At 49.6% G+C, this 110,596-nt stretch overlaps 2 protein-coding genes and 1 pseudogene across 27 annotated transcripts; 2 read left to right on the top strand and 1 right to left on the bottom strand.

Moving 5' to 3' along the window:
* Nucleotides 1-2,426: 2,426 nt before the first annotated feature.
* ARCN1 (archain 1) lies at nucleotides 2,427-28,733 on the top strand. Of its 3 annotated transcripts, XM_004315743.3 has the most exons (10): nucleotides 2,427-2,583; nucleotides 13,290-13,553; nucleotides 14,050-14,229; nucleotides 14,361-14,566; nucleotides 15,392-15,556; nucleotides 19,306-19,471; nucleotides 21,467-21,614; nucleotides 21,925-22,033; nucleotides 24,658-24,862; nucleotides 26,763-28,733. In XM_004315743.3, exons 1-10 carry the CDS (start codon nucleotides 2,581-2,583, stop codon nucleotides 26,850-26,852), a joined length of 1,536 nt encoding a protein of 511 aa, XP_004315791.1. In that variant the 5' UTR covers nucleotides 2,427-2,580; the 3' UTR covers nucleotides 26,853-28,733. The 3 variants fall into 3 exon arrangements, with proteins under 3 accessions (XP_004315791.1, XP_033717882.1, XP_073664234.1); XM_033861991.2 differs by lacking the exons at nucleotides 24,658-24,862; nucleotides 26,763-28,733 and adding an exon at nucleotides 23,252-24,651; XM_073808133.1 differs by lacking the exon at nucleotides 13,290-13,553 and having other exon boundaries at nucleotides 2,436-2,583.
* Nucleotides 28,734-28,876: 143 nt separating this feature from the next.
* Nucleotides 28,877-78,718, top strand: PHLDB1 (pleckstrin homology like domain family B member 1). 24 transcript variants are annotated; one of them, XM_073808123.1, is made up of 27 exons: nucleotides 28,877-30,011; nucleotides 30,702-30,729; nucleotides 30,854-30,975; nucleotides 38,792-38,872; nucleotides 39,521-39,644; nucleotides 40,582-40,752; nucleotides 48,049-48,174; nucleotides 49,869-51,217; nucleotides 53,659-53,940; nucleotides 54,532-54,672; nucleotides 54,785-54,922; nucleotides 57,514-57,753; nucleotides 58,006-58,161; nucleotides 60,414-60,524; nucleotides 60,697-60,786; nucleotides 63,105-63,278; nucleotides 63,750-63,890; nucleotides 65,263-65,403; nucleotides 65,564-65,666; nucleotides 66,197-66,241; nucleotides 66,901-67,195; nucleotides 67,293-67,383; nucleotides 68,775-68,921; nucleotides 70,979-71,095; nucleotides 71,369-71,471; nucleotides 76,228-76,313; nucleotides 77,277-78,718. In XM_073808123.1, exons 3-27 carry the CDS (start codon nucleotides 30,940-30,942, stop codon nucleotides 77,415-77,417), a joined length of 4,629 nt encoding a protein of 1,542 aa, XP_073664224.1. In that variant the 5' UTR covers nucleotides 28,877-30,011; nucleotides 30,702-30,729; nucleotides 30,854-30,939; the 3' UTR covers nucleotides 77,418-78,718. The 24 variants fall into 24 exon arrangements, 23 of the variants coding, with proteins under 23 accessions (XP_073664224.1, XP_073664222.1, XP_073664231.1 ...); XM_073808121.1 differs by lacking the exons at nucleotides 28,877-30,011; nucleotides 30,702-30,729; nucleotides 30,854-30,975 and adding exons at nucleotides 32,481-32,579; nucleotides 33,336-33,490; nucleotides 33,733-35,703; XM_073808120.1 differs by lacking the exons at nucleotides 28,877-30,011; nucleotides 30,702-30,729; nucleotides 30,854-30,975 and adding exons at nucleotides 33,247-33,490; nucleotides 33,733-35,703.
* A 23,568-nt stretch (nucleotides 78,719-102,286) lies between these two features.
* On the bottom strand, nucleotides 102,287-102,642 carry LOC101332326 (large ribosomal subunit protein eL31-like; annotated as a pseudogene).
* Between the last annotated feature and the right edge of the window lie 7,954 nt (nucleotides 102,643-110,596).

Raw genomic sequence — 110,596 nt, 5'->3', positions numbered from 1 at the left:
TGTGTTTATTCATATTTATGAAGGGATACTTTGGGGAAAATAACAATTCTAATTCAACCCTTTGCTTAAGTCCTTAATCTTTTTAAACTACAAAGGTACTTAGTAGTTCTTATCTTCCTGCACAGTTTTCTAATGTTAAAAAATTGGGTACGTGTAAAGGAAAATATCCTATTACAATAGAAAAATTGCTGATTGGTAACCTTCCTATGCAAATTAAATTGTCCCAATTGGCATAAAAATCTCTGGGCATCTATCAGTATACAAACATCTAAGCTCTTTATGGGCCTTTGATTTATTAATACTATAATTTCTAATTTATACCCATTTTAAACAAAGTTTTAAAGAAAAGATATTTGGTCTTTGTTTCTTTTCTTTTTAAAATAGAAAAAAAAAGTTTTCGAGCTTTGTAAAGATTCTACTAGAAAGCCATTGGAAATGGAATTGAAATGAGTAAGAGAGAGAATTCTATAATGCAGTGCTCAAGGGTACAGGTTGTGAAGTTGAGCAGCCTTTGTTTGAATCCTAGCTTTGCTACTTTCTAGCCCTGACACCTGTGGTAAAATGGTTTTCCTCTCTGTACCTTGGTTTCCCCACCTGCAAAAGGGAGGTATTAATGGTACTTAGAGAATTCTTGTGAGGATTAAGTAAAATAATCTGGGGAACTTCCCTGGTGGCGCAGTGGATAAGACTCTGTGCTCCCAATGCAGGGGGCCTGGCTTCGACCCCTGGTCAGGGAACTAGATCCCACATGCCTGTTGCAACTAAGACCCTGTGCAACCAAAAAAAAAAAAAGTCAAATAATCTGTGTGAAGAATTTGAAGTAATGCCTGGTACATTGTAAGTGTTCAATAAACATTAAGGAGTACACAGGAGATATAGAGAGGCAGTGTGACATAATGAGAAAAGCTGAGTTTACATCTTGGCTTTACCACTTGCTGGCTGTATGAATTTGGGCAAATGCTTAAATTTTTTGATCCTCAGTGTCCTTATCTGAATTGTTGTGTATAAGGATTAGAGATAATACGTGTAAAGTACCTGACATAAAATAAACACTAAATAAAAGATTGCTGTTTATCCATTATTGCAGCAATAATGGATAAACAGTTGAGCCACTAACATGGCATAAAATAATGTGGGGAAGAACTGCTGAATCACTTATAATCTGAAAAGTCTGACGTTTGGCACGGAAGACTACCCATACAATCAGAAGACCAGATTTGAATCTTGTTTCCATTATAGAACTAGAAGTTTGGGTACATTTCTTAAACTTGTCATCATTTTCTTCATTTACAAAATGGACATAAGCACAGTAACTGCCCTGCTTCCTACACAGTTTTTTGAAAAAAAGATATAATTTACCATAAAAAGCTACCCTTTTAAAGTGTACAATTCAGTGGTTTTTAGTATTTCACAAGGTTGTGTAACCACCACTTCTATCTAATTCCAGAACATTTTCATCACTCCAAAAACCAAAACTCATTCCTTATTTCTCCCCTCCCCCAGTCCCTTGCAGCCCTACTTCTTGTCTCAATGGATTTGTCTACTCCAGATGTTTCATATAAATGGAGTCATACAAAGTGTGGTCTTCTGTGACCAGCATTTTTCACTTAACATAATATTTTCAAGGTTCATCCATGTTGTATCATATATCAATACTTTATTCCTTTTTGTGACTAATAGTTCATTATGTAGATATACTACATTTTGTTATGGACACTTGGAATGTTTCCATTTTTTGGCCATTATGAATAATGCTTGTATGAACATTAGTGTACAAATCTCTGTGTGAATGTATGCTTTTAATTCTCTTGCGTATACACCTAGGAGTGGAATTGCTGGGTCACATGGTAACTCCATGTTTAACTTTTTGAGGAACTGCCAAACTGCTTCCCAAAGCAGCTGCACTAGTTCACGATCCCACCAACAGTGTATGAGGGTTCTAATTTCTCCACATTCTCATCAACACTTATTATTACAGCCATCCTAGTGGGTATGAAGCAGGGTTTTGATTTGCAGTTCCCTAAGGATTAAAGATGTTGAGCATCTTTTTATGTGCTTATTATTCATTTGTATATCTTCTTTAGAGAATGGCTATTTTGGCCATTTTAAAATTGGATTTTTTGTCTTTCCATTGTTGAATTTTAAGAGTTCTTTATATATTCTGGCTACTAGTCCCTTATGAACAAGTTATTTTGTATATCAAATAATAGAGTGGCTGTGAGAGCTTTATAAACTGCAAGAGACGTCGCAAATTAAACGAAGGCACTGACGAACAGGGAAAGTACAGAAGCCACCGGTTCCACGCTGGTGGTCGAGTCCGGTGGCCTGCCAGACACAGCCAGCGTCTCAGCCTGCGCGCACAGTCTTCCCACCCCACGGCGCCCCGCCCCCCGCCCTTTGACCCGTGCCGTTTCCGGTTGGAGACGTGGCTCGAGGCCGCCATCTTGGCAAGAGGCGAAGCGCCCGGTGCTCCTGTCAGGGGGGCAGTAGGTCCGGAGCGGCCGGTGCTCCCCTTCCCCCGACCCCAGCCCTAGCTGCAGTGGCGCCGGAGCTCGGGTGCGACCCACCACCGCCGTCGCCATGGTAAGACCCGGGCCGGGCCTAACTCCCGGGTCCCGGCCTTGCTCGACCGCTCTCCCTGCTGCCGGCCTGTGCTGGGGCGAGAGGAGCCCCGCCCCGAGGGCCCGGAGCTAGGCGCTTCCCCCGGGTTCTGGGAGCAGGGTGGCCTTCCGCACCCTGTGCTCGACCTCCCGGGAGATCCGAGGGACCTGACTCCAGTCCCTCTGTGGTCGCGCCCACACCCCTCCCCCGCAACCAGCTGGGCACCCTCCTCTGCCGGGACCCGGGCCCGAAAACGGGCCCAGGGTTGTTGCTCTGCAAGAACCTCTTAGTGATGTCCCTTGGACCCCACGCTGTGGACGTGGGCGCTAGTGCCCAGCAGGTTCCGTGGGCACCTAGGCGCAGCAAGCTGGGCCTCTCGAGGGTTCTCTTCCTTTTGTAAAAAGCTCACCTCTCATCCCCGGTGTTCCGTAGGCCGTTGAAGTTTGAAATCTAAACCCATTAGCGTTCAGGACTTTTTCTTTAGTTTGTTTGAAAAGGACAAATAGAGGAAAGTTCGAAAGGAGGCATAGAACAGGAAGGAATAACTTCTGACACTAATTTGTCCCTAATTTGTAGGACCCAAGTGTCCCAGAAACCTGCCTCCTACTTCTGTAGATCTTAGGTGGGTCCATTTGTCAGTGTGATTGAGTGTACACTGTGTATAAGAGCATTGGGAAAATGTGAGCCGAGTTATCGATATCACAGGCTTTCTGCCTTCAGGGAGCTTGTCGTTCTGGTGAAGTGAAATGTGAATGTGGCATATTGTAATCAGATATCTCACAGGAGGGAGGAGGAGTTTATACTCTGGGACCTGTCACTTGCCTTCAGTTGCATTATCTTTGTGTTCTCATCTATTGTTAAAATTAACGTGGGTGCGAGATGGGACACAACAGTGCTCACTCCACTGCCTCTTTCTTTCTCACGTCGATTTGTGGATATTTATGAAGTAGGAGAAATTTTTTGGTTCCAAACAAGCTAGTAATTTTTTTAAGTGCACTTTATGCCCTTCAGTCTTTTGAAGGACAGTCTTTTTTTTAATTCTATTTTTGTCAATAGATTATTAATTTGATTTAAAGCATCTTCCTACACACTTCAGAGATGACAGTATAATTTGGTGCCAATCATTAAGTTCTGTTCACGACCTTTTTAGATGAGAACTTGGTTGGTGGGGGGGGGATTCATGCTTGGGCTTTAAACCACTGAAAGGTTTTCTTCAGCTTCAGGCATATAAATTGCATCAGGTAGGTTTACCTCATAAAACTTTTATGTTGGACGTAAAATTTCCCAAAACTCCTTTCTTCGTTTCCACTAGGAGGCTTAGTATTTGGGTAGTGATTTTTAAACTACTTCCTTTATACATCCTGGATGTACCTATAGTGCATTTCAGAGTATATTGTAATATTAAAAGCAAAATTAAAGTCTTGTATTATATAAACGAAATATAGATTACTCTTTACACAAACCTTGTTTGTTGAAAAGTTCTTGGAACCTCATACTATTTTTTTTCCTAGTATGATTTTTAATTCATAGATAACCAGAGGGATGGTAGAGCCCTAGATGTTGAGTGGTAAATATAAAAATATAAATTTTCCATGTTATTTGGACATGTGTGCATATACATACAGTTGTGTCATGTTTAAATATGTATGTGTTTCTGAATTACTTGGGACTTGGCATGATCCAGATACCTACAGATTTGTGTACTCTGGATAACAACTTATCTCAGTACATTCTGTAAGACATTATTAAGTATTTTTCTGTGTAATGTTTTTGGGTTCTATTCCTTTACAAAGAGATCCCTGGACAAAGAAAGGTCCAAATAGGGTAACATTTTGTAAGATTTCTTGGATCTAAAAGTTATATCCAAACTTCTGAAAGTTGATTTTTCCTCAACATTTTATTATAAAATTTTCAAACATGTAGGAAAGTTGAAAGAGCTTTACAGTGAACACCCCATGTAACCACCAGCTAGATTCTGTAATTAACATTTCACTATTCTTGCTTTATCACGCATCTAATGATCCATTCATCCTTGTAGCCATCTTTTTTTTAAAATGCGCTTTAGGGTAAGTTGTAGATATCAGTATGTAAATGTTGATTTTTGAAAAATAAATTTCCTTTAGCTTTAGTTACTGAAGTTGGTGCAAAATGTCCTACACTACAAAGTCCTTCTAGAGAAATAAATGAACAAATGGAAAAACAAATGGCCTATGATGACTTTGTTATAAAATGAAGTACAAAAAAAGCATCTTTTGATTTGATCTTTTTTTCCAGCTTTCTGCAAATTAATGAGAACATGTTCTTATTTTCTTAACACTTGTCAGATATCATTATAGTCAGTTCTTTTTTTTAGTAAACTTATATTTGAATGAACTTGATATTAAGTCTCATGGTAGCCCTAATCTGTAAAATCTTTACTTATCTACAGAGTGCTGTTCTCTTCTTATTTACTAAGTATAGGCAATGAGTAAATTTACTGTAGTGATCACATTAAATGTAAATGATCACAATATGTTCAGTTTCCAAGAGTCATTAGTTATTAGAAAGCTAGATTTGGGTTTGTATGGCTGGTCTACACATGATGGGGGCGGGGGGAGACTGAAATCCTACACAGTAATAACAGTTCCCAGTTAGGGAGTTATTATTGTTTTGGTTTTTCTTTTTTCTTTTTCTTTTTCATATACAATACAGCAGCTGCACAGCTATTGTATTCTTTATGTATTTTTTTGATTGTTGTTTGAGAGGAGAGTGAAAATGATTTTCTTGAGTTTCTTTTGATTTACCATCTTATTTATTCTCCAAATAGAAGGTACACTGCAGAAACTGAGAACAATGTCCTTTTATTTATTTATTTAAAAAAAATTTTTTTTTTTTTTTTGCGGTACGCGGGCCTCTCACTGTTGTGGCCTCTCCCGTTGCGGAGCACAGGCTCTGGACGCTCAGGCTCAGTGGCCATGGCTCACGGGCCCAGCCGCTCCGCGGCATGTGGGATCTTCCCGGACCGGGGCTCGAACCCGTGTCCCCTGCATCGGCAGGCGGACTCTCATCCACTGCGCCACCAGGGAAGCCCTGTCCTTTTATTTTTATACTCTACAGGTTTTTGTTTTAGAACAGAAACTTGTGATGAGCTTAAAACTCTCACTGAGTAACTTCAGGTTTTGGTTTTGTATGTACTCTGTATTTTATTGTAATCTTCCCCCGATTTGATTTTATCTGTAATCACTTCATGCATACAAGAAAGATGAAATGGTCCTCTATGACAGTTGTAGAAGCTGGCCTTAATATGATCATGAATTATATATATATCATCATTACAGTGATTTACGAGGAACAAAGTGACTGGCTAATTCTGGAAGTGAGGAATACTGAAGCATTTAGAGGTTCAAGGAAGTCCTTGACTTTTTTTCTTTAGGGAATTATGCGTATTTATGCTGAATTACTACCTGTTATGCTTGGACCTCTATCACTAGTGAGGATGAAGGGATGATATGGCAGCTATCTGACACACATATACTATACACACGCATGATTTGTTTTGGTTAGGCAGTTTGCCTTCTGGCAGCTTAATATTAATGTAAAGTATGGTTCCAAAGTGTTGATAGTGGGACTTCCTTGGTGGTCCAGTGGTAAGAATCCGCCTTCCAATGCAGGGGACGTGGGTTTGATCCCTGGTCAGGGAGCTAAGATCCCACATGCCACGGGGCAACTAAGCCCATGTGCCACAACTACTGACCTCATGCGCCTCAACTAGAGAGTCTGCGTGCCACAAATTACAGAGCCCATGAGCCGTGGAACCCATGGGCCACAAGTACAGAGCCCAGGCACACTGGAGCCCGTGCCACAACTAGAGAGAGAAAACCCACATGCCACAACTAGAGAGAAGCCCGCGCACCAATAAAAAAACCAAAAAACCCAAAATATTGATAGTTACCACTGGAGCAGTGGGTGTGAAATGGAGGTATTGCACATTTTCTGTTGCTGTAAAGTTTTCAGATGCTTACACTTACAGAATCTTAAAGGTGCAAAGGCACTTTCACATAAACTAACCTCTATTTTCACATAAACTAACCTCTTTTTTAATTTATTTTTGAAATTAATTTATTAATTTATTTTTGGCTGCCTTGGGTCTTCGTTGCAGCACGCAAGCTTTCTCTAGTTGTGGTAGGCAGGGGCTACTCTTCATTGCAGTGCACGGGTTTCTCATTGCGGTGGCTTCTCTTGTTCTGGAGCGCAGGCTTTCGGGCACGCAGGCTCAGTAGTTGTGTCTTGCGGGCTGTAGAGCACAGGCTCAGTAGTTGTGGCGCACAGGCTTAGTTGCTCCACGGCATGTGGGATCTTCCCGGACCAGGGCTTGAACCTCTGTCCCCTGCATTGGCAGGCAGATTCTTAACCGCTGCACCACCAGGGAAGTCCCTAACCTCTATTTTAGGGATATTTCAAGAAACAATTAAGTGACATCCAAGGTAACATAATTAGTGGCAGAGGCAGAACAGAAACCTAATTCTCCAGGTTTCTTTACTCAAGGAACTTTCTGATCCATGTAGTTAAAGCTGGGTAGCAGAGTGTTGTTATTTAATACAAAAACAAATGACAATATATTCAAAGCATTTTAAGTATTAGAGAAAAGTTGTCTGACAAAGTGTAACCTAATGGGAAATTTTATTTTGTTTTTTTAAACAGTCCTGAAGAGATCATCTGCATAACTTCTGGACCCTCAGTTTTTGTATCTATAAAGCGATCAAGGGCTCTTGAAAGTTTGTTTTAGGTCTAAATGCTCTTTTCCAAAAATGTAAAAAACAAGTATAATAACTGTATAGAGAATCATACTTATTCACTCTTCCCCAAAGAAAATCAGATCAAATTACAGTAGGAAAAATTAACCTACCTTTTAGTATATACTATTTTTTAATAATTGGTAAACACTTTTGTGAAGGGAAGCTTAATTATTTAAAGGCATTTAAGATGAATGTTAATTTAGGGTAGGTTAAATTTATCTTGTTTCGAGCTAACCATACCTTCCAGCCATGTTAATAACTGTGTTATTAACATGGATAACAGTGAATAGAAACCTTTGTCAGCTTTGTGGATCCTGCGATTGTGGTGTCTTGAGGTTTAGAGTTATGCTTAGTGTTGGGCACTTTGGCCCTACTTTGGGAGCCTTATTCTGCTTATATCTGTATAGTGGAATGTCTCAAAGAGAGTCCCAGAGTTCTGCTTGGTACCTACTATTTTACCCTACTGTTTCTTCATCTTTACATACTCAAATTCCCTGATTCATCAAAGCATAATTTAAATGCTCTTTCTTCCATCAAGTCATCAGTGATCTTGTGAGCTAGAAGTAATTTCTTCCTCTGAATTCCTATAGTGCATTACTTAACATATTCTGCCTAGTATTACAGTTATTTATGTTTGTGTCTTATCCCTATTAGCCTGCTGCTGCCTTTTTTTTTGAGTTATAATCGACATATAGCATATTACTTTCACGTGTACAACAATATCAGTAATTTGATATTTGTATGTATTGTGAAATGATCATTAAAATAAGTCCAGTTAACATTCATCACTATACATAATTACAAAAAAATTTAGTTTTTGGGGGATGCGAACTTTTGAGATCTTACTAGATCTCTTAAGAGAAGAATGCCAGTCTTACTGATTTCCTCATAGTATTCCCAGAGGGCATCTAGTGTGTGTAGTAGGTGTCCAATAAATAATTATTTAGTTAATTCTTATAGTAATACTGCTAAAATGGAGATTGCCACTGCCTAACATTAGCCTTTGACCATGCCCAATCAATAAAGCAAAGTGGGTGAATTGCCCCTCTACATTGCATACATCTTTCTGGTTCCAGGTTGCCTTTAATTTCCCTTTCATGTTGCCTTGATGTTAATTTTTACCTAAACTCTGTATGGTATGGAGGTGTTTTAAATTCCAGCTGCCTAAGAACTACCCTGAAACATACAAACATTGTTTCTAACAGGCTTATTATTATTATTAGATATGTTAGACATGGGCTTTGTATTAAATCAGCATATTTATATAGGTCTGAAGGTTTGGTCTGAGCAGTCCTTTCTCTGAGTAGACTTTTTTTTTATTTTTGCGGTACGCAGGCCTCTCACTGTTGTGGCCTCTCCCGTTGTGGAGCACAGACTCCGGGCGCGCAGGCTCAGCAGCCATGGCTCACGGGCCCAGCCGCTCCGCGGCACGTGGGACCCTCCCGGACTGGGGCACAAACCCGCATCCCCTGCATCGGCAGGCGGACTCTCAACCACTGTGCCACCAGGGAAGCCCCCTCTGAGTAGACTTTTGACTTCAAATGTTTAAATTGTGCTGTGCTTAGTATCTTTACTGTGGCTTATTCTGTTCCTTCAAAACCTCATAAAATTCTAAGGTGGGGTACCATACTTCTTAGGACTGTGGTTCTCGGCCTTTTTTTTTTTTTTTTTTAGTGAGCGCTCTATAAGTATTAAATTTATGATGTGCTCCTATTTATTAGTAATATTTCTCACTGCATAAAGTGATTCTCCATGGGTCATTTGAGAATTACTACTCTAAAGGATCTATGAATTCTCTGACATTATATGTAAAATTTTGTGGGGAGTCCATTTGCATTATTTGAGTATTAAAATACTGCCAAACCCATAAAAGTAAAAGTCCATTGCCTTGAAGTGACAAATTTTTTAATGACATGCATTTCTTGGCAAGTTTATTATTAATAATGGTGCTGTTTTACATTGTGTGTGTCTTTTACGTTTACATATTTTGTGGCATAAGTTGTATAGCTTTGGCTTACATTTTTATTACACTCATTTGATCCTCATAATAGCTTGTGAGGTAGTCAGATGATGCTCCATATTCTCAGGGAGGAAACTGAGGCTAAGAGAAGTTGAAACGTAACTTAAGTCAGACAGATAGTAAATAGAAGAACAAAAAGTAGGATCCAAATTGTCTCACTTCCAGTCATTTAATTTTCCTGGTATATTAACTTAGTTCTTCACAAATTTAGAACACTATTTCTAATTCACATAGTCTAATTCACATAGAAGGAGAAACCAATGTGAGGTGATCCCAAATATAAGGGAATTCCTCATTTACCTGATGAGAATATTAAGAAGAAAAGCTTTTCAGAATATAAAACTTTTAAGACTATAGCACAAATAGTTAAATATGTTCTTAAAGTATTTAATAATTTACTTATACATATTGTTAAAGTTACATAAATAAGATTTTTAATTGAGAAATAATTCCTTTTTTCTGTTCTTATATTCATGAAACAGTTTATCCAAATTCTTCACAAGCATCATCATCACTAGGTCTTCTTTTTGAATTACCAGTTTTTTAGAACTTTTATACGTTGAGTTTTTTGATATTTGACACTTTTTGAATTCATATATTATATTGATACTTTTGGAAATTTTAACCCATTGGTATAACATTATGACAGTTGATTTTAAAAGAAATATTTTTGGGGAATTCCCTGGTGGTCCAGTGGTTAGGACTCCATGCTTTCATTGTCGAGGGCCTGGGTTCAATCCCTGGTTGATGAACTAAGATCCCGCAAACCTTACTTTATTTGGATGTACATGTCATACAAAGCTTTAGTGAACCAATACAGAGACATACTTGCTTATCATTCATAAGCTAAAGCAGCAACTACCTTTTTCTTTCTTTTTTTGCAGTGGTTGAAGCATGGTTTGGTTGAAACATGAACATCATATGATAAAAATTAATGTGAAATCAAATTTCTTGAGTATATTTGGTTTTAGTCTTCAAAGAAGTCTCTAAGTCTCTTGCCTGGTGATAATTTTAGGTCAATTTCTTCTTTTTCGAGATTAAGGTATTATCATTATGTGTGTACCAAAAATTACAGGAGTCCTTGCCCTTATTTGAAGAAATCTTTCTTTATCTCACACTATTAATTTAAAGACATGGATGGGGGACAGTGTGGGGCATATAGTCTATATATAATATCTTTATATGGTAACAGATGGTAACTAGATTATCATGGTGATCATTTTGAAATGTATAGAAATATCAAATAACTATGTTGTATACCAGAACTAACATTGTGTTGTAGGTCAGTCATACTCTAAAAATAAACAAACAAACAAACAGAAAAGAGATCAGATTTGTGGTTACCAGAGGCGGGGGTGGGGGGAGGGAGAACTGGATGAAGGTAGTCAAAAAGTGCTAACTTCCAGTCATAAGATAAATAAGTACTAGGCATGCATTGAACAGTATGATAAATATAGCTAATACTGCTGTATCTTATATATGAAAGTTGTTAAGAGAGTAACGTCACAAGTTCTCATCAGAAGGAAAAAAAATTTTTTTTCTATTTCTTTTTGGCTGCACCGTGTGGCTTGCGGGATCTTAGTTCCCTGACCAGCGATCGAACCCAGGCCCTTGGCAGTGAAAGTATGGAGTCCTCTAACCACTGGACCGCCAGAGAGCTCCCTTTTTTCTATTTCTTTAATGTTGTATCTATATGAGATGATGGATGTTCACCAAACTTATGTGGTAATAATTTCATGATGTATGTAAGTCAAATCATTATGCTATACATGTTAAACTTTTACAGGGCTGTATGTCAATTACATTTCAATAAAACCAGAAGAAAAAAATGAAATTAAAGACATGGAATCACTGGGACTTCCCTGGCGGTCCAGTGGTTAAGACTTTGCCTTCCAATGCAGAAGGCGTGGGTTCAGTCCCTGGTTGGGGAACTAAGATCCCATATGCCGTGGGGTGTGGCCAAAAACTTAAAAAAAAAAAGACATGGAATCACCATGATGTACACTTAAAATATCTCACATTTTTATATGTTAATTTTACCTCAGTAAAGCTGAAATAAATAAAATTCTGTGGCCAACAACAACAAAATAGTAAAGTTAAAGACATGAGGTGGGAGATTTCCTTTGAAAAGAATGGATCATAACCTTGTTGCATTTTTATTCTTTTTCTGGGATCCTTTACTCCCCTCAGTATATCTTCTTGCCTCATGCCTGGGTGGTAGCAGAAACCTCCCAAGCAGCTGGTGATGGTGAAAGATACATTTCTTAAGTACAAAACTGTTCATTTTTTAAAAAAAAAAAACCAAACTATTTATTTAAAAAATTATAAATATTTTGGGGAAAGTGACTGTTTTGGGACTTTTAAGCTAGCTTGTTTGCCACTCTTGAAGTAACCAACTAATTTTATACTCTATACCTCTCTGTATGTCTGAAGTATTTTATCTTTTTAAAAGGATATAACTTACAAAACAAGATTCTTCCTTAGAGTATTTATTTATGATGTAGAACTACTTTCTATTTTTAAACTTTTTAATTCTATACAACGTAACTTTATGCTGGAATAATTAAGGTAAGTTTCAATATAGAGTTGATAGACTCAGGAACATAAAATTGTATAACTCCCTTAAATGAGCTTCTTTCTAAACTTGCAGTTGTTATTTGGGAAATAGAGCAGTTGATAGCATTATTCTTGAGATTTCACATGAGAAAATTTGCCTGATGTTCATTGGAAGCAATTCAATCAGTAAAAATACAAATCTGTTTGGTAGAGGGAAATTATTTGTGCAGGATATAGATCAAACACTTTTTCGATATAAATTGTTTTTACCTAGCTGCTTGGAAATAAGCGTGATGGTAATTACCTCCCAAATACCCTAATGACCTATCCTTGATGAATAAGGACATTGTGTTCTCCTATAATTATTATAAAACTGTTCTGCTGTTTTGAAACTATGAGAATATTTATTCAAATTGACTAACTTGTTTTTTCTTCAAGCTGCTCACCTGTAGAGGACAGGTTTCTGTAAAGCTGAGAAGCCTGACCAGTAGGATGTTGATATTTCAGAGGTTGTATCCCAGGATTGAGGCTTCCAAAATGTGTAAATAGTCTTTTTGTTCCTTGTCCTTGTGAACTTTTGGGTTCCTGTACTGAAGAGACTATTAACACTGCACTTAATATTCTTACTACTCTGCTAATGGCATTTGGTCTTCTCTTCTTTGATGCTTTATTCATTTTGTTTAATGAAATGCCAGACTCTGAAAAAAAGACTGTTAGTCTTGATCATTGCCCAGTGTCAAAACCTGTATGAAACATTGAGTCATTTAGTTTTTCACTTTACAGATTGTTTGCATGTCTGGAGGTAAGATAGTGTGGGATGGGAAGGTTAATCAAAGAGCAGAAGATAAATTTAGACTCACTAGATTGGTTCCATATTCTAGGTAAAAATGAAATGAAAGGTCAGGGGCCTTGTATAAATCTTCAGTCTGCCTGATCAGACCTCTCTTTTGGCTGTGGAGATCTCTATTCTCCCTAGAAAAAGTTTAAGCTCTTCTTTATGGGTCTGCCAAAGCAGAGAGCAACCCAGTTTTGAGTCACAGGGGATCCATTCATAATGTATTTGTAGACCTAGAAAAAATTATTTCTTTACTAAGTTTTTCTCTAGGTATGTTATTGAAAAACAGGAGTAATAGCTTCATTTTCCTCTACTTTAGCTTTGTTTTATGAATGACATACTATAATTAAAAGAGCAATGAAGTAGAGTTTGAAAGTCAGCATTCTAATAGTAGTCACATCACTAAATAACTGAGTGTACCATTCTACAGAAGATGTGAGGATGCTGAGAAAACACATGTAAAGAAATAATTAATTAGTACTTATTTATATGTTCCCGGCAGGTGCTGTTGGCAGCAGCAGTCTGCACAAAAGCAGGAAAGGCTATTGTTTCTCGACAGTTTGTAGAGATGACCCGAACTCGGATTGAGGGCTTGTTAGCAGCTTTTCCAAAGCTCATGAACACTGGAAAACAACACACATTTGTTGAAACAGAGAGTGTCAGATATGTTTACCAGCCTATGGAGAAACTATACATGGTACTGATCACTACCAAAAACAGCAACATCTTAGAAGATCTGGAGACCCTAAGGCTCTTCTCAAGAGTGGTAAGAGTCCTGTAATATTGGGTTACAGTTTTTGTTTTTAAATTTTTTGTGTAAAACTGTTTTTCCCCCAAAGCAGCTGATGCTTATCAGTTTGCATGTTCTATGCCCCCAGCCCTCATCCCAGCATCTTATTGCTACAGCTCCTATTCATTCAGCAGACACTTACTGGGTATCCTAGACTGTAAGTATTACAAAGGAGAATATGAGAACTGCCCTTTTGTTTACCATTTCTCTAGCAGTTACTCTAACCTGCCTTTGTGGTTCTGACACTTGTTTGGCCATATTTTTAGATAATATTCTTCAGGTAAGATTTGTTGATGTAGCCACACACATAAAAGACTTTATGCCACAGACTTGCTTAAAATACAGAGTAGCAGAAGGAGCTAATAAAGGGATTTAGGCTTATTGAAATTTGTGTATTTTAAAGGATGATAACTGGAAAACAAAACTGCTGATAAATTCTAAATCTTTCTTTTCCATTGCTCTCCATGATTAGATTCCTGAATATTGCCGAGCCTTAGAAGAGAATGAAATATCTGAGCACTGTTTTGATTTGATTTTTGCATTTGATGAAATTGTTGCCCTGGGATACCGGGAGAATGTTAACCTGGCACAGATCAGAACCTTCACAGAAATGGATTCTCATGAGGAGAAGGTGTTCAGAGCAGTCAGAGAGGTAAATAGGGTCTTCTCTGGGACAGCTGGTTTGTATATCTTTCTTTTAGGCTTCATTATCTGATTTTCCCTTTTTTATTTGCTAGTCTAGTCTGTACTCAAAGCTACATCCAAGTATGTATCTTCTTGTAGACTCAAGAACGTGAAGCCAAGGCTGAGATGCGGCGTAAAGCAAAAGAATTACAGCAGGCCCGAAGAGATGCAGAGAGACAGGGCAAAAAAGCACCAGGATTTGGGGGATTTGGAAGCTCCACAGTGTCTGGAGGTAGCACAGCTGCTATGATCACAGAGACCATCATTGAAACTGATAAACCAAAAGTGGCACCTGCACCAGCCAGGTATAATCCAGTGTATCACCCAGAATGCAATCCTAGAATGGCAGATGAAGGCTGTATGTGTGTATCTCAGAGTGATATCTGATTTTTAGGCAAACTGTAAATAACAAGTGACTTGATGAAGTAAGATATAATATTAAATTTGGCTGCATAATATGGGGATAAAGAAGAAATCTGAATGTGGTGTTTTTTCCTTTTGTGTAAAAGAGAGTTCTTTTACAAATTATAACATGATCTCAATTTCCTATGAGAGTTGCCTTATTTTGGGAGAAGAGGGGATATTTAACTGTTTAAGGAACATGTATTTTTAATCTAGTGTTCATGAATGGATTTAAGGGAGAATCTGAACTACCTGAAATTATGTGAAAAAGTTCGTTTGTACACAGGTATATTTATCTGGATAGAAGGTACAAAGTTTTCATCAGATCACACATGCTTATGAAAGTATATACCTGTGGTCTTTGGGTACTTGAAGCTTATATGGGTTTTTTTGTTTTGTTCTGGCCGTGCCCCTGTGGCATACATGATCTTAGTCCCCAACCAGGGATGAACCTGTGGCCCCTGCAGTGGAAGCACAGAGTCCTAACTACTGGACCACCAGGGAATTCCTGAAGCTTATATGCTAATTGTGACCCAGCTGTCAGTTCGAGCAGGGAATAGTCTAGTCCACTAAACACTAGGAAGCTTGTGTTTTTTCCTTGAGGTATTCACATTCCTCTTAAAGAACAGCTTCAAGGAAAGCTTCAGTGATAGAGAATTATTAATTAGTTTTTCACTTTTTAAATCATGTGTGTATTTTTGTGTGTATGTGTGTGTTCTTCCACTTAGGCCTTCAGGCCCTAGCAAGGCTTTGAAACTGGGAGCCAAAGGAAAGGAAGTAGATAACTTTGTTGACAAATTGAAATCTGAAGGTGAAACTATCATGTCCTCCAGTATGGGCAAGCGTACCTCTGAAGCAACCAAAGTGCATGCTCCACCCATTAATATGGAGAGGTAAGTAGTAACTCTTTCAGTAAGAACAGACCACATAGTGTTAAAAAAAAATTATCTCAATGCACTGTAAATTCTTTTTGTGTCTTAATTTTTCCAGATTTAAAACACTTCCTACTGTATAGCACAGAGAACTATAGTCAATATCCTGTGATAAACCATAATGGAAAAGAATATGAAAAAGAATATATATATGTATAACTGAGTCAGTTTGCTGTACAGCAGTTAAGCACAACATTGTAAATCAGCTATACTTAAATAAAATTTTTTTTAAGAAAGTACATTCTAGGTATTAACATGAGGTCTTCCCCCCTCCCCCCTTTAAACATGATTGGGGGCTCTCAGCCACCTGTTTTCTATTAAGTTTAGAACTTACCTTTCTATCAACTCTGTGGTGGCTAAATTAAACAAAAATAACTTTTCTTTGTGCCTAGTGTGTACTTTGTCTCTTAAAATGGAGCGGAATTAGAGGGCTAGAGTTATGATTAGCACTATACTATATTTTTGCATGTCTTTTTCTAATAAATTTTTTTTAATTTTAATTTTTTTTAAAGTGGTTACTTTTTTTTTTAATTAATTAATTTATTTTTGCTGTGTTGCATCTTCGTTTCTGTGCGCGGGCTTTCTCTAGTTGTGGCAAGCGGGGGCCACTCTTCATTGCAGTGCGCGGGCCTCTGACTATCGCGGCCTCGCTTGTTGCGGAGCACAGGCTCCAGACGCGCAGGCTCAGCAGTTGTGGCTCACGGGCTCAGTTGCTCCGCGGCATGTGGGATCCTCCCAGACCAGGGCTCGAACCCGTGTCCCCTGCATTAGCAGGCAGATTCTCAACCACTGCGCCACCAGGGAAGCCCTTAATTTTAATTAGTTTATTTTTGGTTGCATTGGGTCTTCATTGCTGCGCGTGGGCTTCCTCTAATTGCGTCGAGCGGGGGCTACTCTTCGTTTGTGTGCACGGGCTTCTCATTGCGGAGGCTTCTCTTGTTGTGGAGCGTGAGCTCTAGGCGCCTGGGCTTCAGTATTTGTGGCACACGGGCTCAGTAGTTGTGGCTTGCAGACTCTAGATCGCAGGCTCAGTAGTTGTGGCACATGGGCTTAGTTGCTCCGTGGCATGTGGGATCTTCCCGGACTAGGGCTTGAACCCGTGTCCCCTGCATTGGCAGGCGGATTCTCAACCACTGCGCCACCAGGGAAGTCCTTCTAATTAAGTTTTAAGGAGGACAAAATTTATAAATATCTTTAGTAGCAAATAATGTATTATCTTTTGCCTTTTAAGTATTTGAACCCAGTATAGAACATTTTGATTTGTCTCTTATCTTAGGACTGTGGTACTGTTTGGTAACATTTTTAAGTGGTAGTTATCAAGTTCACATATTCATGACTCAGATTTCTTGTTTTGAAGCCCAGACCTTCTACTGTTACTGATGGTTTTGAGGTCAAGTGAAAGATGAGTCTGGGAGGATACCTCTATCAGGTGTGCATAAAAGAGGAGTATGTTGTATGTCTTATTCTGTATGAAATGAACAGGGTTACGTCGGGATAAGTCTCTTAAATCACTAAAGCTCCTGTGCTATTCCTAGTAGTTGCTTTGAGGGAGACAGAGGCTTGACACTATTTTAATAAGATGTTGGAGACTGTCATGTACTAGAGAGGACTTGAGACTCTTTTCTGAATGATGAAATACTTCTTGAGCATGGAGCAAACGCTTGTGAAGGTAAATGAGACCCTGCATTGTCTTAAGATACATTCCTCTGTGGTCTTGAGTCTCATGCCTTTGTTTCTGGGAAGTCTTAGAGGTTAGAACAGAACAAAGTAGGATGCCAGAATAGTCTTTTTAAGCCTCTGCAGTTCACCCAGCTAAAAATAGTTTTAGTAAGGAATATGGGTAGATTGTACTTAACAATTGCCCGTAGCAGTAGCACCTTTTATTTTACTTATTTTGAAAACTAGATTATACATTCATATAGTTCAAAATTCAAAAGGTTCAAAGGGTATTGAACTAAAACTTCTTCCTCCCCCCAAGCCACGCAGGTTTCTCTTTTTGGAGGCAACTAGTATTAACTAGTTTTTTGTTTTTTTTTTAATTTTTAAAAAATTTTTTAAAATTTAAATTTTTTTGGCCACGCCTCATGGCATGCAGGATCTCAGCTCCCCAACCAGGGATTGAACTCGTACACCTGCGGTGGAAGTGCGGAGTCTTAACCACTTGGATGCCAGGGAAATCTCAGTATTAACTAGTTTTTGTGTGAATCTTCCAAGAGGGATAGTCTATGTATAGATGAATAAAAACATGGTACAATTTCTGTATTTCTCCTTTTTATACATTAGTGGTGGCATACTAGACACATTTCCAATTGCTTTTTTCACTTATTTCGAAGACAAGAATTTCCTTATTTGAAGCTATAGAGAAATGCAGTACCTTACCCTAGACTGGATCTTGTACTACTATAAGGGGCATTATTAGGTCAACTGACAAAATTGGCATATGAATGGTAGATTAAAGTATTGTGTCAATGTAAATTTACGACGTTAATAACAGTACTGTGGTTATGTGAAAGAATATCCTGTTCTTACAAAATACACTCTGAAAATGTTTAGGGATAAAGGGCCATGATGTATATATATTCTGCCTGTAAATGGTTCAAGGAAAAAAGTAAAATATATTTATATAGAGAGAGTGTGCAAATGATAAAACAAATGGGATAAAATGTTAACAATAGATAAAAAGGGTATAAATGTATTTCTGTTATAATTTTAGAAATTTTTTTCAAATAAAAAGCTTTTTCAATTGTTCCTCTTTTTTTTCCTAATTGCCCAGTATTCATTTTTGTGGATATACTTTTATGTATTTAAGTAGTCCCCCTATTGACGGACATTTGTCTCTAAACTTTTGCTATTACAAACAATTCTTCAGTGAATAACTTACTACATTGTTTTGCACAGGTGAGAGTTTATCTGTAGGATGAGGATTTGCTGAACCAAAGGGTGTAATGCTTTTATTTTATTTTATTTTATTTTTTAGGGATAAAGGTTGTTTTCCTTTTTTTAATTGAAGTATAGTTGATTTATAATGTTATGCTAATTTCTGCTGTACAGCAAAGTGACTCAGTTATGCATAATATATATAATATATACACATTCTTTTTAATTTTTGTTTATTTTAAATTTTATTTGTTTATTTTTGTCTGCATTGGGTCTTCATTGCTGCGCGTGGGCTTTCTCTAGCTGTGGCGAGCAGGGGCTACTCTTCGTTGTGGTGTGCGGGCTTCTCATTGCAGTGGCTTCTCTTGTTGCAGAGCACGGCTCTAGGCATGCAGGCTTCAGTAGTTGTGGCATGCAGGCTCAGTAGTTGTGGCTCGCGGGCTCTAGAGTACAGGCTCAGTAGTTGTGGTGCACGGGCTTAGTTGCTCTGCGGCATGTGGGATCTTCCCGGACCAGGGCTCGAACACGTATCCCTTGCGTTGGCAGGTGGATTCTTAACCACTGCGCCACCAGGGAAGTCCCCACATTATTTTTTAATATTCTTTTCCATTATGGTTTATCCCAGGAGATTGGATATAGTTTCTTGTGCTATACAGTAGGACCTTGTTGTTTATCCATTCTAAATGTGATAGTTTATATAATGCTTTAAATTTTGATACATATGGCTGCAGCACCTTTAAATAAGTTGCTTATGGCTAATCACCATTAAACCCCGGAGAAAGAGAGTTCTGGTTTTTACCTGTCTGAGCAGATTTATCATTCTTTCTCTACAGTGTGCACATGAAGATTGAGGAAAAGATCACACTAACCTGTGGACGAGATGGAGGATTACAGAATATGGAGTTGCATGGCATGATCATGCTTAGGATCTCAGATGATAAATTTGGCCGAATTCGTCTTCATGTGGAAAATGAAGACAAGAAAGGGGTGCAGCTACAGGTGTGTAGAGGCTTTTGATAAGGGAGTATTAAGGCTTTTGTCTACCTAACACAGTCATTCTCAACTGGAGTTCCCTGTATGAACCATAGAACACAGAAGATTATTTAACTTATATAACTAATGCCATTCTAGATGCATAGGAAAGAAGTTAATTTAAATACAGAAGATTATTTAACTTATATAACTAGTGCCATTCTAGATGCATAGGAGAGAAGTTAATTTATTACCTACAGTGGAAGCCTTGAATTGATAAATGCCTTCCCAAGCCAGTTGGGAATGACTGACAGCAGCTGTATTAGTATGGCCTTTTAATACTGGAATTGAGTGAAAGGTCATTTTGAAATCTAATAAATGACTTCATACTCACAAAGGTACAAAGAGATGCATATTTGTTACTATTATGCAAAGAGTAAATTCATTTAGGATATTGCTTGAAATATAATTTAAAAAACAAAGTTTTAAAACTTAATAGGGTGGTATTTTATTTTATTTTTAAATTTATTTATTTTATTTTATTTTTGGCTGCGTTGAATCTTTGTTGCTGCACACAGGCTTTCTCTAGTTGCAGTGAGTGGGGCTATTCTTCGTTGTGGTGCGCGGGGTTCTCATTGAGGTGGCTTCTCTTGTTGCAGAGCACAGGCTCTAGGTGCCTGAACTTCAGTAGTTGTGGCATGCGGGCTCAGTAGTTGTGGCTCATGGGCTCTAGGGCGTAGGCTCAGTAGTTGTGGCGCACAGGCTTAGTTGCTCCGCGGCATGTGGGATCTTCCTGGACCGGGGCTCAAACCCGTGTCCCCTGCATTGGCAGGCGGATTCTTTTTTTTTTTTCTTGCGGTACGCGGGCGTCTCACTGTTGTGGCCTCTCCCATTGCGGAGCACAGGCTCCGGACGTGCAGGCTCAGCGGCCATGGCTCACAGGCCCAGCTGCTCCATGGCCTGTGGGATCTTCCCGGACCGGGGCTCGAACCTGTGTTCCCTGCATTGGCAGGCGGATTCCTATCTTCTGAGCCGCCAGGGAGGTCCCGGCAGGCAGATTCTTAACCACTGCGCCACCAGGGAAGCCCGGGAGGTATTTTATTAAAGCAGGTTATGACACTAAGCTTACTCATTCTGCTGCTATATAAACTGCCAGTGCTTGTTTTGTTAGCTGAAGGGCAGTATCTAATGGTATATTTGAAAAGTACGTAAAATCTTAAAATGAATATGTATGTTCCACCTACCTGGCTGTGTAAGAGACTTTCTTTATATTATTACAGTTCTTGTTAACAGTTTATTTAGATGGTTGATCCTACATCTCTTGTCACGAGAACAAAGCCTTTTCAGCGAAGAAAGTGGTTTTGTCTACGTTTTATTCCACTCATAACCAGCACACAGTTGTCTTTTGGAAGTAGTGCTTATATTATTTGACAGTAGCTTTGCTGGCTCATAAAGTCTATGTAGTCTGCTATCCACAAGTTACTTCTTTTTCCTTTTTTCTCCTAATGTGACTTCTTTTAAAAAGATCAGTCCATCTTAGTTGGCCTGAGTTTGAACAACTTTTAGGCAAAATTGCAGCTAAACTTTCCACAGAGCTTTTCCCTCTTCTGTCTCTTTAGTATAAGGCCAGGACTGCTACGTGACCCAGCCAGCTGATCAACGTCTGACCCTAGTCTTCTATTTGGCAAGCTTGGCCTCACCATCAGGCTGCTCCCTATGAAGTAATTTTGTAAAGGACTTGGTTAATGGTCTTTTAACTTTTTCAGTTACAAAGTTACTAACTTGTTACTTACAAACGAAACGGCTTAGAGTTGAAATTACTTTATTACTATTTTTTAAATGTCTTAAATCTTTAAAAGTCTTTGAAGAAGGGAAATCTTTCTTCAAAATAAAAAACAATTGGAACTTTTTAGGCACCCTGTTCTAGATGTTTAGATTATGGGCCATGTAAGACCAAAAGAAATTTATTTCCTGTCTTATAATGTCTGAACCTCAGAAGTTTTCTTTCCCTTCTCATTTCAGACCCATCCAAATGTGGATAAAAAACTTTTCACTGCAGAATCTCTAATTGGCTTGAAGAATCCAGAGAAGTCATTTCCAGTCAGTAGTGACGTTGGGGTGCTGAAGTGGAGACTACAAACCACAGAGGAGTCTTTTATTCCACTGACAAGTAAGTGCCTCTGGCCAGTCCTACTAAGCTAGACTGCACTGAGAACTAGAAATAGCCTTGGCTTGTACCTTCTTCATTGCCACAATTCTTTTTCACAAAATGACCTTTCAGAATGGACTCAGTGCTATATTTAGTGTATTGTGGTAATAAGTAGCTTAAATTTTAAACACTTTTAATTTTGAAACCATTATTTTTAGTAGTTTACACTAGGATGTTTAAGGCCTGCAGTTGTCAGTTTTGATTTGCCATCTTAACTTTCCTCCATTCTTTTTCTAATGTTCTAATATACCTGCTTTGCTTTTCTCTTCAGTTAATTGCTGGCCCTCAGAAAGTGGAAATGGTTGTGATGTCAACATAGAATATGAGCTACAAGAAGATAATTTAGAACTGAATGATGTGGTTATCACCATCCCACTCCCGTAAGTACCCCACATAATCATTTTTTCTATAGCGAGCTTATAGAACTAGTCTTTTGGAACTCCTTTTGGAGGCAGCACTTAGCTGGCTATCCATTCTAAGATATTTGTTTCTCATAAAGGTCAATTGTGAAAGAAACCAGGTACAAAAGGCTGCATACTTACTATATGATGCCACTTATAAGACATTCTGAAAAGGTATTACTCTTGGAACAGAAATCAAGCATTTGATTGCAGAGGAGCACAAAGGAACTTTTGGAGATGATGGAAATGTTCTATGACTTGATAGTAATGGTGCTTACAGGCTACATTTGTCAATGCATTGAGCTGTACACTTTTAAAGGAGTGGATATTACTGATTTTAAAGCCAAACAAGCAAAGCTGGTTATAGTTCTAGGGCTGTGTTTTCAGATATTGGTCTTCAGATTGTTCATGTAGTAATGAAGGTTTCCAGAAGGAGGAGCCAATTCTCAGTCAGACTTTCTCTGCTTTGTTTTGCAACTCTTAAAGGAATTGAGTCTGACAGACTGAAGTTTTCTTTTTCACTTTCTTCTCTAAATTTTCAGCTAAAGATGAGATTATGTTTTCAAGTACTATTCTTGCTGAAACAAGATATCTACATTAGTTTCAGTAAATTTTCTAACAGCTTTATTGAGGTATAGTTGACGTGATAAACTACACGTATTTAAATTATAAAGTTTGATAAGTTTTGGCATGTATGCACCATCATCACAATTAAGATAACAAAAATATGCATCCCCCCGAGAAGTTTACTTTCTGTAAGTTTTTGATGTGTGCTTAAATGGCCTACTTTCTAGGATCATCTGGAAATACTCTCTACTTTATCTCCTCACTAGCATTTCTAGTGACTGAACTATTATTGCTTCACCATTGAATCCCTGCTTCTCTGCTCTGCCTTTCAGCACCCCCATGATTAAGTACAGGGCTTAATTATGAATACCCAGTAAGTGAATTCTTAGTGTGTCTATACTATTAAATTGCTTGGTTATTATTACAGAGAAAATGGTACTAATTTAATCTGTAGTTGTGTTCAAATTAATTTTAATTTAATTTGAATTAAAATTAAATCTAATTTATTTGTAGTTTGATTCAGGCCTTTACATGGCCAGGTCTGGTTTTAGTCATTCTTATTTCCATTTTTTAAAATATGCTTTATTACCAGTATCCCCTTTAATGGGCTAATCATCTTATTCTTCACAGCTTGGTTATTATTTCAGAACAATAGATGGCTGCCTTGAACCATTGTGAGACTTGGGCGTTGGTGACAGGTGTGGGTTTTATTTTGTCAAGATTTATTTTACTAGACTATTTTTAGGATGCCACAAGTTTTAGGCCTCTCCATCTACCCTATAATTGTGGTTATGGTGGTTTCCTGTGTCTTAGTTCAACTTTGCAATAGTCTCCAGAAGAGACCCTTAGACAGCATTTTACCCTATTGTCTAGAACTGATCAAATTAGAGGATCTCAGAATCAGAATTGGAACAAGGGCAAAGGGAAGAAACATACATACAACTGGGACCATAAAATTGATAGGGAAGAGTTAATTGTGTTATATCACCCTTAAAGTTTTCTTTGTCTCCCTTATTTACCCTGCCTTTAATGCAAACATTGGATGTCACTGGTGAATTAAAAGATGGTAAATTTAGAGTGTGTAGGAGTAGCTGGCACTGCCTGTCAGCCGTGTGCGGGGATGCACAGTGCGTCCTGACTAGCCCTGGTTCTCTTGCAGACTAAGGACAACTGTGTAATATCTCTCTTTCCCATCACGTTCACATTTTGCCCAGGGGTAATTGTGCTTTCACTTATCAAATAAAAGTTCAGTTACTGGATTACAAATCAAATAAACCCACTGGCATCAACTACAATAAGTTTTAAAACCTTCTAAAATCTTTTTTTTTTTTTTTTTTGTGGTACGCGGGCCTCTCACTGTTGTGGCCTCTCCCGTTGCGGAGCACAGGCTCCGGACGCGCAGGCTCAGCGGCCATGGCTCACGGGCCCAGCCGCTCCGCGGCATGTGGGATCTTCCCGGACTGGAGCACGAACCCATGTCCCCTGCATCGGCAGGTGGACTCTCAACCACTGCGCCACCAGGGAAGCCCCTAAAATCTTTTAAAAACATCCTCTCAAAGGTCCAAATTCATCTCCATTCTAAATAACCACATAATGGTGTTTAAGTTCTCCCCCACTGTTACTATCAACCTGTTTTTCCCCTCATTGGCATCTATGAAGAGAGCTACACTATGTTAAACTTCCATCATGACAAGGCAGCAAACCATTAGTGCAGTATTTTTGGAAATACATCCCACTTTACACATTTGTCAGTCTCAGTCCCCTGCCAGCTCCAGATCTAGTCCATAAGTTGGAGCAGCCCAGGACTATGTTTGCCCATTACTTATGGTTGCATATATCTGTACCTACAAAAGGAATTAATGAGACCCTTGGCCAAGGTTAAGGGTCCTTGAAGTTATCAGGGAGTCTAATTTTTTCTAGGACTATATAAAAGTGGGCAGAATTTGAGGAGCATAATCAAATTTGGGGCTGGTTTTCCTTGGCATAGTTCTTCTAGCTCTGGACAGCTAACTTGACACGGATGTTTCTTGTGACAGATCTGGTGTCGGCGCACCGGTGATTGGTGAGATTGATGGTGAATATCGACATGACAGTCGACGAAATACCTTGGAGTGGTGCCTGCCAGTGATTGATGCCAAAAATAAGAGTGGCAGCCTTGAGTTCAGCATTGCTGGGCAGCCCAATGATTTCTTCCCTGTTCAAGTCTCCTTCATCTCCAAAAAAAATTACTGTAACATACAGGTACCCCTGTTTAATAGAGAACTTATATGGGGAAAGTGGTAGGACGGATACCTGATAGGCAACATGACTTCATGGTCAGAGCAGAAATCAGAAAAGCTGATGTCCCCCGTGGATTCCTTTGCTGCCTCATTGTGTAATCTTGGTCAGTTCTTCACCTGCTTTGTCTCAGTTTTCCTCTCTAGATCAAAGTAAAGAAATTGAATATGACTACATATAAAAGTACTTATGGGTTGTGCAAGACTCATATCTCTTAGTTGCCTGCTTTTTTTAATAATCTCATGTATCTTAAAATCCATTTGCCAAAACACTCAACACATGACTTAGTAATGCCTTCTATATTGTCACTTGGTTTGATCCCAAGGAATGAAAGAAAGTTTATTTGGAAGACGAAATTACTGCCAAAAAAGGTGATTCTAATACAAATAGATACCGTTTTTGTGTTCTTTTATGTCACAGCTTCCCTTCATTAATACGGATAATCGTAAGCCAATTCTGTTGTAAACCTTGTCCTTAAGGTAGGCAGGCAAAGCAGGGGAAATCTGTGAACTGTTTATTTATTTATTTATTTATTTATTCATGCATTCATTCATTCATTCCGTGCCATGCACCTTGTGGGATCTTAGTTTCCTGACCAGGGATTGAACCCAGGCCCATGGCAGTGAAAGCACTGAGTGCTAACTACTGGACTGCCAGGGATTTCCCTGTGAACTGTCCTTCAGATCATTATTTTTAACTCTTTGTTCTTCCAGCGTTCAAGTTGCATTATAAGCACTGAGTTTATATTGTTATCTTCCCCTCGGACTTGTTGATTTGCTTGTCATTCTGGTTATCTTCCCAGATGTTCTCTGTCTCTCCTGAAAGTGCTTGGGAAGTTATAGTTTCATCTGTTGGATGATTCCAAAGAGCAGTTCTCCCTCCCTCCCTCCCTCCCTCCCTCCCTCCCTCCCTCCCTCCCTCCCTCTCTCCCCCTCTCCCTCCCTCCCCCTCTCCCTCCCTCCCCCCATCTCAGTTATTGGCTTAACCCCATCAGTATTGGGAGCACATTGTTGAACCCAAGACATTTTCCTGTTACTGACCATTTGAAGAACAGGACAGTATAATTGCTCTGTCAGAACCTCACTAGAAAATATGAATCAGTGGTTTAAGTTTTGTGTTGGTGCCACTACACGCACCATTGTTACAGGTAGTTCATTAAATTGGACATCTATTATTATTAATAAAGAGAAATCTCAGGACTTCCCTGGTGGTGCACTGGTTAGGACTCCGAACTCCCAACGCAGGGGGCCTGGGTTTGATCCCTGGTCGGGGAGCTATATCCCACACGCATGTCGCAACTAAGAGTTTGCATGCCACAACTAGGAGCCCGCCTGCCACAACTAAATACCCAGTGCAACCAAATAAATAAATACTAAAAAAAAAAAGTAGGTTTAAATAAAAAATAAATAAAAAGAAATCTCATGAGAAGGACCCAGCCATACCTAGAAAATGAATATGATAGAACAACTTAGTGAGACTGAGAGCAAATTAAATAATGTTGAATTGTTAGAATGTTGCATTTTGGATCAAAATGTTAATCGATCATCCTGATAGAATGTCTATGACTTTCATAGGTTTTATAGGGCAGGGCCTGGGCAGTAGCCACTCATTCTGGACCTTTTACTTAATACCACTCTACATGTCATCCCAACAGTTGTCTTTTCTATCTAGAGAGCAGATTAATCATGTTGGTGGGGAAGAGTGATGCTTTGAGCTGCAGTTGTGAATTGAACTTTTTTAGTATTTCTGAGTTACTTTTAATACTGCTTTAGGGGATTTGATCTGTTCTGTACTGAGAATTTAGCCAGCACCTTAAAGACCCGCTGTCCTTCTGCTTTACCTTACTCTCTGTTTGTTTTCCTAGGTTACCAAAGTGACCCAGGTAGATGGAAACAGCCCTGTAAGGTTTTCCACAGAGACCACTTTCCTAGTGGATAAGTATGAAATTCTGTAATACCAAGAAGAGGGAACCGAAAAGGAAAATTCTCAAATTAATAAAGAAGAAGCCAACAGTGGCTGAAGAATTTTTTCCAAACCTGCAAGCCATTGGAGACCCTTTTTTTCAAATACAGTGCACGATTCTCTGAGCGCAAGGACCCTCAACTCACCCTCAGTGTTTCAGTGTCACAGAGACATTCTCTGGCAAGGAAATGACACAAACATAAAGGGAAAGGCTGCTGATTTCTTTGGCAGATTTTACTGGCCAGCAGGAAAGCAAGCTCTCCAGAGAATGCCCCCAGTTAAACACTTTGTCCCCCATCAGCTAAGTTGTTTTTTATTTTAATGCCCAAATATATTTCATACTTTGTTTTTAAAAAGTTTTCTCTGCAGAAGGTTTTAATCTTTCATACTCCTTTCCTTTACCTTCAGTTTTTTTTCTTTATATATATCCAATCCAGCACTGAGATCGTCTGCATATAGGCACTGTATTTGGCACTCCGGGAACAGGTTGATCTAATCCATTCTTGATTTCTGGACTATGCAGGTGAACTGCTTGAGGGGTAGGGGGTCTAGAAGTTAAAAGATAAGGATGTCTTATCCTTTTCCTATATCTATTCATCCCTCCATTCCTTTGCCAGGCTGTTTTCCTTGCAGTCTTGTTGCTCTGGTTTAGAACACTAGTGTGAATCCCACTTGTGTCAATATTAAAGACAGCTGAGAAGCAGCTTTCAAATGGTATAGCCCCCACTTCAAGGTGTCTGGGAGGAGAATGGTCATGTCCAGTTAGGGATTTCACACCCACAGGTAATCATGTCTGCTGCTGGTGCTACCCAGCCTTCCATTCTCCATATTTTGGGTACTTCAGCTAAAACATGATAGCTAATGGTCTTTGTAATCCATTCACATTCCTGAGATTCACCACCTCCCTCTTTCTGAGTGTTCTCTGTGTCATCAGTTTTTTCCTTTCTATCAGACATGAGGTTATGATTTTGGAGGCTGTAGGTTCAGTGAGTCTTTGTGCCAATCCCATTGGTCCTGAACTATCAAGGAGCCTCCCTTTTCACCACCAAGTTTTTAGCATTTCAAGATTCAGCTGATTATATTGCTGTGTAGGCATTGATATATTCCATTCTAGCCTGCCCAGCATTTTTTCAGCAGCCTTTCTGTTCCTGTGTCTGAAATCCTTCCTTTTTCTCCCCTAAGCCTTTTCTGTTTAGTGTCATCATGTAATGGTTGTTTCTCAGCCCTTGTTTCTCAGCCCCATCTCATCCATTACTTCTTCAATGGAGAAGACTACATCAGCCAGCCCAGCGTTGGCTTTTAACCCAGTATTGCACTGGGAGTTGGTGGAGTTGCTGCCAGGCTGCAGCCACAGACAGGGGGAAGAGACAGATGACAGTAGATGACTTCCTGCACTTTCAGCTGGTTGGAGAGTACGACTCCCACTCTGAACAACATCTGACCTTCCCTGCAAAGAGTGTACTGTAATTGAAGCAGAGCAGTCACACACGAATGGCCATGGATGGAATTGTTTGCCAAAGAAATTTCTGGCCTTTCCCTTTCCCTTAACTGCATCAGGGAAGAATCCTTATCTCTAGCTTGGTTTCCACATAAGGTTTTTTTGAGGAAGGGGACTGGAACAAAAAAATCTGTCATGTAGTTAAGTAGACAAGAAATCTTATTAATTCAGTTTTGTTTGAGAGTTGCTTGTCCATATGATTTTTTTAAAGTGAAGTTTAGTTTCACAAAAACTTTTTTTTCTAAAATTACTTTTGGGGTAATATTTAAAATGAGAGAAGTTTTGTAACCCTGTAAAATACATAGGGAATATAACATTCCATTGTACACAAAGAAGGCAAATTCTTTAATCAAATAAAAAGTATTATAAAATGAATGTTTTTTAGACTGTTGATTCTCATACTTTGGTGTCTTCTCTGGTGTCTTCAGAATGCTGTAACAGGATCTAAGATTAAAAATTAATGATATGTTTCTTTAAGAGGAAATAATCTCTATCTGAGAGTATTCATTGCCTTTTCTCCCTATTACAGGTATTGTGTCTTGTGTATTTTTCTACATTTGAGCATATACACATACACATGCACTCCTGACAGTGTAGCTTTTGAATTTGATGCCACTTATGAGCTTTTGATCTTAATTTTGTCAGAGCCAGTTGTAGAGTCAGAAAAATGAGGCTTCATCTTTAAAGAATAACCATAGTTGGTGATATCTTGGAGCATTCTCTTCCCCATTAGACAAACAGTGGTAAGAAGTAAGTGATGCAGGCATGAGTGATGAAGGCCTTCCTTGGAAGTTGATAACTCCCTCAGAAAAGGCTTCTTCCTTACTTCCTTTTTATTTAACTTGAAAAATTATTGAATGTCACCAAATTGTTTGGAAGGCAAATCTCTGATGAATAGTAAGTTTCTGGAATGAATAAGTTTTTATTTTAATGGTGAAAGCCAAGATTTTGAGAAATTGCAAGAGAAATTGCAAGTATCTTTAATGTTGCTGAAGTGTGGCTTGGATCTCTGAGGCTGTAACGTTAATCCAGTGAAATGAAGCACACCAAAACCACGCCACACCCTCTGACTGGCAGCTGATCCTTCCACAGCATCAAGGGGAGTTTTTGTTGGCCTCTTGTGAGGGAAACTAACAAAATAATTAGATCTGACTGGGCATTCTGTTTAATGTAGGAGGTCTGTGGTTCCTGCTCTGGGTTAATTAATTCCACACAGAGGAGGTAGGGAGGTAGGTGAGTTCCTTTTTAAAAAAAAAGGTCTGTCATTCATCTACTCACAGTATCAAACCCCAAATCTATCAACCCATGCATCTCTACAGGAAACTTTGCCCTCCAATTAATTTAACGTTCACACTGGGTAGGCTCTCAGAGATTTCCAGGGTTGATAGAGAATAGCTTTTCTTAAAAGTTTATGGGACTTCCCTGGAGGTCCAGTTGTTAAGACTGCGCTTCCACTGCAGGGAGTGCACGTTTGATCCCTGGTCAGGGAACTAAGATCCTGCATGCTGCGAGGCGGGGCCAAAAAAAAAGTTTACATCTGCAGGGCTCATTGGAGGAGGAGAGGAGGAAAATAGGAGGAGTCCCCATCCTCAGGAAGATTGAAGTCGAACTGGAAGCAACGGCTGTACCTCCTTACAAAGCTTTCTTGCTAAGGTAGGTCGGGGTCAACTGCAACTAGTGATACTCAACATGGGTCTCAATGAGGGTGAGGAATAGAGCTTTGGTCTGGTAGGTTTTAGAGGAATCGCTCAAAAGGAAGCAAAAACTCAGAATTGACTCCCTTGTACTATGCACATCTCTCACTGTAACCATCCTCTCCCTTCATTCCCTCTTTTTGCCCCATTTGGTAAATATATTTGCAGCTGTAGAGCTTCTTTGAAACTCCTAGAAGATCCACAAGTAGGTTGGTTGCTGTGTATTGCTCCTGACCCAAGAGCAGACAGCATGTCTACAAGAGTCAGTTTCACATCTCGCCCTGGGGAGTTAGTGACTGATGTGGAGGCAGGCCTTTAGGAAGTTTAGACTACTTTTCCAAACTGATCTGTTGCCGCCTCTCAAACACAAGAGTCAAGCAACCAGGCGGTTTTCAGAAGCTTGGGCCACTCCGCTACCTCTACCCTCAGTGGTCAAAAAGGAAAGTTTTTTGCCTTGCTGTTCATAGGGCAGGGGTTATGTGGTTATTTAAGGCTTAGTCCAATTCTGGGAAGTTCCCATAGATGTAAATCTGAGATCAGGTTAACGGGCTTTTTGAAAAAGAAGTGTTACCAATTCGAAGCAATGAGAGAAATGGAAATAGGTCTTGTTTCCCATTCTTTTGCCCAAATGAATGCTTGTTCTTTTCAGCTCATAGGAAGGTCCTGAGCCACGGAAGGTAAATAAGACCAGTCTTCTGTCCTACCCAAATTTCCCACTCAGCTTGGACGTACCTGTGGGTGGAAGTGTGAATTGTGCAGCTTCAAAGACAAACTGAGAAGACAGCTTCTGCTCTTTTGCAGCTAGTGAAGAAAGGTTTGAACTTTTTCTTCAAGTTGGATGCAGTGAGGAGTTACTTGGCATCATTGCTGCCACCACACCGACACTAATGATGCTGAGTTCAGGATCCAAAGAGGCCAGAAAGGTTAGCTTCCTGGGATAGGGTGTGCATCTACAGGGATTGCTTGCTGTAATGAGCAATAATCACTTCTTTCTGGGGCTGGAGGGTGTACAATTTCAGAGGACGGACAGAGCTGGGAAATGTGCCGTGGCAAAGGCAGGCTGGGTGTGGAAGTCCACTCCTGACGTTCATAGCCAAGTGCAGAAGGCCTTAAAAAATCCACTCTTCCTTCCACACCCAGCCTTTGCCCTCTCCCCCTGCTTCCACTTCGGAAAGTCTGAAGCATGCTTGGAAAGCTGTTTTCTGCTTTCTTCTCTCTTCCTCCCCCTTTCTGAGCTCCCAGCTGCTCAACCTCTTGCGTAACTGTGAGAGAGCACTGAGTTTGTTGATGGGCTCCAGATGTGGAGCGGGGTGGGGATGGTAGGTCTGAAGTCCCCTGAGTGCTCTAAGTGTGGGAACATAGGGCCCCGACACAGCAGGAGCGAGGACACATTGCACAGAACCTTTATCATGGGGTCAGCTGACCGCTGGGCTGGGAGGACAGAGAGCAGTTGGGTGATGTTTCAACCCCCTGCCTCAGCATCAGCCGCCTCCGTGGCAGCCTTGATTATTCCCTGAAATTCCTCCTGACCAAGACGGTAAGGAAGAGCTGGAATTGTGAAACAGAGTTATGTGAAAAGTCTTTGCGGTACCCCAATCTGAGCCTCTTCCCTCAAACTCTGGGTCTTGGCACATAAGATACAACAAGTTTGGGGTTTGTTTCATTTTCTTTCTTTTCTTTTTTAAACAGAATAGCCTGAAAATTACTGTTGTGATCTGCCTCATAAAAAGGTGGTCAGAGTTAAAATACTTTTATGAGCCTCAAACAGTGTGAAGAAAGAAAGAATAAGAGGCTTCCACCCCCAACACCGCTCCTCCACCCCAGGCCAAATCCTGGGGCTTCCTGGTGCCCACAGCACATGCTGAAGCCTGATAGTTTGACCTCTATTAGCTAGAGCAGGTAGCTGCAGAGAGCGTCCCACCCCCTCCTGCTTCTAGTCCGGTCAGCTCCAGCCTCCAGACATGGGGGGTCCCCCTGCTAATGCTGGCCCTGTCAATGAGTGACCAAAGATTCCTGCAGTTCAACCTTCTGCTGTTCCTGGGTTAGGCAGGGAGGGTACATACTAAAGTCACTGAATCAGAGCAAGATTTGTCCATCCCAAAGAGGACAAATTATTTTCTGCTATCCTTCCCTCACTGGAATTTATGCCAGCCTTGGGGGATTTCTCCTTCCTCTCCTTCAGGGAGGAAGAGTCTCAGGGGTCCCTCCAGTGCTGGTTAAAGAGGTCCAGTCTAGCTGCGTTCAGCTCCCTAGGGCCTCCCCTGTCAGTCTCCTGGGGCGAGAGCTGGCTTTGCAAGGTAAGGATCCTCTGTCAGCTTGGATTTCGGGTGGCGAGAATGACTTTCAACCAGGCTCAGTTTCTAGGCTTCACCTTAGGTTTTCGGTGCCCCCCTCTTCTTCCTTATTAACCCCTCGCTCGCTCCTACAGAGACCCAGACTGCTGTAGGATGGTGTGCTCAACAGTAAACCTACAGCTTGTCTCCCGAGTGTAATCCTGCAGGTTGTGGTGAGGGTGGAGCTACACGGGGTAAGACGATAATTCCATTCAGCTTTCCTGTGCTTTACAGTTTGCATGGCACTTTACCATGCCTCCGTATACCTATCCTTAGAAAAACCTGTGACACCCTATATGCAGAGTTATCCACCCCATTTACAGGTCGTCATGGTGGAGGGGCTTGGAGTAGGATGAGGAGAAGGGGCAACAGAGAGTAGACCTGGATACCCTCAACAGATATTTGGAGGTGATGAGAATATGTTGTAGGGCTGCGACCATGAAGTTCATTGGGAGCTCATGGAGGATTCAGGCACCTAAAGTGAGAAAAAAAAAAAGGTGGGGGGGTTGTTTAGAGAAAAACTGTCAAAAACACCCTCTCAGAAGAGCCTTAAAGCCTAGGGGTGGAGGGTGGTCTAGGAGAGTCCGAAGGGGAGGGTGAGTGGGGATAGGGGTGTGTACGTGGTGGTGGTAGTGGAGAGCCCAGCTGCAGAGAGATGAACAAAGCGGGCGCTGTGCAGGCCGGGGGTGGGGGGGGAGGTGCTGCTATGGGAAAGGGTGGGTGGGGGGATCTTGGGCTCCGGTCCCACAAGGGCGTCTCCTCCGGCTGGCCTGGCGGACGGGACGGGGGACGGGGGCGGGGACTAGCGGGGGGGTGGGGTAGGGAGGCGGGACCCGCTCGCTCTCCTCCTACTCAGCGGGCTCCCAGGGAAAAGCAAGAGTGTCCTTCTGAGCCTGGGGCCGCGGCGGCCGAGCCAGGCGAAGGAACCAGTGTCCCCCTTTCCCCCCGAGGTAAGAACGCTCTCCCCCACTACGCCTGCGGGTCCTGCTAGCTGCGCGGCTGGGACTGGATAAGAGGAAGTCCCAGGGACCTGGAGGGAGCCCTCAGATCAGCTCTGGGCTGGAAGAGCCCGGAAGAAACCGGTAGGGGAGGAGGGGGTCCACAGGTGAGTGCGTGGGGGCGCGAGAGGCTTTGTGCGGAGTGGGCTCCGCTGCTTTCCCGAGAGCTGCTTGCTCCTGCCCTCCCGAGCCGCCGCCCGCGCCGCCGCCAGAGGGGGCCCTTGCGCTCTCCCCCCGGGGGGAACGCGGATCCTTGTCCCAAGACCCTCCTTCGGGCACCCAGACATCTGGGCGACACTCGGGAGGTCTCGTCCGCCTGCTCCCCACACCTCCCCTCTCTCGCCGACAGAAGGACTGAGAGCCCTGCACCAGGACCGGAGGTGTCTCCCGGGGCATCTCAGCTCCAGTCCCGGGCCGGGCCGCCTTGGCGGACAGGAAAGGGCTGCGGAGTCCGGCTTGGAAGCAGTGGTGTCCGGGAGGGACTCTTGCGTGTGTTCAGGAGATGGGTGGCACATCTGAGGCTTCCCCGGCCCTCTCCAAGACCCCGCGTCTTTAGGGGTCTGGGAGGCCAGAGGGGGGAAGCTGGGGGCAGTGAGTCTCCGCTCTTGCCACGCCCGCACGGTCCATATTCGAATCCCTTGCGGAGTTCCCTGGTGCCGGGGCTGAGCCAGGTCCTCCGGGCTCCTCCGGGATACGGAAGCGCGGGCGCCCGGGGGCGGCGGGGGGCTGGGGCAGCTGGGTGGCCGAGGCGCCCGCGGACGCTTCCGCCGAGGCGGGCAAGAGGGGAGCCTGGGCCGGGAGACCGAGCGGTCCGACGGGGGACCCAGGGCGCCGGGGCGGGGCTGCATACTGGGCCCGTTAGCTCAGCCGTCCCGGAGTCTGACTCATCGAACCGGTCACACACAAAGCCAACCTCCCCACCACGTCAGGCATCCCACGCGCAGACACACTCGGCGCCCCACCCGGCGTCACCCACGCACCCTTCCCACCGCACACGCCACGCGGACAGCTGCGTCTCTCTCCGCCGTGACAAGTGTGGGACCCAGCGTACACCTAGGACTTCACACACACGCCAAGCACCCGCAGCCCTCCCAGGAAGCCCACATTCACACCTGCGGCCCCTAGCGCTCACGCCCTTCCCCGGGCCCACGCACCCCGACACACGCGGCCCCGCCGTTCACACACACCCATCACGCACTCAGTCCTCACACAGGCCGACTGTTACACACTCACCCCCCCCACACACACACAAATGCTGCACACGCGGCCCCCCTCCCGCCGCCGCCCGCGGGGAGCCGGCGGTGTCTGGGGGCCGCCCCTTTCGCCCGCCGGGCAAACAAGCGGCCCCTTCTCCCCGCCCGGCCAAAGAAAGGCCGCTTGTCCAGCGTCAGCGGCGGGCGGGGCGGCCCGGCAGGCGGCCCAACACTGCGGCCTTGTCCCACCTGGCGGCCCTGGGGAGGGCGGCGAGGGGCAGCAGGGAGCCCTCCGTGCGGAAACCCAACTCAGTCCCCCGGCCTCCCCGGCCTCGGAGAGCCGCCCTTTTCCGGCACCCCACCTCCACCCCGCACACAAGTAAAATCACACCCCTGAACTACACTCTCGCCTTGTCCCGCCGCCTCCTCCAGCCCCGGCTGCCCGCCTACGGTCTCTCCCCACTCCTGGGTCCCCCGGCCTGCCCTCCGGCCCCCTCTTTTACTCCAGGGCCCCGCCTCCCACCACACCCCCGGTCTCCCCCTCCACGGCCCTGGGTACCTTCGACTGCTCCCCCGGTCCGTCACCCCCTTTCCTTGAGGACTTCTCTGTCCCCAGTCTCCCCCATCTCCTTCGTTCCCCAGTCCCTCTACCTTTCCGTCCCCGTCTCCCCCCACCTCTGCGTCCCCTGGACTCTATCCGGTTTCCCACCTCCTTCCCCTCCTCCCCATCCTCTGCCCTCAGTCTTCCCTCCCCAGCCCTCCTTTTCCCTCATCCCTCAGTCTCCCTCTTTATTTCCCTCCAAATCCCTTCGTCTTCCCACCCGCCCCGTCCCTCCGCAGACCCCTCGTTTTCCTTCTCCCGAAGTTCCCTTCGTCCCTGGCTTTCCCCCACGCCCTCCCCCGCCCTCGCCCGGCTCCGGCGCCCCGCCCGCTGGGCTCCCAGCCTCAGTTTCCTTCCCTTCCCGGCTCCTTCCTCCGCCGGCGGCCCTTCCTCGAGGGCGGATGTGCGCCGGACGGGCGAAGGCGGTGGCGGCGGGTCGAGAGGATCCCAGCTCTAACCCCGGAGGCCTCGGGCCACAGCCATGCGACGCCCAGGACGAGGCCTGGGCTGGCCGCCGGGGCCACAGGTGAGGCCGGAGCGGAAGCACCCGTGCGGGGGCTCCGCCGGGACCGCTTTCGCTCCGGGGCCAGCCTCGGACCTTTCTTCTGGTGCCTAATTTGGAGTCTGGACTTCCTCCAGTGCCTGTCGGTTCCAGACCTTTCCGGCCGCTCCCTGGGCCCCCACCGCCCTGGCTAAGGTGCCGAGACCCCCGAAGCGGTGACTCTGGGCGCCCCACGAGGCGCAGAGAGCTGGGGACCGGGTAGGGCTGCTGATCCCCCGTGGCCTGGATGCCCGGGCGTTCGCGCTGGGCCGAGAGGCCGGAGGGGCCGGAGCGGGGTCACCTGCCGGAGCTCCGGCGTCGCCCCACAAGGGGCCCTCCAGACACCCAGGCCTCTGCCACCCTGAGCCCGAGGAGGAGCTTGGGCATCTCTGCTCGCGGCGCAGGAGGGCTACTGAGAGCCGAGGCAGACCGCGGCGCTTCCCCCAGTCCCTCCTTCCCGAGAGCTGGACTCGCACCGCAGGGGCCTTTTTTTGGCAGCGGGCGGGGCGGGGTTTCCCAAAGCGGCCGCGGAGGCCGGGCTGGGCGAGCGGGGTGGGTAATTACAGCCCCCGGGTAGTGGGCAGCCCGGTGGGACGGGAGCAGGTCGGCCGGTGGGAGGCGCCCCGGAGCAGCCCGCTTGGCACTCCCTGCCGGGGGTGGGGTGGGAGGAGAAGGCGCCCCCGCCCCGACCCGTCCCCCACGCCCCCCACCCCGTGGCTGCTCTCCCGGCCGCTGCGCAGCCCCTGGGTCAGAGCGCCGCCCGCGTGCTGGGACGCGCCGGTCTGGTGTACCTTTCCACTTCACCTGGATTAGGTTTCGGAGCTGGGGCCACAGCCCCGCGCCTCCCAATCTCTACATCTTTTCTTATCTTCTCTGTCTCTCCCTACACCTCTCTCCTTATCTCTCCTTCTTCTTTCACCTCCTTATTCCCTTCTCTTCTCCCCTCCAATCACTCTTGTTCCCCATCAACCTCATTCCTTTACAATCTTTATCTGCACTTGAAATCCTTGGTGTAAATAAAAGAGCACACCCACTGCCACCTCACAGAGTGATAATGACAACTTGACAGATGAAGAAACTGAAGCCCAGATAGGTGAAGTGACTTGTTCGAGATCATGAAGCTCATACTGATAACTGGCATGTTTATAGTGCTTTGCACTTCACAGTGTCATTTCATATAATACCTGAATCTCCAGACAATCATCTTTAAAAAAAAAAAAAAACCTAATAGTTTTATTGAGGTATGATGTTCATACCATAAAATTCACTTAATTTCAGTGTACATTCAGTGATTTTTAGTATATTTACAGATCTGTGCAACCGTCATCACAAGTAAGTTTTAGAACATTTCTATCACCCCCCTCAAATCTGCCCACTTATGGTCACTCCCTGTTTCACCCCTAGCCCCAGGCAAGTAGTGGGTGTTTTTTCTTTAAATCATTATTCCAGTTTTATAGAGAATGATCTGACACTCAGAGAAGTTAAGTAACTTGCCCAAGATCTCTCAGCTAATAAATAATAAAGTCAGGATTAAAATTTAGGCTCTAAAAAATAAAATAAAATAAAATAAAATTTAAAGCTCTTGTACCCCAGTCTAAAGCTCTTTCCACTAAGTGATGATGCCTTTCTTTCACCATTGTTTATCGTTTTGTTTTTCTTACTCCCTCTTTTATATAAACTCTCCATCCCCAACCCACTCTCTTGCCTCTCCTCCCTCAGAGAATGCTGAGGGATTTCCCTGAGTACAGCAGTCTCTGTCCCTGGAAATTCTTCCCCCTGGCCAGGTCTCCTGGGGAGGTGCCAGGCCACCTTGAGCTTTGGTGTAGGTTAATGGCCTTTGCCTTCCCTCTTCCCAGGCAGACTTGGGGCGGGCCCCAGGCCCTGTTCCAGCCTCTCTTCCTCCAGCTTGGGTGGAAATGGTGACGGAGACGATGCAGTCCAGGTCCGGAAGGGTGGAAGCTGGGAGGGTAAAATTAGTAACTACGGCTAAGGCCTTTGGGCCCCACTGCCAGGGTCAGACATTACTTGGAATGCTGGCTCCTCCCCCGACTTCTTCTCCAAGTCCCTTGGAAGATGGCTGGAAGAGAAAGTGGAGGGGCACCCTGCTTTCCTATGTCTCCCTCCCTACATTCAGTTACACTCTTTTCAGCTTCCCCAGAAACATTGTTCAGCAGCAGATGAACCTTAGCAAGTTGGCCAAGGATGGGCATGTAGGTACATATTAGTACACAAAGGTCCTTCCTCAGAGTTTGCAGGTACCAAAACTGTGAGCCAGGGAGAAAGGGTTGAGTGAGGAAGAGTTCAGGTTCTGGCTCTGGAATCTATCAGTATTTTACCTCTGGTTCTAAGGACCTCAGCTTCCTACAGCACCAAATCAGGTGAAGATCCCCAGAGTCCTATATTCCCAGTGCTAGTCACCATGGAGGGTTTCTATTTTTTTGCTGACTGTTTGGGGGTAAGATTGCTTTCTGGGGAAGAGAGGGTGCAGGAATTGAGACAAAGAGATGGCAGGAATAGTTGTTTTTCCCGTGTATCTCCTTTAAGAAAACATCCTTCTGAGACCCCTGGGAAAAGAGACAAAGGGAGAAGAAGGAGAGGGAAAGGCTGTGGGAGGGAGCTCCTGCTCAGCCCTGCCACCCACCTGGGGCCCCCTGTCTACCAGTGTCCCTGGAGGGGCTTCCTTGGACTTGCTTCTCCCGCTAAGGTAGATTTCCCCCACCCTGCTTACGGCTCCAGTTGTGTGAGGGTCCTCAGCTGTCAAGGCCTGAGCCCTGGGTGTCAGAGGCAAGAAAGTACAGCAGTACAGGTTGGGCCCTATAGGACTTTTTGGGCTTCCTGTGTGTGGCAAGGGCCAGGACCGGTGTGGTGTGGTATCCACGCCACAGCTGAAGATGTGGCATCGCCTTCCCCCAGGAAGCTCCTGAGCTGCCTCGACTTCTCCCTCAGCAGGAGCATGCTGGAAACCACGGTGACACGGGCCTGCGCCTTCCCTGAGAACCTTGCTACAGAGCCTACTCCTTGCCCTTTTCTACCCTGGCCTCCCCACCTCACCTGTTTTCTGCTGTGTCCGCAGGAGCTCTGGAGCCCCAGGACAATGGACACGATCAATAGGAACCAAGTGGGCCCTGGAAGCAAGACCCCAGCTATGGTGCAGGTGAGTGTGGTTGGGGGTGGGGCAAGCGGGCTGTTGGTGAGGATGAGCTGACTCCTCTACCTACCTGTGGTCCCAGCCCAAGGATGACAGTGGTACTACCTCTGCTCTTCCCCAGGTCCCAAGCCTATTAACAGCTAAGTCTTTAGCTGAATTAGGTTAATTGGTTCACCCAGAAAATACCCTTTGAAAGTCAGGAAGTGTTTTACAGATTGACCCTGAGCTGTATCTCTCTCCTCGATCCAGGCCCTGCCCTCTCTTGTAATTTAGTTTAACAGGGGCAAACAATGGCCAAGTGGATTGCCACGGACAGGTCTACAGGGACAAGTCTTGATCGGTCCCCTCTACCAGTACCCCCTCCTCTTACCAAGCACTTCCCCACTCCCCTTTCTCCTGTTTCTGTCCTAACAGACAAAAGGGCAGTTAAACCAAGACTTGAGATAAATCCAGTGGGACGAGTTAGTGGCCTAGATTCAGATCTAATTACAATTTAGTGGAATACTGCTCTGTGCAAGATTTTGCACTACACCCTCAGAGCCCTTTGGAGAGCGCAGGTGCTGGAGAGAGTGCTGGTGTGAGGACGGGGACTAGGGTGGTAAGGTGCCGGCCAGGAGTCTCAGGATGCTCCTCCCCCACCTCCACTACCTGCAGAAAGGACCCTTGGACCTGATCGAAACAGGCAAAGGGCTGAAAGTGCAAACGGACAAACCCCATCTGGTGAGCCTGGGCAGTGGGCGGCTCAGCACGGCCATCACTCTTCTGCCGCTGGAGGAAGGTGAGTCTGGGGGGCATCTGACCTGCCACCCCTCCATCCCCGTAGACATTCCTGCCCTGGGATCCTGGCATGTGCTGGGGCCCTCTTGATACCTGCTGGCAGTGTTCACCTCCCCCAGATGGGAGGCTGTGCCACCTACCCCACCAGTTTGCTTCCCTTGTCTCTGCCTGCCCAGACTAATCTGGCTCCGTGACTGGGATTAAAGGTCAGCTTAGAAATCAGGAGGAGGGCACTGAAACAGGAGAGCACATGGCCCTTGGCAACCGCTGTGGCCAAGAAGAAAGGGGGCCCCCTCCAGGGCAGTGCCTGACATGGGAGAAGGTGCTGGTGGAGATGGAGAGATGGCAGTGGGGGCAGACCTCCTAGTTAGGCCCTGGCACAGCCCCTTCCACCTTGCGGCTTCTGCCCTTCCTCTCTGCTCTCGAGGTTGCACTTGTTGCCTGGGTGATACTACATTCCCCACATTCTCCAAATACCGGTCCCAGGGGCTCTGCCAGGGGGAGGGGCTGTGTCTGCGGAAGCCCGGGGAGAGTTGAACTGAAGAGAGGGGAGTGAGGGAGGGCAAGGGTTGCAGGTGGCAGAAGGGAGGGAGAGAAGAAGGAGGCTGAGAGAGTTTGAGGAAAAGATGGGGGAGAATGGGGAAGGAGAAAAAGGTCTTAGGGAGGGAGGACTGGGTGGACAAAGGGAAGGTCTGCAGAAAAGTCCCCCTACCCTACTCTATCTGTGGATCCACTGTGCCCTTTGGGCCTTCATCTCTGGGTCTGAGAAGAGCTTCTACCCCTTACTGTCTCGACCAGGCTCAGGGGTCCCAAAGATGTGGCCCGTGATTCTCCCTGGAGTAGGAGGTGGCAGTAGATTTCCAGTGTGGCCCTCCTTGCCCCTCTCTGCCAGCTCAGCCTGGACTACCCCTCTGACTCAGTTTGCCTCCTGTCTTCAGGGAGGACAGTGATTGGCTCTGCAGCCAGGGACATCTCACTGCAGGGTCCAGGCCTGGCTCCAGAGCACTGCTACATCGAGAACCTGCGGGGCACCCTCACCCTCTACCCCTGCGGCAATGCCTGCACTATTGATGGGCTCCTGGTCCGGCAGCCCACCCGACTCACTCAGGGTAAGTTCTGACAGCCCGGAACCTAGGGAGCTGTTTAAAAGCTTGTGCATGACAGGTGCAGGGGAAGCCTGCTGTGTTGGTTGCCATGGTAACCGCCTGAGTGGCCAAGTTGGGGGTGGGGTGCTCAGGTGCATCTGGATCGGGTGCATTTCGAAACCCCTCCAGCATCCAGACTTGTCTTCAACCTGCTTTTCTCTGGTCACCCCCACCCTGCCACCGTGGGGAGAGAAGAGGGCCTGCTTCCTGCTCTCAGAGGGCATGGGGAGTGGTGCAGTGGTCACTCGTGGTCGTTAGGGGAGAGCAGTTGGAGCAGCAGCGAGGGGAAAGTGGCACATGGCTCCATGGTGCCAGGAGGGAGTTGTTCTGAAAGGCTGTTGAGGCTGGGGAGCTGCTGAGGACAATGGCGATGGGACAAGGGCAAAATCTGATGGCAGAATCTGAGGACACGCTCACTCCTGTTAAAACACTGTTGACAGTAGCTTTTGGGTCATGAATATGGTTACCACCCTGTTTCCCAAAGCAACAGGCCATTCTGTTGTGTAAGGGAGCTCTAAAAACTGGGCCTCCGGTTACTATGGTGAGCAGGCAGGTAAGGGGTTGGCCAGGTAGCACTCTGATAAACCAGGTGTGTTTGCCCTGGACATCAATGTATAGAGTGAAGCACCGTATTAGGGGGATGACAAAAGTGGATTTGGGTGGGGGGTAGAGGATGGAGCTTTGGACTAAGCCTGGCTCTAAGTAGGAGGACCCGTGTCCTGGCAGTGTTTTCTTGGGACTCTTACCTCCTACTGGCTGGAAGCTCCTTTGTAGTGGAAATCCCACCCACTCCACTGTTTCCCTCTCTCCTTCTCTTCACACCTCTTGGGGTCTCTCCCTTCAGGGCTGACCCAGGAGACCCAACCTTCCTGCCTTTGGGAGTGTCAGGGGGACAACTGACTCCAGGGAGACAGGTCTGCCAGGAGCAGCAGCAGACAGGCCCTCATCTCCTCCAGGGCTTCTCTGACTCCAGATAGAGGAGGAACCCCCATAAATTGAGGCTTTGGCTGTGATGCCATCTGGCTCCTGACCGTACTCTTCCATCTCAAAGAGAGCATCTTCCCCAAGATTTGGGTACGTGGAAGTGAGATAGTAGAACAGCAAGGAGAGGCAGAGGCAGAGTTCAAAGAAGGCTGGAGAAAGAGCCCAGCCCCAAATCCCTCACGTTCATGAGCAAGAATTTTCTTCCCCTGTGCGTTGTGAGCAGGGTGGAGGAACCGATGCTCTGTAGGCCTCTCTTGCCTGGTCTTCCCAGGGCAGCATTTAGCTCCCTGAGAAGAGGGAGGGCCTGGGCCAAGATGGAATTCTTAGGCATTTCCTGTGGCCCAAGTGACCCCCAACTCTTGCCCAGGCAAAAGCCCACCCTGCCAACTATGTACCCTCCCACTCTCTCCTGACCCTAAACCCCCTTCCCTTTTGCTCCCTTCCACCCCCATAGCTGCCTTGTCTAGGCTCGCCTGTCTCAGAAGCTTGGCAGCCTGGGGAGGGGTAGGCAGAGGCACAAAGGAACGGGTGTTCTTCTCCCCAGCACTACCCCTCCCCTGGGCTCCAGGAGCTGAGGGTTTCCTTGTCTCATCTCTGGAGCAAGGCACCAAGCCCAGCCCTGCCTGGCCCCACTCCGGACATTCTTGGGAGCGCGTTTCCCTGGAAACTGGGTGGCTCGGGGGTGCATGTGCTATCTCTATGTGTCTGTGTAACTGGAGTGTGTTTATGTATCTCCGGATGTGTTTGTGCCTCTGGGCTTGTGTATCTTTGTGTTTGTGTCTTTCCTTGTGTTTATGGATCAGAGTGTTCAAGTTGGGGGCAGGGGTGAACTCAGGGCTGATGGTAACGAAGTCCGTGTGTGCGCCTGTGAGGATATGAGAACTCACTGGCCACGTGCCTATCTGTGGGCGTATATGCAAGAGGATCATTTTCCCTGTCTTGTTTCCCCGATCCAGCCTTGTAGGGGGGACCCCCCTCTTTGAAAAACAGAGGGCTACCCTAGAAATAACAAGGAGCCCTCTCTGGCTGGGCCGGGCTTTGGATGCATCATTCTGGGCACTGGGCCCAGCCATAGGCAATTGGAGAGGCACACGTCATCACGAGCAGGGTGGCAGTGACAGGCTCTTCCAGCAGGAATATGCCTGGCCAGGGGGTGGGGGGAAGCAGGCAGAAAACAGATGCCAACCTTTAGCTAGAGCTATGGACATGGGGGCCAGGAAGATCCTGCTTTCAGTCCTATCCCCGGGTATCCCGGGACATCCCACGCTGCCCTCTCTCTACAGAACAAGAGGTGGAGCTAGGAAGAGGACCAAGGAAATGAGGAGGAATATCATATCTGGGTCTAGGCTGTCCCGCCCCGAGACCACATCGCCAGACCACATGAAAGATCTGGGAGGGGACCAAGTAGGGAAGGGCCCGGAAAGCCATGAAGCTCAGGGACCAGGCTGTCTAGACAGAAGGTCCTCATCCTCTCCCAGCATTCACTGCCAGCCCTTCGTTGGAGTCTCCTTCACTCCCCAGGCGCCTCCTTGGTGGGCAGGGGCTTCTCTGAGGGCCAGCAGGGAGGCTCCCTGGAATGTGGCTGGCGAGCCAGGATTCCTGAGTTATCCAGCTGCCTCCCTCTGGGATCCAGGACACTGAGCCTCTTCCTCTTCCACACAGCTGTCAGTTATTCCTTCTGTAAAATGGGAGTGACGCCTCCAACTGTCCTCTGTTATAAGACTGATAAAGATCTTGACTAATAAAGCTCAAAGGAAGGAGAGAAAAAGCAAATGCTCCTAGCTCCCCACTTCTTTGTGTCTGCCTCCTGCCCCATTTCTCCCTGGCGGTATCCTCTGTGTCCGTCTGGGTCTGTCCAGCTGGCCGTCACAGTTTCCAGACTGATGAATCACATTTCCTGAGGAGATTTTTTTTTTTTAAACCCTCCCCCTATTTTGCATTTGACCCTATATGGTTTTCCTTTTTCCTTCAGAAGGGGAGTAAGCTGTATGTGAGTATATGAGTGTGCGGGGGCGTGCGCGCGTGCGTGCGTGCGTGCGTGCGTGTGTGTGTGTGTGTGTGTGTGTAGTATGGCTGGGTGGGTAGGAGTTCAGTGAGGGTGGAAAAATTGTTTGACTGTTTCTCTAAGGAGGCTGACTTTTGACTTCAGAGTCTCTCTGGGGACTGAGTGAAAGGTTATCTGTGCCTGAGTGAGGGTATAACCAAGAGGGGGGCTGGTGCCTGAGGGGTGGTATGTTTGAGAATAAATGTGTGTGGGAGACAGGACGTGTTTAACTGGGGTGTCTGTGTGATTTAGAGTATGCACGGCCGAGTGGTGTCTGTGTGACTGAGCAGGTGTTGGTGTGTGCCTGGGAGAAAGTGTGTGGGGCTACGTGAGCACTGAGCATACAGAAGACGTCTGAGAGAACACAGTGTGTCCCTTAAGGTTCTGGTGTCCAGAGGCCAGTCCCTGGAATGAGAGGAACTTTCTGGGACCCAGGCTGGGTGGTAGGTACTTGGCTGGCCCAGAACCTCAGCCTGGTCCTGGGGGCTCCAGAGGCGGCTGGCACTGTTTGCAGATGGGAAGGGTACCTCCCTGGGGTGAAAGAGCTCTTTACGGGGCTAGCACGACCGGTGGTTGTGGTTGGAAGGAGGTGGGTTGGCTTCTGGAGCCCCAGGGAAGTGGGCTGGCTTGGAAGAGGCAGGGCCTTGGTCCAGTGTGGGTCATGGGGCGAGGTGAACTGCTGGGAGGGTGGGGGTAAGGGGGGCAAAGGAGGAGGTGTTTAGGGTGGAGTCAGGGGCCGGGCTCAGTGCTGCGCACACTGCACACAGCACTGCCTTGGCCTGCACTTGTCAGGGTGGCAGACTGAGGGCCAGAGCTGGACCCAGTGACTTAGCTGGATTCCCAGGAGTTTCACTCTTCTCTCTAATATATGGAGCCATGGACTGTCAGAGCTTAACCTCTGCTGTCATCAAGCCAGCCTCCTCACTCTGTTGATAAGGAACCCGAGGCCAGAGGGTGTGACTGGCCCAAAGTGACCAGCCAGGGGCTGGGCCGGCCCCCTCCTAGGCCTCTGGTGGCTTCTGGCCACAGAGGGGTCTCAGTGAGACCCCAGTTCCCCTTACTTCTGCCTCCTGGCTCTTCACCCTCTGGCCTTTGTATCTACCTCTCACCTGTCCTTCTCTCTGTCATCTCCCTGGAACCTTTCCTCCTTGCCCCACTTCTACTCCTGACCCGGGCTCAGGACTTCTGAGCTGGCTCCCTCCCCGCATCTCCCCCGCCCCGCCCCGCCCCGCCCCGCCCTCTCCATCCCGCTCCCCTCTCCTCTCCTCTCCTCTCCTCTCCTCTCCTCTCCTCTCCTCCATCACTTCCTCTTCCCCTCCTCCTCTCCTTTGTCCCTCCCTCCCGGGCTCCCTTCCCCCGCCGCCAGTGGCCGGCCCGCCCCTCCCCGGGCATTGGTGGCTGCTCGCTGCCTCGCCGCTCGCTGCTCCGAGCCCGGAGCCGGCGGCGCGGGAGGTCGGCCCGCCTCTCCAAAGGCCCGGGGCGGGCCGGGGACCTGGAAGGCTCGAGCTAGCAGGGGCGAGCGTTCCGGAGGTCCGGATTCGGTGGTGAGTCCTCAGCCCCCGGCGGCCGCAGCCCCGGCAGCAGGGCGCGGAGCAGCTCGGGCTGGGAGGGGCGTGGAGGGGGTGGGGAAGCATGCGAGGAGGGGGATCGGGTCCCTGGCCCCGCTTGGGAGCTTGAGGCCGTGAGGCTCGATCGTGTGTGTGAGCCCTGAACATATCTAAGTGGGGCGCCTGGGCTGGGGCCACTCCTCAGCGGGGCAGACTTCATTTTCCCCAGCACTAGGCGGTCCCCTTCGTGGGACCTGCCTCTCTACGGGGTTGAGGGGTCCTGGTTAGGATGAGCGGAGCCTGTGTTACGGCTCAGAGGGGTCTCGGATGGAAGGAGCCAAGGCCCCTCCTCCCATCTTCCCTTCGCCCCAGCCTCCTTTTGGCCAGTTCATTCTATTTGTGTGGCCAGCAGGGCAGTGACTGTCGCTCTGAGTGTGAGGCTGTCTGCCTATATCTGTGTGTCTGTGTGTTTCTGAGTGTGTGTGTGTGTGAGCCGGGATGAGAGTGTGTTTGTGTGTAGTGTTTCCCCCCTGCATCTCTCAGAGATAGGATCCACCCTCTCTTTTGCCCCGTTTGTTTTTTTCCCTCCAGATGTGCACCCACCTGCACACAGCTCGGCCCTGAGCCCCTTTGGGGAGGAGGGGCACAAACACAACTTTGCCTGGATGAGAAGGGGTTCTTGGGTTTCGTGAGTGGGCTGACCTTTGGAGGTGTGGGGCAGGAGTGGGCAGAGAGGAGGTTTCTTCCCAGAAACAGGCTTGCCAGGCCCCTGGGGGCATGGGACCAGAGTTGGGGCCATGCCTGGGGCCCCTGAGTGCAAATAGAAAGTTAATTTGGGCAGGAGCTGAGCTGCAGTCAGTCCCGCTGCCCTCCTGCCCGCTCTATTAATACAGATCCAGCTCTGCTGCCTGGCATCACCTATTTATAGCCCCAGAGGCAGCATAGCCACACCCCTTGTATAGAGGAGGGTGAGGGGCAGGGAACTCACAGCTATAGGGGCCAGGGCCGGGGTCCGTAGGTGCCCACAGCCTCCTTGGGTGGGCCTGGCACTGATGGGCTGGAATCCACCCAGACTCCCCACCTCCTTCCCAGTCTGGACTATGTGGTCAGGCTCCCGATCTGCCCCGCCCCCCCTCCCTGCCCCCCATCAACCTAGGGTTGAGTGGGTCTGTCTAGACCCTGCAAACTCATCATTAATTAGCTTGTTAAATGGCTGAAAGGAGGGGGCGGGGAATGCAGGGTTCTTTCTGAAACAGCTGTGGCTGTAATTAGGTGGACAGTGTGGCTGGCTCTTATTTATTCCGGTTATGATTACTCTGTGATCAGCGCCTCTGATTGGTGGCTTGGCAGGGAAGGCTCCCTCCTTTCCTAACCACCCATCAGCCTTTAGAATTGTTGGTGCCTGCCTGGGAGGGCCCGTGGGTTTGCCAGAGAAGTGGGTGGTTTTGTCTACTATGTTGTCTGCTATGGGCTTCTCAGCTTGCTAGCCCCCCCTCCGTGGCAATGCCCAGGGCCCCCCAACAGGCTCCTGAGCGCCTCAGTGGGCGGCCAAGGTACCCACGTGGTCTGGGATGCCCCATGCCCTTGTGGCCTGCCTGAGCTGAACTGTCTCAGCGTCCAGGAATGTAGACTTCCCTGCCAGTCTTAGCTCAGACTGGCATGAAGCTTGGGGTGCCAAGTGGCACCAGATAGGGTAGAGAGGAGCCTGGGGCCAGGGGCCAAGGACATGGACAAATTGGAAGAGTGGGTGGTAGAGACCACCAGGTCTCTGGCTTCTCCCAACAGAGCATCTTGTGCAGAAGCCCTCTAGCACCTGGTGTGGCCGGGAGGAGGAGTTCTGCCAGACAGGCTTAGGCGCGGTGCGCACACCTGTCACCGTGCACACTCCCGGTGCCCCTGGCTACATTTTCTGGCTCCCACCTGCCCTCCCCCCTCCATGCACTCACACTTCCTGGGCAGGACTGGGCTTGTGTCTACTGCCTGGGAATGTGCTTGGTTGAGGCTGGGCCCACTGGCCTAGGCTTGGCTGCCTTCCAGGGGAGACCAAGGAGCAGGACGATGTCAGGCCAGAGAGCGCTTTGACAGAGAGAAGGAGGGTAGCGGTCGCTCCTGGCTGTCAGAAAGGGGGGCAGCTCTCTTAAGGAAGCGAATTCTGGTCCCCGCAGGGGCATCTGACCGATCCATGGTGTTTCCCTGTCCCCTGTCTCAGAGCTTTTGTGTGATCCTGGAAGTTGCTGCCTCTCAAACTGACCCTTCCACCCAGGTGGCAGATAGGTGGATCTTGATGGGAGGCACATGGGTGTCTGTGTTCTCTGGAGAGCCTTCTCCGCTTACAGAGCACTGGCATGCACTGTCTTTCTAACTCTGCAAGGTCAGTGGTTTTGTCCTCATTTTTCTGATGAGAGAACTAGACTCAGGAGGTGAAGTGACTTTACCTGAAGATCTCACAGGTAGTATGAAGGAAATTTAGGACTAGGACTTACAAACCAGAGCTCTTTCCCCTTGGCCCTGTGCTGTGGAGCTGGGCTGGGGCCTCCGGCACGGGGGGAGTCAGGTGTGGAGCCAGTGGGTGCCGCTGAGTGCAGGTGGGGATGACTCTTCGGAGCCCGGGCTGAGCCTGCTGTGCTGCGGGGTGAGGGCTGCCTCAGCTCTGCCTGCCCTTCCGAGCGTTTGGTTTCTCTGCAGGCTGCATGTTGTGCCTGGGTCAGTCCACCTTCCTCCGCTTTAACCACCCGGCTGAAGCCAAGTGGATGAAGAGCATGATTCCGGCAGGGGGCCGGGCCCCTGGACCCACCTACAGTCCTGGCCCGGGTACGTACCCACTTGGGGCACGTGGCTAGTTTGGCGGCACCCCGTGGACAGTCCTCCTTCTTGTCCATTCCAGCCTCCAGCCACACTTGCAGTGTCAGGGCAGGACAACACCCATGATCTGGGCTTGCTGCCACCTGCCATGGGCCACTGGTGGAGAGTGCCAGGCAGTCTGACCACTGGAAGAGATCCAAGAAGTGCTGCTTGGCTGGAATTGGGGAATCATGTGCCTGAGGGATGGGGGGCTGTGCCGGCCTGTGTCCCACTGCCCTGGAAGGTGCCACCTTGGTGTCTGGGACCCTGACCCTCTTATGTCACTACCAGGGAGCCTCACCCTTGAGGGTGGCCTGTGGGGGCAGAAGGAAGCATCCAATTGAGCTGCTGTAAGCTCTGGGGCGGGGAGGGGGGGTCCCACCTGCTTGTGATCATGTCTTTGGGCCCTGCCCCACCCCCAGGCCATGCCATGCCAGCTGATGTCTCAGTGGAGCAGCTGCAGTTTGTGTGTGAATTATTGATCCCCAGAGGAGAGTTGGGTGATTGTCCCAGGGAGCCAGCACAGCCCCCCTCAGCCCAGCTGCCTAGGGGGCTGGGTGCAGATCAGGAGGCTGCCTATAGGCCTGCCACCCCAGACTTTGCACGGGTATTCAGATGGCTGTAGGATGACAGGTGTCAGCGTGCTACTGGGACAGGTGGACATGTATGTCAGGTGCACCTAGCAGGGTGGCATCAGTGGCTTCAATGGATCATTTGGGGATCTGAGGAAAGATGGGTGGTCCCTAGGATCACCAGTATCCACGGCAACCCCTCTGCCTTTGGTCCCACACAGTCCCCATAATTTTGGACCCAGACTCAGTCTTGCAAAGCCTTTTTCTTCTCCTTTCTAGGCCCTTGGAGGCTCAGAAGCTTGGGTTCCCAGTCCACTCCCTGGGTAGCTTTACCCTGCTCCCACCCTGGCCTTGTCATGCCACTCCCTCAGCTGTTTGGGGCAGTGGTTTCAGAGACTCCTGGTTGGTTGACAAGGGCTGGGGCAGGGCAAAGGCAGGCTCTTGCTGGCATGGCTTAACGGGCTAATTGGAGGCACTGAGCTGCACCTAGTTGCTGCCCAGCCTGGCTTCCAGGAACTGGCCTTTAGGGCCAGGCCCCTCCCTTGCCTCTGACTGGATAAAGTGGTGCTGCACACACCCCTCGCCCAGCCCTGGAGGATCTGTGTGTGTGTTTTCCTGGGTCTCGGCTGCTGTGTTGGGAGGCCCTGATGTCCTATTGGACTGGGACCACCTCCTCCCCGGAACTTCTGGCCCGCTCCCCAGCGTGCCCCCATGCCCTTTGCAGAAGGTCCACCTGCCCTTCCTGAAGTGGAGCTTGAGGAGGTTGAGGAAACCAAGGCAGGGAGGAACCTAGTCTTAGGGTGAGTGCCTGGCCGTGTTGCCGACTCTGTCCTAAGTCATAAAATGTCAGAGCCAGGAGACCCCTCTTCCTTCACAGACGGCAAAACCAAGGGCAAGTGACTTGGGGAAGTTGCACAGCAGGTTAGTGGCTGAGCTGGCGCTGGGACCCAGATCTCCTGGCTGCTTCTCCAGAGCCTTTCTAGCCCTGTTCTGCTGGCAGGACGTGGGAGTGCTCGCTCTTGTGCATATGCAGCTCCCTAGGGCCTAGGAGACGCCGACCAGGTCCTGAGGCCTCTTTGCGTTTTCCTTCAGCAGAATCACAAAGCTTGGTGAACGGGAACCACACCCCACAGCCTGCAACCCAGGGACCCTCAGCCTGTGGCAGCCACAGTTCCCTGGTGAGCTCTATTGAGAAGGACCTGCAGGAGATCATGGACTCACTGGTGCTCGAGGAGCCTGGAGCTGCTGGCAAGAAGCCTGCCGCCACTTCCCCACTGTCACCGATGGCCAATGGTGGCCGCTACCTGCTGTCCCCCCCGACCAGCCCTGGCGCCATGTCCGTGGGCTCCAGCTATGAGAACACCTCTCCAGCCTTCTCTCCGCTCTCCTCACCAGCCAGCAGTGGGAGCTGTGCCAGCCACTCCCCCAGTGGGCAGGAGCCAGCCCCTTCCATGCCCCCCCTGGTGCCTGCCCGGTCCTCTAGCTACCATTTGGCCCTGCAGCCCTCACAGTCCCGACCCAGTGGTGCTCGCCCCTCTGAGAGCCCCCGGCTGGGCAGGAAGGGGGGTCACGAGAGGCCGCCCAGCCCTGGCCTCCGAGGTCTGCGGACAGACAGCCCTGCAGCCACTGTCTTGGCAGTGGCCTGCAGAGCCACCGAGAGCCCCCGGGCGGGGGGGCAGTTGCCCCTGGTGGCGATTGGCCTGAGTGAATACCAGGCTTCCGGTGCCCGTGGCCAACCCACCAGCATTCCTGGCAGCCCCAAATTCCAGCCACCAGTCCCTGCTCCTCGAAACAAGATTGGCACGCTCCAGGACCGCCCTCCCAGCCCTTTCCGGGAGCTGCCGGGCACTGAGCGGGTGTTGACAACCAGCCCCTCACGCCAGCTGGTGGGCCGAACATTTTCCGATGGGTCCGCTACCCGCACGCTGCAACCTCCCGAGAGCCCCCGCCTAGGCCGGCGGGGCCTGGACAGTATGAGAGAACTGCCTCCCTTGAGTCCATCTCTGTCCCGAAGGGCTCTCTCCCCCATGCCCGCTCGGACCACCCCAGATCCCAAACTAACCAGGGAAGTGGCAGAGAGTCCCCGACCCCGGCGCTGGGCAGCCCATGGGGCTTCACCAGAGGACTTCTCTGTGACGCTGGGGGCGCGGGGCCGTAGGACACGGAGCCCCTCACCCACACTAGGGGAGTCCCTGGCACCCCGCAAGGGCAGCTTCAGTGGCAGGCTGAGCCCGGCTTATAGTCTGGGCTCGTTGACTGGGGCTTCACCCCACCAGAGCCCCCGTGCCCAGAGGAAGCTCTCCAGCGGGGACTTGCGGGTGCCTGTCACTCGGGAGCGGAAAAATAGCATCACAGAGATCAGTGACAACGAGGATGACCTCCTGGAGTACCACCGGCGGCAGCGCCAAGAGCGGCTTCGGGAGCAGGAGATGGAGAGGCTGGTGAGCGGATGCCAGGGAGGCCGCTGGCATCCATGACAGGGGCTCTGCCAGGGTGTGGGCGGGCCAGCTGGCAGGGAGGGAGGGGCCCGTGGACAGGGCCTGGGCTTCCCAAGCTTCTCCACTTCCGGGATACACCGTAGTGACCAGTATCTCAAGGCTCTGGTGCCCTGAACAAGAACTTTCTTTGACGTCTCTAAGGCCTTATTTCAAATTCAAGCTCACTTTGCATTTATTCCATAACACAGTGTTTGTTTTCATGTATAAAAGAAGTTTCACGTTATGTACCTGAACACAATGAAGCTCTAGGAAAACATAGCACGTTTATGATGAAGCTTTGTACGTCTCAGTTTGAGAAGCAGGTCTCAGTGATTAGAAGGCTGAAGCCCAGAGAGGGGAATGGGTTTGTGCAAGGTCACACAGCAAGTGCTGGCAGAGCTGGAATTGGAACCCACGTCTCCTGTCTCTCCAAGGCTTATTCTTTAGAAAAGCCTCTGGTCCTTCTTTCTTGCTTCTCTTTGGCCTCTATAAGTGGGTGGGAGCTGCTCATCCTGGCCCATGCTGGATCATCTGGAAATGGGGGTGGCAGGGGGAGAAGAAGAGAACAGGATGGGCAGCCCCTGGCTGATCCAGGTCAGTCTGTGTGATAGTGATTTTGTGTGCTGGTGTGTGTGTGTGTGTGTGTGTGTGTGTGTGTGTGTGTGTGAATGCGCACACATGTGGGTGCCTTTGGGGGCTGGGTGTAGTTCTGGGCAGCTGTCCTGGAGATGGCATCTGAGCTGGGTGGGGGCTGGGATTCCCCAGATAGAGCAGGGAGCTTGAGGGGCGCTGGCTGGTGTGTCCACGCTGTAGCACGTGCACAGGAAAATAGGTTCTGCCCTCTTTCCCTTGCGAGCAGAAGAACGGGGTTCCTGGGGGCCCAGGGACACTGGGATTGGTTTGAGGAGGAGAATCGGAACTGAGGAGGTTTGCCTGGAGCCCTTTCAGAAGAGGTTGGGACAGCTTTGGGTGAGGTGAGGGTGTGGGACCTTGTGTCTGTGTTGGGTCCGGGAGGGATGAGGCAGGACCCCCAGTCTTGTAAGTTACTATATCTTCTGTTTTTGCCTGGCCTGGACAAGAGTGCTTGCCCCCCGCTGGGGTCTCATCCTGGAGAGGGGGCAGTGAACCTGGCACAGGCAGAGTGGTGGGGCCAGCCTCCCTCAACTCCATTCAGCCTTCCCGCCCCCTCCCCTGCCCCGCGCCACGTGCCTCCCCAGCCCTTACCTGCCCCACCTGTCACTTTAAATCTTGGAGGCTGCCTGCCCTGCCCCTCCCACCTCCACCGGGCTGGCTGCTTATCTTGGTCCTGGGGCAGGGGCGGGGGCACTGGCCCAGCCTCCTGGGTGCTGAGACTCTGTTCCTGGTTTTCTTGCTATGGAACTGGGTAAGCAGCAGGAGGGAAGCTGGGTAAGTGTCTGGGGGGTCCTGGCCAAACTGGTGAGAGACACCAGAGGTTGAGGGACCACAGAGAGAGTCTGGGGGAAGCCCCAAGTCTGGAGTACTATCCCTCCTTCACCTTCTTAGGCCCCTGGGAGGTATCTGGGTGGGCTGTGTGGGAAGGGGGCAGATGCAGCAGCCGGGCCACAGAGCACTGACACCTGGGCCCAGGCGTTCAAGTGCTGGCAGCTGCGCGGCCTGCTGGGAAGGAGCCAGGGGCTGCCAGAGGGTGACTGGAGCTGAGCTGGGCATGAGGAGGGCTGTGGCCCAGGCCTCTCGGGCAGGGTGTATACATGCTAAGCACATCTTTGTGTAAACCTGTGTCAGGTCCCTGTGGGCCCCTGGGTCTGTGCTCCGGCCCTGCCTGTGTGGGTCGGTGCCCACCTGTCTGTGTGCTAGACTGTGTTTATCTGTGTGTGTGCCAGTGTGCGTTTGTGCATGTCAGGACTGGTGTGTTTGTGCGTAGCTGCCTGTTAATACAGGCCCGGGGTACGTGTTGTGTCTTTGTGTGTCAGTGCTGATATGCGGCGGTGTCTCTGTGGGCCCAGGTGTCTTTGGATCTACGTGTATCCATGTCAGCATGAACACCTGCGTGTTTATCTGTGTCTCATTGTGTTCTTTACCTGCCTACCAGCATGTGTTTCTGGGTGCGTCTGGGTGTGTCCCTGTGTGTTCACGAGGAAGCCCACCCTGGGACAGAATGAGAAGGGAGAGGAAACAGGAAGACGGGAGGGGCTGGCCGCGTGGGCAGGTGGCATGACAGCCCGGTTCCTCCTGCCCGCCTCTGGGGCACCCGCCCTCCTTCCCTCTGCCTCCCCAGACCTTGGGCTCTGGGCTCTCCTGACTTGATTCTGACGCCGAGCCCCTAGTGTCCTAGTCCTCTCTCCTGACGGGACACCATGCCTGGCTCTAGCCCTCCTGGGACCCAGCCTCCTCCCCTTACGCCCTGCTCTGTCCACCCTCCCCAGGAACGACAGCGCCTGGAGACCATCCTGAATTTATGCGCCGAGTACAGCCGGGCCGACGGGGGACCTGAGGCCGGGGAGCTGCCCAGCATCGGGGAGGCCGCCGCAGCCTTGGCTCTGGCCGGCCGGAGGCCCTCACGAGGCCTTGTGGGGGGCACTGGGGCCTCTGCGCGGAGCAACGAGGAGCCTGGAGGTGCCACCCAACGCCTGTGGGAGACTGTGGAGCGCTCGGATGAGGAGAATCTCAAGGAGGAGTGCAGTAGCACGGAGAGCACCCAGCAGGAGGTGGGACCCAGCAGGGACCCAGCAGGAGGTGGGACCCAGCAGGAGGTGGGACCCAGCAGGAGGTGGGACGCGGGGTGGCCTGCCGCAGGCCGGCCTGCCGCAGGCCGAGGAGGCACGCGTGTGTGGTGGATGCCAAGGCCCAGCGAGGGGGAAGTATATGAAGTTTGGGCCGACATCAGGGTGTAGAAATGAGGAGGTGGGACTCCCCTGGCAGTCCACTGGTTAAGACTCCGCGCAGGGCGTGTGGGTTCCACGATCTCTGCTCCGGAAACTAAGGTCCCGCGTATCCAGTAGCAGGGCCAAAAAAAAAAAGAGGAGGCAAGGAAGAGGGGGAGGTGTTGATGAGTTTCCCAAGCTATAAATATGCTTTACGACCTGGCTTTCCTTGGAGCCCCACCCGGGCCTGGCACCCGGTGGTGAGTCTGTTACTTTCAGCCAAGCTGTATTGCTCCCTGTGCGGGGAGGGGAGCTTCCTCCTATCTCAGTCCAGCTGCCCCTTCCAAGCACCCTGAGAAATGCGGATCCGTTTCCGTAGTCTCATCCTGGAAGGCTCTAGAGGCTTCCCTAGCTGATGGCTCCCCTCCCCTCCAGCACGAAGATGCACCCAGTGCCAAGCTCCAGGGAGAGGTGCTGGCCCTGGAAGAGGAGCGGGCTCAGGTGCTGGGGCGAGTGGGGCAGCTGAAAGTCCGGGTGAAGGAGTTGGAGCAGCAGCTGCAGGAGTCGGCCCGAGAGGTGAGAGCGAGGGCCCTGGCTGGGCTCCTCCCCGGGCACAGTGATGGCCCCAGAGTGGCCCGAGTCCAGCTGCCTTGAGTGGCCTTGACATGGACCCTGCTGTTGCCTCCAGGCTGAAATGGAGCGGGCACTGCTGCAGGGGGAGAGGGAAGCAGAGCGCGCGCTGCTGCAGAAGGAGCAGAAGGCGCTGGACCAGCTGCAGGAGAAGCTGGTGACCTTGGAGACGGGCATCCAAAAGGAGAGGGACAAGGTAACCCACCCCAGGCCTGGCTCAGTGCCGGGCGCCTGTGGCCTGGGAGAAGAGGAGAGATGCCTTCTCTGGGGCCCCTAACCTCTTACCTCATGGTTCATCCTGCAGCCCGGCTGGTCTCTGGGCCCCTTCTGGGGCAGGGGGCCTTATTCTCCGTGGAAAGTACCAGCTTGGAGGGCGCTGCCAGGGTCTGGGCTGGTGTCTGGGGTCTCCTCTGCCTGGGTCTCTGTTCTACATCTGGGTGCCTGGGTGCCTGCCATTCTAGGCCCTTCGTGCCCCTTCTAGGAAGTGCCGAAGCCCCTTCTTGGGCGGTGAGCACGGCCCAAGGCACTGGTGCTGGGGAGTGATTCAGGTCTGGGTGTCTGCATCTGGAGGACATCCGCCTCCAAGCGTGGCTCCGGTGCTCAGGATGTGGTCTTTGGGAGATGGCCCTCAGGTCTCTGTTTCCCTTGAGCCTTCAGGATCTGCAGCCTCCCATCCCAGATGGTCCCAGCTCCTGCCCCTGGCCCTTTCAGATTTCGTGCCAGCCTGCTGGGGCCGCTCCATCCCACAGGGGCCGTGTCAGCCACGCCCAAGATGTCCAACAACGTGCCAAAAGCTCCGAAGTGGAGAGGGGCCACCTATTTCTGGACTTGACAGTATTTTTCCAAGAATTAATTCTCCTTCTGGATTTTTTGAGAGTGTCTTCCTCCGGCCCCTCAGTTTTGAAGCTCTTAACAATTCTGTGACCCTCCCACCCTGTTTTTTGGAGCTTTGGCTCTGGACCCCAAAACCACACTCCCAAATTCTGTGCCAAATTAACTCCATGCTTACCAACCAGGCCTGCACTAACGCCCCCTCTAATCACTGTCCTGGGCTCTCTGCATGTCCCTAACTGCCAGTGCCACCCAGGCAGGGCTGAGCCGTGCCTGCTTTTGCACTAACTCCACGGGCACCCCTGTGCCCTTGGCCCCTCCCCTCTAATGTTGCCTCCTTCCGTTCTTGGTGTGGGACCCCAGGGTTTTGATCAGAAAGGAATGGGCAGGGGGCACAGCTCCACTTTGCTCAGTGGGGCATTGGCAGGAGGGGTACAAAATTGGGGGAAATGCTTGGCCGAGGAGCCTCTCGGTCCAAAGAGCTCCTCTCATTTGGAAAAGCCAGGGTGCGGCCTCCACAGACTGTTTGCAGTTTCCTGCACAGAGGAGAGGCGGGCTGTCGTCACCTGTCTTCCCTCCTGAGTGGAGGGACGAGGAGGTCCAGTGGTGGTGGCATGGCCTGGGGAGGGCACGGACAGGGGCTCTCTGCCACACAGTGGCTACCCTTCCTAGCTTTCCTCTGGGGCTTCCCAATTTCAGATACTCCAACCAGAGGGTGGGAAGGGGTAGGTCTCTCCCCACTCCCACCCCTGATCCATTCAGAACATAGGGTATTGCAAAGGCTGAGTCCAAGCATGGGGAAGTGCTTGGACCTCAGAAACTGGACTGATCAGGTCCTCCTCTCCTGGATGAGGATGGGGGCGTGGGGTGGAGGGGGATCAGAGGCAGGGTTCAGCACAGGGACTCCAGGGTGAAGCTCAGCATTTCAGCAGGAACCTGTCTAACCTCATTTCTCCTTGACCTGGCATTGCCTGGAGGCATGGACTTTGCCTTCTCTCTGGGCCCAGTTATTTGAGGTGGAGGTGGTGATGGTGGTGGCCACGGTGGTGGTGGCAGTGGGGAAGGTTCCCCCAGCTTCCCTCCCCAGCGCCCAGCCCATGGCCCCATTCTGGCTTTGAGATCAGTAATCACAGTTTCTCCTCTGCCTGTCCTTCGGAGGGGTGACTCACCAGCTCCTCCCTGCATCCCCCCTTCCCACCCTCAGAGGTGTCATCTCGCCCCAGACAGAGCCATCCACCTCCTCTCTGTACCCACTCCTGGGGCTCCTATTACCATGGCAACGGGCCGAACTAATTGCAACCCTCATCCTACTGAAGTTCAGCCTGCAGTGCCAGCACCCCACCCCCACCCTGGGCAGGAGGTGGGGAGGCCAAGGGGGTTGGGTTGGGGTCCCCTCCACTGCACGGCTGTAGCTTTAACATCCTCGGCTCCCAATTCACACCCAACCCCTGGATTTAATCCCCACCAACTCTACCCTTTTCCCAGGGTTAAATTTTGGTCTCTGGGAAGCGGAAGAGGGGGAGGAACAGCAGCTAGAGGCTCCGTGTTTGTGATGTGGAACCAGCTTTGTCTTTGACTGGTTTGGAGAGAAAACAGAGGGCCTCTTCCTAGGACTTGCCCAAACCTTTCTAGTTCAAGGGACTCCAAGAGACCAACATTTCTGCCTGGGACCCACACCCCTGCCTGTGACACCATCGCCTGCACCTCCAGTCCTGTCTCACACCCCAGCTCTTTGCCTTTCCCACCCTGCACCTCTTCCTCCTTATTTCACTTTCTCCTGTTTGCTCTCTCCTCTCCTGGTTAAACTCCTTTCATTCCCCGCCTTCTTTCTCTTTTCCCCGCACCCCACCCCCCTTCCCTGCGCCCCGCCCCGCGCCGCCGCTGCCCCGGGCCGGAGTTGAGGAGTGTGTGTTCTGTTTCTCCCCTGTGCCCGCCCCCTCCCCCTCCGGCGACCAGGAGAGGGCGGAGCTGGCCGCGGGACGGAGGCACCTGGAGGCCCGCCAGGCGCTCTACGCCGAGCTCCAGACGCAGCTCGATAACTGCCCCGAGTCAGTGCGGGAACAGTTACAGGAGCAGCTGAGAAGGGTCAGTTTCACCAGCCCCCGCCCCCTCCCCGCCCCCGAGGGCCGCCCGCCCGGAAGAGAGGAGCGGTGGGCCGGGACCGCCTGGGCCCTGCAGTACCTGCCGGACGACAGGGTCCGTGTTGTGGCTTGGAGGGGACAGGGAAGGGTTGGGGTGGGGGTGGAGGTTCTCCTTTCTGCTACTGCAGGCAGCGCTGCGCGGCAAAGGGGCAGAGCCGAGCGGAGGAAAGGGGGCGGGGTGGGGGCAGGTCCCTTCCTCCGTTTCCCCGGGTCCAGCCCCCAGAAGTCTCACCTCTGTGAACTGGCCTTCCAGGCGCAGAGTGGTATCGTGAGCACCACCCGATCCCCTTTGTCACTGTCGTTCAAGGAGGCAGAAGCCCTGGAGACTGAGACAAAGCTCTTTGAAGACTTGGAGTTCCAGCAGCTGGAGCGGGAGAGCCGCGTGGAGGAGGAGCGCGAGCTGGCTGGCCAAGGGCTGCTCCGGAGCAAGGCCGAGCTGCTCCGGAGCATCGCCAAGAGGAAGGTGCGCTCCCCCTGCCCCCAACCCTGCCGCGAGGCCCGCAGTGCCGGCTTGACTTCACCTTGCTGAGCCTCGGTTTCCTCATCTGTAAAACAAGAACAATAACAGGCTGTTGTGAGCGATAAAGGAGATGATGTGTGTGAAGACAGCATAGGACATGATCATAGTAAGCACTCGGTGAACAATAACTATTGTTATTAAGCTCTGACTCCCCCCAGTCCTCCCTTGGAAAGTGGATTGGGCTCACATTCAGAGCTGGGCCCTGGCTGGGCAGGGCAGGGAGAAACGGAGATGGAGGAGGGCGCTGAAGAGGAGACTTGCTCCTGCCCTTGTAGAGCTCTCTGATGGAAGTGCTGGGACACATACAAAGACCAGAGATCTGGATATTAGAGCCTGCCAGGGGTACTAGAAAGGCATCACCTGGGTTCCAGCCTTGGCCCAGCCCTGGCTCAGCTGAGCCGTAAAACAAGGGGATTTGGTATCGCATCCTGGCTGGTTCTGGAGCTCCAGATGCTCTGATGTCTCCTGATCTCAGCCAGACCAGGACAGGGTATTGGGGCGGGGATGTAAAGTTGGGAGGAGCCTTGTGTTAAGCAAGGGTTAGGAAGGTGTGGGTGAGGAGAAGGGGGAGGAGCCAGGCGGCCCACACACCTGTGGCTGAGAGTTGAGTGTCCGTGCACACATATGCATGCATGTGCACTTTGCCAGGCTGGAGTGAGTGGGTGGGAGGTGAGGGCAGTGAGCTTGGGGAGGGGTATCAAAAAGTGGGGCTAGTTTGGTGGTAAGTGGGGAGCCACTGGACTTCCCCCTGAGTCCAGATCCCTTGCTTCTCTCCCTGAGCTGCTCTGCCTTACAAATGCATCTGCCTATCAGTGAAATGGGCATAAAGGCATCTGCCTCGTAAGAGAGTTAAGTGAGGTAACACGTGCAAAGCATTTAGCAGAGTTCTTGGGTCCTGACAGGTTCTCAGTAAATTGCAGATCTTGTTGTGAGGATTACCACCTGGTCTGCTTCAGTCTGCTTGGGCTGACCCCAGATTTAGTACAGCTCCCTTCTTCCCTCCCTTCTCTCCTATGTCTTGCTCTTCATGGTGATAGTTTAAGGCCTCCTCTTTCAGGAAGCCCTCCTTGGATAAACCCAGCCCATTTTCCCGGAGCCCCTCTCCTTCTCTCTCACTTATTATCTTTTCGTTTCCTTTTAGCACATGATTGTTGAGCCAGGCATTGCGCTAAGCCCTACTGGGGATATGGAGACAAAAAAGAAACTGGCCCGGCCCTTGGATCGGACAGCTTGGGCGGGGTGGTGGTGATGGAGACATATATTCACAAGTGACAGCAATACAAGGCAAATGGTGATATGGAATAATTTGAGCACAGAGCAAGGAGCAAAGGAATTGAGTGGTGATCAAGGAAGATGTTGGAGAGAAGATAGCATTGGGTCTGGTCTTGGAGGATAAATAAGCTCTTGATGGGTGGAGAAGACAGGGCAGCATTCCTGGCAAGGAGAACCGTATAAGAAAGGCCTGGGAGTGTACACCTGCACCGCTGACATTACAATAGGGCCGAGCTGAGTGCACGCCGCCGAGGGCTCAGGGTAGGAGCGAGGGTGGAAAGTGGAGGCCCAGTTCCAGGAGCCCTTGAGTGCTGGCTGAGGGATTTGTGCTTTATCCTGTGAATAATGAGGAGTTGCTGAGAAGAGGACTGATGACCCTTACTCGTGGATTAAAAAAAAAATTATTCAAGTAATATACATTCTAAAAAGATGAGAAAATTCAAACAAGCAAGCAAACGAAAACAAACCTCAAAGTCCATTTTAGGAAGCTATCTGTGGCCGTGTAGGGGTGGATCAGAAAGTTGAGAGAGTGGAAGCAGGAGGCTGGTGAAGAAGTCCAGGCCAGGAAACAGAGGGCCTGGGTTGGGGTGGTGGCAGTGGGATGGAAGCACGGGGGCAGGTGGAGAACGTTTCAGCATGTCTGGGATTCCGGACACGTTGACTGGGGCGGGCGGGGAGAGAGATTTGGGAACTTGAGTTCTGGCTGGTGTGCCTGGTGGCATGGGGTCACTGGTCGAGGGAGGGGTGAGGGAGCCGACCACAGCAGCCTGCGTTTTCCTTGGGTGAGATGAGGCCGAACAGAAGGGCTAGTTGATTCCCTTCACCCAAGCCCAGGGTCTCTGGGCAGCAGAGATGGCCAAGCCTCACCTTGGGCTCAGCCCTGTCTCTCCAGGGTCTGACCCACTACCCCCCATCTCCTCCAGGAGCGCCTGGCGGTCCTGGACAGTCAGGCTGGGCAGATCCGGTCCCAGGCTGTGCAAGAGTCAGAACGCCTAGCCCGGGATAAGAATGCCTCCCTGCAGCTGCTGCAGAAGGTAGCCCCAGTCAGGTTGGGCGGGGGATGAGGGCTGGCGAGGGGCTGGGCGAGTGGGAGGTGAGTGCAGAAGGGCTGGGGTGGAGACTGGCCAGCCAGGTGGGATCCCCCTTTACTTGGGGCCCCTTGCCCCACTCCCACTCCTTTCTGATTCTGCCGCTTTGGGCTTGCAGGAGAAGGAGAAACTGGCTATGTTGGAAAGAAGATACCACTCTCTCACAGGGGGCAGGGCTTTCCCGAAGACCACGTCGACCCTCAAAGAGGTAACATGGTTGGTTTGGGCCCCAGCCTCAGGCCCAAGGGGTCTCCTGGGAGGCTCTGGAGCAACACATGGGGCCTTCACCCCAACAGCTGAGGTTGAATATGGGGGCATTTTCCTGAACCGGAGAAATTTGAGTAGGGATGGCTCTGAGGTCTGGGATTGGATGCTCTATGGCTACCAGCTGCTTCTTTTCAGCTGCCTTTCTGGGCCCCAGGAGCCCACCGATCTTACCATTTCGGGTGACTGAATACATCTGGGGGATTCAGGAGGCATGGGTGGGGAGGATGGCAGCTCAGAGGTTTGGTAAGGGCTAGGGCTGGGTGGACTCAGCTCAAGGGGCAGCATAAGGATCTAGGGGTCCTGATCTTGGAGCTCCCTGGGCTTCTGTCTGCAACTAGGCTACAGGCTCAGAAGTGGGCATTGGGGCTCGTTCTTTCCTGAGTCTCTGCCTGCCTGGTGTGTGAGGTCCAACCAGGACGTGCCAAGTTTCCTGCCTCATTGTGCAAACAATTTGGGCCTGGGGTGGGGTGGCTGGGCTGAGTGTGAGGGGTGAGGCCCCTCACACGTACCCTCTCTGTAGGCTGAACTGCTTACCTCCGAGTCCTCAGAGGTGGGGCCGGGGATGGCGGCTCTGAGTCCCTTCCCAGGGTCTTCTCAGGCTGGGGCCTCCTCTGGTCCCTTAACCCCACCTGCTTCCACTCAGCTCTGCCCCAAAGCACAAGAGGTAATCGCAGCTAACTGCCTGCTCTGCTGTACTCACTGCCTGTCTGCCTGCTTGCTGAGCTGTGCTCAGCTCCTCCCAATGGCCCAGCTGAAGGGCGCGTGGCAGTAATCCTTTGTCTGGCCAGAGTTTGTTCCATAGGTGCCTGGGCAGTCCATGCAAAATCAGAGCATTAATTTGCATATAAATTTGCATATATTCTGCATGCCATCCATCCGTCCTCACGACACACTGGACCTGCTAGCTCATTTTCCTTTTCTGTGACCCCTGAGGAGGGTCCCCCTCTGGAGCTAGGTCAGGGTGGGCTCCCCTGGATAGGGCAGGCTTAGGATCCTGTACTTTGATTCTGCATGCATTTTGGATGCCTACCATGTCCCCAGCACCTAGATAAGCTCAGAATTCTAAGGATTTGCTCAGAGAATACAACAGTCCCTGATTTCCCAACCCACAATCTGGCGTGTGAGCATCTTTCCAAGTCCTAACCTTCGGGCAGTGGGCTGGTTTTTCTGTCTGGGCTTTTGGCCACTCCCTGCTAAGGCTTCTTTCTCAGGGCCTGTGTTGCTCAGGCCCTAGTGGTGCCTCCGGTTCCTGTTCCTTCCGGCTCCGGCTCCAGCAGATGGGGTGTGAGGGGACCCGTGGGAATGCTGTGACTGGCGCTTGGTGATACCTGTGTGTGCCTCACTGGGGAGGCCCAAGGTGTTGGAGACAGAAAGGCTCTCTGGGAGGTGGGTCCTGGTCCCTGGTGGACTCTTGGAAGAACTTCCTCGGGCTCCTTCACCTGCCCCTAGCCCAGGGCAAACCCAGGAATGGGCTTTCAGGGTCTGCCCGTGGCAGGGCCCGGATGCCAAGGCAACCTCAAGAGTGAAGGTTAAGAAGAGCCTTCAGACAGTCAGTTCTGCCGGCCCTTTTCTGCCCCCCACCCCACTGCCCGGCAGCCAGCTGAGGCCACCGTGGGCAGCTGAGTTCCCCACGCACCCCTGCTGTGGATTTTGTATTGAATGGAGTGATGGCCCTTTGGCATGGAGTGTGGATGTCAGGTACCTGGTTGAATCCTGTTAACCTGTTCTCTGCCCACCCTTCCCCCTCCCACCGGGCACCCTAGGAGTATGTGAGCCTGGCAGAGGTTCTCCAGCTGTGCTCCTGCTTGGACCCCTATGCTTCTGCCACCTCCCCCAGCGCGCTCGCCCAGCCCCTGCCTGACAGTGAGGTACCAGCCACCGAGTGAGCCCACCTATGCCCAAGGGCCTCCTCATGGATGCCCTCGATTGCCCCTCAGGCCTGGGTTGGGGGGGCAGCAGGGTCTGTCTTCAGCAGTGAGGGAGAAGGGCAGCTGGCGTCACGGGGCTTGGGAGTGGTTCCCTCTCTTGCCTGGGGCTTCGGGATCTTCCTTCAGCTCCTGATGGCTCAAGGAGGGAAGGCCTTCTGCTCCAGCGTGAGGGCAGCCTGCGGAGAGGACCCTGGCTTTCCCGGGCTCTACAAGCCTACTCTGCTCTCTGTGTCCTCCTCTTACCCTCCCCTTGCCCGTGGGCAGGGCCATCTCTTGGGTTCCCGTCCCATTAACCTCTTGTATTCCCTCCTGTGTCTGGCCTTCCCCCAAGTACGTGACGCTTGAGCAGCTAAAGGCCATGTGGGGCACCTCGCCTGTGCCCGCAGCACCCGCGCCAGGCCTGCCTCCCTGGGCCCCTGCCTCCCAGGACCTGGTTCCCACCACCTGCCTTCTTCCCGCGCTGCCCTCTTCCTCCTCCTTCGCTTCTATCCCGCCTTCAGCCCAGGTTGGTGGTCTGTGTGTTCCTGCCACCCGCAGCCCACTAGTGGCGTGGCTCTGTCTGTGTGTGCTTTGCCCGTGCGCAGTGGCGTCTCAGCCCTCAGCCGGCCCCCGGGGGGGAGCGCTGCCTGCCGGGGGGGCGGTGCTCCGGCTGGCCGGCATCGTGGTTGGCGCAGCACGTGTCTGTGGTCTGGGAGTTGTGCCCTGTTTCTCTTTGCCCTTAGCACGTTCGCAGCAACTGTTTTCTCACTGTGTTTTCTTCTCTTTACGCTCTCCTTTCTCCCTTCCTTCGTTCCTGTTTTCCCTTCCTGTCTGTTTCCCTGATAATGGTCTTCCTTTACCCTTCCTCCAACCTTCCCCTTTCTTTGCCCTTTTCTTCCTTTTTCCTCCCCTTTCCTTTCCTTTCCCCTCACTCCTTGACCTTTCCTCTCCATCCTTCCCCTCCTGTCCCCTGTCCTCCTCCCCGTGCCCCCTCCAGATGGAGAAGCTGCTGCTCCCTGCTGTAGACTTAGAGCAGTGGTACCAGGAGCTGATGGCCGGGCTGGGGACCGGCCCCGCTGCAGCCTCCCCTCGTTCCTCCCCCCCGCCTCTGCCCGCCAAAGCTTCCCGTCAGCTGCAGGTAACCCCTCCTTGCCGATCCATCAACCCCACAGTGCTGCCTTAGGTGGTGGGGGGTTAATCCAGCTGGGGCAACAGGGGCCTCTGGACCCTGAGAGGGGAGTGAGGGTCTCCTCTTGGGCAGCCATCCTGGCACTCCGGGCGTGGAGGGCCAGCCTCCTGAGTCCGGGGCTCGACGTGCTTGGCTGTCCAACGCAAGGAGGCTCTGGAGCGGCGGTGCCTCATGCTGTCCTCAGTGGCCCTCACCCCCAGAGCTTCTCACTCGGTCTTGTCCTGACGCACTCTTGAGCCTGTTGTCTCTGGAACTTGTGTGTCCTAGGAGAGTTGCCAGTATTTTGTTCTCCTGGTCTCCCCAGGGGTGACACTTGGAGGCAGGACAGAATGGGACAAAGGCTCTGAAGTGATAGCCCTGAGGACATGCCCAAGACTCCTCCTAGTTGCCATTGGGGGCGTGGCCGTGCTCGAGCCTGTGGCAAGCTGCTGCCCTCGGGGTGGGGGAAGAGTATTCGGGCAGCCTTCTGCCCCAAGTGTTGCTCCACTGACCGGCTGGAGGGCCTGAACCCCCCAACCCCCCAACGCCCCATTCAAGATTCATTCTTTGAGTGAAGACATTGCATCTCTAAGACTGTGATCTCAGCTAAAATTCCGTATTTCCTTTGGAAGTAGTTTGTGTGACATTTCTATATTGTGCCCAGCTGGTTTGAGATTTTTACATGTTTTGATTCATTTAATCACTACCACAGGCCTTTGAGATAGATAACGATAACTCTCGTTTTACAGATCAAACACTGCGCGCCCCCCCCCCACCCCGCCCCAAGAAGATAAGTAATCTCTCCGAGGTCACACAACTAGGAAGTAGCAGAGGCTACACTGAGGGCCAGGGTTCTTGACTCCAAAGACCATATTCACCGAACATTAGTGCTGTGAGGGAGCTTGGCGATTATTTCATCTAGCCCTACCCCCTCCTTTTGCAGATAAGGAAGCCAAGGCCCAGAGTGGGGAGGTGCATGGCCCAAGGTCACAGCCCCTTAGCAGCAGAGCTGGGACCAGAGGGAGCCCCGGCCTCCAGTCAGTCTCCCGTACAGCTCTGCCCGTTGGTGTTAACTCCTCACATGGGTTGATTTACAAGGTCCCTTCTAAGATGCAGTGTTGGACCAGGGATTGGCCCAAGGAGGAGCGGCCTGGAAACGAGGCTTGGCGGCCGCCAATAGCATCTGTCCGTTGGGCTGGCCCAGGAGGCTCAGTGCTGATGTCAGCTAGAGACAGAGGCCTCGGGAGCTGGGGCAGCACCTTGGATCACAGCCACCTAGATGCCATGGGGATGGTGGCCAGTGGGGGAGCTGGGGATACCAGACAGTGTCTCTTCCCTCCAGGTTTACCGCTCCAAGATGGATGGTGAGGCCACTAGCCCCTTGCCCCGGACCCGCAGCGGCCCCCTCCCCTCTTCCTCTGGCTCTTCCTCCTCCTCCTCCCAGCTCAGCGTGGCTACCTTGGGCCGTAGCCCCTCCCCAAAGGTCTGAGGACAGTGGGAGGGCTGTGTGCGTGGCAGGGTGGTGATGGTGGGGGATGGAGACAGCCACACTGGAGAGAGGTCACAGCCTCCCATGAGGGCCTTGAGGGTGGGAGGAGGTGCCTTGGGAGCCTCGGGTCCCAATGCTCCGTTTCCCTCCGCAGAGCACTCTACTCGCCCAGAATGGCACAAGCAGCCTTCCTCGCAACCTGGCAGCCACGCTGCAGGACATTGAGACCAAGCGCCAGCTGGCCCTCCAGCAGAAGGGTGAGTGGCTGCAACGCCAGCCCACCTGCTCTCCTGGGGGCCCTGGACATCTGCCACGCACTCCCCACCACTACTTCATCCATGCCCACGCCTTTCCCAGGATGTTTTTCCTTTAATTGGGATCTAGGCAAGAGCAAAAAGGATTTGGATTAGATACCTAAAGAAGAGATTCCTGGCTATTTATCAAAAGACTAAGGGCAGGGGACTAAGGGTCGGCAGGGCGGGGTGGGGGGGGGCGGTGGGGGGTGGGGGGGGCGGTGGGGGGGTGGGGGTTGGTGGCTGTGAGATCTTTCCTAGAGACCGCAGCAAATAAGGGAAATGCTTGTTGACCTGAGTAGAGATAGATGTTATCCTGTCTGGAGGCAGGGGGTTGGACTTGATGACCTCCACAAATGCTTCCCTAAGATATTGTCTCTAGGGACCCAGGAGTCCTGGTTGCTCGTGTGCGTTTTGTTTGTTTTGAAAGTCCAAGTCCTTGCCTTTCTCCCCTCTCATCCCCTCTGTGTCTCTACCCGGGGCCCCCCTACCAGTCGAGTCGCTTCCTGCCGAGCCCCTCCCAACTGACGACCCAGCAGGTAGAGCGTTGGTCATTGAGGGCATTGCTTTGGCCAGGCAGCCCCTGCCCGGGCATCCGCATGATGTATTCTGCCCAGGCCCCCACTGCCCGCAGGCAGACTCCCAGGCTGAGTTGGGTTGGGGTGTTGGGCTGGCCTCACCCCGCCAGCTGAGCTCTCTCCTGCCTCAGCTGTGCTCCGCCTCGTCTCCCCTTCCTCCTTTCCTGCCACTGGCACTCCTGCTTCTGCATCGCCGCGGGGTCTGCATTGATGTGGGTGCTCATGGGGCTCCCAGCATCTCTTGCATCACCCTTCCCCAGCAGCAGGGTAGGTGCATGTGCTCTGCCCACCTATTCAGGCCATGGTTGTGAGCTGGAGCCACCTGGCCGTCGTGCTGCCGGGGCCCCACCTGGGCAGGTTCGGTGCCGCGTGTGGGCTCAGGACACAGTGGGAGCGCTGAAGTCAGGCTGCATGGCTGTGGCCAGTTGTGCAGGTGACAAAGCGTTGCCAGGGCAGCCGGACCTGGAGCTGCGGGGGCTTCAGGGAAGCTGGTGGGGGGCAAGGGGGCTGCCCCGTGTTCCCTTCTCCCTGCTCGCCTCCTCCCTCCGTCTGTGATGCAGCCGGCATCCTCCCTGGGGAGGTGGGGTGCCCCCCGTGACTCCCGCCTGTCGCTCCTGCAGGGCAGCAGGTGATTGAGGAGCAGCGGCGGCGGTTGGCTGAGCTGAAGCAGAAGGCGGCGGCCGAGGCGCAGTGCCAGTGGGACGCCCTGCACGGGGCCGCGCCCTTCCCGGCCGGGCCCTCGGGCTTCCCGCAGCTCCTGCATCACTCCATCCTGCACCACCTGCCGGTGTCCAGGGAGCGAGGGGAGGAGGGCGAGCATGCCTACGACACGCTGAGCCTGGAGAGCTCAGACAGCATGGAGACCAGCATCTCTACGGGGGGCAACTCGGCCTGCTCCCCCGACACCATGTCCAGGTACCCGCGCCCCGGCCGCCACCCGACGGCCCGCCGCCGTCCTGCCCACACCAGGGCCGCCGCCTCCACCGTGTGCCTCCTCCCCTTGCCTCCCCAGTGCCAGCGGCCTGGATGTGGGGAAGACGGAAGAAATGGAGAAGATGCTGAAAGAAGCCCATGCGGAGAAGAGCCGGCTCATGGAGTCGAGGGTGAGGCAGATCTGGGCCATGGGAGGCGGGAGGAGGTGGGAGGCCCCGGGGCTGCCCTCCGCCCGCCAAGGGCCTCCGCTCCTCCCCAGGCCCCTTCACCCACATTGTCCTCACAGCAGTCCCTTGAGGAAGAGTGCTTTCAAAGCCTGTGTTCCTCAAGTGGGGGATGCGGAGGCTTGGCGAGATGACCAGTTTCACAGCTCTTAGGAAAAGGGGAGGCAGCACCCAGTGTCCAACGGTGAACTTCCCGTATGGGAGCGTCCAGTCTTTGTGTGTTCACCTCTGTGGACGTTTGGCCACCACAGAAATTTTGATTCCTGTCTACCTGAGTGCCAGGTCACTCCTCTTGGGGATGGCTAGGACCTGGGGTTGAAGGATGGGGACAGAGAGAAGGCAGATGTCCAAGCCAGAGCAGAGGTGTTGGCTGCGGGGGCCTCACGTTGCCTACCGATGGGCCTGGGACATAGCAGAGGGGCCAGGGGTTCATCGTGGGCGCAGCCAGGCTGAGGAAACTGTGCCTGGGGAGGAGGTGAAATAGAGAGTCTGCAGAAGCTCGTCTGTCTCTATCATCCGGGCATTCTGCATGTCTGGAGTTAAGAGTGGAACCCGGGGAGCAGGAGATCAACCAGAAAAGAAGGCCTCTTAGTCTTATTTACTTCAGAGGAGGGCCGATTTACAAACATCTCTTGACAAAAGGAGAAAAAGGAGGTTCTGCTGAGTGTTGAGCTGGGAAGAAATGACGGATGGGAGTTAATAATATGAAGGTTGTTATCATTGATGAAGACATATAAAACATCACCCACATGCTGTGTATTTAATGATTTGTTTTAATGACTGAAAATCTTTTGATAATGGCTTTCATAAGTTCATTTTTTTCCCATAAAATCTGAAGTTCAACCATAAATGTTTCTCATTTGGAGTTTCAGAGGGCCTTCACTTATCGATTAGGTTGTTTAGACAATCCATGTCCTAGGAATTCAGATAAAATTATAAAAGCCCCATTTTTTTATTGAGTGCTTCCTTCCTGCCAGAGTTAGTGATGGGCATTTACTCACATGATCTCATTTAATTTTCGCTACAATCCCAGGAGTAGGCTGGAGTTGGTCCCATTTTACAGATTAGGCAACTGAGGCTTAGGGAGTTTGTCAGGGTCCAGAGCTCAGAGTGGTGGTAGAGCCAGGATTTGAAGCCAGGTTGGTCTCACTTTAAGGCATTTACCCTTGTCAGCCAGGTCCTTAGAGAGGGTGGGCTTGGAGGATGATGGCCCCTCATGCCAGGCTGCCCTCTGAGGTGGGTGCCTCCTGTGGCTCTGCCCCGGCCTGAGGAGGGGTGGCAGGGACTTGGGGGGGAAGAGGGCAGTGGTGGGCACTGAGCCTTGGCTTTGGGGACAGGAGCGGGAGATGGAGCTGAGGCGGCAGGCCCTGGAGGAGGAGCGGAGGCGGCGGGAGCAGGTGGAACGGAGGCTGCAGGGCGAGAGCACCCGGAGGCATCAGCTCGTGGAGAAGGAGGTCAAGATGCGGGAGAAGCAGTTCTCGCAGGTGAGTGGGTGGTGGGCTTAAGGGTAGGGCTGACGAGGGGTTGGGATATCCCAGGGTACTACCCCTGCTGGGCTGTAGAGCCTGTTCTCTCCAGAAAGGATTGCACAAGCAGAATTCTACCTGGGACTTGTTTGGCCCCAAGGAACAGGGACCCGCTCTGTGTGTGTGTGTGTGTGTGTGTGTGTGTGTGTGTGTTGATTGGGTTGTGGGGTTGCGGCAGGCCACCTTTTAGAGAAGAGGGTCTGGACAGGCCTTCCAGTGATGGGAGCTGAGTCAGAATCAGGGTGGCTACCCTTGGCCTCTCGCAGGGGCCTCACGAGTCTGCACTGCACCTCCTTCCCGGTCCCTGATGCCCTCCTGCTTCTGGTGCTTTGTGGCTGTCCTAGCCTCACTCCACCAGACCTTTTGGCTCTAGGCCCCACCACCAGCAGCTGGCCTCACTCTGACTTTCGGTTTACATCTCCAAAAGAGAACGTACTAGTTTCTCCTTGGGACAAGAATCCATCCTTACACAAAAGCCAACCCTGGGCTTTTTCCTTCTACAGGAGACTTGAGCAGAGCAGTTGAAGGGAGAGGGAGAAATTAGGTTGGGCAGGGAAATCGACTCATGTGTCTGGTCCCAGACCCTGGGCCCCTGGGAGAACCTGTGAGATTCAGACAGGTTGTCCCTTCCTCTGGGGGTTTCCATAGGCCTCCCCAGCGTGGAGGTCCTACCCAGCAGTGACTGGCGATCATAGCTCCATGATTTCCTGATGTTGCTGCAACATGAATTCTAAGGGGTAGGTTGGCTCGGGAATTTAGAAATGATTAAGAAACTCTGTGTGTGACTTTTATCTCTGTGCTTGGAATCTTTGGCTAAATGCCTAGTTCCCCTTTCCTGTCTCTGTCAGTGGTCTCTTTGGGACTCTTCTCTATCCCCCTGCGCCAGGGCTCAGGAATGGCTGCAGGGGCCACCAGCTTTGAGGAGGTGGATGGCGTCAGCTCATCTTTGGGGCACCTCCGGGAAGTTGAGCGTTTTGTTTCTTCTTTTTTTTTAAATAAATTTATTTTTATTTATTTATTTTTGGCTGCATTGGGTCTTCGTTGCTGTGTGCGGGCTTTCTCTAGTTGTGGCGAGCGGGGGTTGCTCAGCAGTTGTGGTGCAGGGGCTTAGCTGCTCCACAGCATGTGGGATCCTCCCGGGCCAGGGCTCGAACCCGTGTCCCCCGCATTGGCAGGCAGATTCCTAACCACTGCACCACCAGGGAAGTCCCTGTTTCTTCTTTAAATAATTTGTAATGTTTCCTTTTCATGTCATTCTAACATTCTTCCTTGAAATAAAGAGGAGAAAAAAATTCCAGTTGACTGAGAATTCTAGTTAAGTATCAGAAATTTTGAGGTGGAACAGACCTTAGAGATTCTCTAGTTCAAAGCCCTTGTTTACATATAAGGAGACGGAGGCCCAGAGAGGGACTGTGACCCAAACAAGGCCCCACAGGAAGTTAGAGACCAGGCTTCTTTTTTTTTTTTGCGGTACGCGGGCCTCTCACTGTTGTGGCCTCTCCCGTTGCGGAGCACAGGCTCTGGACGCGCAGGCTCAGCGGCCACGGCTCACGGGTCTAGCTGCTCCGCGGCATGTGGGATCTTCCCGGGCCGGGGCACGAACCTGTGTCCCCTGCATCGGCAGGCGGACTCTCAACCACTGCGCCACCAGGGAAGCCCCCAAGACCAGGCTTCTTATTGGGCTTTTCTTCCAAGAGCATGTTCACATCTGGTCCTTTGCTTTGTTCCATTCAGCCCAGGAGGGAGAGGAGGGGCAGGAACAGGACAAGGACAGCTGTGTCTGGGAAACTGAGGCGTAGAGCCGTTCAGCAGTTTGCCCAGACCTGGGTGGAGTCAGCACAGGCGTGCCAGGTCCCTGCTTTGGCCAAAGCCCCATGAAACCAGAGTGACAGCCAGGAGGGTGGGGAGGGAGTGATGGCAGGCTTTCGGGGGTTCGGGACTGAAGCCAAGGGGCCCGGGCAAGGGAATGACAGGGGAAGAGCGGGGCCCCTACTGATCCTATCCTCTGCTCCCAGGCACGACCCCTGACCCGCTACCTGCCGATCCGGAAGGAGGACTTTGACCTGAAGACCCACATTGAGTCCTCAGGCCACGGTGTGGATACCTGCCTGCATGTGGTGCTCAGCAGCAAGGTACAGGCACGCATGGCCCCGGGGCACGGGGTGCGTGTCGTGGTGGGGACCCCACGTTCAGAGGCACCTCCTGGGTCCTCGGAATAGTGGCCTTAGTTCCTGCCCTAACACCAGCGGTCTCTGTCCCAGGACCGGGTGTGCTGGCCTGAAGAGATGTTGGGGACAGCCCCCCGACAAATACAGGCACAGGCGATGGCACTGACATCGCTGCTCAGGGAATAAAGGTTTAGGGGCTGCACATTTGGGTCTTTCCTCACCCCTGCATTCCACCAGGTCTGCCGTGGCTACTTGGTCAAGATGGGTGGCAAGATTAAATCATGGAAGAAGCGCTGGTTTGTCTTCGATCGACTCAAGCGCACCCTTTCCTATTATGTGGGTGAGTTCCCCCAAGACTGCCCCAGAGCCAGGACCCCTGAGCTCTGTCACCCAGGACAGCGGGTCTTCTGGAAGCTTCCAAGTGGGGTCCAGGGGCTTGGGCTGGGTCTTGTCCTCCCCTCTCTGAAAATGTACAGAGTATACCTGGTTCACCTCCATTGATTTGTTCACTCATTCATTTTTTCAGCAGTATTACTGAGCATCTAATAAGTTACAGGCACTATTCTCGGCTCTGGTGATAAGCAAGGTGGCCACAGCTCTCTCTCCCTTGGAGCCTTTTGTCAGGGAGGCAGATAGTGAGCAAAGAATGATGGGAGTGCTGTAGGGGGCCCCAGATGCTGTGGGCGCGTGGAGTCCTGTGGATTCCCCCTCGGGCAAGTTCCTGCAAAGGCACCAGCACCAGCAGCCGAGCGGTGCCCGGGACGCTCAGGGCAGCCCTGAGGACAGCCCCCTGGCCCATCCTGCTCCCTCCGCCCTCTGCACCCAGCCTCCAGCTTAGTTTCCCATCCCTGCAACTCCCTCTGGACAGCTCCCACGTGGAGCGTGGGACGCTGTATCACATCCTGGTCAGGATAGCCTAGGCTGCGCCGCGGAAGCGACCTGTCTTAAGATCCCAGTGGCTCAAAACCCGCGTTTCCCTACTTACTCCTGGTACGTGTCCATGTACGTCGTGGGTTGGCGGGGGCTCTGCTCTGCGTCAGCGTTCTCTTTGCTTCAGAACATGCCTTTCTAGAATGTTGCTGGCTGCAGCGGCAGAGGGTAAAGAAAAGCCTGATTGGGTTGGCACTGGCGTTAAATGCCCCAGCTGGGGTCTGTTCAGCCAGTCACCCGGCCCCACCCAACCACAAAGCTGGGAGGAGCGGTCCTGCTGGGAGCCTGGAAGGAGAGGGCCGGAGGGTTTGGTGCTGGAGTCGCTCAGGCCTGGAGCACCCTGCTTCCCCCCTGACCTGGTCCCCAACCAAGTGCCATCCCTTCCAAGAAGCCCTCCCTGGCCACCTGGGCCCTGGGAACGGGGAGGCAGAGACACGCGTGTCCCCATGTTTCCACCTAGGCTGGGAAGGGACTTTGTCAGGATTGAGAGGAACAGGCCCGGGAGGACAGCTCCATCTTAGGCACGTTGAGGTTGAAGTGCCCCTGGGGCATCTAGGGTTACGAGAAAGGTCAGGGTTAGAGGCAGAGTGAAAGTTGAAGCTGTTGGAATGATAATAATAACGATAATACTAATGATAGCAGATCACACTTACTGAACACTTGTATGAGCCAGATGCCGTGCTAAGCACTCTACGTGCCTCATCTCATTTAATCTTCACAGTGGTCTTGTGAGGTAAGCGCTGTTTTTACACTCATTTTACAGATGAGGAAAATCAGGCACAGAGAGGTTAAGTAACTTGTCCAAGGTCTCTCAGCTGCTAAGAGGCAGAGCTAAGACTGATCTTGGGCAGTTAGACTTTAGAGCAGAGAAGAGGGAGAAACAGAGCTGCACTCTGGGGCAGGTCCACCCTTGTGAGGAAGGAGGCACCAGCAAAGCGAAAGGGGCAGGAGGCAGGAAGCCACATGCCAGGTGCTGGGCTGGTGCCTGGCGCGTGTGACCTTCCTTAATGTCTGTGAAACAAAAGGAGACCCAATCAGAGAGGGGAGGGGGAGGGCAGGGCGGAAATGGAGAAGGAAGCCAGCCAAGGGAGCAGACATGTGCAGGCAGGGGATGTCACCAGCGATGATGGAGGCTGCAGAAAGGCCAAGAGTGGTGTGGACCCAGAGGCCATTTGATTCGGGGTTGGGTCTTGACGAGAGGATGGTTTCCACCACGTACCGGGGTGGGAGCCAGATTGCACGTGATCCGTCAAGGGTAGGTGGGAGGTAAGGAAGCAGAGGCAGGAATGCGGCACTATTTCCAGTAAAGGAAGAGATGGGAGAGAACAGAGGCTGGAGGGAAGGCCAGGCCCAGGGGCCAGGATGGGGCTGGGTCCCTGTTCCGAGGAGGAAGTGCCGGGTGGAGGCGGGCCTGTGGCTGGATCAGGGCCCTGGGTGTGCCTGGCCTGCTCCTCGAAGCTGACATCCTCCCTGCCCTTGTCTGGACCCTCCTCCCACCTACTCCATGAAACCCCTCCATTCTACAGGGTCCGGATCAGAAGCCACCTCTGGGGAAGCCTTTCCTGGTCCCGCCTCACTGGGAGCGGTTCCTGCCCTCCGCTGTTAACTCCTGTGTTATACAGGGTCCCTCTGCCATGTGGTACCAGCCCTGGGGCGTAATGATGTCATGACAGATGCCACGTGCATTGTGCCAGACGCTGTGCTGAACAGTCGGAGTGTGTCCTCTCACTCAGCACTCGTGACTGCCAGTGACCTGTAGGCGTTCTCTTGGAGTCCTAACCATGCCCAGGTCACACAGCTGATAAGCGGCCGTGTGTCTGCTTTCCTTTCCCCCGAATTGTGGGCTCCTAAGAGAAGGGTCTCTGACTTCTTTGGATCCCAGTGCCTCGGGCTCATTTATTCAACATTGATTGAGCACCTGCCGTGTGCTAGGATATAGCAGTCAGTGTTGGAGAGCTAGACCTACGAACAGATAAAGGAGGGTTCAGATTCAGCACCGTGAGATCTGAACAGAGGACCATCCGTGCTGTAGGGGCACGGGAGAGCACAACCGTGCACGCCAGTGGTGACAATTGCAATGGGTCTTGAAGATGACATAGGAGTTTGCCAAGGGAATGGGCTGGAGACCATTCCAGTGTCGGCAGAGCGTACTGTTAGGGGACCGTGAGAAGCTCAATCTGGCCGGAGAGAACTTGCAGTTGGTGCAGGGGAGGGATGTGAGGCAAGGCCAGAGGGGCGCATTGGCACCAGCCTGTCAGGGACCTTTGCCCAGCCAAGGAGGCAGCAATGTCCAGTGAGGCAGCAGGATTCGATTTGCTTCCGGAAGCTCCCCCCTCGGCATCAGGGCCAGTGAGTTGAGGGGCAGGGGGCGGGGCAGGGGCACATTAGGAGGCTGTAGCAATGATCTGGGATCGATACCTGGGCCTGAAACAACACTGGGGGTGGGGGAAGGTGCCAGCCATCACAGTCTGAGTTTAGTGATCTTGTGGCCTTTCCTTTGTGACTTGGGCTCAGTGCCCAGGACGTCAGTGGAGGTGCCTGCTCAGTGTCTGCCCCAAGACGGGATGGCCCGGGCCCTGTGCTTTCTCCTGCCAGCGCCCTGTCCCTGCCACCCGAGCAGTCATCTGCTCTGCGGGTTTGCCCACCTCCTTCCTGCCACCCCTGCCTCCAGATGCTGTATGCTTCCTTCCAGTTTTTACTGTTGGAGTTCAATAGATAAATGCATTCATATAGTTCAAAACTCAAGACACATAAAAAGGTTTAAATTGAGCATTACGCCCCCTCTCACTACAGGTAACCACCTTTAAATCTCTTGTGTATCCTTCTAGAGTATCTTTAGGGGCATATAAACAAATGCAAACATGTATTCTTACCCCTTTTCTTACACAAAAGGTAGCACCCAATACATTCCTTGTTTTCCTGCTAATGTATCTTAGAGATCTTTCTATCTCAAATATATCTATATCTAGATATTGATATCTGGGAATATTTTATAGACTTCTTTTTTTTTTAATTAATTATTTTTGGCTGCATTGGGTCTTCGTTGCTGCACGCGGCTCTAGTTGCATCGAGCGGGGGCTACTCTTTCTTGTGGTGCGCGGGCTTCTCTTGTTGCGGAGCACGGGCTGTAGGCGCGTGGGCTTCGGTAGTTGTGGCTCGCAGGCTCTAGAGCGCAGGCTCAGTAGTTGTGGCGCATGGTCTTAGTTGCTCCGCGGCATGTGGGATCTTCCTGGACCAGAGATCAGGGCTCGAACCCGTGTCCCCTGCATTGGCAGGCGGATACTTTTTTTTTCTTAAATTTTTTTACTTTTATTTATTTTTTGGCTGCATTGGGTCTTTGTTGCTGTGAGTGGGCTTTCTCTTGTGGTGAGCAGGGACTACTCTTTGTTGCGGTGCGCGGGCTTCTTATTGTGGTGGCTTGTCTTGTTGCAAAGCACGGGATCCAGCTACGTGGGTTTCAGTAGTTGCAGCACGTGGGCTCAGTAGTTGTGGCACACGGGCCCTAGAGTGCAGGCTCAGTAGTTGTGGCTCACGGGCTTAGTTGCTTCGTGGCATGTGGGATCTTCCCGGACCACTGTGCCACCAGGGAAGTCCTTAGATTTATTTCTGAATCTGTATCTATATCAGATATTTCTCTGTCATTCTGTTAAACAGCTGGATGTATTTCCTCACGTGGCACACTCTAATTTGCTTAGCCGTCTCCACTTGATGGATACCTGGCTTGTTTCTAATCTTTCATGACTGTAGGTACTGCTATGGTGAAGCTTGTAAATTTGTTATTTTGTACATGTGTAAATAAGATAAATTTTCGTGAAGTGTAAAAATTGGCTTGAGGGGCAAACACCTTTCTAACTTTGGTCGATGCAGCCAAACCATTCCTAAGGGTTTACCAGTTCCCACCTGTCAGATTTATTACACCGCCTGTTTCTCCACAGACTTACCAAAAGTGTGCTGTGTACTTGGGGTGTATTTTTGCCGTTCCGATAGGTTAGAAGTGGTATCTCGGTGGAGTTCTAATTTGCATTCTCCATAATTCTGAGTGAGGCTGAACACTGACCATGTCTTCCGGGCTCCCTGCTGGGCTCTGTTTTGGAGTCCTGGGAATCACTCCATTTCCCACGTGAGGACGCTCCACGTCCACGAGCCTGGCCCTTATTCCTTTGCAGACAAGCATGAGACGAAGCTGAAAGGGGTCATCTATTTCCAGGCCATCGAGGAAGTGTACTATGACCACCTGCGCAGTGCAGCCAAGGTGAGGGGCAGAGGGACAGCCCTGGGGAAGGGGTGGGCCCAGCAGGGCCCCGTGAGCAAAGGCCTCCAGCCTGCCCTCTTCAGAGGCTCGGACCCATCTCTTGTTCTCTTTCTAAACTTTCTCTTCCTCTCTCCCTCTCCCTTTCCCAGAAGAGGTTTCTCAGCTTCACTATGGTGTCTGAGGTACCCCTCCCCATATGCCTGTAACCAGAACTACTGCATATTAATGCCTCCTGTACCCTTCTCGCCCCTGACCCTTGACTCTCCCCTAAGTACCCCCCCTTCCCCAGGCCTGAGGGGGGAGCCAGGTGGGTTGCAGAGAGCAGGAAGCCCCTGTGGGCGTGAGTACGCTTGCTTGCCTCCCAATCCTGAGGTGACGGTAGGATGTGTCCCTCCGTGGGGGTGGGCAGTGCAGAAGGGATGGCTACAAGGGGAGTAGGGAGTCTCCAGAGACTAGATCTGGTCAAGAGGATTGGTGAACAGGAGACGTTTGAGGCTGGGACCATCTGCCTTCATGCAGGTCAGCCTCCCTCCCGCCAAGCCTCAGATGCCCACTCTATCCCTGATCTTCTGCCCTTCTGGGGTCCTGGGGCCCAGCATCCCACTTGTAGCTTTTTCCATCTGTTCCTCTTTTGCTGAGAAGAGACTCTGGTCCTCACTGGAGCAGCCCTTTGAGACTGAGTCTTTCCCTTTTGTGCCTGCGGGTACCAAGGAGCAGGGCCCCCGCCTGGCAGCGTCTGTCCCTGCCAGGGTCCAAGGACTGCCCAGCTGAGAGGAGGGGACTGTCTCAGCTTGGGGCCCACCTGGTGGTGGAGATTGGGCTCTGGGCCTATTTAGGACTCAGCCTCGAGCTCCAGGGCATCCTGGAGCCAGAGAGAGGAAGGGCAGACGGCGAGGCAGATGCAAGATGCTCCTGGCCTTTGGGGGTGGGCCCTGGCTTAGACCTTCCTCTCTCCCTCGGCAGAGCCCAAACCCGGCCCTCACCTTCTGTGTGAAGACCCACGACCGGCTGTACTACATGGTGGCCCCGTCCGCAGAGGCCATGCGCATCTGGATGGATGTCATCGTCACCGGGGCGGAGGGCTACACCCAGTTCATGAACTGACCGAATGGGCCTCGTGGACCCTCAGGCCGGCCCAGGACCCAGGCCCAACTGCCTGCTGCTCCACTCGCCCCTGGAGACAGTCACGCCCTGGGCCTCAGGCCTCACACAAGTGCTCCCAGAGGCCCTGGAGGGCGGAGCATGACTGGGGTTTTGTACAAGAAGTGACTTTGTAATGTTCTGTAAGGAGCTCGTCCTGTGAGTTTCTGAGCTCCGGCCCCCTAAAGAACCAGCCAGGAGATAAAAGTTGGGGAGGGGGCTTTGCTGCCTCCTGGGAGCCCAGAACTTGCAATAACCCTTCAGGGTCCTGCCCCAGGCCCAGCCAGGCTGAGGAGCTGTCACAGAGGGGCCCCTCCGCTCTGACCTGGCACCTGTGCTCCCCAGCCTGTGTTCTCTTTTGTAAAGGACTAATTATGGTACCAGAAGCTGCCAAAGATCCCCTCTTGCCTCAGCCCCCTTTGCAGGGGCCTTGGGGGCTGAGCAGAGCCACATTCAGAGTGGGGTAACAGCTCAGGCGGTGTACTTCTCAAACCCCGCTCTACCCCGTTGTTGTCCTGCGTTTATATTTTTTATTACTTTGCTGAAGGGCCAGAGACCGGAAGTGTCATCCTTGAGGTCCCAGCTCTATCACCTTTTTACAGACCCATCACCATGGTCACCACAGTGACGGTTTCATCGCCATGGTTACATACTAATTGCCGTGGCTCCGTGGCTCAGCCCACTGCTTCGGCGGTGGGCCCGTCTGAGGATATGTGCCATGTTCTCTCCAGCCCAGGCCCTTGGGCATCTCCTGCGGGGGGGAAGGGACTGAACACCTTCTCCCTGCCCCCTGCCTGCGTCTCCAGGCCCTGATACACAGCCTGCTGGCTCCCCTGTCCAGCCCTCCCCCTTCCACTCGTGCCTTGCTGAGAGCCAGAAGGGGTGAAGCTGGGAACTATAGACCAGAGGAGGAGCCATTGGATGGGAGAAGAAGCTAGAAGGCTGTCTTTGGGGTTCTGTTATAGGGCTGAGTTTCTGACACAGGGTTGTTCAGATTCTCCCTGATGGAAGTCCTGAGCAGGAGAGGAAGCAGCAGAGGGGGGTGCCCTGAGGTCTGGTTGCCCTCCCTGCAGCCTCAGAAGGGGGATGAAATGGAGAGCAGAGGACCAGGCCTCCAGCTGTCTGTGCTCAGCCCTTTCCGCCTTAACACTAAGCCCACCTCCCTGTCCCCCTTCCCAGCCCTGGGCCATGGTTGCTGGGTCCAGGCTGGATGTTTTTCAGTATTTGTAAGCATCTCAGCAGAACAATAAAGCATTTGGACTATGTCTTTGGGAGGCCTGGTGGTGGGGGACATGGGGTTGGGATACGTGGGTTAGGAAAGCTAGGTCTCCCCACAATGCAGCATTTCCACCTTATTAGATGTTCCAGGGACCCAGGGCCCAACCGTGACCTCCAGGTCCCTACCCTGCCTCCACTCCACTGTGACCAAGGACCGGCCTGGGGGTGGGGGGTGGGCTCTCCAGGGATAAAGGATCGAGAGGCAGGAGAACGCAGGGACTCATGTGGAGGTTTAATTGGCAGGAGCTGGAGCCAGATGAGGGCGTGAAGGCCCATCCCTGAGGCAGGAGGCTAAGCAGAAGGGCAGCTGCAAGGCAGTGGGGCTCCAGGAAAGCTGTGTGGGTCCCCGAGCTCAGCCGGTCACCATAGTGGTCCAGCCAAACCCCTCCTGGAGAGAGGTAAGGTCAGTGGGGCAAGATCTCTGGGGAAGGCCCCCACGTCCTTTTATGGGGTATATGGGTCCCCACCTAGAGGCTCTGGCCCTGCATAGCCACAGGGGTACCAGGGAGCACCAGTCAGGCCCTTCCCTGGGACCCACCTCCATGGAAAAAACAGGTCCGGAGAGGGGAGGTCATGGTCAGTTGCAGGGACGGCAGAGCCCCGAAGTTCCCTGGAGGCTGTGGCCCACTCACCTGAACTTCATACTCCCCTCCACCACCTGGTTGTCCACTGTTGCTGACATCATACTGGGGACAGGAGGATGGGCTCTAAGGTCAGGCCCTACCCCAGCCCCGCAACGCCAGGCCTCTAGGGAAGCCAGAAATGGGAGCCCCTTAGGGAGAAGCTGCTCTGGCCTGCAGCTCTGACCCCTGCAGTGCCCAAGAATGGCCACCAGGTGCCGCCACTGTCCCCAGCTGTGTGGGCCTGGGCTTTGCACAGCCTGACCATTCCTCCATCTCACCGTGGGGAGGAGGACCTCGAGGGACTGGGCTCAGGGGCGGCTCACCTTCTCATACATGGCTGACTTTTTGGAGTAGATGTCACAGTTGGTTCGGATGCAATTCTGGGCCAGCTGGAAAGCTACTTTCTGGGCTCTGGCTGAAGGAGACTTGGCCAGACCTGGACCCCACCCCAGGTAGGACCCTGAATCTCCAGAGCCCCCATCCCAGGGGGAGCAGAGGCCTGAGCCTTATTCTCCTCAAGGAGGGAAAGAGGCCCCGGGTGCTAAGGCCTCCCTCCTGGAGCCGGGGGCCAACCTGCTCCCATCCAGGCCTGGGTGTGGAGAGAGGAGGGCCGATTACCCTGACAGGTGGAGGTAGGTGTAAGTGTTTGCTGAGTGAGAGGCGAAGAGAGCAGACGAGCCAGAGAAGGGCCTCTGCCTCATTTGTTCATGCCTCCCCAGAACCAGGCAGGCGGACCCTCTACCTCCGTGGGCTGAGGCCCTGGGAGAGGCCCCATCCCTGCCTCCTCACCTCTGATGAGCAGGTCCTGCAGGGGGCCCAGGCATTGGAGAAGTCCCACTGCTGGCCTGTCTTCTGGTAGGTGAGGATCTGGCTGTCCTAGAAGGTTCCAGACGTTACCATGAGTGTAGGTGGGGGCTGGACAGGGAGCCAAGAGGCTGGGCCCTCCCGAAGCCAGATGTCCCCTTTGGGGGCCTTCTCTCCTTGGCTCACAGCTGCCCCCTGGTGGCAGAAGTGGGACCCTCAGGCTAAGGCCCTGGGCGGAGTGGGGTGTGGCTGCCACTTGCCAGAGGTCACAGGTCAGAGTCAGGGAGTGACGGGTGGCCCTGTCCCCAGTGTAGCAGCCCGCCCTGCTGCCCCCTCGCCTCCAGGTATTTCAGAGCCTTGTCCACGTTGCCCGGGTCACGGCCCCAAGAGGAGTGTGGTAAATGGGGTGAACTTCCAGATCTTTTATGCTGAAGGCCATACTTGACCAGCCACCTTCCTCCTTGTCTCACAGGCCAGCCTTCAGCGCGGCCTAGCTTGGTTTCTGCAAATTTTAGTACCTCACAGCTTGGGAGTCATTCTCCCAGGGGGCACTGGGTTTAGGAGTAACCAGAACCCCTACTCGGGCCCTACAGGACTCTCTAGAAAGAACTGAGGGGGAGGTCGGAAACATCTACTTCTAACTCCTCACCTTCTGCCCTCCCCAGCCTCCCCCAGGCAAACCGAGCCTGTCCTCCACCCTCAGGCTGCCCCGTCCTGCCCTTTACACCACACGGTGACTGTTCACTCCCCTGCGGGACTCCCTGGTCCCTGAGCTCCTCTGGTGAGGCCTCTGCTCAGGAATGATAATTGCTACTGCTGATCCTGGCCCAGCCCTGTGCTCAGCACACTATCGCGCACTTTCTCTCCTTTGTCTGAGGCTCAGAGAGGGCAGCAGTTTGCCCCTAGCTGCACAGCACCTCTCCTCCAGCCTGACCCCAGGGCCCTGGCACCCACTGGCACAGGGCAGTGCCCCAGGGTCGTGTGCCAGCTTGGCCCACTTCCTCACCAGCCCCTCACCCAGTGGGAGCAAACCCGAGCCCCTTCCGCTCCTCCCCGCCAAATCCCTGACGGGCTGACTCTCTCCCACTAAAGCCACCTCACGGTGTAGAACTGGGAGAGGATGGACAGAGAAAACACCTGATGTGGACACAGCAAGCCCCACTCTGGTCCTACTGTGCTCTCCCTTGGCCATGTCCGTCCACATCCGCCTCACTGGGAAAAGGTACTGGGGTTTCATCCACACCTGGGCCAGAATTGGGGGGCCCTGATCCTCTGGGCCTGGCTTCACAGTGGCAACCGAGATTCGGGGGGCACTGGGCTGAGCGGTCCAGGCTCCTGCACACCGTCGTGCTCTTGCTGGGATGCCAGAGGCCAGCATGTGGGGACCAGCAGACCAGACTCCCCACGGCCCAGACCTTGACCAAGGCCACACGGCTGAGCAGCCCCAGAGCCAGAACCCAAGCCCGGGCTGCCTGGCTCCAAAGCCCACGGCTGCCAGGGCCTCCAGCTTCCCAGCCTCCTCCAGCCCCCACTCCACGTGGGTCCCAGGCTCCCTGTGCCCTCTCCCCTGACTCCAGGTGAGGCCAGAGGTCCTCAGCCACCCTGAGCATTTCTCTCTGATCTACTCAAGACACCCCTTCGTTGTGACCGGTGGGCGCTTTGTTGAGTTCTACTACTGGGGAGCGGCCGGGGGCTTCGGGGCAGGGAGCAGGGCATGCGCGGGGGGAGCCCGGGGCCCGCGGGGCGTCCTGCGTGGGGTGGTGTGATGCCTGAGCTGTCCTTCTCCCAGGGACTCCTACTGGCTGATGGAGGGTCTGTTCCTCTCTGAGATGCCCCAGATGCTGAAGGGCACGCTGCAGAACCACCTTCCTACGGTGGGCACCCCTCCCCGTGCTGCCCTGCATCCCCGTTCCTGAGACCTCCCAGGACGGGGCTTGGGAAGGGTGCCTGCGCGGGAGGTGGTGCTTGGCTCCACCCCGGGGACAACATTGAGACCCTGGCCTTGGAGTTGGACTTTTGGACTAAGAACAGGAACATCTCTGTGAGCTCCAGGGGAAAGAGCTACGTCCTGCATTGATATATCCTTTACAGGGGACCCAGGTGAGGGCGTGCCCGGCCAGCCTCTCAATCTCTTGTGTGTTTGCTCTGATGGGGAGTGTCAGGACTCCCCTGGGCAGGAGGGTCCCACCTCTCAGTTAGTGATCTGATAGCTCTGGGCAGTCCAGCGCTGTGGGCCCCAGGGCAGCTGAGCCAGCATGGCTCCGCCTCCTGCCTGGTCACGGCAGGCCTCGAGCCTCTCAGTGCCAGGCCCCCTCTCGTCCTCTTGCCAAGAGTGCCAGTGACGTAGCCCCACCTCTCAGATGGTGATCCTGAGGGCATGGGGGCCTGTGTTCCCAGGACAGGGGTGCCAATCTGTGCTCCGGGGGCTGTGTCATATCGGCCAGGGTGCCCCGTCATGCACCTGCCTCTCCTACTGGTCCAGGCCCTGTTTTGGGCCATCCCTGGGGCAGGAGACACCCCAGAGGGCCAAGGGAACAGGCAGAACACCACTGAGGTTGGGGATGGGGGCTGCTATGAGGGGAGATGTGGGGAGCTCTGTCCCGGCAGCAGGAGAGGAGGGACCCGCAGCGGGAGGGCAGACCCTGTAGCACTTGCTCCTTTGCAGCTTGGCCACCAGCCTGCGCACCACAGCACTGTCCCTTCCTCCCAGACAGGCCCAGCTCCCTGGCCAGGCCTGGAGCAAGACAAGAGAGCCTCAAGTCCCCTCCCGCCACCCTGCTCAAACCACAGCCACCTGGAGATCAAAAACACCTCTTTTTTAAAATCCTCAGTTGCCTGAAAGATGTACATGGCTGGGCCTGGGGCTGAGACTCGAGGACTGCCTGCACACACATGGTGGGGGGACTTCTGAGCACCCACTCTCAGACTTTGCACATTTCTGCACATGACAGCAGTTTTTGCAGAAAGGGCGTAGAGGATGCATCTGGGCCAGGCACCACCCTGCGGCAGCTACCTGTAGCCACATCTGCCCACCCAGGATGCCCAACCTCTTGTTCTCACCTCACCCACTGTGGTGGCTTCCTCTCCCCGTGAGAACATGGGTTTCCACCACACCCAGGAGACTGGGCATCTCCCTGCCTGGCCAGGAGTTCCAGGGCCACAGCCCAGGATCAGCAAAAGTCACAGGCTCCCAGGTGACCTCAACTCAAGTCACACACCCTTTCTCCCATCCAGACCCTGTAATTAATGGCGTTAGCAATGTTTGTAAATCTCCATGAGAGAGGATTTCAATCAGAACTGGGTCCCAGGAGCCACTGATGGAGGCCATTAGAGGCCGTGGGCTCCTGGGCAGCTCCCCCTGCCATTCCAGGTAATCTGTCTATCAGTTGAAGGCTTTGCAGGCTGTTAGGGGTTGCAAACTCAAATTCCAGGACGCAACTGAGGGACGTAGTTGAGAATAAGGAAACTAACCATGCAAGGGGGAAGATGCTTGGTGGGATCTGGGGTGACCGGGAAGCACATTCTTGTGGAACTGGGGTCTCTGCTGCAGAAGCTGGCTGATGTAAGGGAATGTGGGGTCCTTGTTTGCTAGATCTTCCAACTTTTCAACGTAGGCAGAGATCCATATTTTTACGTGAAGTATCCTAATTGTTAAGTGTCTCAATGTCCCAAATTCTGAATGTACATCTAGGAGTGATGCCTGTGTATGAGTGGGGAGTGGGGAGGAGGAGACCTGACCCCACTGCAGAGCCCCCTTCTCCCCACAGTGTCCAGCGCCCCACCCTTGAATGAGCCCTCAGCCTGGGTGCTGACTCCTAGTCACGTGGTGCCCTTTACAGTGAGATACTCTGTACATATTGAGATCCTTAATATGTAAAGATCTCTTACAAATCAAAAAGGAAAAATCATATTGTCATGCTTGGGAAAACTCTACAGGCTAACTATGGATGGTCGATAGATATAATGCTCTGTTTGTTCTTCTTCTGGATCTGGATTGGGCCTCAGCCCACAAGGACACAGCTCCCCCTGCCTCAGGATGTCTGTGCCCCGACTTTCTTAGATGTTCTCACCCAAGTCTCACCACTTAGCTTGTCTGCCTAGTCTTTCTTAGCACATTTACAAGCAGATGTGTCACTGGTGGGAAAAATATTCAATAATACTTTAAAATATTTATTCAGCTTTGGTTTCGTGGTGAAGCTGTGAAATCAGCTCTGTGGGGGAAGGACTGAGAGGGGGACCCCGAGAGGCAGCCCAGCCTTCTCTTAGTCCTCAGTAAGTCAGCTCTAGCCCGCACTTACACCCTCGGTAAAAGACCTGCTGGATCCCCCATCCTTAGAAGGTAGCTGGCGGGGATGGGGCTGAGTGGGAGGAGGAGGGGTCTCCTTGCCTTGACCCAAAGTATTTCTTTGAGGAAGAACTACTGGTTTCCTTCTCAGCGTCTGTTCTCAGGGTAGCAATGTGACCAGCTTTTTTATTTTTAATTTTTATTTATTTATTTATTTATTTTGCAGTACCCGGGCCTCTCACTGTTGTGGCCTCTCCCGTTGCGGAGCACAGGCTCCGGACGCGCAGGCTCAGCGGCCATGGCTCACGGGCCCAGCCGCTCCGCGGCATGTGGGATCTTCCCGGACCGGGGCACGAACCCGTGTCCCCTGCATCGGCAGGCGGACTCTCAACCACTGCGCCACCAGGGAAGCCCATGACCAGCTTTTTTAAAAGGTTGATTTTCCAGGCTCCCCTGCAGTCAGGGTTAGCTGGGGACCCAGTTCTGACACCTATAAGTGAAAGCCACTGGAAGAGGCTCCTGGGAAAACTCCTTAGGAGGGGGAGGACTCAGCCGGCTTTGCTCTTGGCCCTTTGCCCTTCCCCCTCCTTCTTGCCTTGAGCACAGATGAAGTGCTTGGATCTGCAGAAGCCACCTTGCAACCACAAAGCAATGAACCCAAGGCTGAAAACCACAGGCTTAAGATGGCAGAGCAGAAAGAGAGACTGGCCCCTCGATGGTACCGTGAGTCACACAGCCCTGGGCTCCCCTTTTATGAGAAAAACAAACCCCTTAGTTGTTTAAGCCACTGGTGTTCAGATTTCTGTCCCTTTTGGGTGAACGGAGTCTCTGGCAGGTCCTTCTTCTGAGGCCTTCTGGTCAGTACCTTTTCCTTCATTCCCAGCACAGTGTCCTAATGTCCCAGCAATGTTGCAGTGATCCTGGCCTAACCTCAGTCCGGCTCTGGGTGTCAGAGGCAGATCGACCCATCTATCTGGATCAGGTGCCTGGCCCACCTTCCTCACAGCTTTGGAAACCAACTCCAGAGCCCCAGAGTCCCCATCAGCACTTGTGCCAACAGCTCCTGGCATCCTCACGGGCAGTGAAGCCAGGATGGTGAGTGACTGTAGATGGAAGGTGACATTTGCAGCTCCTGGGGTGCTGGTGATGTTCTATTGCATGATCCATTACAAGGTGTTTGCTCTACAATGATCTGTTCAACTGTCATACATATTTTATGGACGTTCCTGTGTTGCACCCTCGTTCATTATAAAATCATCTGAAGTTTCCGGAGTCCATCAGCCTGCTTGGTTTGGCTCATTTGGACAGGAGGGGAGGCCAGACGGCCGCAGCAGCCTGACGAGCCAGAGCATGATGGCACCTGCGACGGGCAGGGCGGGGGGGGCAGGCCCCGTGCCGTCCGTGGACTCTAACACGAGCCATTCATTCTCTTAGAATAGCTGCACACCTGCAGATCAGCAGTTTCTATTGTGGTGAGAAGTTGAAAAAACAAATGAAAGGGCAGGCAAGGAGCACGCTCTCCTCTAACATGCTGCACTGAGTCGCCTGCCACTGTGTGTCACGGCCCACACACCTTCCTCAGTCAGTACTGCTCATACGTGTGGGGCCTCGGGGCTCGGGCCCGAGCACCGCGCCTGTGACTTGCAGCCCCGCTCAGCTCCCAGGCCCGCGGGTCCATGCCTGCCTCTGGGGGCAGTCTCGGTCGTACACGGTCTCCACGAGTACAGGCAAGTCAGGCGATCACTTTGAGCCCCAGTGTCCTCACTTGTGAAGTTGGGGCTATTATCTCTCCTGGAGGCTTGTTGTAAGAAATTAGACGTGGTGTGTTTCAAGGTACACAGAGAGTCAGCTAAGGGCAGCGGCTGCTTTGCTAGTGGGTAGAGACGCGCTGGTTGAGTCCATTCCAGCAGCTGGGGGGCTGGAGCAGGACGGTTCCCTCCGCCTCACGCCACTTGGATGACAGCGTCCCCGAGGTCTTGGTTAAGGTACCGTCAGGCCTCCCTGGGAGGACCTCCTTGTCAGCCACTCACCACGAGGCTGTCCTTCCAGACCCTCCTGCTCTGAGATTTGTGTCTTGTATGACACAAATCTGCAGCTGGAGGGAGGGTAGCAGACGCCCAGCTGAGCCTTATTCCAAGAATAACTGGTGGTCTGACAAGCAAAGACTGGCCTCCAGGCAACAGAAGAGGACTGTCCTGGGGGCCTCGCCACAGTCTGGGTGGAGTGAAGCGGGGCGAGAGAGGCTGCTGAGAGCCAGCCATCCACAGCGGCCTGCAGCTCAGCACGGGGCAGTGGAGACCCGGGACTGGAAAGCTTCCAGATTCCCTACAGAAGGCCGCCTGCAACACCCACAGTCCAGGTGCATGGCTTGTTAATAGCTCCATTCCTCAGACCATCTCTCTGCCCCTCCACTCCTAGGGTTTTCTGCAAGAAGGACGTGGTTTGGTCAGCCTGGAGAGGATGGGCCTGGAAGGATCTTCTGACATCGAAGTTTCCAGGCTCTACCAAAGAAGACATACAGATGGCCAGTAGGCACATGAAAAGATGCTCAACATCACTAATTATTAGAGAAATGCAAATCAAAACTACAGTGAGGTACCACCTCACACCGGTCAGAATGGCTGGTCAAAAAGTCTACAAATAACAAATGCTGGAGAGGGTGTGGAGAAAGGGGAACCCTCCTGCACTGTTGGTGGCAATGTAAGTGGGTGCAACCACTATGGAAGACAGTATGGAGGTTCCTCAGAAAACTAAAAATAGAATTACCATATGACCCAGCAATCCCACCCACTCCTGGGCATCCCAGACAAAACTATAATTCAAAAAGATACATGCACTCCTATATTCATAGCAGCACTATTCACAATAGCCAAAACAAGGAAACAAGCTAAATGTTCACTGACAGATGAATGGATAAAGAAGATGTGGTACATATATATACAATGGAATACTACTCAGCCATAAAAAAGAACAAAATAATGCCATTTGTAGCAACATGCATGCAACTAGAGATTATCATACTAAGTGAAGAAAGTCAGAGAAAGACAAATACCAGATGATATCACTTATATGTGGAATCTAAAATATGGAACAAAGGAAACTCTACAAAACAGAAACAGACTCACAGACGTAGAGATCGGACTTGTGGTTACCAAGGGGGAGGGAGGGAGGGAGAGGGATGAACTGGGAATTTGGGGTTGCTAGATGCAAACTATCACATTTAGCATGGGTAAACAACAAGGTCCTACTGTACAGCACAGGGAACTATATCCAATCTCCTGGGATAAACCATAATGGAAAAGAATATTTAGAAAAGAATGTATATAAGTCTATAAGTCACTTTGCAACACAGCAGAGATTGGCACAGCATTGTAAATCAACTATACTTCAATTAAAAAAGAAAGTTCTAGGCTCTGCTCCACACTTGGCAAATCAGTGGAGGCTGCTCTGGACACGAGGAGGGAGGAGCCTATTCTTAGGGTTGAGTCTCCGAAGAGGGGATGGGGCTGCGTCACGACTCTTCCTTAGCAGGCGTTCCTGGTACCTAGTCCTTCAGATTATGGGAAACTCAAAGCGTGTTGAAAAGCTTAGAGTGTAATGGTAAGAAGCATGCATATGCCTACGACCTGACTTTGTCCTATTTTCTTCAGATTTTGTTTTTAGTACTGAAACATAACAGATCCCCGCTTGTATTCCTGACCCTCAGAGGCGTAGCTGCTCTCCTGAATTTGCAGTTTCCTACTCTCATGTGCGCCTTCACTTTTGCTGTATATATCTACAAACTACATGTAGTATTGCTTTGCATGCTCTTTTTTATTGTGGTAAAACACACATAACATAAAATTTCCCATTTAACGTTTTCACCATTTTTTATTGTACTGTTCAGGGGCACTGAGTACATTCACCTTGTTGCGTAACCATCACCACTGCCAATCTCTAGAAACGTTTAATCTTCCAAAACTGAAACTCTGTGCTCATTAGTCAATAACTTCCCTAGTCCATCCTACCCCACAACTCCTGGAAACCACCATTGTACTTTCTATCTCTCTGAATTTATGGTTCTTTGTGTAAATAGAGTCATAGAATATTTGTCCTTTTGTGTCTGATTTATCTCACTTAGCATAGTATCTTCAAGGTTCCTTGAATTGGTTTAACAACATATTTCCTCAATGTTGTTGTCAGAATTTCTTTCCTTTTAAAGGCTGAATAATATTCCACTGCATATGTACGCCACGTTTCCCTTATTCATTCATCCGTTGATGGACATTTGGGTTCTTTCCACCTTTTGGCTTTTGTGAATGATGCTGCAGTGAACGTGGGTGTGTAAGTATGCGTTCAAGTATGTGCTTTCAGTTCTTTTGGGGATGTACACAAAAGTGGAATTGCTGGATCATATGGTGCATATGGGAATTCTATGTTTAATTGTTTCAGGAACCCCTGTACTGCTCTGAATGTTTTAAAATCTTATGTACTGTATATGGGGAGTATTTGTATTGTATCATTTGGCAATTTGATGCTTTTTTTTTTTTGTGGTGCTAGTATGTTTCTGAGATTCCACCATGTTAGTACATAGATCTAATCTGAGAATCTGTATCTTTTAACTTACAAGTTTAAGTGTTATCATTATTTGAACCTATTTTTACCATCTTATTCTGTGCTCCTTAATTTCCTCATGGTTTTTTCTTTTTACTTTTTCTTTTGTTTCCTATGTTTATCAAATTTAGTGAGCCTCTTTTATTTATTTATTTATTTATTTATTTAGCCATGCTGCGTGACATGTGGGATCTCAGTTCCCCGACCAGGGATTGAACCCATGCCCCCTGCAGTGGAAGCACGGAGTCTTAAGCACTGGACCACCAGGGAAGTCCGAGCCTCTTTTATTATTTTTTCTACTTGTATTCATTCCTTCCTTCATTCATTTGTTTTCTTGTAAATTATAGATTCCATTCCTATTCTTAAGGGCTTCTCTCCCCTTCTTTTCACATGTACACCAACTCTAAAATTAATCAGAAATCTGATTATCCCCTGACGGAGGCAGGGCCTTTGGAATACTTTAACTCCGATTACCTCCACCTTCCATAATCCCATCCAGCATTGCGGGTCTGCCTTAGTTTCTACGCCTCCAATTCATCACCATCACTGTTGCAGTTTTCCTCAGTTGGTGCTTATATCCATTTACCCACAGATTTCCAGTGTGTTTGCTCTTCATTGCTTTTTTTAAAAATTGAAGTATAGTTAATTTATAATGTTGTGTTAGTTTCAAGTGTACACCAGAGTGATTCAGATACACACACACACACACACACACACACACACACATCTCACACCGTCTGAGTTCAATTTCCTTTCTCTTAAAATAGATGTGTTAACAGCTCTAACGCCAGTGATGTTATGGTGAGCTCTTTTCAGTTTTCATCTGAAATGGTCTTTATTTCACTTTCACTTGTTGTGTTGGATTGTCAGCAAAGGTGGCCACCAACAGTTCTGTCCATCCCTGTGAGGCACATGTCACTCCTCCCATAGAGATGGAGTTTATTTTCCCTTCCCTTAAATGCGGGCTGGCCTCGTGACTTGCTTTGATCTGTAGAATGTGGAAGTGACCCTGTGCCAGGTCCAGCCTTAGGTCTTAAGAAGCCTGACTGATTCCACTTTCACCCAGTTGGGTCCAGCCACCGTGAAACTAAGTTCAGTTGCCCACTGGACAGAGGAAGAGGGGGCCTGGAGGATGAAAGATGACCAAGGGCAAGAGAGGCCCACCAGCCACCTGCCATTCCCGTCCTTTCTGCTGAGGATCACGCATGTGAGTGAAGCTACCTTGTTTCCTCCAGTCCCAGATGAGCCATCCCAGCCAACACCACACAGAACGCAAATGAGCTGTCCCCACTCAGCCCCGCCAAATTACAGAACTGTGAGCAAATATACGGTGGTGGTTGCTTTAAGCCACTACATTTTGGAGAGGTTTGTTACGCAGCAATAGGTAACTGGAGCCCTCCTGAGTGGTACTTTATGGGAGTTTGAACTCTAGGGTGAGTTAGTTTTTTGTCAGCACTTTGAATGTAGAATGCCTCTAACTTCTTTCTTCTGTGGCTGCTGGTGAGAAGTCAGCTACGAATTGTTTTCCTTTGTAGGTAATCTGTCAGGTAACTTTTAAGATAATCTGTTTGTCTTTACTGTTCTGCAGTTTCTCTAAAACATATCTGGTATAGGTTCCTTTTTCTTTTTCCTGCTCAGAAATTGTGCTGATACTACTTCTGCCTTCTCCTCCTTTTTACTCCTACAAATATTTTTTGAGTGCCTCTTATGTGCTAAATACTATTCTAAGGGTCGGGGACTAAACAGTGAACAAAAAAGAGACTCTATCCTCACGGGGAGGCTATGTCCCCCTTTTAAGTGAGGGACAGAGCGTGAGAATGAAGCTAGCATACAGAAAAGCAGAGATGAGCTTCGGGAAAAGCAGATCCTGAATGCATGGCTGAAACCTGCATCATGCCCCACCTAAAAGCAACCCTACTCGTTATATTTTCAGTAATGTTAGCAATGATTGCTCCTTGTTTCTTAAGACAGTTTTAAATGGATTTTTATGTCATTTACAAGTGAAATGGTACCAACTGATATGTATCCCAGCCCAGCCTGACATAGATGTCTGTGAAACTTTACATTCATACCTTCATTTAGTTTATTTTAAAATTAATTCATTTAATTTTTTGTTTCTATTTGATCTTGTTCCAAAAAAGATTTAAGACCATTTACAAAGATGGATAAAACACAAAGTAACATAATTTAGAAGTGTTACTGTGCTTTAAACCTGAAGAGGCATATCTTTCATTAATTTTGAAAAATTCTCAACCGTTATCTCTCAATAGTGCCTCAGCCATTCTCTCTTCTGAAATTGCTGTTAGACAAATGGTGGATCTTCTCATCTTATTCTTTGTGTCACTTAACCTGTTTTTTGTAATTTCTATTTCTTCTTTCTCTGGGTAATTTTCTTAGATCAGTGTTCCAGTTCACTATTTCTCTCTTCATTTGTGTTGAATCTGCTGTTTAGCCTTTTGTTTTTTTGAACTTTACATTTCAGTTACCATTTTTTCATTTTTAGAAGTTCTGTTTGGTTCTTTTTCACATGTCTTTTTCACATGTCACACATGTCTATTCATAGTATTTTATTCTTTTCTTATGCTTTCAGTGCCTTACATGCATCCAGGCTTTTTTTTTTTTTTTTTTTTTTTTTGCGGTACGCAGGCCTCTCACTGTTGTGGCCTCTCCCGTTGCGGAGCACAGGCTCCGGACGCGCAGGCTCAGCGGCCATGGCTCACGGGCCCAGCCGCTCCGCGGCACGTGGGATCTTCCCGGACCGGGGCACGAACCGGTGTCCCCTGCATCGGCAGGCGGACTCTCAACCACTGCGCCACCAGGGAAGCCCCCATCCAGGCATTTTAATCATATCTATTCTACAATATCTTTAGAGTCTTCATATAACATCTGAAGTTCTTGGGAGGGAGTCTAATTTTGAGGTTAAGTTTGCTAACTCTTGCTCATAATGATGGCTTATTTCCTCCTTCCTTCCTTCCTTCCTCCCTCCTTTTCTTTCTTTCTTTCTGTCTTTTCTTTTCTTTCTTTCTTTCTTTCTTTCTTTCTCTCTCTCTCTCTCCCTCCCTCCCTCCTTCTTTTCTTCCTTCCTTTCTTTCTCTCTTTTCCTCCCTCCCTCTTCTTTTCTTTCTATCTTTCTATCTTTCTTTCTTTCTTTCTTTCTTCCTTCCTTCCTTCCTTCCTTCCTCCCTCCCTCCCTTCTTCCTTCCTTCCTTCCTTCCTTTATTCTTTTCTTTCTTTCTTTCTTTCTTTCTTTCTTTCCTTTCTTTCCTCCCTTTCTCCTTTTCTTTATTTTTTTGTAACTATGGATGGCAAGCTTATGTTCAGTAGGGCTTTATCCTTTGGAATCCCATGTGATCTGGGTTGAGAGCATGATATTCCAAAGTTATTTTGTGATTGCTTCTTTCAAGGACCCCAACAGTATCACACACTATGAAAAGTTTTTTTATGTTATTCCCTTGCTGCTGGATCCCATTTAAATAACGATGATAGTAGTGTAAATTCAAGTCCCAAACATGAAGCACAGAACTGTGTTTCAAAATTCTAAAAGGGAGAATTTCGTTTTCTACCCAGAGCCCAAGCTGAGACATACTTCTTTGCAATTTTCCTGGGCTAGGGAAAAGATGCTTCCCTAGGTCACCTTTTCACTGAGGCTGTAACTCTCTGAGGATTCTGGATCTAGGTGAGGACTCACCTCCACCTTTCTACTTCACAGCCCTTGGGTAGTATTGATTACTACCCTGCAGGATAATTTTGTTTCTGTCCCTTGGTGAATCCTCCTTTCTCATGAGATCGGGTATATATTTAAAAGGATCTTTGCATTTATATGTGGAATCTAAAAACAAAAACAAAAACCTCACTGTGAGATCATGGAAAATTTATATATTGATCTCTGCCCCAGTTCTTGGCACATGGCTCCTAAAACCTTTGTAATTTCCTAAGTGCTAACAGCACTAGAAGCATCTTTTGTTCTATTGAAATGCCTCTGGATGGGTTCCTGGAAGCTCCTGGATGGGGGTTGGTCATCAGAAAGACCAATCAATGATTAGAAGCTTGGAATTTTCGGCCCACCATCATCCTCCAGAAAGGAGACAGGGGCTGGAAATGAAGTTAATAGTTGATCATTCCTACATGAGTATTCCTCCATAAAATCCCAATAGTTGGGGGCTTGGAGAGCTTCCAGTTGGTGGACACACTGGGAGGTTCTTTAGCAAATTAATTAAACCCAAGGGGGGTGGTCATTGGAACCTCATATCTATAGCCAGTTGGTTGGAAGCACTTGCCTCTGAAGTGTGTGTGTGTGTGTGTGTGTGTGTGTGCGTGTGTGTGTGGTAGGGGCAGTCTTGTGGGACTGAACCCTTAACCTGTAGGATCTGATGAGGGGCACTGGGCAGAATCAGTGAAAGGGATAGAAAAGTACGAACTGGGGGCTTCCCTGGTGGCGCAGTGGTTGAGAGTCCGCCTGCCGATGCAGGGGACACGGGTTCGTGACCCAGTCCGGGAGGATCCCACATGCCACGGAGCGGCTCTGCCCGTGAGCCATGGCCGCTGAGCCTGCGCATCCGGAGCCTGTGCTGCGCAACGGGAGAGGCCACAACAGTGAGAAGCGCGCGTACCGCAAAAAAAAAAAAAAAAAAAAAAAAGTACGAACTTCCAGTTATAAAATAAATAAGTCATGGGGATGTAATGTATAGCACAGTGACTATAGTTAATAATACTGTATATCTAAAAGTTGCTAAGAGTGTAGATCTTATAAGTTCTCATCACAAGAGGAAAAAAAAAAGGATCCTTGTTACATTTTATCCAAAGCTTTAGGCAATTGTTGTGGGAGTTTTTTTTTTTTTTTTGCGGTACACGGGCCTCTCACTGTTGTGGCCTCTCCTGTTGTGGAGCACAGGCTCCGGACGCGCAGGCTCAGCGGCCATGGCTCACGGGCCCAGCCGCTGCGCGGCATGTGGGATCTTCCCAGACCGGGGCACGAACCCGTGTCCCCTGCATCGGCAGGCGGACTCTCAACCACTGCGCCACCAGGGAAGCCCTGTGGGAGTGTTTTTGATATTTTCAGAAACAGAAGTCTAGATTGTTTTTTACTCCATTGTCTATCATTCCATTTTTAAAAAGTAATGAAAAATATTAATTTCATTTACTGATATTCTTCTTCTCTTTAAAAATAACTCCTTACATGTTCATTGTAGGAAATTTAGAAACACTTAAATAAACAAAATGAAAATATGCTATAATCATACTTCTATCTTGAGGCAATGTTTTGTTATTTGTTCTTTCAGGCTTTTTTCTAAGCAGATATCAAGATCTCATTATTTTATAATCTGCTTTTTTTTTCATGTAACAACACGTGACATGTGTTAGTTTTCTACTGCTGTGTAATAAAGCACCACAAAGTTCGTGGCTTAAAACAACACACATTAGCTCATAGTTTCTGTAAGTCATAAGTTTGGACACAGCTTACCCAGGTTCTCTGTTTCAGGTGTTGGCTGGGGCTGTGGTCCCATCAGAGGCTCAACTGGAGAAACATTCCCTTCTAAGCTCCCTCAGGTTGTTGGCTGATGGTTGTAGGGTCCCCATTTTTTGCTGGTTGTCAGCCAGGTGGCACTCAGCTCCTCGAGAGTCCTGGTAGTCCTTGCCACATGGCCCTTTCACAACATGGAAGCTTCAAAACCAGCACTAGAGAGAGAGTCTCCAACCCTGAGATGGCCTAGACCCTCTTTCGAAGGCTTTCAACTGGTTTGGCCAGGCCCATCCATCCACGATAACTTCCCTTTGGACTACTTCAAAACCAACTGATTTGGGACCTTAATTACATCTGCAAAATCCCTTCACCTTTGTCACATTCTATTGGCTACAAGCAAGTCACAGGACCTAGTCAAGGGGAGCGGATTACACAGGGTGCGAACATCAGGGGGTAGGAATCATGAGGCCCACCCTAGGGTCTGTCCACCACAATGTGTTTATCTTTCCATGTCATTATGTATTCTACTTCCAAGTTATGTTAACAGCCCCGCCACATTCTATTATATGGATGTACCATAACTTATTTAACCAATGCTTTATCACCAGACACTTAATAAACATAAACATTTAAATTCATTCTTTTTTTTTTTATAACAAACAATGCTAGAGAGAGCACCTTTGTACTGATATCCTTATAAACAGTAGTATTCTTTCCTCAGAATAAATTCCTCAACATGGAATCGGAGGGTCAAAGAATTCACAAAAGGTTAGGCTTTTGATACCAATGAACTCACCTTCTGTATAGCAGAGGACAATTCCCATGCTGTAAAGTGAAGCAGCAGTGGTTAGTGGTGGTAATGGCCTGGGTGAGGTACTCGTTCTCACTTGAAAGTCAAATAATGCCCACGCTCTGGAAAGTGTGTGCTTGTGGTTGCACGACCTGCCTCATAGAAGCTGGGGAAGGGTTTGTGTCTACGGTCTCACACATTCACATGTCTTGATTGTGGGCGAAGCTGAGACTGAGAGCTCTTGGTGGCAACAGCTGCAGCTGCGCCACTGTCCCCAGCACACTTCACATCTGCCCGAGGCCCCTGGTTTGTCTATATTCACCCAGAATGCATGTGACTTCCAGTGGTGCGAGCTGACCTGGAAGGTGCCCCAAAGAGCATTCCACCTGTCCCAGAGAGGAGCCCAAATGTAATAACTTCCCAGCAGGCTGGGTCCCCAGATTTTGTGGGGCCTGAAGCTTAAACAATTTGGAGTCCTTCTTTAAGAAAAAAAATCAAATTATGAATACAAAGCTAGGTGCAGAGCTGTTGAAGGGCCCTGGGGTAACATGTCATTGACTTGGCAGGAAATCTACTGCTGCTGACCACGACTAGGTTTGCCCTGCCTGGAGTCCTGTTTTGTTTATTTCCAAACATCTTAAATGAGACATGTTTCTTTCTTGCCTTTTGTAGGTGTATTGAAATTTAAGAATTGAGCAGGACTTCAATAAAATAGTCATTGGGGGCAAAATTTCTCTAGTTTAACCCTTCTCTGCTCAAATCACTCACATGCATGGCAGGAGCACAAAAGTTTTTCAAACCCCACTAGCCTTGTTTGCAGTGCAGAGTCTGGTGTGATGGGGAGGGTGAAGGGGCAGTGGGAGGGGAGAGGGATTCTTCTAGCATTTATTGAGCCTGTACCAATCACTGTTCTAGGTGATTACATTGTCTTATTTCACCCTTTTGCCTGCCATGGTGCAGACACTCCTAGGGGGCTCAGAGCAGCTCCTATTTAAAGGGAAAAGATGCCAGGACACCACAAGTTGAAGTTCAACCATGAAACTGTTAGCAGAGAAATTTTGGCATAAAACCCACTGCACCAGTCAGTCTCCCAACAGGAAACAGATGGCACATTCAAAATAGGATAATTTGAGGAGGGTTTATTTACAAAAAAAAGACATGGGTGTTGGGGAACCACAAGGATAGGGCAGTAACCCAAGTTTAGCGGCAGCCAAGTATTGCCATCGAGACTGGAAGGGAGGTTGGGGGGGAATAGCTGCTGGCGTCCACAGGGAGAGAGCTGTGCCTCAGGGCCCCGGGGAGAGGAGACGTGGTCATTGGTTGCGGAACACAGCCAGCTCACAGAGAGGAAATAAATAACCTGACCTCAGCTCCTCTCTCTCTCTCTCTGATCTCCTGTGGGCCTCCACCAGGACACTCAAGACACAGGATGTGGACCACACAGGTCAGCCTCCTGGGCCAGAGGCAATGTCAGGGGGTGGGTAGGGGGTTCTGGATGAGCAAACAAAAGGTAAATGTCACAGTCCACCCTTTTGGCCCTTAGCATCCACTCTTGACAGGCACCTTTCTTGACAGGGTTCTTTACCTGATGTGATGACCGAAATCTTCATTCTTGCAGATTCTGAGTCCCTGGCTACCTTATTTTGGGGGTTGCCACAGTTTTCCATTGACTAGGACTATTGGATGAAGGGGTCCTTCAGTGGTGCCTCTCATTCCAGACACTGTCCTCCCTGCCCCGATTCAGTAGCAGCCACTCCATTTCACCCCAGTAGCCAGGATCAATCACTCCACCCAGTACTGTGACCACTTTCTTGCCTGTTGGTTCAGTGGCATGTGAAGCCCCAGATGAGATGGGGTGGTTTCAGTCTCTGATTCATCAGAATCATGACTGTGTTCCCTGGTAATGGCTTTTCTTCTCTGGGTACCAGGCTCACCAATCTCAAGGTTGTGGGGAGACAGGAAGCAAACATTTTTCTAGTGGGTTATTAGGAATAATAGTGAAAGGGAAAAAAAAAGGGGGAATTCCCTGGCGGTCCAGTGGTTAAGACTCCATGCTCCCAATGCAGGGGGCATGGGTTCGACCCCTGGTAGGGGAACTAAGATCCCACATGCCACACGGTGAAGCCAAAAAAAAATAATAGTGGAAGGGGCCGTTCTCACATCCACCCTTGGTTCTTAGACCCACGCATCTTGCCTACAGGGAAATGGCACCATATATTGGCCACAAGTTTAAGGCATATACTGTATCTTGCAGGATGGCATCCTACTCTTGGAGGATGCTGTCTCTCAGCAGATAATTCCACCATCTTATCAAGGCAGACTCTTCCAGGGTGCTCAATGAGACCAGGTGCAAATCATGAATCTCACTGTAATCAATAAACAAGGCTGGCAGTCAGTGCAAACCTTCCTGAAAGTCATCAGAACCATGGTCATAAAGCAACACAATTAATCATGTCAAGGAAGAAAAATGCACAACCCAAAAGTTGCAAGATATGTTTTATTCGGGGACCTTATTGAGGGCTATAGCCTTTCAGATAGCTTGGAGGAGCTGCTCCGAAGAGATGAGGGAGATATAGGCATGTTTGCTGAAAAGACAACAACAACAGCATGTAGTTGAATATAAAAATATTACTGTTGGGCTTCCCTGGTGGCGCAGTGGTTGAGAGTCCGCCTGCCGATGCAGGAGACACGGGTTCGTGCCCTGGTCCGGGAAGATCCCACATGCCACGGAGCGGCTGGGCCCGCGAGCCATGGCCGCTGAGCTTGCGCGTCCAGAGCCTGTGCTCCGCAACGGGAGAGGCCACAACAGTGAGAGGCCTGCGTACCGCAAAAAACAAAACAAAACAACCCCCCCAAAATATTACTGTTAATCACAGAAAACAGCCATCTCAATGATTTTAGTGCTTTTCTCTATATGGGAAGATGCAAGAGTCTGGACTCATGGAAATTATTCCTTACTTATGCATCTTAACTATCTAAGGTCATGTAGGGTCAGGCCATTCATGTATGGCTCTTCTCTTGCTCTCTGTACATCTCCTACTCGACCAGTCCCTGCTTCACTCACATGACTATCCAATCCTATTAATTATAGGGCTTAATCAGTAAGTGTCTACATGCTTGCCCCCTGCCCCAGCCTCTGGTTTCCCTGGTAACTGACGAGCCAATCTTACGTCAATTCCCCTTATAAATGGTAGCCTCCTTCTCCCCCGGGTGTTGAGGATTACAGCTATGGCCTGCCTCCTGCCTGCCTCCTGCCTGCCTCCTGCCTGCCTCCTGCCTGCCTCCTGCCTGCCTCCTGCCTGCCTGCCGTACACAGTAGGGTGTCACTCCAGGACTTTTGCTTCAAACGTGTAAGATCCCTTATCCAATAAACCATTGATGTCTCTGTCGCTGTCTCCGGGTTCTTTCTTCGGTCTCCAGGCTGGGCAACTACAAGGCTTGCAAGCCTGCAGTGTGGAGCCCAACAATTGGCAAGTCAGCCTGGAGGCCGAGGAAACTCCCTTGAGCACTGAGATGTCAGGAAATAGGGACGGGGAACGGAAAGTTGCAGGGACAATCCCATCCACTAGTACATGGTGCCCTGTGGCAGCTGACTACCATGGGAGATGTCTTTCTCTTCCATTATATGGATGATATCCTGTTAAGCTCAGACTCTAGTTTTAAAGTAGCAGCCGCATGCTGCTGGTTCATCTGACTGCATGTGGATGGCTGGCAAGGACCCGGATTATCTACAAAATACAAGCATACTCCCAACCCACCACCCCTAAACAATTACAGACACAGGCTTTAGTGATATTAGCTCAGGTACGGGTTTGTAAGTTGGACATGGCCAGTTACCCAGAAGGGTTTGGCTGGGGCCTGTTGCAATGGCAAAATAATAAGAGTACCCTTGGGCTTCTGGTCCCAGCTATGGACGGGGGCAGAGCAATGATACAGTGTGATGGAACAACAGCTATGGCCGTCTACAGTGCAGCACAACAGGTAGAAGATCTTACAAAAGGCTACTCGAGTTGTCGAGCAATGCAGAAAACCACTATTCTGCTCTAGAATGGCTGTGTGCGACATACAGGACCCCCATGGACATCAATCGCGACAAAGGAATCCACTTTACTGGCCATGAGGTTCAGGAATGGGCTGATATAAATGCCGAACACTGGCTTTTCCACCTGCCCTACAACCCCACTGTTGCCGGGCTAATTGAAAGGACGAATGGACTACTTAGTCAACCACTGAGATGCATACTCTCAACATGCGGACCAGAGGCTAACTCAAGCCCTACAGACTACAACTGGACATCCCAGTGCTTACTCTATGTTAACCTGGAGGCAACTAGTCAGCACAGCCCAGGTTCAGCTGCTGACCACCGAAGGGCTGCTGTCAAACATGCATCAGGACAATCACTCCCTTTTGTCCTTGCTACAAGATCTACCCCCAGGAGAACACATTACAAAATGACCCTGGAACTGGCAGGTAAGTCCCTAGGAGTTTGGACTTGCTGCACTGTGGGGACTAGGGTTAGAAAGGCACTTACACCTGTCTTCTTCCTGGCCCCACCTAAGGCTACGAAGGTAATTAACCCGGGCCCCCTAAGGGAGAAAGGCACCATTACAGTAAGCCTGGGGTCTGTTGTTATAGCATCTCTCCACTTGGCACTGGCCGTGGGGACTGAGGGCGGACAGGCGGTGTGGCACTGCAGGCCAGGACGAAAACCACCGGCAGGGATGGTGTTATCTCAGGGTGCTGTTACTGCTTGGATTTTGCTTAATGGTCATGATCGTCCCTGTATTGTGCCTGTTAAACATCTTACATTTTGTCCCTCATCTGAGCAGAGGGAATCTGTTCATGGACTGGGTGACAGTGGCTTCACTGAGAAATGAGTTCGGTTGCTGGGTCTACAGCAAGATGCCATTGTCATCTGCTTTTGGACTTCCATGAAAAACTAACCCAATAAGTGCCTGGCTTCCTCTTTGTACTCTTTAGCTGCTGGTGTCTGTACTGCCTTTGTGGTATCTGGTTGCAGTGCCCCCTACATACCTGACCCCAGGAACATCGCAGGAGAGGGGGAACCAAGATCGTAAGGGTCAGCCAGGGTGTGTAGGGGTGGAATGTACGGTCAGGCCATTCAGGATGGCTGTTCTCTTGCTCTCTGTACATCCCCTGCTCAACCAGGCCCTGCTTCACTCAGGTGACTATCCAATTCTCTTAATCATAGGGCTTAATCAGTAACAACTATCTACATGCTTGCCGCCTGCCCCAGGTGCTGGTTTCCCTGGTAACTGACTAGCCGACATTACGTCAATTCCCCTTATAAATGGTAGCCTCTTTTCCGCCCTCTGCCTGCCGTTCGCAGTGGAGTGTTGCTCAAGGACCTTTTGCTTCAGACGTGTAAGAGCCCCCATCCCATAAACCATTGATGTCTCTGTCATTGTCTCCAGGTTCTTTCTTTGGTCTCGAGGCTGGGCAACTACAAGGCTTGCAGGCCTGTGGGGTGCAGCCCAGCAGGCCAGTATCCTGTCTTTCTCCACCCTGAATTCCCTTCAGGGCACATGGTCAGGCCAGCTATAGTGGCTGATGGCTTGTGGGTGGGCAATGTTCATGGTTTACTGAAATGGCAGGCAAAATATTTTTGTCTGCAGTCATTGTTCCATGGTTCGACCAAGGATCAGTGCCATGCAAAGGACACTAAACACCTCAGGCCGATTCCAGGCCTATTGGAATTGACCTTTACAACACAGGCACAGTCCTCCATTACCAGGTCATGAGGAACTCCCTGAGGCCATAGGTCTATGTAGGCAGCACTTTAAAAGGTTGCAGTAACTTAGTAGAGACCCTGTGATCATCTAGCTGTGGCCCCAGATCCACATGGTTCGAAACACTGGATGACTTTTAGGCTCTGTGACTCACTGTGGTAACTGCACCTACCTGTCTCTGAAGGTTAAACACCTGTCCTTTGCCACTCAGTCTCCATTATTTCCACTGAATTTAGGGAACCCAATTCCAACACCCCCACTGTCTTCTCCAGCAGCTGTGATGGAGCTCAAGGATGCTCATCTCATCTCACCAATTCATTTCTTAATACCTTAGTGAAAGGCGTGTCTTTTAGCCTTCACAGGTGGTACAGGTAGGGAAGGCTGAGCAGGTTGCATCTAACAGATCCATTCTAATTCATTCATTTCCTGGATCCTTCGGATTCCTTTATTGATGACCTTATGCCCGGGGAAGACCTGGCATTTCGACCTCATTAATTGTAGGCAGGTGGTTCTCACAATCAACTGAAGGTTTTGTAAAACACAAATTGCTGGGCCCTTGCCCCCTTAGTTTCTGATTCAGGAGGTCTCAGTTGGGGTTTGAGAATCTGCAATTCTAAGAACTTCCAGGGAAGTTCTTAAGAACCCCTGCTGTAGGTCACCAATAAGTCCAGGCTTTAATTAGGCAATTTAACAAACGATCAGTGCTACTCGAGTTTGTTTCAGCCAAAATATTAGGTGACCGCACCCATGTGGTGGAGTTTGACTCGATCAAGCCTTCTATTCCATCCCTTCTAGTCCTACGTGTTGGTAATTCACTCCCATGTGTATCCCCCTAGGTTCTTGCTAATATAGATTAGCAAGATCTTGTAACTCTTTGATGTATATAGGGCTGTTCCTCTCTGAGTGGGTTACCTTAGGGTCTCATCTTGGGCCTGGAGGCGAAGAGAGGTGGTGCCTGAAGAGACAGCTTGTGAGACAATCAGCTATTGCGGATACAGCCATCTTACAGACTTTACACAGAGAAAAGTTTCCTCCTTGGTAGGGGGGATTGAGCAGGGTTGGGAAAGTTGGAGGTGATGTATTGAGGGGAATTTGGAGCCTCAGAGGTTTACTTCAGACACGAAGAAACTTTATTCACCCTACAACATTAGAATCTGCAAATGTCCCCAGCCCAACCTAATTCCAAGAGAGACATTAGTTTCAATAAATGAAACTAATGTTTTTACCATTCTATAATTTTATTGGACAATCAGCAATTAGTTCTCATCCACATTAACTGTAGATTTTTGAAAGTGGTGACAGGTACATAGGTACCAATGTATAGAGCTTGTTTGAATCTTCATTACATTTTCTCGACAACCGCACACGGGTAAGTTATGGGACATTCCTTATTCCTTTGGTCCAGACAGCTTTGAGCCTGACGTCAATGCGTACATGTGGAGTTCCCATCGCCTTCCAGATTTCTTTGAGTGCCGGAGGGGCATCCTTCTTGAAACCCACTCCGTGGACGTGCTTGTGAACGTTGATAGTGTATTCTCTGGTTACCACCTTGTTGATGGCGGACCGGCCCTTCTTCTTCTTGTCACCCTTCTTTGCAGGAGCCATCCTGCCGGGCCATAAAACAAACTTTTTACTTTAGAATAGATGTAGTTAGTTCTTTACCTATGCTGCACGGCATGCAGGATCTTAGTTCCCAGACCAGGGATCGAACCCAGGCCCTCTGCTGTGGAAGCGTGGAGTCCTAACCACTGGACTGCCAGGGAATTCCCTAGAATAGTTTTAGATTTACAGAAAAGTTGCAAAGGTAGTACAAAGACTTTTCATGCACCCCACACCGAGTTTCCCCTATAATTAATAGCTTATTGTGTTGGCCAAAAAGTTCATTCGGGTTTTCCCCTTGCAGACAAACCCAATCGAACTTTTTGGCCAACCCAATACATTTGTAACTGATGAACCAACATTGATACATTATTAGTAACTAAAGTCCACCCTTTAGTTACTAAAAGATTTCCTCAGTTTTTCACTTATGCCCTTCTTTGTTCCACGAGCCCACATTGCATTTAGTTGTAACACCTCCTTAGGCTCCTCTTGGCTGTGACAGTTTCTCAGACTTTTCTTGTTTTTGAGGCCCTTGGTAGTTTTGAGGCGTATTGGCCAGACATTTTTAGAATGTCCCTCAATTTGGGGTGTCTGATGTTCTTCTCATGGTTATATTGGAGTTGTGGATTTGGAGGAGGAAGACCACAGAGGTAAAGTGCTGTTCTCATTACATCATATCAAGGACACATATGTCATCATGGCTTTTTACTGTTGATCCTGACCAGGATCACCCGGCTGAGTCATGTTTGTCAGGTTTCTCTGCCATCAAGCGATTCTTTTCCTCTCCCCTTTCCATAATGTCCTCTTTGGAAAGAAGTCACTATGTAGAGCCCACACGTAGAAGAGTGGAGAAGGTTCAAGGTTTCTAGCCTGGTTTATGTATGCCCAAATGCCCCATCCCATATCTCAGGGGCTCCTCCCTCCCTACCAGTTTTCTGTAATGTGAGAGACCTGGTAGGTTGTACATTCCAGCTGGTGCTGTGGCTCTATAATCCTTACCGTCAGACCCAGGTCTTGGTCTTCAGCTGTTTGTGCCCTATGACTACATATGACTCCTTCAAAGCTTCCCTTAAGGCCCTCTGCTTCTCTCTGCATGCTCTATTTTTTCTTAAGAGCTTTACTTAGGTATAACTGACCTACAATAAATTGCACATATTTAGGGTGCTTAATTTAATATTTTAACATGTATACACCTGTGAAACCATCATCACAATCAAGATAATGAACACATCTATCACTCCCAGAAGTTTCCTCATGTAACTTTATAACCTTCCCCTCCTTCCCACCTCTTCCCCAATAGGCAACCACTGACCTGCTTCTTGTCCCTGTAAGAGTGCATTTTCCAGAATTTTATTGTTTATTTTATTATTTTTTAAAAATTAAAATATAGTTGATGTACAATATTGTTAGTCTCATGTATACTACATGATTATCTGACATTTGCATACATTAGGAAATGATCACCATTGTGTCTAGTAACCATCTGTCCCCATACAATGTAATTACAATATTATTGACCATATTCCTTATGCTGTATATTCCATCCCATGGCTTATTTATTTTATAAGTAAAGATTTGTATCACTTACTTCCCTTCACCTATTTCACCCTTACCACCTTCCCCTCTGGCAACCACCAGTTTGTTCTCTGTACCTATGAGTCTGTTTCCATTTTGTTTTGTTTTTTAGATTCCACATATAAGTGAGATCATACAGTATTTGTCTTTCTCTGTCTGACTTATTTCAGTTAGCATAATATCCTCCAGATCCATCCATGTTGTACAAATGGCAAGATGTTTTTCTGGTTGAGGAATATCCCATTCACCACATGTTTATCCATTCTTCTATTGACGGACACTTAAGTTGCTTCCGTATCTTGGTTATTGTAAATAATGTGGCAATGAACATTGGTGTGCATATATTGTTTTGAATTAGTGTTTTTGTTTTCTTTGGGTAAATTATCCAGAAGTGAAATTGCTGGATCATGTGGTGGTTCTAGTTTTAAAATTTGGGGGGAAACCCCATACTGTTTTCCACAGAGGCTGCACCAATTTAAAATCCCACCAACAGTGCACAAAAGTTCCCTTTTCTCCACATCCTCGCCAACAATTGTTATTCGTTGTCTTTTTGATGATAGCCATTCTGGCAGGTGTGAGGTGGTGTCTTATTGTGGTTTTGATTTGCATTTCCCTGGTGATTAGTGATGTTGAGCATCTTTTTGGGTGTCTGTTCTGGCCATCTGTGTCTTCTTTGGAGAAGTGTCTATTCAGGTCCTCTGCTCATTTAAAAATTTAAAAAAAAATTTTATTTTTGGCTGCATGGGGTCTTAGTTGCGGCACGTGGGATCTTCATTGAAGTGTGAGGGATGTTTTGTTGCAGCGCGTGGGCTCTTCATGGTGGCGCACGGGGTTCTCTCTAGTTGTGGCGTGCGGGTTTTCTCTCTAGTTGTGATGTGCAGGCTCCAAAGTGCGAGGGCTCTAGTTTGCGGCATGCAGGCTCTCTAGTTGAGGCGCGCAAGATCAGTAGTTGTGGCGTGTGGGCTTAGCTGCCCTGTGGCATGTGGGATCTTAGTTCCCTGACCAGGGATCGAACCCACACCCCTTGCATTGTAAGGTGGATTCTTTACCACTGGACCACCAGGAAGTCCATGCCTTTTTTTTTTTTTTTTTTTTTTTCGGTATGCGGGCCTCTCACTGTTGTGGCCTCTCCCGTTGCGGAGCACAGGCTCCGGACGTGCAGGCTCAGTGGCCATGGCTCACGGGCCCAGCCGCTCTGCGGCATGTGGGATCTTCCCGGACCGGGGCATGAACCCGTGTCCCCTGCATCGGCAGGCAGACTCTCAACCACTGCACCACCAGGGAAGCCCCATGCCCATTTTTTAATCAGGTTGTTTGCTTTTTGATGTTGTCTGGGTTCTTTGTATGGTTTGGATATTAACCCCTTATTAGATATATTATTTGCAAATATCTTCTCCCATTCAGTAGGCGACCTTTTCATTTTGTTGATAGTTTCCTTCGCTATGCAAAACCCTAGTATGATGTAGTGTCATTTGCTTATTTTTGTTTTTGTTTCCCGTGCCTGAGGAGACAGATCCAAAAAAATGTTAAGACCTACATCAAAAAGCATACTACCTGTGTTTCCTTCTAGGATTTTTATGCTTTCAGATCTTACATTTAAGTCTTTAATCCATTTTGAGTTTATTTTTGTATATGGCTTAAGAAAGTAGTCCAGTTTGATTCTTTTGCATATAGCTGTCCAGTTTTCCCAACACCATTGATTAAAGAGGCTTTTTCCCCACTCTATATTCTTACCTCCTTTGTCATAGATTGACCATATAATCGTGGGTTTATTTCCACGCTCTCTATTCTGTTCCATTGATCTGCTTTTGTGCCAGTACCATACTGTTTTGATTACTGTAGCTTTGTAGTAGTATAGTTTGAAATCAGAGAGATAATTCCTCTAGCTTTGTTATTCTTTCTCAAGATTAATTTGGATATTAGGGATCTTTTGTGTTTCCATACAAATTTTAGAATTATTCTAGTTCTGTGAAAAATGTCTTTGGTAATTTGATAGGGATTGCATTGAATCTGTAGATTGCCTTGTGTAGTATGATCATTTTAACAGTATTAAATCTTCCAATCCACGAGCAAAGTATATTTTTCCCTCTGTTTGTATCCTCTTCACTTTCTTTCATCAACATCTTACAGTTTTCAGAGTTAGATTTATTCCTAGGTACTTCATTCTTTATGATGCAACTATAAATGGGGCTGTTTTCTTAATTTCTCTTCCTTTCTTTCTTTTTTTTTTGGCTGCACTGGGTTTTCATTGTGGCGTGCAGTCTTCTCTCTAGTTGCAGTACGAGGGCTGCTCTCTAGTTGTGGTGCATGGGCTTCTCTAGTTGTGGCCTGTGGGCTTCTCATTGCAGTGCATGGACTTAATATCCCACATGCTGCGGGGCAACTAGTTCCCCCACTAGGGATTGAATCTGCAACCCCTGCATTGGAAGGAGAATTCTTAACCACTGGACCACGGGGGAAGTCCCTTAATTTCTCTTTCTGATAGTACATTATTAGTGTATAGAACTACAACAGCTTTCTGTATAATTTTGTATCCTGCAACTTTACCAAATTCATTTTTGTTCTAATAGTTTTTTGATAGCATCTTGAGGATTTTCTATGTCTTGTCACCTGCAAACAGTGACAATTTTACTTCTTCCTTTCTGACTTGGATTCCTTTTATTTCTTGTGTGATTGCTGTGGCTATGACTTCCAATACCATGTTGAATAAAATTGGCGAGAGTGGGCATCTTTGTCTTGTTACTGATTTTAGAGGAAATGACCATTAAGTATGATGTTGGATGTGGGTTTGTCATATATGGCATTTATTATGTTGAGATGTATTCCTTCTATACCCACTTTGTTGAGGGTTTTTATCATAAATAGATGTTGAATTTTGTCAAAAGCTTTTTCTGCCCTATTGAGATGATCGTATGATTTTTATTCTTCAGTTTCTTAATGTGGTGTATCACATGGATTGATCTGCAGATTTTGGGTTTTTTTTAACTGAAGTATAGTTGATTTACAATGTTGCATTAGTTTCGGGTGTTCAGCAAAGTGATTCAGTTACACATATATATGTATGTCTATCCTTTTTCAGATTCTTTTCTCTTATAGGTTATTACAAAATATTGAGTATAGTTCCCTGTGCTATACAGTAGGACCTTGTTGGTTATCTATTTTATGTATAATAGTGTGTATATGTTAATCTCAAACTCCTAATTTATCCCTCCCCCCGATTTGCAGATTTTGAACCATGCTTGCATCCTGGGATAAATCCCACTTGATCATGGTGTTTGATCCTTTTAATGTATTGTTGAATTTGATTTGCTAATATTTTGTGGAGAATTTTTGAATCTATGTTCATCAGTGATATTGGCCTGTAATTTTCTTTATTGTGGTATCTTCAGAATTTTATTTTTTATATGGATGATACAGTATGTACTCTTTTTGTCTAGCTACTTTTACTCATCACTGCTATTTTGAGATTTGTTCAGGTTGTTTTGTGTATCAATAATTCATTTTTATTGCTGAAAAGTATTCCATTGTTTGGGTATATCACAATTTGTTTATCTATTTACCCATCGATGAATAGTTAGGTTGTTCCCACTTTTTGGCTATTACCAATAAAGCTGCTGTGAACATTCACATACAAGACTTCATATGGACAAACACTTTTGTTTTCCTTGTGTAAACATGTAAGAGTAAAATGGCTGGATCATATGGTAGGTGTATGTTTAACTATTTTTGAAAACAGACTGGCAATTTCTTAAATAGTTGTACAACTATACATTCCCACAAGCAGTGTAAGAGAGTTCTAACTGTCTTTTAGATATTAATATTAGTCATTCTAATAGATGTGTAGTAGTAACACATTTAATGTGATTAATGAAAATGTTAGGTTTACACCTGTCATTTTGCTACATATTTTCTATTGTTCCATCTGTACTTTTGTACATTTAAAAAATTTTCAGCCTTCTTTTGAATGAACTGAGTTTTATTTATGATTCTATTTTATTTCTTTTTTTGGCTGATTAGCTATAACTCTTTGGTTATTTTAGTGGCTGCTTTAGTGTTTACAGCATGCATCATTAAAATGATCACAGTCTTCTTTCAAGTGATATTATACCACTGTAAGTATTGAATAAGAATCTTACAATAGTATGCCTCCATTCCTTCTGTTCTGACTTTCTGCTATCATTAGCATATATTTTCCTTTTACATGTGTTATAAATCCCACACTACATTTTTAGTATCTTTGTTTAACAATCAATTACCTTTTAAAAGTATTAAAATACAAATTAAAATATCTTATATGTTTACCCATGTAATTACCCTTTTCAGTACTTTTTATTTCCTTTGTGTAGATCCATATTTCCACATGATATCATTTCATTTTGGCTTTTCCCTTTAACATTTCCTACAATGTGGGTCTGATGGTGATGAATTCTTTCAGTTTTTTATGTATGAAAATTTCTTAAGCCTTTATTTTTGAAATGTATTTTAATGAGTATAGAATTCTAGATTGACATTTTTTTTTCTTTCAGTGCTTTAAAGGTGTTGCCCTATTGTCTTCTGTTAACAATTCTTTCTACTAAGAAATCTACATCATTTTTAGCTTTGTTGCCCTGTACATAATGTGTCGTTTTTTCTGGTTGCTTTTAAGATTTTCTATTTATCATCGGTTTTGAGCAATTTGATTATGATATACCCTGTAGTTTTCTTCATATTTCTTGTGCTCAGAGTTCATTAAGCTTCTTGAATCTGTGGGTTTATAGTTTTAATCAAATTAAAGATTTGGGGACCATTATTTCTTCAAAAAATTTTTCCATCCCTCTCTCCTCATCTCCTTTGGAGACACCTGCTACACAGATATTAGGTCACTTGAAATTGTCCTAGAGCTCACTGAAACTCTGTTCATTAAAATATTTTTGCATTTTGGATAGTTTCTATTGCTATATCTTCAAGTTTATTAATCTTTCAAATCTGCCATCAATCCCCTCCAGTATGTTTTTCATCTCAGTCATTGTAGTTTTCATCTCTAGAAGTTTAATTTGATTTTTAAAAAATGTTATTGTCTAGCTAATTCTAATATCTGGGTCAGTTCTGACTTATTGATTATTCTCTATATTATGGGTCTTATTTTTCCTGCTTCTTTGCGTGCTTTCTTGTTATTAATAAGCTGCCAGACATGAATTTTACTTTGGGTGCTGGATTTTATATATATATATATATATATATATATATATATATATATATATATATATATATAGTGTGTGTGTGTGTGTGTGTGTGTGTGTGTGTGTGTGTGTGTGGTACACGGCCCTCTCACTGTTGTGGCCTCTCCCGTTGCGGAGCACAGGCTCCGGACGCGCAGGCTCAGCGGCCATGGCTCACAGGCCCAGCCACTCCACGGCATGTGGGATCTTCCTGGACCGGGGCACGAGCCCGCGTCCCCTGCTTCGGCAGGCGGACTCTCAACCACTGTGCCACCAGGGAAGCCCGACATTTTATAAATATTATTGAACTTTTTTTCTGGGAAGCAGTTATTTGGAAAGAGTTTGATCCTTTTGGGTCTTGTTTTTTAAGGTGTGTTAGGTGGGAGCATATCAGTACTATTTCTAAGTCTAATTATTACCCATTACTGAGGCAAGACCTTTCTGAGTACTCTACCCAATACCTCATGAATCATGAGGTATTCCAGTCTGCCTGGTGGGCACAGGCAGTGTTCCCAACCCTGTGTGAGCTCTGGGCACTGTTCCCACTAATCCTTTTGGGTGGTTCTTTCCCTGGTCTCAAGTAGTTCCTGCGCATGCTTGGGCAAATCAATACTCAGCTAAATACTTGAGGGGGACCCTCTGCACATCCCTGGAGTTTTCTTTCTGTGCAGCTCTCTCCTCTCTGGCACTCTGTCCTGTGGTCTCCATCCTCTTGCTCTTCTCAGAATCTCAGCTCTGTTTCCTCAACTCAGGTAGTTTGCTGGGCTCCACTTGGGTTCCCTTCCCTGCATCGTGGCTGGAAAACTCTCTCAAGGCAGCAAGTTGGGTGATCGTAATCATAGGGCTCATCTTGTCTTTCTCATTTTCAGGTTTCACTGTCTTTCATTGCCTGGTGTCTAGTGTCTTAAACTGTTGCTTCATATATTGTCCATTGTTGGCTGCTTTAGGAAAGGGAGTAGATTTGGCCACCATTACTCTGTATTGGCAGGAAGTGAAAGGCAGAAGTCCTCTTCTCCCACCCCCACTGGCAAGTTCCTAATTGCATGTTTATAGCTTTTAATTTTTCTTCCCCTATATGGTCTATGGCCCTATATTAGCCAGAGTTCAATCAAGGAAGCAGAACTACAATGGATATTACAGAATGACGAATTATTAGAGGAATTAGGCTTTACTCCAGTGGTTCCCAG

The sequence above is a fragment of the Tursiops truncatus genome, chromosome 8 (genome assembly GCF_011762595.2).
Source record: "Tursiops truncatus isolate mTurTru1 chromosome 8, mTurTru1.mat.Y, whole genome shotgun sequence".
In the NCBI taxonomy this organism is placed as follows: domain Eukaryota; kingdom Metazoa; phylum Chordata; class Mammalia; order Artiodactyla; family Delphinidae; genus Tursiops; species Tursiops truncatus.
This window is presented reverse-complemented; position numbering and strand designations above follow the sequence as displayed.

Coding starts and splice junctions, on each gene's coding strand:
- ARCN1 (XM_004315743.3), top strand. Junction 13,554..14,049: donor TAAGGCTCTTCTCAAGAGTG/GTAAGAGTCCTG, acceptor CTCCATGATTAG/ATTCCTGAATATTGCCGAGC. Junction 22,034..24,657: donor GTTATCACCATCCCACTCCC/GTAAGTACCCCA, acceptor TTCTTGTGACAG/ATCTGGTGTCGGCGCACCGG.
- PHLDB1 (XM_073808121.1), top strand. CDS start 35,659: ATGCGACGCCCAGGACGAGGCCTGGGCTGGCCGCCGGGGCCACAG. Junction 40,753..48,048: donor GCCCACCCGACTCACTCAGG/GTAAGTTCTGAC, acceptor GTTTCTCTGCAG/GCTGCATGTTGTGCCTGGGT. Junction 67,196..67,292: donor TCCCCCGACACCATGTCCAG/GTACCCGCGCCC, acceptor TTGCCTCCCCAG/TGCCAGCGGCCTGGATGTGG.